This window comes from Ascidiella aspersa, chromosome 8, assembly GCF_963924565.1.
Source record: "Ascidiella aspersa chromosome 8, kaAscAspe10.2, whole genome shotgun sequence".
In the NCBI taxonomy this organism is placed as follows: domain Eukaryota; kingdom Metazoa; phylum Chordata; class Ascidiacea; order Phlebobranchia; family Ascidiidae; genus Ascidiella; species Ascidiella aspersa.
Window position 1 is genome coordinate 23796862 of NC_139454.1, and position 144179 is coordinate 23941040.

Consider the following 144179-nt stretch of genomic DNA (forward strand, 5'->3'; position numbering starts at 1 on the left):
TGTATTTATGTTCGGTAAAATTCAGTGATCTGTAATGTTTTTCGTGTTTTTGTTGGATTATATAAAATCCCAGTTTGCACTTTTTGCCATTTGAAAACTAACCTTTTATCTTCTTGAAAGCAAACAGAACTGATCTGCCGAAAAATCGAGAACGGCGTTTTCCGTATACATTTCTATAATTTAACCAATTGAAGTTTCCTAATTTGTGTTTTACTCGGTCCACACTCTTTACTATACAATTTCGCATCGGGGGTTACAACTGAAACTAGCCACCCAAATTATACTCGCCAAAACAAAGTAAAACACAACATGGGTCCAAACTAAAACTCGTTCAATTGTTTGCCCGATACCGAGTGACAGTATCGGTAATGGTTCGATAGCAAGGTACTATCGGCGCCAAACTGTTACTAAATTGTAGAGGAATTTTAGCCATGGTCCGCAGCATCGATTCTACTTAAAAGACAACATATAATAACTGTTTTTTTAATAATATAACTACTACTGGAGGCAACAACACTCTTTAATGCCAAATCAGATGTTTGCCTAATTACTGGTTAAATATTGCACTCGAACGTATAACATTTATTCTGATTGTTTCAGAATGGAATGACGCCATTTGGTGTCGGATCGTGATCATTGTTCTCCAAAATATCGTTTTGAGACAACTCTAGTCAAACTCCCGTTCACCAGATCTTCGCAATTCATTATCAACTTAACATTTTTTAAATTTAAGGACACGAAAAACTATAGTTTGAGCTTTGCGTGGAAACGGCTTATCGTTGTATTCGTTCCAATGTGAGTTGGCAGGTGGCGGATATCCCTTGTATATGTTGCCCTAGCCAGGCCAATTTACCAGGAAATACCTGTGCGCTGTGACTTTGATTGAAAATACTGCGCTTAAAGTTTCACAGTCCGTTTGGCAGGGCCGTTAAAAAACAATTGAACCCCTGAAACGAACTCCGGTTGTACTGCATGCAACCTATAATTTCAAAAGTCTTAAGAGAGAAAAAAAAAGTTTTACCAATTAAATATATTTTGTTTTTCTAAATTTCGATGTCCTACAAAAGTCGCCTTTTTCAGGGCAAATGACACCGAATGATCGTTTTACAAAGAACGGAAAAACACTAAGAAATAACGCTTACCATCAGGTAGATATAACCAGTTGCCAATGGTATTCTTCGCCAATTAGATTCTGTTTGCTGCGATCAGCTTTGACCTTTGTTTTCATAAAAAAGCTATGGTGCAAATAACACTATTGCATCTATGAGAAAGTAAACCATTTAAGCCGTTTGATATGGAACCTTGCCCTAAATAGAATGAACAATGTTCAAGGTTTTGACCTTTTTCTAGCAATAAAAAGTGAGGTTTTCAATCTTGAAGAACTTTTTAAAGGTTTATCTTATTATGGGTTTAATGCAAAGCCCGCTGTACATAACGAAAATCCATAAAGCGGGGAGCAACGAAAATAGCCGAAGGCATAATGCCTGAAATTACCCTTTAAAGACAGGGCATGTAAACTCAATCAATACTAGATAAACCACAAGCTTTAGCAAGCAATATTATTTGATTACAAGCGACCAAGATACGTGGATGCAATCTCTGTAGTGTCGTATTTGGGTCAATTTCATTTACAACGCGTTTAATTGCGGACACGCGGCATATCCCATACGTTTGCAGGCGTCATTGCTAGTATTAAATTACGTAAGAGGTGTGCAACCCTTTAAACCGACGGCCAAATATATGTGGATTATTGGGATCCGCCCTTGGGCCAAACTTGTGAATGGGGATTAAACTGCGAGCTAAACGCAAATCACGATCGTACGAGAGTTACGAAATTACCGAACCGCCCCTCCCCCCTATCGGTAATTTGCATTAAGTATGCCAAAGGTCTTTAGGCTTCTAATTGACTTGTTCAAACAGCAATTTCACGCAACGTAATGCATTTTTCCCATCGCTGAGATTGCACTTAAATAAAGTGCCGCTAATCTGAATCCATTTCAAAGATTTATCTGCCAGTAGTACTCTATAAAGCAATATCGTACGAAGCATTAATAAGAATATCAAAACCCAAACAGAGGTAGTGTTATTTTGAATGTTTTAAATCTTTATTGAATTTGAACATATTTTTTGACAAAAATTATTCAAAACTCTTAAAATGGTACCACTTCTTTCATATTCCTAACTATACAATCTCCAAGCATTATGCTCCGAAGTAGGAAGCATTTTTGGGGAAAAGGCTCGCCCTGGTGCGTTACACAAGTTTTAATTTGTATTTCAAAATAAAAATGGCTTGTTTACAAGATTATATTAAGATTAAATGGCTAAAATTAAACAAATGTCTGATTTATATATGCCTGGACTTAATCTTTGCTCATGGTTATGTACTGCTGTAATTTGCATACGCATTACTTGTTGACCAGACTTTGTAAATGGCCATATTTGTCTATTTCTAAATAGGGTTAACAGGTGGCGAAATTTAAACACAGAGCGTATTGAATTCCCGGCAAGCTTTCGCACAAGCGTGCTTCATCAGGTCAGTAGAAATGGCGATTTTTATCTATATAGTGCCACTTGGTTACCCCATTTGTTTGGTTGTGTTTAATCGCTTTCGTAAGGTAAGTATTTCAGCGTTTGTATAATAACGATTATACGAGAGTTACGAAATTACCGAACCGCCCCCCTCCCCATCGGTAATTTGCATAAAGTATGCCAAAGGTCATTAGGCTTCTAATGGACTTGTTCAAACAGCAATTCCACGCCACGTAATGACTTTTTCCCAGGAGATGCGCTAATGTAAACAAGGACGCATTAGCCAATTAACGCGGCGTGTGTACGTGTGTGTGTTTCAGTGTGTGTGCTTGCATGATTGCTTGCGTTTTTGTGCGTGTATAGGAAAGACATAAAATCGAAACAAATCAACTCGCGTTACTGCAGAGGTCGATGAACTTCCTTCTAAGAAAGGCCCTGTAATAACTATTTTCGCTACACGCACAAATTAATTTAGATCTTTCAAATTTGAAAGATATTATTTTTGCGTTTTTACTACAGTTTTATATTCAATTTCTTAAATTTAAGAGCAAGGCGTACATTCAATTCCCCTTTAAAGTATCAAGAAGTGTCCAACTTGTTTAAATATTCCAATTAAACAATGCGCATTATCTATGTGACAAAATTTGTTTGTGGCCTATCAAAGGTGTTCAACACTGTACGTTTTGGTTTAATTGTTACGTTATACTTTTTGGGATACTAGAGTACACAATTGATGTTCTTCTCATAAACATCGCGAAAACTAATTAAGCTTTTGCATTCTATCTGAAAGCATGTCGTCGTAGATTAATGGTCTCAAACTCTAAATCTCCAAAGGCTATAAAGGACCCTAATGAACTGGAACCGCATTACACCACTAGAATCTAGTTTCTCAAGACCAAAAATATAAAAAACCAAATAAGCAAGATAACGTATTAGGTAACTATACAATGAATACAATTGTTTATTGTCGAATTTCCTAAACCCACAGTTTTTGCGTAGCGGAATAGTTCTACATAAGTCAGTGTATTCTTTATTATATAATGTCCGTATTTTTAAACCGGCAACAGCCTTTGTACGTATAGTAAAGCTATAAACCTAACGTTAAGCTAATTTTTAAGTGATCAATAAATGTTTCCATGAGCCATAAACCTAATTCGTGGTGCTTAACTAGGGGATCAGCATAAAGTCAAGTCTAGACAAATTGGATACCACCTTTTAATTTTGCACTACAGCCTTTTCGTATACACCAAAGACTTTCGTATACACCTGCCTTCATAAATTTGTGTTGTGTGAAATGTGTTTTGGAGAAGTCGTCTTTACCCCGAAGGTTTTTTTCTTACGTCACGCGTCACAACGAGACGTCATTTGTGACGTAATTAGCAGAAAATCTACTTTAAACCTTCACAGCGTCACTAAATTTGTAGTGTTTCCCTGTTTTGTAAATCCTTTTAGACGTTTGTGATAGAAATCGCTTAGACCAGTGGTTCTTAACCCTGGGTTTGGACGAACCTGTACCAGTGGTTCGACAAGAACGTCCTCTGAAACATAAATAATGTTATTTCAAGCTAAATTGGTATCTCTTTTATGTGCCAAGGCGTCAAGTAACCTTTTAAATTGAAAGTTTGAACAATTCAACCAATATAAATGCAAGTTTATAATTTGATTATTCCTAGTTTCAGTTGCATATTAGCGCAGGGGTTGGCTACAGAATAACAGGTGTTTTTAGATTAAATGTTTCATGACGTCATATTTGAGTCATCCATGACAACTTTAATGCTCTTCCTAAGCACAAATCCTGGATCCGGCCAAATTGATGACAAACATAGAAGGAATAAACGATATCTGATTAAAAATTTGGGGTTCGGCGAAAGCTTGCAGAATGACATGGTGTTCGACAGGTTGCCAAAGGTTAAGTACCACTGACTTAGACCTTGAGTGACAACATCCCGCGATTTGCAAAGTTCACACGCATTGCCGTTTGCGCACATCCTCTATGGTGAATGGGCTGTCTCGCCTCTGAGTATATAAGTTTCAAATAAACACTGCTTTTCGGGTTTGGAGAAAGTGACGCTTTATTCACAAAATTTACCGACGCGTTTTACTACACAGGTACACAAATACGACATAACGGGAAATATCGACAGAGAAGGTTTTACACAACGTGCTGTAGGTCTGCATGTTTACAAGAAGAATTTGTGTACTTCTGAAGGTCAGAGTGAGTGTATAACAATCAACAGCTTATCTTTACGAACAAAAATTGACTGAAGACCCTTTGAATGCCTACAAACCAATTTGAAACGGTACCACTTTTTTGTGCCAGGGCACACTTAAGATCGAAAAATGCGAACTATAACGTTTGGAGAATAATGGCCGGGGACAGAGATTGTAGTGAGACGTAATAAGAATATCAAATCCCATACAGAATAAGACAACATGTTAAAAATTATTAAATAGCTATTCGAAACCCTTAAAATGTTACCTACTTCTGTAAGGGCTTTGAAACTCTTACTACGAGAAACTACATTGTTTTCCAATAAAATTATGACCTCTATTGTTTTGGAAGAAAATAAGAACCATGATGTTTGGATCGCTTACTGACATGTTGAGCGGTACGCAAATAAACAAAAAAACAACGGTAAAAAATAGGCGAAATAAATAGATTGAAAAAGAAAATCGAAAGTATTTTTATTTACCGTTTAGTGCTTTTTCGTTGCTTTTAATGTAGGGATTATATTTAGACAGGCGTCCAACATTTCAAATCCGGGTTTAAAGTTAAGATAAGGTGATCATATGCGAAACGTAGATAGGTCATTTTACCTGTAAAACTATAATTTAAATCGAGGAATAATTATCCAAGTTACTGCATTGTCGTACGAAATATATAGAAACGGTAAAAGTGTTTGAAAGAAAAATTTTTTTGAAAGAAAAATAATTTAGACCGCGAAGTGTAAAGGAAAACAACAAAATGCCCACATCAAAATATTTTTAATAAAACTCATATACAGGCCTAAGAGCAAAGCAGAGAGACTTACCAAACTAAACGGTTAGTGTGAGTAAGTCTATTTTGCTTTACTATAGGAAGCGCAGCATGCAAATTGCGAGAACACTGTATTCATTACACAAAACATAATAACGACAAAACAACAATCAGGCCTTGGAAACAGGTAAGTAAAACGTTGAAGCAAAAGATGCATTATACTTAAATATTTAAGTATTTTGCCCAGCGACTAATACAATTCATATAGGATTCTTGGTATGTTATCCCGATGTATTGTGCAAAAAGTATTATGGTCGTCTGATTCAATGCCAAATTACGTGGTTGCTAGTGTGAAGCACGCAAAACTGTTGGAATAAAAACCGACAAACGTATAAAATGTATAGGTTTGTTAGCCGAGAAATTTTAGTTATATTAAATATTTAATTTCACCGAAAGCATTCGACAGACCAATGATAAAATTTTGGATAAATTGTGCCGCGAATATGCTTTAAAATTTCATATGTGAAGCAAGCTTGTAAAAAACTATCGCCTTCGGCTTTGATACAACAAAAAAGGTTCGGCTGTGCTGGAAAATTCTACATTGAAAAAACGATTTTAGTCAGCTCGCCTTTAAGTTGCGTTTCTCAAGTTAAAAATAGTGGTTTTGTATAAAGTGTGCCGCGAATATGCTTTTTAAAATTTAAACTGAAAAAAAAACGAATCAAGTGCGCTCGCTTTTCAAGAGCGTTTCTCAAGTTTAAAATAGTTGTTGACTGAAGTGTGCCGCGAATTTGCTTTGGAATTTTAAGTGTGCCGCAAGATTGAAAGAAACAAGTGCTTTCGGGCCTTTGATACAACAATAAAGGTTCGGTTGTTCTAAAAAATCTACGTTGAAAAGTCGAATCAAGTCCGCTCGCCTTTTGTGGTCGGGGTCCGCAAAAAATTCCGCAATTTACTCGTCCCAGGGTGCGCGGCAAAACACGTGCTCGGTGTAGGTCGTCCACTGCTTGTACTCCTTGGCTTGCGCCGGCAGCGTCTTAGAGCCGCTGGAGTTGGAGGACACGAGTTCGAATCCCCGGCACGCCAACGTCTCGAAGGCGTGTTCCAAGTAGTTGTGCTTCAGGTAGTAGCGGCAGGTGTAGCCGTCCGAAGGGTAACGATCCGGGTCGCGACTGTCGTTTAGGTCGTCCCTAAAGACCTGGAAAGGAATTGGAGTAGGCGATAAACGGTCAGTTAGACTAGTGGTCGTTTTGTAAAAATAGAAAAAAATCCTTTTAAGACCGGAAAAGATTTTTTATTGTAAGACCATTAAAGGGCTAATAATTGATAAAAAGCGAAAAGAAGTATAATATAATACAGGATTACAAGGTATAGTCTGGAAAGTTTTTTTTTTTTTTTTTTTTTTTTTTTTTTTTTGGAATGGGATAGACAGTAGTCACACTTTGATACCTATCGAAATCGTTCGCGAGAAATTCGTGTGTGATGCCAGGCGACAAACGATTAGCAATGATGTAATGAATTGCAAAGGCAAAAAGGTCTTGTAAATCGACATCATTGTGATAACCACGTTCCAATACGAACTTGTATCGAAACGTCTTGATTTAGATGATTTCGATTTACTTAATGTGACGATTAACTGAAATATGATACAAGTTCGTACCTTAAAAATCTAAAGCTACATTACAAATCCGTGCAAAGAGTGTACCCACGAATAAAATGAGTTGCGGGATAATAAAAACTGGCTTACCACAACTAATTCGGGGATAATAGGCAATTTATTATGCAATTCGCGTCCCGGCGCTTTGCCACAAAGCTAACAGAGAAGCCCACGATCCCTATTGGTATCGCATCTTCGCGAATCCTCCGAAGAAATCAATGCGCCGCGGCTAAATGTCAAATCGATTTGCGCCAATCGCACGACACCTTGGCGCGAGGCAATTCTAACATCATTACAGAAAGGGGAAAATGACTTAAAGTGGCCCCTCCGAAGAAAGAGATTGGAAATCGATCTGTTTGACGAGATGCTCGTTTGACGCAGCCCTGCCAGTTCCCTCCTTTACCCTCCTGTCTACAGGGCAATGTCGGAAATGCCTGATCGGGGCTTAACCTTACACCGTTGAAATAAATTACAATTTTAATTACACGCAGTTATGCCAAGGCCGCAATGAGTGAAAAGGGGAAAATTGAGTTCATTCAATTCTCAGCCGCACTTCAGTCCACGGCTGTTCAGAAATACAATTATTACACAAATAATATCCGCCAGCAAAATGACGCGTCTGTATCAAGTAAAATTCCCGTTTGGGCCAATTCTGGACGCTGCCAAACACATTCAAGTGTTTGACGTAACAAAAATACGTCATGTAGCATGACATCACAAAACATGCCTGTTAAAACATTCTCGCGCGAATGGCAAGTGAGCCATGGCCCACTGGTTGGGAACCGCTGGCTTAAAGCCATTAAAAAAAGTCGGGTGGGGTGTAAAACTCAAATATATAGTCGGCCTTGTATGGTTTATGCTTTACTGTCACACAGCCGGGCAATTATACGGTAATTGAAGTAGAGAGGCTTCTAATTTCAGTCCAAATTCTAAATAATTTAACAGAGTCAAGATTTACCGGCACGCAAACTGATGTATGTTTCCGCTCAATTCTCATTATACTGGCATCTGCAGTTTTGGTTGCTTTATGAAAATTAAACGAGGTTATTTTGAAAACCAGAATTAAGCTTTGCCAAAACCAGTTTCTGTATTATGTCCAATGCACCTCGCCAGGAATTGGCATATATTTCCAAGTTTTGTACTCACTATACACAAACCCAAATCCTTGCAATATTAAAAAAAGGAACTAAAAAAATTATTTAACCATAATTGGCTTACGGTGGGTTAGTTGCTAAAATAAAATCGTGATCCTTTCTGATTTATTCAACACAAGAAAAAAATTTGTTTTCAGAAAACATTTTTCTACACCAAAGAAAAGTTGCTTATACATTTTATTTTTCGTAGACTTGATCGATTTTAAACTTTAAATATTTTTCCTAATTTTGTATGCTTGGCTAGAAAAATATTTGGATTTTTCGCGTCGTTACTTTTCAAGATAACTAGACCAAAATAAACAATCTAAGTTTTTTTCCTTAATCCAAAATAAATTTAAATCGAATGACTAAATAATGGACAAATAATTTATAGATCAGCCATGGACATATGCTGATAGCTTTTAATAACGTTGGTAAATCGCGAAGTAAAATTCTCTGAAAACACGATAAAGTTCGCTACGTTGTGTGCCAACTGTGGACATATTCATTAGGTAGTTAATTACTTTGTCAATAGCAGTTTATCAACTGCGACCAATGGTAATATACTATTTCGTGTGGCGTTTCATGGCTGCAAATAAACAGTTGTAAATGCGAACAAACCGCAGAATGTCAGACGGGCAGTGTTCTAAGCGCGTGATTAATACTAAACCTGTGCGACCCAGTGGTTATTTTTTGCAATTAATGAGTCACGCATGACGATGCGTTAGAAACTGTTTTGTTTTACAATTCTACAAAGTGTTGAATCGGTTTAGCAAAATTTGATTTAAGCGTGTTGTTCAATGGCTGTTGATAAACGTGGTCCACGGTTTCGTGAGTAATTAGCCCGTCGCCCCCAACAACTGGACAATAAATAATTGACACAATGTTAGTTCGTAAACAATCTAGGCGAAAATTTGTTTCCGAGCGAACACGCAAACCAAGCTTTACGAGATATGCTCGTGTGGTAATTAGGCCACGTCATTAATTTTTAATTATAATATAAAAAAAAAGATAAGCAACAAATACGCTTGTCCAAACACCAAAAATGACCAACGCATGATTGTTTTTAACGAACGATAAATTAACATTTCGATAAATTAAATAACATCCCTTGTCTTGCTACTTGTAACTTACGTTTAAACTTTAAATTTCCTTAAGATTCCCTATGATATACCCTTAGTTAAACTTAAGTCTAAACCTCAAAAGTACAGAAATCTTGTGTCTCGTTTTTGTAATAGGTTAGCACTGTTTTTGCTACGTGTTTTACACGTTTTGGCAAGGTGTTTAAAGCGTTTTATTACCATATATAAAATATCGCAACTACCCCCCAAGGGACACGATTTTAAAATGATGCGGCATAATTGATCGACCGACCCTTACCATAGCAAAGCCTGGGATGATGGTAATGAATTGTTGGCTATTACCCTCAAAGTATTAATTTGCCACATTTATGAGGTTATTTGGGCAACATTAACAGATGCTATTTTTGCCTATTTGAAAAGCAAAACTTAACATCCAGAGCTCCAATTGCTTATTTTTCAATATTTGTTTAAATATCAATAATTACTGAAGCATAGATAAGCTACATGCGTATTATGTGATCAAGCCCTTCTCGAGTCGCCCTGGCCAACGACAACGCTACTCATATGTATTGCACAAGATGTCTTCGAAAAGATTTACCGAAATGAGTCAGCCGGACCCGGATTTTTGTTTTAGCAAAGCCAGGCTAAAAAAAAAACAAGGCTGTGGTGAGGTTCGAACTCACGACCTCTGTTCTTGTGTGTTGTCCATATAATTGTTAAACAGTTTTATCTTGATTGCAGGTATAATAGCTCCATGATTTAAAAGGGGTGACTTAAATCCACAAGTTCTTTTAAAGATAAGTTTAATAACAAGGTTAATAACTAATTGCCCATAGGCATATAATGCTTCGTTTTTAAACAGTTGTTACCTGTATTGTAAGCCACGCAAAGCGTCGCCATCATTAAACCTATAGTTGTGAAAATTGTAAGGCACGATTTATTAACACGCTTGGTTGCACGATTTTTACCACGTGACAAAGTAGAAAGTTTGAGGCGTTTGTTGGTATATAACGATTTTGCAATAACCAGGTTAAACAGATTTATATAAAATACTTTGCGGGTTGTTCGCTTAACTTTGTTCAAAATAGCAAAAGCAAAAAATCAGCAAGTCTTCATTTTCTATGTTTGGTTTTGCACTGGCAACCACGACTGCGGAGTCGGTTAAAAACAATCCGAGTTCAACTTAAAAATGCATTTTTTTTGTAAAATAGCATATGAAAAATAAATATATCTACGTTTTCCAGCGCTGAAGAATGGTTTTATTAACCATTAAAAACGTTAAGTTACCTGGTTGCGATTTACCAAATATTCTCCTTTAATCGTATTAATCGCATCTTTTTGGTATACAATCGGTAGAACTGAAGCCCAAGATATCGAAAATCGGCATGGAAAGGTTACACAACTGTCGGAAATTTCTAAAATCGTGCACCTTATCTGAACCCGTGTAAGTTCACTCGAAAACTTAACCATAAAAATTAACTCGAACCCTGGGTCCGTGTATTAATTTGCTTTGCCAAGCGTCAAGACTTTTGGCTTAATGCCTGGCAGCGCGCTTGACAATCATATGTCGTACGTGTCGGAAGCGTTGGTTCTGCATTGCGCGACTGACAGATGAAGGGGAAATACAGATCAGAGCATTTCGGAATTGCGACCTATCTTAGAGCGATTTAAAGCACTCGCGTTTACCATATTTTTCATTTCGACGTGGACTTTTTAACCAACTTTTTTTTAAAGCGTCGCCAGTTTGTGTTTTTTCAGTTTTTCAATAGTAGTATTTAACCTATGTGTGTTGGCTTGTGTGTCTGTGTGCTCTTGCAAGTTTGTGCTTGATGTGTAGGCTATAGGTTTTTGTGTTTATTCCCAAGTGTGTAAATGCTGGAAAGTTTGTGTGTTTTGTTGTGTGTGTGTATGTGTGTATTTTACTGTGTATGTGTGTGTGTGTTTATGTGTGTATTTCAGTTTGTGTGTGTTTGTGTGTGTGTGGGTGTTTATGTGCACGTGTGTATGTGTGCATGTGTATGGAACAAATAATAGTATACAACTAATAAAATAAGTTATAAATATCTGCTTGCATGTTAACCCCCAAATGCATTTTGTGACAAGTCCGCACAAAAATTGTTGGCCAGACTTTTCGTTATCCCATAGCCCTTTGGACCGCAACAAGTGGTGACATCGCGCATTTAAAGGTTTGGAGACAAACAACTAATACACAAAACGTTGTTTAAAATAACGCTCAGTGATCTAATCGTGGCAAACGGCAAACCATGTTTTAGGGCTCCCTATAAAGTGGGTACTTTAAATTATCGGAACCTGCATTACAACACGAGCTCTCATTAACAGCAGTTGTGAAAAAACACTAATGATGTTTGCGGCAATGCTACATAAAGGGGTTCTACACTCAGGTAAACGGATTCCTTCCAAAGTTTGCGTGCCATGTAACAGTACATTAAAATGACTTCAAGTGCTGTAACATTCGCATATAATATCCGCAGTAATTCTACCACTTGGTCTAGTGCTTATTTAGTCATTATTAGTCGTCACTGATGTCGACTAATGACTGATAAATGTCCAAACCAGAGCGCTGGGTACCTAATTAAAAGTTTGATTATGGATTAACCTAGAATTAGGGATGAAGTTCGGAGTGGTTTGAAGGTAGTTAAAAAGCTTGCTAAAGTCCTATGCTGGCAATTAGGGTCTTAGTTTGGCCGACTTGGGTCTTATTTGATCGTTTATAGATCTTATTCCGGCGGATTTAAGTTTAGGTCTGTGGTAAGTCTTATTCACAAAATTCAGATCGTATTCAAAGTTTTGCCTAATTACAAACTAGAAATCGTCTGTAATGTCATTCATTTCGGTCTTGTTACTTGAGTCCTTTTATTCTTCATCCCAAAAACAAACACACAAATCCTTCAAACGTGTTTTCGCAGCTAACCGTGAAGCATTATTTTCGTAAAATTGGGTTATTCATCCTACGTTTTGCACATAAAACAACTTGCTTGCCCTCTATTGCCGTTTTGGTATATTTTAGTTAAGGTATTGCTCATAATCGGACGATTTTACCAGTTTTAATCGCTTAACGTGTAAATTTTACGACAAGGACTTGACTTGGAATTGACTTGCTTTAATTATGACTTGACTGGGACTTGACATGTTTTCCGTTTAAAAATACTTGACTTAGACTTGAGTTATTTAACAAATAACTTGACTTTGGTCATTTCAAAATGATTTGTCTACAACACTGTAGGCATAACAGTGCATTTTTCCGTTAATTTGAAAGATTTTCCTTCGAACCCAACCCCATTTTAAACAGGTGTCAAAAGTGACCTGAAACCTTCACCAGATTAATTAAAAGCATGATGACCTGGCTGCTTACCTCCTTTGCGATGTCGGATCTTCCGGACACAGTGATCCTAGTGATCCTCCTAAACTTCTCCAGGGAGCTGCAGTCCCTGGTGGCACTACAGGAGCTCCGGTAGCCCAGGGTGATGAAGAAGGGTCGGTTCTGTGTGAGTGAACCGGTGCTGTGCATTCTGTCCAGCGACCTTCGGTACAACAAGTCAATTGACTGAATTGATAAATGAAATTGGTGAAAAAACTTCTGCCTTAGAGGCCTTAGCTACAACCTAGTGCTAGTGGGTAGCCGTTGTGATGACTCAAGTCACTGTTTTGTGATAATGCACTTCAGTCACTGTTTTCAAATGATTCGACTAGAGTCTTTCGGACAAAATGACTTGACTTGACTTAAGTCTTATTTACAAATGACTTGACTTGGATTTCAAAACGACTTATTTCCAACCCTGCTGTGCAGATACATTAGCTACAAACTAGCGCTTCCTCGAGACATTTTGCTGTAAAGGGAAATTTAAGCCATTATTTGCAATTCGACGCAGCAATTCCTACCTAATAATAAGTAAATAAGATAATAAGTGAACAGCTTAGGGTAACTGAAACACTCTTAACGCCAAACCAAATTCTAGCCTAATAATATGAAAATTCGATAGTTTTGAATGTTTAAATTTAGCCCATTTTGCTTGTTTGACCATGCTAATGATAATTTTTTGTTCAAAATTTCGGTTGCTGTGTTGGAATAAAATGTTAATTATCGCCGTAAGTTTAGATCTTGATTAAACCTTGGTAACATATAAATAAATTGCAACTTAAATTGTTATTTTCTAATGCTAGAATTAAAAATTAATTATTTACAAATTATTTTCTTTGGACCCATTGTTGTGTGGGTGGCGCAGTGCTAGTTTACCAACGCTAGAAAACTTTTTTTTGCTATATTTACCGTCCGATCGGTTCTGTTTGTGTGATGGGGGAAGGCCCTTGATAGAGACGCGGAAAATACGGTTTCGGTGGTTCCCCTTCTCCTGCGCTCTAAAAAATGACAACGGTTTGTCAATTAAAGAAATTTGCCTCGACGCATTCAGTATATATTTTTGTAACACGACGTAACAACTGTAAGAGCGTTTCTTAAACTGGTAAATGCTTCACCACCAGTTGAATGAAATTTCCTAAAGAAACACAGCATTAACCCTGTCCAACATATACATATATGCAATTCTTGGCGAGCAATTCATTGAACGCAAATATCCGTACTTAAAAAAGTTACAAGTCAATACGGATAAAGCCTTTTTCTCAAACTTTTTCAGCTTGCGGCGCATGTATTATCACACGATAACTATATTACTTATTTACTCTTTTATAACTTATAACTAAAAATATACCGTAATATTATCCGTTATTTAATGTATTATGAATATTTCAGTATCCCATTGCATGCATGCTTATACGTAGTTGTAATTTTAGCGGGAAGTAAATACCCAAAATGTTCTTATATTTTCAAAATGTTTAAACTATTATGTTCAAATGTGTGAAATTAAATTCTTTTTTAACCAGGCCATCCCACCATTTGCTTGAGTATATGTAAACTAAAATTTCAATTGGTTGGTTGAACGATAACCTCACGTTTTTAAAGGTTTTTTGTTTAGATACGCCGTTATGACTAAACTCTGTGGCGTTATCTCTGAGAATTTTCATGCATTCCGGCAAGTAAATGATTGTTCTTTCACCCCTGCTTATTCCTAACCCGTGGAGAATGAATCTGAAAGCCGATAGGTTCGTGGAATTTCAACGAATAAATAAATATGTAAGTCATTCATCAAACGCCACAAATAATCCAATATACTTCTGTACGAGCTTTGGTAGTTATTCTACGGTGAACTGCAACCCCCAGTCACTATCTTAGGTTTTTTGAAAACATTCACAAAATGTTACCACTTTCTGTTCAGGATTTGCAACTCATTCTATACATTTTTCTACAATCTCTAGCCATTATTCTCCTAAACAAAACAGAAAAAACAAGCCGGAAACACACAGTATATGTTCCACCCACCTGAAAGGCCGCCTTCTTGTCCAATCTCTTCAACAAGGCGAGCAAATCTTCGAGCGCAAAAAACTCCGCTTCGGCCCTCGCTCGCTGCCGGTCGGCGGCGCTAGAGAGCAAGCGCTCCTGGCACGGCGCCAGCGGATTGCGCAAGAAGTCCAGGATCAAACGGAAGGTGGCGCCGTCGCGGTCCAGGAACATCCGGCCCTGGGAGTCGCGCGTGAACGGCGCCGCGTCCGCCGGGACTTCCCCGTTGGCCGTGTAGGCCCGTACGGCCGCGGCAAGACGTGATTTGGGTTGCTGTGTAAGGGTGGCCATCGTGCTTGTGTAAAGTGTTCCGCCAATGTTCAGCTCAACTATGTTTTGGCTGCTGCTGCCGGCGTCCTGCGCTGCCATGGCTACGGAAGAGGATTCCGCTTCCTTTTTTTTCTTCTTCTTCTTTTGGATGGAGTAGCTGGCGATCCTTGGACTTTTGGAAACGAGTTTGGGAGTTTAAATTTCTTAAAGTTCGTCTGTTGATTTACGTTGATTTGGACTTCAAGCTTGCGCTGATTTCCTTATCCGTGCTTTTTTCTTGATTGCAACTTATTAATTTATTGAGTTTTCTATATTTTTGTCACTATATGGAATGCCTGCGTCCAAAGAAATGAAATGTTTTTTCAGATCGATGAAGCCATGTTTGATTCTCAATTAATTTGTTATTAAAGGGCTATACTTAAAATATGTCCGATAATATCGGAATGGAGCCGATACCCGATATCCGATTCTAAGTTTTCCATCGGCACTTATCCGATACTAGGGTGTTATCAGCGCCGAACTAATACTAAACTGACATAGATATTTCAGCCATTTTTTATAGTTAAAAAATTGCTTTGAACATTTCAATTCCATCAATATTGCTTATTGGGCCAAAGTAACGACGTCGCTGTTTATTAAATGAGACAGCTGTATTGATTTTTCAAAATATCGGGAAACGGTAACGGAATAAAATAGGGTTTGAGCATCTCTACTTATAATTGACGCCCCAGGTTATTAAACTCAAAGGCTCTTTTTTAAAACAGTGATTGACAGAAAACCAGTAGCAAACGGTTTTAGTCCTTTTGAAGACAAATGTTCACAAAATAGCTCCCGCATTAACGCACCGAAACCCAACGGTGAATAATGCTCAGAGCCAACTTGTATATTTCAAGTTTTATATATTCGACTAATGCATTCTCGTAAAACAATTGCACCGTAAAATATCTACAAACAAACTCAGTTATGAGAATTATACTAGCTCGAACGCTTTTATTATGTAATACTGTATATTCTACACGTATAAATTTCCATTACGAAGACAGCTAACCCAAATGAAAAACGCAACTTTGGTTTGAACTATCACACGAAAACTTAAAAAAATTTCTTTCTTCAAAAATTCTTCTCAAACCTAAAACGACTCAGTTGTTTGCCTGGTTGCAGTCAAAGATTTGTTTAGTTATTACAACTTAATGTTAATAAGCCTGTAAGCCAGGCAAGCTCATTTTTTGTGTCGTCCATTATTTTTCCTAATTGTTTATAGTCCTGCATGCTTACTGGAATAAGCTAAAAGTTAAAGAAAGAAAGAAAGAAACACCAATCTAGCCTTCAAAATCAATCTTATATTAATTTGAATACGAAAACAGGTAACGCAACTTTGGTTAAAAAAAAAATTTGAATTTGAATTAAAAAAAATATCGCAAAATTTAATAAACTATCCAACTGTTCCTAATCTTTCTACACTTCCGGACCGGCAAAAATACACAAATCATTTTACGGACCGGCAGCAATAGTTTTCGAAAAACGATTCTCCTATAATTCAGCAGCTATTTAGGGCGCGTTATTTATAGACGACGCTGACAAAGTCATATAGGTTATTTGAAAAATTACTAAGGTAGTCTACTTTAAGGCAATATTAGTACCAAATTCGGAGGTATTAAAACAAATTTTGGCTTTGGTCTAGAACTCTCACATTTTCGTCCAGTGGTTTAAAATTAAAATGTTAACGATATTTGGGTTAGGGTGCGAGTTAGCCTTGGGTAATATTCTTATATTGTTATTATTCCATATATATTTTTTCAATTTTGACAACTATAGTTTCTTTACTGTAATAAAAGGTGGTAGGATTCTAGAGCAGCGCCCTTATTATTTTAGCATTGAAAACAAGTCATTTTAAAATTACTTAAGTCCCAGTCAAGTCATTTGTAAAAAAACTTGCCGAAGTAAAATCTCAACACTGTCTAATGTGCTTAAACTGCAATTTGGCATAAAAACTGCAATTTGGTCTGAATTGCATTTTAGCGATATTTACCGAAAACTACTAATTGCGCTTACTTAAAAAAAACTGAAATCGCGTGAACTACCAATCACACTGAGCTACCAGACAACCTAAAAATAATCAAGGTTTCCTAATTTCTTTCCTTTTCCTGTGGCGCACCGGGCAACCTTCTATGACGCCATAGTGCGGTTTAACAAACTGACGGGTGCGTTTAATTTTAAATCTAATAACCTGTCAGGGGTAATTTTGGATTTCACACCATGAGTGAACGCCGTTCAATTGTATTGATCGACAATGCATATCGTTTTTTAATTACTTGGTTAAGAGGTGTGGATTCACGAAATTGCCTTCCGCTGCCTATGTTTATTTCCTTTTTACCTGTTGGATTACAAGTCCTCAATAATTGCATCTTTTTTTCATGGTGCTTTAAAGCAGTTTTTACTCGGCCTTTTTTGAAAAATCTGCCCAGAAGGTTAAGTGATTTAAAATTCAGTGTTGTAAACAAGTCATTATGAAATGACTTAAGTACCAGTTAAGCCATTTAAAGAATAACTTAAGTCCAAGTCAAGATTTTACAATAAATACCAAGTCAAGTCCCAGTCCAAGTCATCGGTTGCCCAAGTCAAGTCCAAGTAAAGACATTATGAGAGGAAGTCAACTGCAAGCTATATCATTTACAAAAAATAAAATTAAACAACTCTCTCGATTATGAGCAACGACTAAAAATAACAATAACGCGATACCTCCAGCAAAATGTTTTACATCCATAAATTAAGATAAATTCCAATTTATTGAAAATTATTAAATAAAAACACTTAATTTAAAGGTATTTGCAAAATAACGTGAGGCCAAATCAGGTCATTTGCAACAAGTAGCAAGCCAAGGCCCGGTCAAAATCATTAGTCACGCAAATCAATTTCAAATAGAGTATCAAAAATTAATATTAAACTTTTGAAATAGTAAACACGTTCCATTTTGACCAACATTTCGAAAACCAAACACGAAATAACTAAAAAAATAGCAAGATTTAATACATTTTATAATTGTCCCAAATATCCAAATAATTTTACGAAATGTTATTAATTAAATCATTTTAACATACGCTTGATGTGTAAATGACTCAAGTCTAAGTCAAGTCGTTTGTCTAAATGACTTAAGCTATACAACAGTATTAAACACACGTTGGCCTTGGTATACTTGAAAATATAGCCACCCTATTATAGCGCCGAATCAAAATGCGTATTTACAGCACTGACACAAGACGATTTGTTGTCAACATCCCAATGTGTTGGCGATATTGCGAAAAAACAACCTGTGTTTCTTGGAAAAGGGAGATTTGGAAAGGGCAAACAGCGAACATTATTGTTTACATGTAAAATGGTGCATCTTCACGGAATGGAAAACCATTTGGCGGCCTAGGTTTCTCCTTGTCAATCACTATTCCACTGACGCGTATATTGACAATAAAAATGAAAGTTTAGAAACCTGAGTAACTGGAATGTATATTTCGCCTATTCTAAAATCGTTAGTTCCTTATTCAATATGAATGTCATTGTAGCTAAGATGAATAAAGCAAGTAACCTTGGACTGTTTACAGCCAAATGACTTGACTTAAGTGCACTTAGGTTACTATTTAAGTTACTATATATTTTTTGACTTGACTTGACTTAAGTCTTTTGGGCTAATGGCTTAACTTGACTGAAGTCATTGGGACAATTGACTTGGGTTAAATTAATTGTTTTCATTAAGTGTTATTTATAAAATTGCGTTATTTATCCTAATCTTTGCACGTAAAACAATTTGCTTGTTATATGTTGCGTTTACGTTATTATTTACTTGAGTAATTGCTGATAATCGGAAGGTTTTGCCAGTTTTCATAATTTACTGTTTTATTTTTGTGACAAGGGGTTGACTTGGAGTTAACTTACTCTAGCTATGACTTGACTGGGACTTGACTTCGGCAACCGATGACTTGGACTGGGACTTGACTTGGTATTTATTCTAAAAAACTTGACTTGGGCTTAAGTTATTTTAAGAATGGCTTGACTGAGGCTAATAATTTCAAAAATGGTTTGTTTACAACACTTATTTACATGTTAGCTTAAACACAGTTGGTAAATGATGTCTATCCTAGCTAATTCCACTCGCCAAAGAGAACCTATAAAAAACTTTCACGATTTCACAAGAGGGGGGCTGCTTACTTTCTACATCCAATGCTTAAAATTGTATTTACACTAAAGACAAAAACGACGTTACCCAAATGGCGTTCTTCCTACATCAACCAGACGTTAAGCAAAACTACATCAACATTAACATAGACATAAATGCACTTTAAAATATTTTCTAGAAGCCGTAAGAGACCTTCTTTTTACTCTTAGCAAATTTACAGCACTTTTCGCAAAACTGGAGCAGTAAAACTACGAGCCAAAAGCGACGTTACACAAATTCGCAAAAAGCGGTCAAAAAGGCCGAAATTCCCGTGAAAAGAACCACAGCCGACCGCCCGAACGACTAAAGCTGTATATCAACAGAATCATCGGGGCATGTTTCCAGCAACTTCCTATACAGTCGGCTCGATTCTGTAGCAAACGCGGCGCGCGGCACGCGGCACACCTATGCGAGCCCTGCTCTCTGCAACCGTGTGTAAAGCGCGTGCGGGCTCCACTTCCCCCAAAAGTCGATTCTACACGGGCGGATGTTGCGTGTGCGCGGCCCAAGCGCAGCTTAATAGTTTATACGGTTCAAGCTGATTTACCGTCGCGTGTATAAGCTACTATAAACGCGCAAACCCTATGCTTGTTTGCCGGGCACTTTTGAACTCTGTGACACACTCTATTTTGAACTGGATAGTTTACACAGTTAGCCAAGTCGACAATTTAGAGCCATATGGTGATAATTCTTACCTTAATTTTAATCCTATTTAAGTTATTATATGTTTGTTCATCCTAATTTTAGATTTAAACAATGTAAAATTGTTTAATTATTCGTATTCTAATTCTAATATAACTTGTTAGTTTATAGTTGTTTTCGATCTTACTAAAATGCCACTTTGTCAAATGGCGTTTTCAGTTATTTTTTCAAACAAGTGCTCAACCATGCAATTGAGTTATACTGATAAAAAACGCCATTTATGGCGTACGAATATTTGCCTTTCACAATTTGAAAAAGTAAATGCGATTACATCTAAATTGATATGCAAATGTTAAAATTTATAGTTCAGATTTTAATTTAGTTTATAGTTCTCGCAAATTGAGCAATTATCATCTAATTTCCATGGTCCAACTTTAATCTATTGTTAAAATATTTTTGCAGGTACGTCGTTCTTTTTCACCAGGCTATGACCCTTTTAACCAGGCAAATCCGGCATTTCCTTAAATGTGTTGAAACTAAAAAGCGGTTGCACATTTGTGCGCGACACAGAGCGATAACCTCAGGTTTCCTGTATGGTTCTTGCTTTAGACATCCCTTTATGACGTAACATTGTGACGTCATCTCTGAACATTTTCACGCGTCCGGCAAAAAACCTATTTTACCTTCACTCCGGTCTTTACTCTTATTAGAAGTGCCGGGTTTTTCGAACTGTGTGCAAAACGCAAAGGACGTTTTGGACAAAAATAGATTTATTGTTAAACTTGTAAAGAAATTGACATAAATACATGTCGCGATTTAAAGGCGAAACAAGCCATTACAATTGCCTTTATCTTCGATTTTGCTCGAAAACAGAGGACATATAGGCTACTGCTCGTGTACAACCCTGTTTCTTTAATTGTTTTGAATTTTTGGGATCATTATTCGCGGCCCACAAACAATCTGAGTTTGACACATAACAAGGAAATTTGTACATACCGACATCTAGAAACTACATTTAAAAGTAGCCTACTGCCGTTTTTGAAAGATAAAATTTAACAACAAACCATAAACAAGTCATTATAATAATTACTATATAAACAGAAGTCAAAATCCTGGAAATAAAAACGCACCTTATACACAAAACTATACCTACAAATATCTAAATACTTAGCTATTCGCACATTAAAATACGAGCTTACGCGTCACGAATACTTGACGACATTTAAAGAGGAGAAAATACGCCAGTCGCCCATGTGCTTAAAATATAGTAGAGAGGGATTACTTTACCGGGCTATTATCGGCCGAGACACAAACACTAATGAGACTCTGGCGCCAACTCCCCGGCTTTAGTTTACCTAATGTACAACGATGTTTATTTGAATTAAGATAAACTGACAATGCATTTGCTGGCGAAATACATTTATTTATGTACATTATTTTATAAGATATTAAAGGTTAAACTAAGTACAAAACTTAATGAACCGAAAATCAGTTTGTTTGAATGTTATCATATGATAAGTTAAGATACTGATTATGCTTTTAATAGCGAAATATATTTATCATATTATAACATCCAAACAAACTGATTTTCAGTTTACTAAGTTCTATACTTAGTTTATTATTTATCATTGATGAGCAACCAAAATCGTTTGTTTTCACCATTCGGATTCAGGCAGATTCTGTTATTCGAAAGAAAAATCTGTTTATAAAACCTTGTGATAATGCCTGGCCCGAATCGCAAGCTACGATAAAGTATTCTGCTGTAATACACCAACGCCGTAAAGAATGCCAGATCGCCGCGAAAACCAGAAGTTGTCGTCGAACTTTGCAAAATCAATTCCTGCGCTAACGAGGGCTTCTTATTAGCTATACAGGTTCTATAAACCAACCACCAAAATCTAGGAAATTTTCTTCAATGCTAGGAAACCTTTCTTTAATAAGTGTAAATTGTGTCCCTTTTGCTGTTTCATTAAATACGGCCCTATTCTCTTTCTGTCACCAAATATCATGTTCGTTTTTTATTGTTTTCTTCTCAAAAGTCATAGCGCATTTTCTAACTCTGCCTTTGCTGTCAATATTTGTTTGACATACTGCGATCCATAGACGTGACACGACGCATACCTCGACCAGCTAAATAAACTGCATTTGTGCGTTCGGCAGAGCGTCGTTATGCATTACACGAGAAAGGGAAATTCCGTAATGCAAAGCAAGAGAAAAAGATTTTTCTCACGCGCAGGAAAACCTATAACTCCACAGCGCTGCTTTGCGGAAAAACAATTTAACAATGCCAGAGGTTCTTAAACTGTGATCAGAGACACCCGTGTGTGTCATTTCAATCTTCCAATGGCGTTGCACCATGATTCCGTTTTGCATCTAAACTTAAACGCAGTAAAAATGCTTACAGATAGTGTTATTTCCCGATAGTTGCATTCGATCGAATTCTAGTAGTTCATTACAATTGGGTACAAGGTCCTTTTTACCATAATTAAAATAAATAACTGCAATTGTTTCCTGCTTCACACGATTAGACCTAACGCCACTCATATTTGCGCACAAGTTCGCTTACGACGCAAAGATTTTTTTAAGATCACCTGTCTTGTGACGTCGTTATGACTGAACTCTGTGTCCACGACCCTGAATATTTTATGGGTGCGTCAAAAGTTCAACAGCTTTTTGGAAGAAGTCGCAAGGAAAAAGATTTGAGAACCGCTGATCTACATTAAATGACGACAAACATGTTTTGCTTAATAAGAGGCAACGACTATTATTCAGCTATAAGAGCAAGCTGGAACGGCCTGAAAGCGTGTACTTGTTTAACAAGTTCAGCAGGTAAACATAGCGGTAAAGTTACGAACCATCGACAAAACATAACACAGCAGGTTTTTTTAAGGTTTGGTTTGGGTGACCGCTAAGTAGTTTTAAGAGACCGCAAGTGTTTCATTTTAATACCAAAAAATAGACATATTTGCTTAAACGAATTATTTATTAGGCTACTGGCAGTGCACAATCACAGAACAAATTTTTCAGGTTCTTTCTCATGCAACAAAACAGATTCGCAATCCCCAAATTTTGGAACACTGTGTCTATGTCCAAATTTTGGGAAACCGCTGGAGAAATTTTTTCACAGGCGGGTTCAAATGTTTATATTTAATTAAAATTTAAAATGTGTGTTGTTTGCTTTTGGGGCAAATATGCAGTGTTGCAATGACCTAATTCAATTACTTAATGACTTGACTTATGTTGTTTGGTAAAATGCCTTGACCTAATTTTAATCTTTCGGGAAAATGACTTGACTTTGGCCTAGAAAGCGTTGAGCCAGATTGCTTGGGTTGAAAATAATTGTTTTTAATAAACATTCTTAAATAAAATTGGGTTAATTATCCAAATTTTTTGCATGTAAAACAATGAGCTTGCTATATGTTGTATTTTTTTCTAGTTGGGAAAGTGCTTATAATCGGAGGAGTATACAAATTTTAATAGTTTGTCGTTTTTCTTTGTACGACAAGGAATTTTGTCCCGCTCTAATAACGACTTGACTGGGCAACTGGTGACTTGGACTGGGACTTGACTTGTCATGTTGTAAAAAGACTTGCATTGGACTTAGTTACAAATTACTTGACTGGGTTTTATAATTGATGCTTTAGTTTACTTCTCAGTCGCAATAACTGGAAAAGATACAAGTTCGTATCACTACGTCTTAATCAAGATTATATCAATCTGTCGTCTTTTTTTTTGATTCATTATCAAGCTACGTTACAGATCCGTGCATATCGTGCATCCCAAAATTGCAGTGGTGTAGTAAAACGAAAATATGTCGCTGGAAAGCTGTTTGTAGTTTTTGGCTTTAACTGATTTGTTTGCATTATTTGATGTCAATACTCTTGTTATTTTTGTCTCTGACCTCTGCAGGTGTTTACAAATTTTATACGCGATCTTATATCTATATTTTAGACATTTTAACTAAACTGTCTTTGGCATTTTATACATGTTTGCTTTTTGTACAGAAACTGATGATGGCGAAATTTATATTTCTGTACAGTGTTAAGAAATGATTTTATGTTTTATACCAGTGTTCATAAACAGTCTTAAAACGATAAACTCTTCATGTTAAGTTTATGTACAGCTTGTCGCTCGACAGTTGTCCATATTGTTTAGCAATTAACTGCTTTGTGCATCAGTTAACTGCTTTGTACATGAGGGATGCCTCTGTATGAATAGGTGAGAGGTTCAATAGGGGCTTTTTCCCGTCTTTTGATCCACGTAGTCGCCATATCGCATCACCTTTAGTGTGGAAAATCCGGTTGCCGTAAGGTGGCGCTGCGCATAACGCGAAGCTACAACCGAGGCCACATAATCGCATTCGCTGCGAGTTGCAGCTTGTATGCATGCCGCTCCAAAAAATGAAAATAGACCCGAATTGAGGAATTTTTTACCAGTCGCGCCCATTATTAGCCAGTAGATCTTTTTCGCTTTTAACTCCTTGAAGACATCCGCTGTGAAATAAATATTATACACTCGAACATTGTAAATATGTCATCTAAAGATATCTGATAACATTCTATTCCTATTTCCTCAAACAAGCAAAATAAATGAAATGAAAACGTTCAAAGGTAGTTTGTTTCCGATTATTAAGCTGGAAAGTTCAGTTACTTGAAGTTTTTAATCTACCGTTGTTTGATAAATTTGCCTTTTTTCATTTTATGAATAACTACGTTGGAACGCAAATCATGGTTAAAGTTCCTATGCTAATTTGTGTAAATGGCGCCGTATTTGTCTAATTCTAAATAGAGGAATCAGGTGGCACTGTATAAAGACAAATTGTATTGTATTCTCGACAAGCTTTCACACAACCGTGCTTCATTAGGTCAAAGTAAACCAGATTTATATGGTCTACAAACGTCACATTTCTACTTTGACCTAATGAAGCACGGTTGTGCGAAAGCTTGTCGAGAATACAATACAAATTGTCTTTATACAGTGCCACCTGATTCCGCTATGTTAATTTGATATCGGATCGTCATTGATACCACCCTAATGTCGGACGAGTCCCGATACTACCACTTGGCATAGGTATCGTCCCCGACACGATATTATCAAACGTCCCGAGTGTCATTCGAGATAAATTATACTGCAGCACAACTCTATTACCAATGTTTGGACTGTTTACCATTTCTTAAGATGTTATTACTATTTAAATCTAAACATCAATTTTGTCAAAAATAGTACATTCTAAACATTTGTTTCTCAATGAAGGCAATTCTTCTTGTTTACTTTGGTAGAACTTTTACACTTTCATCAATAGAATAACGCTACATACCTGACATGAATCGAACAAACTCATTCATAGACTTTGCCTCTTCGTTCAAGTCTTCACATTCGCTTTGGTATTCCATAAGTGCCGTCCCACTTTGTAGAACTGTATTTATTTCAAAGGCAACGGGCTCTCCTGTTTCTTTGATAAAAACGCCAAAAGAAAAACCTTCTCCAATATGCTTTTCAATTCGCTTTTTATCTATTTTGAAACCCATTTCGGGGTTTACCCGGAAAATCTGTCTCATCGGGTTTTGGCCGCTAAAATTTTTTTCAAAGAAATCTTCGACGGTATTTGAGTCTTCCTCGTTAATGATTCTGCAAACACAGTCGGAAATCTTGATGCCTGAATGTACCCCTCTTTGAAATCGCATCAAATTGCACGAAAGTCGACCGTGTAGGTTTTCAATGAAAGGTAGCCGCATGATGCCTTCGTAATTTTCAACTACAAATCTAAAAGTAAATAGACAAAATAAAGCAATATAGATGCCAACGAAGATTATTTTCTGCATTAAATCCTTAAATTTTCTACTTACTTGTGATTATTTAAGCTCATTTAGAATAAAATTAAACCCGAATAGCAAGGGGGGAAATTCTGATTTATTTCATGCAGTAAAATAGCGTTAATATACAGTACTCACTTTGTCAGACAGCGCCTCGCCCAAACAAGAACTCCGGTTTAACGGTAATAACATAGCACGTCTAACTTTAAGACTCAGAAAATGGTAAAGAGAGAGAGAGACAAAGGGACTACTGAAAACACATCTTATAAAGACTAAAACAAGAAACATATCAAGAGAACGGTTGACCGGTTTACATAGAAGAGGGAAGAGGAGCGAGAGGAGGCGAAGAGGAGCGAGAGGAGCGAAGCGAGTGAAGAAAACGCCGGAAACAAGTCGAAAAAAACATTCGGTCTAAACCGCGTGGTTGGGTTCTGTACCGGAAAATGGTTTATGAAGCAACGGACGCACGGTTTAATAATGGGATAAAGCGTGTCAGGTTACAGGAAACTCGTAATGCTTAACCGAATACTTAACAAATTGAGTCTAAACACAATTAATAATTAGGCTATATTACTTTGTAGGCTAAACGCTACACGTTTTTCGAACAGAAGTCAACTAAACTCATTTGTGCTCTCTTTGAGCGACAAACTTAACTCCAGATGCATAATTGCGCACCAATTCCTTCAAAAACAGCTCGATTCTTTAAACCCCAAAACTTTTACGTCATTGCGTAAATTGCGACGCCATAACTGAAACGGTTTTATGCGCCCTCTACCAAACCACTGCATTCATTTGGCCTTTTTTGTCGGATTCCCAAGGTTCGTATGACTTTTAGAGAATTTAAAAACACATTATGCTATAATACACAACATTAAAGTGTTGATGTATATTGTATTTAGATTATTTACTATTAAAATAAGTAAGTATATTTTCTAAATGCTAAAAATGTGAGTTATCTTTTAATATCAAGCGTTTTAATATTTCCCTGGTTTGTGATTGTTTTTCTTACAAATAAATTTCAACAAAAAGTATAGTTAGTGCATATAACACATTTATAAAATTCCAAAAAAATCGAGCTTTAGTACAAATTTTGGCCAAATTTTAACATTCGTCGAGTGTAAGGTGTCAAACTTCTTGTTTCCCACATTTGATAAGTGATGCTTTAATTTACTTCTCAGTCACATCATCTGAAGATTATACAAGATCGATGTAAAACGTCAATTCATTTGAAAACCGTGACATGAGTGCACTTAAGTCATTACAACGCTAATAAAAGCAAATTCGATATCCTATTTTTTGTTTCAAAAATTGTCATTAATCTTAATCTTAACAAAATCTAATCAAAAACACGGCAAATTCATTGCTGGACGAGAGCCGACGACTGCCTAAGTATTCTACACGTTCCTTGTATACAACTGTAGTAAAGGATCATGTCGCTAAATATACCCGCCCTTATAACTTCTTGAACTCTAGACAGAGTCACTTTACTCAGTTTAATACTCGTTGAGTATATTCACAAATGTCAGTACACAGGATAACGCAACACGGTGATTCAAGCCGCTGGATAAGACTGCACACAATCGAACAGCAGAAAATAGAATCAATCCAAAACGCCAATCCACTAGCCTGGGCGTTGGTCAGTGGTTAGTGGGCCATGGTCACGTGGGTTGTGATGTCATACTGGGTTAAGTAGGGAATTAATGCTTAATAAGGCTATACTTGACTTCATTTCATTCAAAGTATAAAAACTTTATACGTAAATGCAAAGCCCTGTGCATTTCAAAAAGAGTATATAAACTATAAACAAAACAAAAACGTTTGAAAACTTACGTAAGGTTTGAATTTAAAATGTATGCCAAACTATATGCCGACTTGTGAACCTATATAGTAGCCTATATAGTAACATTTAAAAAAACTTTACTCAATTTAAACAAATATAAAAACAAAACAATTTAAACTTTTCTTAAAGCCGGTTACCACTGAAACGCCTTGGAATGTAATTTGATTGGCGGCAAAATTTTCTGAGTACACGTGTGTTGAATCAACTTCAAAAAAAAAGTTTGCTTTTAGAATAGCAAGCGCTAAGAGCGTGTAGCCTTGATTCAAGGAAACATGAGTTTAGGCTAATTTTAGTTGCGACGCATTGCAGGTGAAATACCGCAATATTATGAAGTCAGATTTCTGTTATGTTAGGATTATGACTGCGCAACCTGTTGTGCGTATTTAGACAGAGGTTTAGGTGCGGTGGAGGTTATTTTATCAGGTTGCATATTATAAAGTTTAAAAGCTGCGATAGTTTCAATGGAAGTTGCGAGCATTTGGTTCGTTTTATTTTAACCATAAATGTTTTTTCTGGCAAAGATGTTTATTACAAGCGCCAACACTTTGTTACCTACTAGGATTATCTACCTTAAAAGCAATAATCTTACAGCTTGACAAATATCTATACATATGAATAAAAATACAACCAGAAAACAAAGCGCTAGAAAAACAGCGCAAGTTTATTGCCTTGAAGGCGATTAGGTGATCGAATCGTTGGGCTTTTTAAAAATCTTTGCCAAACGACCATTTATATTGGATACAATGCCAAGCAGCAGTGTTGTATTTGCTTCATTTCGTTATCTGGGAAGCCCAACAGTTTTGCATATATCACAATTCATTATGATCACAAATCATTATGATTTGTTATATCGCAATTTATTATGCCTCGACTATTCTGTGGAATATTTCGACAACTTGCCTGAACGTATTTATTTTCTCGAAGATTCTTCGCGGGAACTGGAATGTGATGACCCTGGAATAAAGACTGAAGAAGTGGAACTCGGTTCCGTTGAAGGTAAGATAGTTTTCAGGGATGTTTAAAACTTTATTGTTATTCCAAACGTTAAAAGGAACCACTAAGGGAAAACTAAAGTTTTAATAGAGTATAGCCTAATGGACGTTTGTGGCTTCGATAACCACTAGGGTTGTCCGACAATACCGTATCGCAATGGTTCTCAACCGCCGCTCCGCGGACCGGTGCCGGTCCGCGTCAACTTTCCTGCCGGTCCGCCAAATATATTACAATCTTAAATCTCAACTACAAGATGCAAGATGCTGAAAGCTTGTCCATCAAATTTAGAACTTCGCCGGCTTCGTAATTTGCTGCATTGTGACGCAACATAGAGTTAAAGGTCTACTTTGAACTTTATCGTACGACTCAATGCAAGTGTTGTGCCCAACTGTTTAAAAGTAGGCTACAGATCGTTTAAGTCTTCAAATTTAGGACCACTTGTATTTGAAAAACTTTAATAGAACCACGTATAAGACGTATGATATCAAAGAGACAGCAGCAAATTTCTCATTACATTGAAGTTTTCGTTATTTGCTTTTAAGTTGCATACTTTCGTCATATTTGCATTTTGGGTTGATTTTGATTTTTGAAGGTCCACCGGTCCGCAAAATTTGTTTTGAAATTTTACCGGTCCGTAAGATAAAAAGGTTGAGAACCACTGCCGTATCTGATCCGATACTCGATACCACGTGGTAGTATCACTACTCTTCCGCGCTTTGTTGGTATCGATACCGATCCGATAACAAATTAATATGAAATTTTGACACAATAACCAAGAAAAAAATGACTTTAGCCATTCCAATTTTATCTTTTTTTACTTCTCTGTGACCATTCGTGACGTCATTTGGCATCGGATGATACATAGCGATATTTTTGGCCCAAATTATCGTGCATTGGTATCAGAATGAAATGTAAAGTATCCCTGAAACATTTCCAGTTTTAATTATTTAAATCATTTTTTTATGGCGCAATAACACGCAGACAAATATTTAAAAACATATTTTTTAGTTTTGAGGGTCTTTCAATTTGCGGCCTGTGGGTTTAGTATTTGTAATTTTTATACGGAACGTTAAAATGTATCGAATGACAACCGTTACATAACTATTTCCGGTTGTCTTCATATTTCGACATTAATTACGAGTCCCTAGCGCCATTCTAATTACTATACTTTTGAACACAGCTCAAACAAATCATGGATGTTAATAATACTTTTTGATCTATCTTCAGGATCTTCAGGATCTTCAGGATCTTCAGGATGAAAGAAATTAGCTGCAGAAGAGAGAAATCCAAATTGGATTCCAATCAATCGGTGAGCTTGTGAGAAACGTAGAGAGCAACTTCCGCGATGTTTCGAGCCACAATTAAAACCGCTCCACTTAAACCGCCTTTCAATAAGATATTCCATTGGTTATAAAACTTATTTTGTCGTTTTATGCGTGCTGCAACGCCTTAAAAGGTACCTTGTAACAATGATAAATATATGACGCAATGCTGTAAAAGTCGAAGTCTTTTCAAAAAATAACAAGTAGAGTCCCATTCCCAGTCATTATTAGAACAAGTAAACTTCCATGTCAAATCACTCATATAAAACTAGAACGACAAAATAATAAAATTAAAAGAAAACTTATGTATTGATAAATATTAGTTCAGTTTCACTTATTAGGCCTATTTCTATGCAGTAATTAAAGAAGTAAACTTGACACATAACACTAAATTTAATTATTTTTTGTTCTCTTAGGCGAGGAATATCATCAAGTGGGCAAAGAGATGAACACCAACACAACACGGAACTACTACTTTTATTGGTCGCCAACAATCACAGAAGGTCAGTATTAATTGCATGTTTTTGTTATAAATCGTATGTTTGCATAAGATACCGATGTGTGCCATATTTTTCTTCTCTTAATAATACACCGTAGTTTTGGCATTCCAAGTAAAAAACCTTTGGAACTTAATCTTGCTTATCGCTATGACGACAACAAACCTTACATAGCGCTTTTTTTTTACAGAATTTTTCGCTCAATCAATTGCATCAAGCCTTGACCCTAACAAATCGATACCAGCACATCGAAATGGACACCAGCACAAGAACCAGCACACTTTCCAGCTTCACATAAATCCAAGTGACGTAGAATATTTTTAGTGGCTGTAGCGAGCTCGTCAGCTTCGATTGAGTGTGTTTATTTTTCAGGCCCGAAATTTTCGATATAAAACCAGGTTATTTACCTGGAATATCACGAGGCCTGCTTTTTCTGCCAAAACGTTGGTGGCTTTTGTACCATGACGTTGATATTTACGTCACGTAATGACGTATTCGGCACGTCGAAACGTCGGTGGCTATTTTTTCGCCCTTTTACAAATAACATGACGTAGACGCTTACGTCACTTTTTAAATCGGTGCAATTTAGCAATGACGTGTTCGGCACGTCAAGTCGACGGATTTTTGTAACATTAGGAGAAGTTTCGTGGCTGTAATGTAACGGACGTTATGCGGTTTAATTCTCGCGAAATCGCATGCTTTTAGCGAAGTGTTTTTTTGTGTGTTTTATTGTACTGACCACTTAATCGAAGCTGACACCGGTAGTATAGACAGAGTTTGCTCAAAATTGGGGTTCAATAAGTTTAGTAACTCACATTTTACTAACTAAAACTAATCTGCGCAGTTTATTTTTTGTCGTAAAGGTTTGGGTTTAATGCGTTTATAAAATGACATTTTCTTCAATTGCCACTTACTTTTGTAGTTTATTTTATAAAAGGTTAAGAACGCTATGCTACAGCCATTTTATTTATTGTTATTTTATGGTTAGCGTTTTTAGTTTTGGTTCAGGATTTAAAACTTTAGGTTTAGGATTTCGAATCGCTTATCAGTTCAGGGGGGTCTGCCTTTCTAATCGCTGGTTAGTCATTTTCTTTTACCCGCCTTTCCATTAATTTAGTGTAGTGCGCCACTAAATTAATGCAGTGCAATAACCGCACTGTTTTTGTTACTCGAACTAATGGTTAAATCCTGAAACGGTTTTACCTGAACCAAAACTAAAACATGTGTGTTACCCGATGAGACGAGACGATCAATCCTGTGCAAAAGGTGGGTTTGCGTGTGTTCGTTCGCAAACGTCGCGTCGTATTCGCTTTACGCTTTTCGCATTTGCGCGCATAAAGATAAACTTGCGCCTAAAGTAAGCAAGTAGGGAAAAGCCAAGACGCCATGAAGTCCACAAGCCAAGTAAAGAGAAGAAGACTTCGCAAGAAGAAGATTTAAACCATTAAACAAAGTGAGTGAGTTGTGCCGCTTCAAAACAAACGCACTCTTCTATACGATTCTTTTTTGCAGAAAGACTGCTCCCTACCGCCACCCAACGGATCTCCACCTCTACCCCATTTAAAGCAACACGTGGACATCCGGTATGTTGTATTTATAACTTATAGCACCGTTTAAAACAAGATAGATTTTAGAGATAAACTGCACTTATTTATTGCTTGAAACTAGAGGTTGACAGATATATCGGCTTATGCTATTATACCCATATATTTGCCAATATTATACTATAACAATATATTATATGATTTCCAAAAAAAAAAACAGATTTTCTAAATTTTAAATGTTAAATTTGCGAAAATATTTTTGTTTTACTCACTTGGTGTGAAGCGAGGCAATAAAATAGTTGAAGTGTTTTTCTTTTTTCGTTTTCGGGTACTGGGTAACGGTTTGCAAAAACATAAAAATCGGTTACCGGTCGAAAACAAAAACCAATAATATCGGTCGATTCTCTATATTTCAAACAAAAAAGTTTACATCACCCATAATATTTATACATACTTATGCTTTCCACGTGCTTCATATGTCATAAATAAATAATTTGTATACAGAGCGCCTGGTCAGCTGAAGGGAGCGACACATGCGGCTACCAACAGGAAAGCACAATTGCACTAATGGATCCCAAACCCTAGGTGATTATACCTTTTATAGTTTTGTAGATAAAGGAAGGTGCTAGTAAAGTCGCTAGTCGTGTTCCATATGTCAGTGTTGTAAACAAGTCATTTCAAAATTCCCAGTCAAATTATTTAACTCTTGTTCCAGTCATGTCACTATCAAAATTGCTAAACTCGTTCTAGTATGATCAAAATTTAACTAAAAAACAACTAAAACGCTCCGTTTTATTTCCAAGCATTGGATAAATGACCTATTTTTATAAAAAATGCTTATTGAAAACACTAATTCCAACCAAAGTCATTTGAACTTATTCATTACAACACTGCTATATGTACAACAGTAGTGTTTGGCCTCGTATAAGGTAAGTTTGTATTGTCTTGTCTTGTCTTATATTGTCATGCGAAAACTAGAAAAGGTGTCAGTTGTTAAGAGCTAGTCAGTCGGCTGTCTAGAAACTTGCTTATTACAAAGCTTTGATTGACAGCATCACTAACCTTTGCAATTCATTGCAGGTACTTAACAAATGTTTTCCTTTCAGGTTTAACGTTGCTTTTTTACAGAGCGTAGGTCTGTAAGTATTTTAAAATAAGTAGGATTTTGGTAAAAAACAGTAAACTGATTTTTGGGATTCCGCCATTAACGGAAACGGTAGGTATGGAACGGTATGTATTGCAACGAAAATGTAATTGACTATATATATAGAATCAAAGGTTTTTTTAATTTAACAAACGCTTTGTTTTTAGAACGGCCGACGGGTTTTGCTGCATCTTTACCAAGTTGAACGCTGAACCATGGATATACATGAAAACAATAAAATAAAATAAACAAAATACGCGAGTCGTTTTTTCGTTGCGATGTATGTTGTGTAAAATAAGCTTCCGTGAAAGTAACAGCTCAATCCAGACCACATAGTGCCTGTTGTGTTAACTTTACTAAATGCAACTGTGTTTTGACTTCAAGAACCTAATTCTATTGGCGAATTTTAGGACTACTATGTTTGATAATGATTGCAAGTTAAGTTCAAGCTGTGTTAAAAGGTAAGGGTTGATTGTGAAGTAGGTCTAATCACATCCTACTCAAATTTTAACGGAAATTTACCGGCTTCGTCGTGTACCTAGTGCATCAATTCAATCCCACAAAACTATTTTAAAAAAAATTAAAAGTCCAAGAGTCATCGTTGCCCAAGTGCAAGTGGGCAATTTGTTGAACACCAGGGCATTGGACAAATGTGAAACAAACAAATGCACTAGACGCTAGCAAAGTCGAACGCCTCACGTAAGGATGAATAAATAATCAAATGGTGGTGAAACAGTGTCACAATAACAGACTTAAGTGGCCCATGGTCGTCTTGGTCAATGGTTATTCCAAGGTCCAAAGGTACTCCGAATTTTAAAACACGGAAAACATTTTTGACGTAACTAAATGCTTAGAAGCATGATAAACTTTTTTGTGCAAGCAATTGGACTTCAAATTAAAGCAAACATTCCTTAGTACTCATTTCTGTACTAATATGTATATATAGCTGAAAAAAAAACTCTATGGTAGCATTTAATAACTTAAGGTACAATAAACAAAAGCAACATAACTAACGTGAGTAAAGTTTGCTTAAATTCAGTGTAAAGTTATATTTATAAATGTGGACTGTCGATGTGTTAAAAAGAGTCTATAGTGTTAAGTCATCAGCATTGTGGTAAGTGGATAAAGGAATACAAGATTAGCTGCGGTGGTCCGCGATAACACTACCACATAAAATAATAAAACCAAAACCAAAATCCCGAATGTTATTTAATACCATGCAAAATCATCTAATTAATACTGGTATAAACTTCCACTATGCCACTTAAGCATAAACGGTGAAGTTTGGGAGACAAAATGGATATAACAACAAAACCGAACATTTGCGAGAAAACGAACTGTTATTAAACATACAATGTAACGATGATGTAAAGCAGCCTTGTCAGAGTTGCCGACATTAAATAATTCGTTTTGACCACATATGGATTTCAAAAAGGGCAGCAGGGTTGAAGAAATAACAGAATTCCGATAAGAAAGAGACTCTTTGAGATGAATGAACTATTCCTGGTTTTAATATTTTGTGTAAGTCTCCTAATGAACCAAAAGGAAACACGCATCTAGAAACTTCACCGTGCAATATCTCCGAAAGTGAAAAAGATATTGATCAGAACGTTTTAGAAAAGTAGTAATGTAAACCAACACCTATGGTAATTGTTATGAGTTATTAGGTGCTGTTTCTAAAAACCAAGCATTGTCATTAAATTAATAAAAAAAATATAAAAGAGTCCCGCAATTTGACAACTACTGCACTAAACCTTGATGCGCCATACATAAATTACCTTCATTCTTGTTTGACCATTTTATGATCCACACTGGTGAGGCCATACCACCAAAAATATTTTAAAAATTGCTAATTTGCGCCGCGTAACATTGTAACTCTGTACAATATGCAATTTTTACGTTTTTCAACTGTCCGCTGTTTGCACACATACGTGACTGATTTCTGTTGTAGCCATTGCATAATGCGCAACACTTTTGATACGTTTAATAAATTGAGCTTCGTTCGAACGTTAGGCTACGGCTTATCTTCTGCTATGTTTACTTCCGAAAACAAAAAGTTGAACTTATTTCAATGGCTTAAATGTTCGTCGTCCCTTCATAGCTTTTACGAACGAGACTGTTGAATATCGAAAACAACGCTGACTGCCACACATTAAATCACTTTTGAACAGAAGGATAACTTAAGACTGTATATTTCAACAGGGAAGACATGACCGTGCTATCTGAACTCCACTAAATCGAAACTAAACAAACTGTCATTGCAGCATTTCAAGGTGCATACTGCCAGGTCGCTTATAGATTTATTGTACATTCACATAATTCAGCATAGTTCGATTCTATTAAAATGGCTTACAGCGCAGTAAAACGCGTCTCGCAAGCAAGGCATGCATTTGTTCACTGTTGTTTTTTAACCAGCGGCCGCGTGACACTATATAGCTAAGTCGAAATGCCGGCTGGATTTGCCAGAACGGCAATGAAAGCAAAAGAGTATAGGTAAAATATTTAACACTTTACCAGGCGAACACTATATAATTACAAGCACAAACAGGCATGTGTCGTTTCTCTACACGACTTAGAAACAAAGTCCGCGACGCCTACGACAAGAGCGCTTTTGTTAGCTTATCAGACATCTCCGTCAGTAAGTTTTGGAGTAGCCACTTTTCTGTTTTAATTACATATTGATTTGTAGAATTTATGCCATTTGTCATGAGGGTGGTTTGAAAAGTAAAAAAAGCTTCACCAAAATGAACGTTTAAATTTTATTACGAAAGGAGCATTTCAATTGGGTTTACCCAATTGAGGAAAGTAATTCATGCTTAGGCTATCAACAATGGTAGTTTCGTTAACTTCATAAATCACACAAGTCCGTTGTGCTTTTCTCAATACAAACTTGCCAACGCGAGTTTAGTGGCCGTTTGAATTACACCACAAACTAGATGATATAAGGCATTAATAGCTCGACAAATACAACTTTTATGACATCATAAAAGACGCTGTGTAGACACTAATATACCGAACGCCATTGCAGATATGTATGTAAGCCGTAATCGTTGGTCAAAAATCAGCTTCAGAAGGGCTAGATTTTAGTTGTAAACACATATGTGTGTTCATGTTTCGTGTAGACACTAATTAAGAATGATAAACACCATTTTTTATCTCTTCACTTTATCTATAGCTTTACTGCGTTCTATACTTAAAATGTTGGAAGACCTTATGCAAGTTTGGTTTGCTGTAACAAAGATTTGACAAACAGCAGGTAATACAAACAAAAATCACAAGAACGAAGGTCGATCTTAGAAGACAAAACTGAAGCTATTAGGCTAATTAATTCAATATACAGTAGAAATAGGGCCGATGTAGATTCCCTAGTGTTAGGATAAAGAAAGCACAAAGACACAGAATATACCATAGAAATTACAAGTGGAGATAATTAAAAAAATCATTACAAAGATTTAACTGACAGTGGCATTCCGTTGTGCTTGCTATTTCGAACAAAGTAAATAAATTCATCTTGTGTCGGATTGCCAAACGTCGTCACAATGCTATCAATGAAATCTTTTGTAAAACAATAATTTTAAAACTATGAGCACGCACGAAAGAGATACAAAAAATGGGTTTAAAAATGTGAAACAACTTTAATGGAAAAAAACAGTGCTGTAGTTCAGTATAAAGCAGATTTAAGAGTTTTAAGTAAAAAGGGTGAAAATAAAGTCCATTACAATTTTGGAAATACATTTTATTTAGATTTTTAAAGCTTTTTTTGGTGCTTTGGATAATACTACGCCAAAATAAAATCTTTTGAAAAACACGAAGGTCAAAAGCCTAATAAATTAACGAGGAAAATATGTGTGGAACTTACAAAGCCGTTGTGAGCGATTGTTCGCCTTTAGACGAAGCATCACCATCGTAATTAGCTTCGTATTCCAAGTTGTTTTCCACCTTTTGGGGCTTTCCTACGCCTATCGCACACTTCTTTTCTTCATCTCCCACTTGAGCCCCGCTCTCGTATTTGTCGTAAGGCACTCCGCACCAAAGTAAGCGCCGAGTTTCAGCGGGAATCCATTTGAAAACCACGTGGTCGAAGATTGGAATGGTGACACCACGTGGAAGTTTGCTCGGCTGCTGGTAACCTGTCGCGAAATATAGTAAAGCAAATTTAGGATTAACTGCTTAGCTAACTTCATATAGCATCCAAATTATATAACCAATATGATAAATATAAACCTAAAAATGTCAATAATTTCAGAAAATTTGAGAGTTTACAGAACAACTGATGAAGAGAATGTCGAACAATGTATAATTAAAGTAACCATTACCAGTGAAAAACGTGACAATGTGTCCAACAACAAGTGCAACACAGAATCCAATGATGCCATACATAAGATAAGAAACAGAATACAATTCACTAATTGGAGGTCTGTAAGGGGTTGAAGATGTTGTGCTTTGCAAGAAGTCTGCAAAACAACAAGATTGGACTGCTTCAGCATTTAGATATTTGCTTAATGTAAAACGACAATATTAGGCTTCGGTATTGAATTTTTCGTTTAAAATGCCGATTTAATAATTGTTAGTAAATAATGAAGTATCATATGGTAATTAATGCGTTGGGGTGCAGCCACCAGATGGCAACAAGCATTACAGAGTATGTTGACTGTTCATTAAATAGCGAATGATTTACAAATGTTCTGCTATAAGTTTAACACCAGTTGGGTCAGTTGTCAACCTGTTGTCAGCGTAGAAGAGGTCACGGTTGCCGTTGAATTGGGAACGACGCATTGTTCTGTGCTTAAGGCAAGCGCCCTAAGGAAGTGTGCAGCGGGAGGGTAAATGGTGCTGCCGATGTAAATCCACATTCCCACCGAAAAACCGCTTAAAGTCCCGGCTAATGCTCCCTGAAAAACATTCGGCTTTTAAATTTAAACCAGGGCTGCGAAGTCAGTTAAGAACAACGTGATTCCGAATCGGATTGCAGTCATAAGAGCGAGATAAGAACCACATCAACGTCGGATTAAAACAAGTTCGGAATAAGGCAAAAATGCGGCTAATACCTGAAAGTCGTAGTACCGTCTATATTGGAATAAGTTCTAAACAATTTGGAATAAGACCTAAATGGTAAATTCCGGCCTAAAAAACACTTCAACTAATCCCAAAACCCAACCTTAGGTACATCACAAAGTCCCGGCTAATGCTCCCTGAAAAACATTCAACTATATTAAGGTTATACTATAGGGCTGCGAAGCCCCTCGACAGCGGAGTAGACATTAATGTCCAGTACCCTCGATTCCCACAAAATAAATCAAGTTGTTCGAGCTCCGAGACCGGCTGTAAATTGTAACCGTGCATTCCACCTTATTCCACCTATCAAGTAATCAGAATGGGTTGGTATACAGCCATCAATTTGTATGGATGTTGCATGATGACTGATCCAGTCACAAACTTAGGTAGAAAATATACTACCCTTTGCTATTTCACTTCTATGTTTTACAATACATGGCCTTAGCGGTTCTGAACTTGCTACTGTAATTTTAGTGACCCGAGTCTCGAGTCCTGTGTCAGCCTATGGTTCATTATAATCAAGGAATGCATTTTGCAAATAATGACCATGTAACGCGCATGGTGTCTGTAACCGTATATAAATCATGAATTATCATTTACTCTTTAAACTTCTTTTTTCTCTTATTCAACAACTTGCTGCTTTTCCAATTATATAAACATATGTTATACACATCGGCGACTTACCCAAGAATTGCACCAGGGAAAGGCCCATCCCATTGTAAAGAGGGCCAAAATTGGTCCGGATGAAGTACCGCTGAGACTTAACGCTGCGTTTAAGACTCCGCCGAGATTCGAACCCAAGGCTGCCATACCCAGGCAGCAAGCGCCGAAGAACACCACCAGAATCTAAATCCATAACTGTGTTTTCATTGGACAGCAAAAACTGTACAAGACAAATTTGGCTTTAAAACCAGTTTGGGGGTTCGTTGCTAATGTAAAAGTAAGACAGCAAGTTGTAAAAGGGCTATCATCAAAATTTCGTAACCTTTTATTTGCGGCAAACTAAAAACAGTGATTTTGTTTTTGTTTTTTATAGCAAGCTGTAAAATAGTGATCACCGATGATATTGCTGAGCGATAATATAACAGCAAAACTTTGCGACCCAAGTGTGTTCGTTAAATGTTTCGTAAGAAAAAAAATATATATATATAAGAAATATTGTGGCTGAGCAATACTGCTGTAAAAGAACATGACAAGAATTTTAAGAAAAAAGATGTGTGATATTTTGAACAGCTGATTTCAGATTCTTGGTGTTATCGTATTAATCAGCGACAGTAATAATAAAACACGAGCTTTCTTTAAGGCATATACTTGACACAAAACCACCGATGAAAGGGTAAAATACCTTTGAAACCAGGACTGACATCTTTTGCGATAAATTCTTGTGCGGTTTGATGAAGTCGTCCAACACGACAGCGGCCAATGCGTTTATGCCAGACGAAACAGTGCTGTAAAGGTATTGTAAAAACCTTGTTTTTTATAATGACTTACCTAACTCACTGTAAGCATTCGTTGTATGCTTTGTGCTATTCAGTGATCCATTAGTACCACAAAGCTTTACTTAAAGCTCATTGTCGCTTGTCTTCAAATTTCAAAACATACCTTGCAGCTGATGAAACGAGTTTTTCTCTATGTTTACTACCCAGTTTAATTGGTAGTGAAGCGCATCGCAAAGGTTTTGTGTCGAATATTAACAGTTTACAAAATAAAAATAAGAGTTTACTTTTAACAATTTATTGACTTCCGCTAGGCATTGTAAAGCTTAAGTAACGTTTCAAAGCGCTTTTTTAACAACTATTATAGTTTTGATTGACGCTAACGTGTAGAACTTTAATTTAATTAAAAGATCCAATTGCAAATAAATCAATCCAATGTTTGTTATTTCTCGAGGTGAGGTCGTGCATTTAAACCAGGGGTCGGAAACCTTCTCCACTTAGCGGAATATTTTGGGTTGTATTTCCGTGAGAGCCGTATTAAAACTTTCAACAATTGTTTAGATTGGCGAAATAGTAATTTGAAATGGGCAGTTTAAAAAGCAGTGTTGTAATGATATAAGTCAATGACTTGACTTAAGTGCACTTAAGTCACTGTTTTTAAATGACTTGACTTGACTTAAGTAATTTGGACAAATGACTTGGGTTAAAATAAATTGTTTTAATTAAGCAATTACTTATAAAATTGCGCTATTCAGCCCAATCTTTGCACATAAAAGAATTTGCTTGTTATATGCTGCCTTTATGTTATTTTTGACTTGAGTTGCTCATAATCGGAGGAGTTGTCCGGTTTTCATAATTTAAAGTTTTATTTTTTTGACAAGGGCTGGACTTGAAGTTGACTTGCTCTAATTATGACTTGACTGGGACTTGACTTGGGCAACCGATGACTTGGACAGGGATTTGACTTGTTGTTTATTCAAAAAGACTTGACTTGTACTTTCAAAATGACTTGTTTACAACACCGTTGAAAAGATAACATAGTAAGCGCGAAAAAGTTATTTAATTTTACAAAACTTTGATCACAGAATGTCATGGCACGAAAAAGGCCTTTCTTCAAATCGGTTAACAGCTACGAAAAGAAAAGCACGGAAAAAGTTGGTAATACACTAGTTTTAAATTACAAGAAATATAGGTTGAAAGGGGCCGCTTCCAGTTTTTTTTTAGTCATGGTGAGAAATGATAAAGTTTATTCTTTGAGCAAGATTACGTCATCAAAAGAGCCATATATGGCTCGTGAGCCATACCTGATTTAAAAAATAGGGTTAAATCTGAAGACTGATTTGACCTTAGAGTTCCGCTGAAAGCACTGCACAAATAGACTCCAGGCAGCCCGGGCGTGGAGTAGAGGATGTCCATGACGAAGTATGGCATGAGTTGGTCGGTGGCTGACACCCAGCCCGCAGAGAAAGGGTCGCAGTCGGCGTAATAGGCGAACATTACAAGGCCACAAAGGCCTGCCAACATCATTATAATAGTCTTTCCTAATGCGCCCAGGTAAACCGCCCTATGATAAACATGTAAAGCTTTGCTGCTATGCAAATAATAATACTATATCGGTATATAGAATTAATTCTCAATGGACTTGCACACCCAAATTCTTTCTTTCTCAAAATCTGTTAAATAGGCATGGCATGGCACGGATTTCAAAATAGTTTTATACCTGATTTATAGCAACAACTATTTTAAAACATAAAACCAAGAGTAACTTTGATTTATATATATGTTGTTAGGCTTCCACACCCAAATTCAATTAATTTCTCAAAATCTGTTAAATAGGCATGGCATGGCACGGATTTCAAAATAGTTTTATACCTGATTTATAGCAACAACTATTTTAAAACATAAAACCAAGAGTAACTTTGATTTATATATATGTTGTTAGGCTTCCACACCCAAATTCGATTAATTTCTCAAAATCTGTTAAATATGCATGGCATGGATTTCAAAATAGTATTACACCTCATTTACAGCAAAAACTATTTTAAAACATAAAACCAAGAGTAACTTTTGATTTATATATATGTTGTTAGAAACACAAAAAATCCAAAATGATCATTCTTACGCTTTTGCGTGTTTTTCTGTCTTGCAAGAAAGATATCGTTGCACATATGTGTAGGAGGTCCCATCGCCGGACACTGTGCCCATCGTGCCTCCACATATGATCAACCAGAAGGTGTGTCGGTAACGGGGATCGAACTCGAAACTTCCAAAGAACATTCGGCGAGTTTATTTCACATAAACAGTAAAATTTATTTTTTACATAAACTCAAAAAAAAAATTTTTTTTTCAGTTTATCTCACATAAACAGTAAAATTTTTAAACTCACTGTACAAAGTCGATTCTTGCGTGTTGTTCAGCGATGGCCCACACATTACTTATCCCTCCCAACTTTATGCAGCCTTGTATGATCACAGCAACGAACCCTAAGCACATCACTATGCACTGGAAGACATCAGTCCATATGACCGCCTTCAAACCGCCCAATGTAGTGTAGAACGTGCAAACAACACAAGTAACTACAACTGATGTCCAAGTATCAAGACCAGTTACTGGAAAAATATTAAAAAAAACGCTCCCTTAGGGATACGAGCATAACTTATTTTAATTGTAAGTCAGTTAAACTGGTGCTTTGAATTATGACTTTGGAGACATACTCAACACAAAAAAATGTAGTTTTGGGGTACATGGTCTGGTAACCACTGGATTCGCCCCTGCAACTGGTAACGCTATGTTGAGCAATTATATTGAGTCAATTAGATTAACTCTGAGGAATTTGGCTGAACCAGAGGAACCAGATCTGGTAAAAAAAAGATGTGACTTAAGTGCACTTAAGCCAAGCAATTAACTTAAATCATTCCAACACGGCAAAAGACAAATCTAAGGCTCGCCTCAAGGTGAAAAGCTACTTGTTTAATATTCGTTTCAAAATTTAGCGTAGTTACCTGCATTAAGTGCCAAGGATGGCGCGTAAATGACGATTCCCATGTAGAGGAAATGTTGTATGGTGAATATCGCGGCCGCCATGATCCGAACCGCTTTGTTGAAGCGAATCTCCAAATACTAGAAGGTAAAGAAGTGCGTGAGTGCGTGAGTGCGTGAGTGCGTGAGTGCGTGAGTGCGTGAGTGCGTGAGTGCGTGAGTGCGTGAGTGCGTGAGTGCGTGAGTGCGTGAGTGATTGTGTTAACTTACCTCGTAACTGCTGTTGATTCGATTTTTATAGAACAGCGGAACGTAGATTTCAGCAACAGCTATTGCCGTCAAGTTATCCGAGACCATGTACCAAGCAAACATTGTCCCAAATATGTAGAATTCTGACGGAATTCCGATTACTGAAATTCAACACAGAATATTTCCTTGTGTGGGATACCTCATAACCTTGCAAATGAATTTAAAGTTTACGGCTATACTTCAATACCTTGCACACGGCTCTACATTTGTTTTCGTGACAAAATGACAGCCGTTACTTCCAACTGTAACCATACTTTAATGTAAGTAAAACGTATTGAAAATATCTACTCCCATATATTTCGAGTATTTCCTTATTTCTTTTCCGCATAGAGACAAGACACTACTTCTAAGGACTTTTCTGCATGGGCTTTGACATTCTTACTACGTTTACTACAACCTTCAACAATTATGCTCAAAACTATACTTAAGCAAATAACGTGTAGCCTACCAGTTATTGCGGATAAAAAGCTTGCAGTGATGGAAAGAGAAACAGGGATGGCGTGCATCTTTCTTCCAGCCCTCAAGTAATCATCACTACTAGCTTCTTTCTTGCGAGATTTGTAGGCAAAGTAGGCTCCGATGGAAGCGGATACAAGGAAGAGTCCTCCGAACACAACGTAATCCAAAGCTCTCAATGATCGCTGGACTTCCTCCATTTTAAATTATTTGGTATACCTATGATTTAACTGTCTCTTTGGTGCCTAAACCCAAAAAATTAATCAAAAAACAGCGAAATAATAGTACTATATATAAATAAAAATGCAGACTTCCAAATTATTGCACAAAAAACTGTCACAAAGCTTTACAATACACCAACTTTTTGCTCGTTTAAGCCATCGACTTAAAATACATATCAGTTATGTATATACTGTCATTTTTACTGGCTCTACTTTTCTTATGAAACTAAAACAAATAATCATAAAGCAGTGAAATTATGATAATATATAAATTTACAAAAGCAAAATTGTGTCTTTCAGGTGACCTAACATTTGTTAACACTCACAAACGTCATAAAGTTAATGATCTAGATTCAAGATAACAGTGAGAAATCAACATGTTATAAGCAGATCCCTTCTTTTTGCCTGTTTAAGCCATTTTTAAGTTTTTTGCCTTTCGCTATTGCACCATTTCTCGTTTTTGCGCGCGCATAATAGCGCGACGCATCGCATAGGAACAATCACCAATTAGGCGTGGTAGTGCGCGCCTTCCACGTAAATAATACAATTAGCTTCTAGCCTTTAGGGCCAATTTACTTCCTATGTAAAGCCTTTGTTTTTCGGTGCATGGTGCAGTCGGCACCAACATTACCTAACATTTCATTTTTCGTCCCTACTGTTTTGCTTTGCACCGTGCGAAAATTGTACGTTCGCTATTGTTCTTTGTCGACGCAAGCAATATTAGAAAAAGTGCCGAGTATTGCAGAGCTTGATTTCTACCAAAGTTTTCAAGTTTTTTTTTTTTTTTTTTTTTTTTTTTTGTCTGGCGTATATTGGGTCTTCGTGTTGATGCTGTTGCCGACTGCACCATACACCGAAAAACAAGAGCTTTAAATAGCAACTAAATGGGCCCAAAGGCTAGAAGCTAATTGCATTATTTACGTGGAAGGCGCGCACTACTGCGCCTAATTGGTGATTGTTCCTATGCGATGCGTCGCGCCATTATGCGCGCGCAAAAATAGAAATGGAGCAATAGCGAAAGGCAAAAAACTTACAGCCATCGTTATAAATAAATGTTGTTACCGGGCTTGGTAATAATAATAATAATAATAATAATAAATGAATAGAAATCCTTTGGTAATTGTAATTGTTAATCAACGTTTCAGCAACCTACAGCACTAACATCGCCTTCTTCAGACTGAATTACGCCAAATTTCTTTTAAAGCAGCCCTACATTTGTTTGAATCGTAATTTACTGTTAAATGCCATAGTATACATCCAAAACGAACGAACAGAGGGTTACGAGTTGAAAAGAATATTAGCTGATTAATAGTTCCACTATTACGCGTCATACTTAACCAAAGAATAAGAAGCTAAAAACTATTTCCTTTTTGGCTAGTTACCTCTCCAAAGTAAAACGATTCATTGGAACGATATTCTATTTGCTTCTATTTTACCAGGAATCCCTAAAGGGCAATTCTTTTCATCCGACATTTCAACTACAAATCAAGCAAAATGCATTCAATTTTAGATTTGATGGAAAGCGCGAGATCAAACGACAAACTAGGCGTGTCAAGTTTGGGTTTATATCAGCACTAAGCTAATATTTGCGCAAAGTATTTTGCTTTGTTGTTATACGTGCTAACTAATTAAATTCATCTTGTGTAGGATTGCGAAACTTCGTCGCAATGTTAACATTCAAATAATTAGCGAAACATTATTATTGAAATTATAAGCACACGAAAGAGATCTGAAACCATTTTGAATTAGTTGCTATTCCTGTGAATTTTACTGGCTCTACTTTTCTTACTAAATTAAAACAAATGATCGCAAAGCAGTGAAATTATGATAATATATATATTTGTAAAAGCAAAATTGTGTATTTCAAGTGACCTAACATTTGTTAACACTCACAAACGTCATAAAGTTAATGATCTAGATTGAAGACAACAGTGAGAAATCAATGTGTTATAAGCAGATCTCGTACCTTAAAATAGACCAGCTTTATGTCTTTTTAAGCCAGGGGTGTCCAACAAGCGGCACGCGTGCCAAATAAAAACTGGCACCCAAGCCCCCCTAAATTACTTAATTTGCTATTCAGCCAATTGTAAAAAAAAATACCTCATTTTTTATACAGTAAATTGCCATTGTTTATGCACAATAAAAACAATCGCTGCAATCACGACAAGTGACAATTACTTCTAATACTATAACATTATATTGTAGTGGAGGCTAGCATTCACATAACTATAAAGTTTGATGTGAAGAAACAAAGAGTCAGCTCACCGACGGACATTTAGATGCAGTAATGCGCACTGCTAACTACACGTTTTTATTATTTGAACAAAACGCTTTTATTATTAGAAAGAATTATATTACTAAACTTTGGCACGGGAAAAAGTTATAGGATAAAAATTGGCACGCCGGCATGTTTGAGTTGGACACCCCTGGTTTCAGAGATCGATATACTTTAATAAATAAATGTTGCTACCAGGCAATAATAAAAAACACATCCTTTGGTAATTGTAATTGTTGACAAACGTTTCGGCAACCTATAGTATTAAAATCGCCTTCTTCAGTCTGAATGACGCCGAACGCTCATATACGGGTGAAAATTTATTTTAAAGCAAAGAAACTTTCCTTACATTTGTTTAAATCGCACTTTACTGTTAAATGCCATAGCATAGGGCCTACATCAAAACGGACGAACAGGGAGTTATGATTCAAAAAAAATATTAGCTAAAATTAATAGTTCCACTAATACGCGTGATACTTAACCGAAGAATGAGAAGCAACAAAACTATTTCTTATTTGCCTGGTCCTCTTCATACTAAAACGATCCATTGAAACGATGTTCTATTTGCTCATATTTTACAAGGAGTTCCTAAAAGGCAATGCTTTAATTCCGACATTTCAAATACAAATAAAGCATAAAGCAAAATGCATTCCACTTACATTTAAGGGGAAATGCAGGATCAAACGCCAAACTAGGCGTCAGACAACACAGGTCAGGTTTGAGTTTATATCGGGTTTAAGCCAATATTTGCGGAAAGTCTTTTGCTTTGTAGTTATACGACTGATGATGGTCTGTGGTTAAGGTCGTAGAAAAGCAATATTTGTCATAAAATCTGAGCAACTTAGATGCATTTTGACTAGGTTGTGTTTAGTGCAGGAGAGAATTTAGCAAATGCCGACTTTGTAACTTCGCATATATATTGACATTTCACGTTTAATCTGTGGATAAGTTTTATATGTTAGAAGTCGAACTACTAGTTTGTAGTTTATATTTCAGCCAGGTTTTGTAGTTTTAAATATTTAGAGTTTTCCACCCTTGACGTGGTTTTTGGGAAAATATTATTTTATCAATCTAATATAGCTGAGACTTTCAATACTTTACATTTTACTCCCATTCAGATTCCCGATATGTTACACAAGGATAACCACAATCTTATTCATTTTGCAGAAGGTTTGGTCACCTGTAAAACATTATTTTGTGTTTTTGATTATACTTATAAATTAATTCACTGCTTTGTGCTTACTTTTTAATTTCGTAAGCACCAAAGAGACAGTTAAAACCATAAGTATAGGATCGAATTTAAAATGGAGGAAGTCCAGCGATCATTGAGAGCTTTGGATTACGTTGTGTTCGGAGGACTCTTCCTTGTTTCCGCTTCCATTGGAGCCTACTTTGCCTACAAGTCTCGTAACAAATCTGCTAGTAGTGATGATTACTTGAGGGCTGGAAGAAAGATGCACGCCATCCCTGTTTCTCTTTCCATAACTGCTACCGCTTTGTCCGCAATAACTGGTATACGTTATTTACCTAATTATATATCAAAATGGTTTAAAGTTTTAGTAAAACGAGGTAAGAATATCAAAGCCCATGCAGAAGAGTCCTTAGAATCAGTGCCTTACCTTTATGTTGAAAATGAATAAAGAGATATTCGAAATGTATGGGCTTTGATATTTTTACTACGTCTTACTTATATTTAAGTGCATAGGTAGGTCTAGTTACAGTTGGTAGTAACGGCAGTCTATTCGTCACAAAAATAAGTGTCGTGTGCAAGGAAATGAAATAGGAAATAAAACCGTAATATTAGAATTGATTTGCAGGATTCATTTTGCACACTTTTAAGTATTTTCACCTTAACATAAGTTTGCGTTTGCTTTTTCGCATGATATACGTTAATAAAAACCGCGGTAAAATTGCTTCAGATTAAGGTTATACACGCTTCATCAGTTATAACTAATTAGGGAATCACAAAAACAGGATTTATGTTTCCCTTAGTAGGGCATCTGTTATCAGGTAGTCCACACAAGGCAGTATTCTGTGTTGAATTTCAGTTATCGGAATTCCGTCAGAATTCTACATATTCGGCACAATGTTTGCTTGGTACAATATCACGGCTGGCCTGGCAGCAATTGCTATTTCCGAAATCTACGTTCCACTGTTCTATAGAAATCGAATCAACAGCAGCTACGAGGTAAGTTCCCTCACTCACTCACTTCACGCCTTCACGCACTCACGCACTCACGGCACTCACGGTTCCTTTCTTGGTCATGTCCTGTCGCTCTTGGATCTAACCCGTTTATCTTTTAGTATTTGGAAATTCGCTTCAACAAAGCGACTCGGATCATGGCCGCCACGATATTCACCATACAAAACTTCGTCAACATGGGAATCGTCATTTACGCGCCATCCTTGGCTCTTAATGCAGGTAAGCACGCCTATTTTTTTATGATTGTCTTAACTTGCAGTGTTGCAATGACTTAGCTTATGTGCACCTAATCACTGTTTTCAAATGACTTTGTTTGGACTTAAGCGTTGGCAAAAGTAAGTCGGAACGTTCCGAAATGTGTTCGGTAACACAATTGCTGTCGGAACAGCGTTCCTATAAGATTGTTTTAGGTACGCCATAACGGTAAACAAAGTGTTCCCTTATACCAAACTCATGGATTTTTCACTATAATGGTGTATGTTTCAAACCTCATAATCTAAAGAACAAATTCGAGTTTAACTGACTCATTTTTTATTTTAAAACTTCGTCTAAGGGTTTTATTTTAATACTTGTCTGTTTGTCCAGTAACTGGTCTTGATATATGGGTTTCGGTTGTTCTTACCTGTGCTGTTTGCACGTTCTACACTACATTGGGCGGTTTGAAGGCGGTCATATGGACTGATGTCTTCCAGTGCATAGTGATGTGCCTAGGGTTCGTTGCTGTGATCATACAAGGCTGCATAAAGTTGGGAGGGATGAGTAATGTGTGGGCCATCGCTGAACAACACGGAAGAATAGACTTTGTACAGTGAGTTTAAAAATTTTACTGTTTATGTGAGATAAACTGAAAAAAATTTTTTTTTGAGTTTATGTCAAAATAAATTTTACTGTTTATGTGAAATAAACTCGCTGAATGTTCTTTGGAAGTTTCGAGTTTGATCCCCGTTACCGACACACCTTCTGGTTGATGATATGCGGAGGCACGATGGGCACAGTGTCCGGCGGTGGAATCTCATACACTTCTGTGCAACGAATTCTCTCTTGCAAGACAGAGAAACACGCAAAAGCGTAAGAATTGTCATCTTGGGTTTTTTGTGTTTCCAAAAACATATATTTATATAATGTGAAATGCGAATCAAAGTTACTCTCGGTTTTTATGTTTTATAATAGTTCCTATAAATTGGATTATCAAACTATTTTGAAATGCATGCCAAACATATTTACCTTATTTAAAAAAAATCAATATAATGTTATTCAGAACAAAATTCCAAATATATAGTAAAGTGGGGTTCTCTTTAAAGTATTGGATATAATAAACCATCTTAGGGTGTGCAATTACTTAATATTTAATATTTTATATTTGCATAGCAGCAACGCTTTACATTTTTATTATAGGGCGGTTTACATGGGTGCTTTTGGAAGGACTATTTTATTACTGTTGGCAGGCCTCGCTGGCCTTGTAATGTTCGCTTATTACGTCGACTGCGACCCTTATTCTGCGGGCTGGGTGTCATCCACCGACCAACTCATGCCATACTTCGTCATGGACATTCTCTACTCCACGCCCGGGCTGCCTGGAGTATATTTGTGCAGTGCTTTCAGTGGAACTCTAAGGTTAAGTCAGTCTTCAGGTTTATACATATTGTAATATGCACGAACTCAGGAAATAACGACCATCGGATTTAATTATTTACAGTTAGATATTTTAATTAAATTCAAGTAGTACACTTTGGCGTCAGTCCAGACTTATATAGTTTGAAAAACTTTTGAATTGTTGCGAAACCGTTACAATGCTCAGCTGAGTGAATAAATTGTTGAAAGTGAACTCTGTACACTATAGTCAACACATAACCATGTCGATGCGCTTCGTATAGTCTGGTTAGTAAAAATTGAGAATCAACTAGACCAGGGTGGTCCAACTTCTTTTCATCGCGGGCCAAAAACAAGGTTTTTTTTATCTTGCGGGCCAATGTTGTTTTTAAATTGCAAATCTTAGGCATATTGCTGGCAAATTATACATAGTTCATGGCATATACTAACTTTATGAATATATACCTGTTTAGTTACGGTAGTTATGAAATAATTTCAACACCAAAAAATTAAAAAAACAAAAATTGAAGTGATATTGCCAGGTCAGTTCGCAGGCCAAAAAAGCTGAACTCAGTTGGACCACGCTGAACAAGACAGTTAACATTGGAATTCAAACACAAAAGGCATTGTGGCGCAACTGTTAAATCGTTTTATCAGCTGGCACGAAATTTAAAGACACAAACAACAATGAACTGCAAGTAAAGCTTTGTTGTGCTAATGGATCACTGAATATAGCACAAAGCATACAACTAATGCTTACAGTGAGTTAGGTATAATACAATGTAAATGTCAACGGTAAGTCAACAAGGTTTTTATAATACCTTTGCAGCACTGTCTCGTCTGGCATAAACGCATTGGCCGCAGTCGTGTTGGACGACTTCATCAAACCGCACAAGAATTTATCGCAAAAGATGTCAGTCCTGGTTTCAAAGGTATTTTCCTCCTTTCCTCTATGCTTTTTTGTCAACTATATGCTTTAAATAAAGCTCGTTTTTTAAGATTACTGTCATTGACCAACACGACTCTATGCGATGACAGCATATTGAATTCAGCTCTTTTTAATTAAGATTCTTGTCACGTTCTTTTTTAAAGCAATGATTCTCAACCAATGGGTAGAGACTCAAAATTGTGTCGCCGTTTGATTTTACTGGTTTGGCGACCTCAGTGATTTTATATGCTTAGATTTACTGAGATTAGTTCTCAGCTAGACAAGATTCATAATTAGGGCGATTATTTTTCAACCTTAAATGAAAAATTTTAACAAATTTTGACCTAAAAATTTTTATTTTGATAAAATTTTGATCTATTAGAAATGCATTGATTTAAACAACGCTTTGTTGTTGAAGGACTGAAATAAAGTCTTGTCGTCGTCAACGGCAAATACTGTTCAATACTTTTGTCCAAATCAAAGATGAACAACTTTATCAAGCAAAAACGTATTGCTTTAACGAATAAATAATACAGTTAAAATGTTGTTGGGTATAACTCGAAACTTATTTTTTTGGTAACATTTTAACTTAACGACAGTTTCAAACAGCTGAACACCATTTAACAACTTGCTGCCTTACTATACTTTTGGCAGTTTGGGGCTTGATTCTCACCTCAAAACAGTTTAAAGGGCATGTTTGTCTTGTACAGTATATGTAGTCCACTGAAACACAGTTATGATTGTAGATTCTGGTGCTGTTTTTCGGCGTCTGCGGTTTGGCTATGGCAGCCTTGGGTTCGAATCTCGGCGGAGTCCTAAACGCAACGTTAAGCCTCAGCGGTACTTCATCCGGACCAATTTTGGCCCTCTTCACAATGGGATGGGCCTTTCCCTGGTGCAATTCTTGGGTAAGGGTCGCCGATGCGCATAACTTATATTTAAATAATTTGGAAAAGTGACAAGACGTGAAAAAAGAAAAAACAAAAGTTTGAAACAAGATAATTCATGAGTTTTATTCGTTTAAAGACAACATTCCCCATCCGCATTACATTTTGTTCATTACTGGCAAAATAAATTCCTTGCTTATAATAAAACAACAGGTTGATTGTATTCAAGTAGACTGGCTTACAAACTCGGGACAGGGACTCAAGTAAGCTTACTGTGGGCTACGAGTCCTTATGCTTTTGTTTACACAGTAACAAGTTTTAAACCGCTAAGTCACGCACCGTAAAAGAGGAATAGCAACGGAACCTATATTTCCTACCCAAGTATTGTGACTGGGTCAGTTGTTTATACGTCCTAGTTTGGCACCAGATTTTACCACTGTTTGGGGTTATGGGTAGTGGGTGGGGCTATAAAATGGGTTAGGGTTATAATTATTAGGGAGGTTAGTGATGTACCTAGGGTTGGGTTTGGGGGTTAGTTGAAGTGTTTTTTAGGCCTGATTTTACTATTTAGGTCTTATTTCAAATTGTTTAGAGCTTATTCCAATATAGACGCTACTACGACTTTTAGGTATTAGCCCTTATTCCAAACTTGTTTTAATTCGACGTTGATGTGGTTCTTATCTCGCTCTTTTGACTGCAATCCGATTCGGAATCACGTTGTTCTTAACTGACTTCGCAGCCCTGGTTTAAATTTAAAAGTCGAATGTTTTTCAGGGAGCATTAGCCGGGACTTTAAGCGGTTTTTCGGTGGGAATGTGGATTTACATCGGCAGCACCATTTACCCTCCCCCTGCACACTTCCTTAGGATTCTTCCGCTAAGCACAGAGCAATGCGTCGTTCCTAATTTAACGACGACTGTGACGTCTTCTACGCTGACAACAGGTTGACGTTCGAATTGTTTGTTTAGTTACAGTGTGATTCGCATCTAGCTGACCTAGTTTTAAACTTACAGGACTACATTTGTAAATCATTTGTTATTTAAAAAACTGTTAACACCCTAGGATGTTCGTTGTTTTGGTTTACTCCAACACATTTATTAATATACGATAGTTCATTACTTACTAAAAATTATCGTCGGCTTTCTATATGAAAAATACCATGTATTGTTGCTTTGCATTACGTAAATATCGAAATGCAAAAACAGTCAAATCTTGTTGTTTTGCAGACATTTTACAAAGCACAACATCTTCAACCCCTTACAGACCTCCAATTAGTGAATTGTATTCTGTTTCTTATGTCATGTATAGCATCATTGGCTTCTGTATTACTCTTGTTGTTGGACACATTGTATCGTTTTTAACGGGTAATTATTTCTTATTACAATTATACATTCTACGGTATCCTCTCATTTAGCCTTTCCGCAAAAAACTCAATTTTTTTGCAATTATTGACATTGTTAGGTTAATGTTTAACATATTGGTGTATAAACTATTGCTGCCAGGCTTAATATATAACCGATTGTTGCTCATCCAACAGTATTATATAATCAATCGACGTTTCGACGTCTTCATCAGGATAATGACAAATTTTGTTATTTGTCGCTTTATAAGGGATCTGTTTTACATGATACGTCAGTATCCTGATGAAGACGTTCTATATAGGACGTCGAAACGTCGATTGATTATATAATACTGCTGGATGAGCAACACTCGATAATATATTGGTGTGTAGTGTGCATGCAAATAAAAGTTAACTGAGCAGTTAATCCTAAATTCAATCGCTTTAGAGTTCATTCTACTTGATATTTATAACTCTTTAACAATAAACGGTTTTGCCTTCACAATATTTTTTACTGTTATTTCACGACAGGTTTCCAGCAACCGAGCAAACTTCCACGTGGTGTCACCATTCCCTTCTTCGACCACGTGGTTTTCAAATGGATTCCCGCCAAAACTCGGCGCTTCCTTTGGTGCGGAGTTCCTTACGACAAATATGAGAGCGAGGCTCAATTTGCAGATGAAGGAAAGAAGGGTGAGATTGACCTAGGAAAGTCCACTAAGGTGGAAAACAACTTGGGGTACGAAGCTGATTACGATGATGATGCTTCGTCCTATGGTGGACCGTCGTTCACAACAGCTTTATAAATTCTAAACCTATATTCCAACTTTATTTTTGGGCTTAATTATCTACATAAGTTCCAACTGATCTTGAAACGTGTGCAAAATTACAATTCGAACAAACTGGATAATGCTTTTCAAGTTTCCAACCGTTCCAAATCATATGTCCATAATAATTTAAAAAATATATCTGCTGAACCTTTCAAAATAACATTCCTAACATAAAACCTTCGAAAACCCGTAAAAGACTCGTGGTTTCTATCAAAAACACATCTTTAGTCACGGCAAAAATTAGTGCACGCGCTATCTTGCTAAAAACGCGTTTTTTTGTTGTGTCTGTCTTCTGTGCGTAAGATTTGCGTCAAGTCTGGTCGGTGGAAACTCGACAGCAAACGCAGCGTTCCATCTCATTAGTCTTGATCAGTGTGCTATAAAGCTTTTAACTGGTGGGCATTCAGTCTTATTATGTTCGTAAATAATGATCCAAAGTTTTTATTTATAAAATTGGTAATGTACATTTTATGTTTTAATTTACCAATTGTTACTAAATATTTTAAATCCACATGATGTGTACCGTAATTGCAGTTCTGTTTTGTTTAAAAAAAGTTGTTTGAGATTTTTAAAATCGTTTTACTTTTTTCTATCGCTTTCGTGTGCTTATAATTTAGATATTATTTTTTTGACAGTTATTTCAAAGTAAACATTGTGACGAATGTTGGTGATCATTGCAGATGTCCGACGCGAGATGTACTAAATTATTTAGCACAACAAGTTGTCGAAATACTAAGCTCAACAGAATACGCCTTTTAGTCAAGTCATTGTTATGATTTATGTCCATATCGTCGCCTGTAGTTTTTATGTTATTTTGTGACTGTGTACATTCTTCAGGTTAGAATAAACATTTACAAGGTTGTGTGTGTAAGGATTTACGCGACCCTGAAGAAAAACTCAAATTTGCATCGCGGCCCACTATTTGCAGACTCAACCAGTGTCAAATTATATAGGCTGCAGTTTGATAAAAGTAAACATTTTCACGTCCTAAAGTATGCTAACTTGGGAGAAGCAAAAATAAGCAAAAAAAAGTATATTAAACGTTAGTTTGCTGGAGTTTTTCACCTACTAACGTCTATTTACAACATCACTTAATTATTATTGCAACACTTCTGTACATCTGCTTTGGGACTACTTGCTTTATTTTTGATTAACATCATGAAGTTTTTCGTTGCTCACCATGTTTGTTTGCTCAAAATTAAATCAATAAAATAAAAAAATATTAATAATAAAAGTCAGACGGTTTATTAGCGAAAAGTACTATGTCATTACAGAAACAAGAAAATATATCCTCAACGAAATTGTACATTTTGTTCATAGACATCAAATATCCGCACAAAAATTCCCCCGGGTAATCACCTTGTAAGTTCTCGCGCGAAGAATTTTGTTGATTTTCTAAAAAGTCTTTCAACAACGAAAACTTACACGTACAACTGACATCATGAATAGTATCGTTCATAAGTCTGAAAACTTTATTGAAATCATTCAGTTAAGTGTTTCTTCAAAGGTAAAGCAATTGGATCCCGAAAAAATTGAAAGGGCTTTTGAATGGGCCCAATACTTTGAAAAGGTGTGTTAATAATAATGGCGCTCTTTCACTATTGTACGTAAAAATTAATAAAAAAAAAAAAAAAAAACTTTTTTCAAATGCCGCATACCACAACACATATTGTTTGGGTTAGGGTACGGGTTAGCGTTTGGTTGAGGGTGGGTCAAGTTATTATTAACAATAAACATAATATTACTTGACCCACCCTCACCCAAACGCTAACCCTAACCTAAACAATATGCGTTGTGGTATGCGGTATTATTTTGTTTTGTTTTTTGCATAACTTTTCATGTACATAAGTGAAAGAGCGCCATAATAATTTATTTTTACTCCTAGAATGTGTTTCAACAACAGAATTTTGCCCTTCAACAGATCACATAATACCGACGATAAAGTTCTATAATTTAAAAAAGGTTTATTCGAATTGAGATAAACTTATGATGCCATTCATTTATATGACAAAATGCATACTTATATTAAAATTTATACACCTTGCTGACTGATTTGTGTTTAAAGCAGTGCGCTTCTTAAGCTATGATTTATTTTTACTTGTCCAAGTTTATACTTTTTCGACGCCAGTAGAAATCTTACCTCATTTTCGTCCGTGTTTTTTATTGCTTGCTATTATATTTATTCTCCCATATTAAGTTCTTCCTTAAAATTTCACTTTTGACAACTTGTTTTGTGACTCTAACAAATGTGGCAGGATTCTAGACGAAAAAAACAGCTTTATTTTAACATTTATAGTTTTAAACTTAAGCGTGAAATAGTCTAATTGAGATGTTTCATGTTTTTGTTGTTTCATGGAGGTCTACATCTTATCTACCAATTTAAGGAATTTGGGCTGTATGCCAGATAGGAATAATTTTGCAGCTTAAAATTGCGTGGCTGTAATAACATTTCTGCCTATATGGGCTGTTGGCAGCAACCCTAAGGGTTGGTTGTAATATTAAATTTAGTTTCCCAGAATTTAGCCCTCTGATTTAGCCCTTGGGGGCCACAGAAGTACCTAATTAGTTTAGTAAATACCCTCTTTTATATACTTAAAGGCCTTGTTCATTCTGGTTTAACATAAAATGTTGGTACAACCACAGGTCCATGAGAAATTTAAAAGCAACCCTGCCATGCTCCAACAGTTGGATGAAAAGTTGAAATCTCTTGTTTTGGACAAGAAACTTAATTTGGGTAGTTTGTCTTTCGGTTTTGATTCTTTGGAAAAAGCTTCCTCACTTTTATACCAGGTAATAAACCAATTTTAGCAATAAATAAGGTAATGCTTAACTTAATGGCATTAATTTATTGTTTTAAAATGGCTTGAATGGACCTAAATATTTTGGGTAGAATGACTTACTTCATTTTATTATTGGTAAAAATTATTTTACTTGACCTTTGAGAAATTTAGCAATTGATTTCAATTAAGATTAAGTGTTTTAATATAATCTTATTTTGGCAGAATCTGAGTAATTACTTCTTTTGTTTTAGTAAACCTATTTAGCTTGCAACCTGTCTTTGTTTTGGTCAAGTAAAATAATGCTAGAGGTGGAATCATGAATTAATTTTTTGCGTTGAAAAAAACAAATTGTTAATTACTTGCCTTATTATGGCAAAAAAATCTTAACCAACTCTTAAAAGCTTTTTCTCTTTTTTTTATTTTTTCTAAAAAAGTTCGCTATTTCTTGGTAGGAATTGAAGTTATTGCTTTGCTCGTAAAAGTCCACAACAGAAACGTCTTGAAATTAGACTTGCATTGGATAGGTAAGGTATTCACTTGGGCTTGACTTAAACTTGGGGTATTTTTTTACAAATTACTGAACATGGACTTTTCAACACTGAATTTAATATAAATATGAGAAACAATTGGTAAATACCAGAAGCGCTCAATCCCCAATTTCTGGTGGTTTGTGAAAAAACATTAATGAACCTTAAAACAGGGATTACTAATTTTATACATGGATTTATCAATAATAGTAGCTTGAATTTGCCTTGCCAACGCAACCTGAACTCCTATTATTATCCTAATTGTTTATTATTTGTACATAAAAATGGGTACTTTTAATAGATGTACATTTACTTTCATAGAATTTTCTGTCAAACACTTACTTTCCACCAAATCATCTGCCTTTATTGTATAAAAAGGCTTTCCGAGACATGTCAGGAGATCCTGTTGATAATATGACTTTTATACAGGTTTGTTTGTGTATTGTCTTTCATGATATGTTTATTATAATGTCAATATCATTAGTATACCGAAAGCAGACTCTTCACCGAATCTGTAGATCAATGATGCAAGCAGGACAGACTAGAAAAACAACTGGCCTGCAGTGAGGTTCGAACTCACGACCTCCGGTCAAGCCGGGACCGTCGCTCTACCAACTGAGCTATGCAGGCTCAGAAGGGAGCGAGTCGACACACATATGTGTGTTCATGTTTCAATGTCAATATCACTGTTTTAAAGCGACAATAAGTGTAACCGTTTTTGTTTTTAGGATATGGTCAGTTTGGTAGAGGAGCGTGCAGCATTAACCATTCTCTCTAATGTGCAAGGTAAGACCATAACAATTTTATAGTTTTATATTTTGACCAATTAAATGCCAGAACATGTGTATAAAACTGTAAGAAAATTTCGTAATTTAATTTTTGTTTTGTTCATTTCATTTTAAATCAACATAATTAGTTTTTGAATGATTTAATTTAAAATATGTGCATTAGGAACTGTGCTTTAATTGCTTGCTGGTTTATTTAGAAACCTGTGAACGATCTCCTTTGAGCAATTTCAATAGAAGGCTGAGTCCAGCTACAAAAACAGCGGCAAGTTTATTTCGGTTAAACATCGAAACAGCTACTGCAACTGAACGCAGCGAAACAAAGTAAGATTTTTCTCCAAAGCAACTTAATCAAACTTTTACAAACAGAAAAGTGCCTAAAATAAGAAAAGCACAATGTTTGGAATTTTATTCTAAAGTTAGGAATTTATTATAAGTACTTCGACTTCACCAGGACTTTTTATATGCATCACTTAATAATGTTGTTAAACTAAATTGAAGACACTTGTATTCTGACATCTGTTATGTTGATGAAAATGATGCTGGTCTGATTTTCATGCTTGATTTTCTCAATGAATACCAGACGCCTTTCCAAGGTCCCCAAATCATACCATTGTCAAATCCATATTCAGTGTCTTCACTTCTGTTAAAAGATTGTATGGTTTATAACACTACTGTATTTAGGGACAACTATATATGTAATTATATGGCAGGAGTTTGAAAGCATCATACATTTTTAGATTTAGAATCAATAGAAAAGCCCATACAGAGATAGGTAGCGTTTTTTATTTTACTTGTTCATTTTCAATAATAATATATTTTGTTATTTATGAAAATAAATTAAAAGTTATATAAAACACTCAAAAAAATGCTGCCCACTCGTATATAGACTTTATTTATTCTGTGTCTAACAGCACCTTATGCTATTATGTTCTAAATGCCCTTTGTTTTGTGATTTCGGGAGACAGAATTACAGTTCGATTAAAATAGTAACAATAACAAGAAATGGAATGACCACTTCCAGACAGAAAAAGAATATTTTGAAGCTTTGTTGTATATATCAGTACTGTTGTTTAGAGTTATGGTATTTGTAATGCAGAAATGGATATTGGTATTTTTTAAATAAAAATATATAAGAATGTTTAACAATTAAAACTAAAAGTCCATTATTTCTTTACATGTACCTGTAATAACCATCCTGGTAGATCTTTCCGTTGAGATTAACAGCAGAACAGCTGTTGTACCACCAACCACCACTTCCTTGCAGGGCACAGTTGCCTTTATTTAGTTAAGACCAAAAAGTATGAGTTAAATTGAGCATATCTAATGGTTTGTATAGATATATATTAAAAATGACACAGTGTATTCCTGGCTATCTTTAATACCGTTTTTTTTTTTTTTGACTCAAAATATGTTTTATTAAAGTTAAACCATGTGCTGAATTAAATTGTTTAGCTGACACAGCCTGCTGGTTGTAAGTTGCTCAGGTCTCGTCTGGTATATGTTGTAGTTTTTTGTGTTTGGAATTGTAATGTATTTAAAGTGTGTCGTACATAAATACCAATATGCACAAATGTGCAAGGCTACGTATTTTGTAATTATTTGGTTATGGCTATAGTGTTTTTATGGGGAAATTGTGCGTTTTTGTAAAAGGTATACAGTTTACACTTTGAGAGCTGAAGCTATAAAATTTTTATGTGCTCTACCTCGAAAGTATTTTGAATTGCTCAAATGAAAACTACTGAACAATTTAGTGTGACAGATGTAACTTAATTTAACACGTGCAAAGGCAACCTAGAAAAATACTAGTATGGAGCTAAAGCCGGAGCCATTGCATATATGTATTTGGAGGATGGGAGCTGAAGCCAATGGTTAAGTGTTTAATGGCTTCGCACCTAGAGCTGTAGTTAGAGCTAATGCTGTTTTACTGGAGCTAGAGCCTTGGTTATGTTTTTGGTGCCTCAGGAGCTGAAGCCGATGCCATTATATGTGAGATTAATCTGTGGCTCCAACGCTGTTTTTACAGTGACTCCCCAGCCATGGTCAACACCCACCTTCAATATACATGTCGTTGTCATGATCTGCAGTTGAGAAGGGCATGCCGTTGTGCTTTGTGATAAGCACGTCGTCCTCTTTGCCGAAGTTGTGCCCAGCAAAACCGTCCCCTATCGATCCCTTGGGGTCCGCTTGGTAGCCGCTTATGGTCAGTGTGTAGTCCGTGCTTTCCGAGCCGACGCCGAAATGGGTGTAAAGCGCGTATCTGCGAAAGTGTACGCGTGTAAAGGAACATTGATGCACTAAACATTGTTCTAGGTGGAAGTTAGGAGTTGTACACACGTTCATATTAAAACGTTAATGGACCGAAGAGGTCCTATGCAAATCAGTATGCTGATTAGCGAAATTGTACGACTGTAAATAGAGCCTTACGCTCGTACGGACTAGATAATACCATAAACGTAGTTTGACGTGGAAGTTAGGAATTGCACACACCTTTGTATTGAAGCGGTAACGGGTGAAAGCGGGCCCGTAGAAATAAATATGCTGTTTAGCATCTGCGAAAGTAGGTACGCATGTAAAAGGCTGCGTTACGCAGTTATCGGTGAAATAATTTGCTTGTCGAAGTTTCATGTGGTAGTTTAGAAGTTGTTACTCGCACGTACATACCGCAACTTGAACGGCTGAAACGGACCTATACAAATTAATATGCTGTTCAGCATCTTCAAAAGTGTACGGACGTTAAGACGACATGACACGCTGGAGTCAGATAATGTAGATGCTGGTAGTTTAACACACGATCGTATCGGGGTTGTTATGGACGAAAGCGTCTTCATACACACGTTCGTATTGGAACGTTAACGGACGAAAGCGGGCGCATAGAAATCAGTAAGCTGTTTAGCATCTTTCAAAGCTGACAGACCTATAGTTTACGCACATAGCGGCGAAACAATTTTCTGAACGAAGTTTCATGTGGAAGTTTAGAAGTTGTTGTATCACTATCGGCCTTACAAAAATTTAACCTAAAAAAATTGAGGGCCGAATTTTTCCAGGGCCTTTGGCTAAAGCCTTAGTAGCTTAATGGTTAATCCGGCCCTGGTACCTCGACTGTAACGGACGTAGGTGGACCTATGTCTTGAAAAACGAAACGAAAAAATTTGCAAATCGCTTCTACCAACCTTTCGACTCCCTTCCAGTCCTCCAAGTCCACTCTGAGGTGTTGGTGCTTATGTGTGGTCATCAGGTGCAAGTTCTCATTTCCCACCCAGTAGTTGTTCTCCCCTCTACGCGCGCAATCAACCTCGCCAAAGCCAAACTTGTACGATTGCCAGTCGCGGTTGAAATCGATGTCATTGCTCACGTGCGTGTGCACGTAAGTCCACCCGCCGCCGTCGGTCTGCATTAAAACGAGAAGCGGCATCGATTTGGTGACGTTAAAAATTAGATTTCCTCTTTTTTTCTAGGTGAAGCGCGACTGCTGATCTTAATTACAGTATAAAACTTGCGAAAGAATAATAGTATGTTTATCGGAGGTGAAGGAGATTATTTACGTTTATTTTAGACGTGAAAGGAAACAAAGTCCAAATTCCAAGTATTTACTTGTCATTGATTTAAATCAGTTTTAAGCCAAGGCTTTAGGATCAAATTAAATGCTGTGCACTCTGTTAAAAAATTATTCCATTTCTAGCACTATTTCCTCGTTGCTGTAAAACAGATGACAAGCAAACGTTTGTACTCAAAATCGACAATAGGTGTCCTAATATTTCCAGAATGTCATTGGTTAGATTTTTAGAACATTTTATTTAAATTGTCTGAAGTTGAAGTGAAATCGTTTGTTCAAAAGACTTTGGTCAATTCAAGTCGCAAAGAATGACTGAAGTCTTTACAACATTGTAAAGTTTCCGGAAAAGTATCTTGAAATAATTCGGCCTTTTTCAGCTAACGGCATCCCTTATAAGGTTATATAGTTTGAGGCACCTTTTGTTGAATTTTAGTTAAGTATATTGCCAAAATAGTCGCAATACACTGAGTAAAACAACACACATCTACTGAAAGCTGATTCAAGAATAATTTTAATTATCTATTGGCTCCCTCGAGCATTAGAAGCGGCACCCCACCCCGGTTGTGAACCGCTGACATACCTATACTGAGTAGTGGCCTAAATGTGAGGTGTGGCTATTATTGTTTCCGATTAGACATCTGGATATTCAAATCTGTTTAACTTGAACGACCCGGTTGATTAAAGTAACCGACTTAGATGCACAATTCATCACTCTAATTTTGGCGGAACTCAGTTAAACTTTATAAGCGTTTATTTGGCCTTTACCTCTTGGTCGCAAAAGAGCAACATCGATTTGGTGGATCTGGGAATGGTCACGTGATACACACCGCTGGTCCGACCGCCTGCTGCGTAAATTTCCGCACAATCTGAAAAATAGTGAAAATTCGGAAATATTCACTGCGATGGCATCCTCCCTAATATCATGCATTGTTTTGCCTTAAAGTTTACCTGCCTTTCTGCTCTTGGTTTCTTTACCGAATTGTTTTGAAGTGCGTGTGATTCTTAGATTTTTACCTTTATTAAAATTATTTATAAAATCAGAATTAGCAGTGAATTAAAGTTTGCACTTTTGACGAATTATAAAGAAACCAGATTCTTAGCAAGATAACTAGTTGTTATAGTGCCACTATAGAGATCACTTGGATTGTTTACTGGACTGCTGAATGCATATAGCATTTAACACGTGCGTTACGCTTGGTTGATTTGTTGTTCTACTTGCGGTAGCTTGCATAGCGTGCTAGTTTTGCAAAAACTTTTCACTTATACTTTGACCTGATGAAGCACGGTTGTGCGAAAGCTTGCCGAGAATGCAGCTGTTTACAAAAATTAGGTCTATATGTAAGTTACATCTCACGCTTTGTATTTTGGGTATAGACTCAACGTCACCACAGTTAATTGAAGAACATATAGATTAGCGAATATACTGTTAACAACATTTGTTAGCTGAAAGCACTCTCCAAAAGCGAAATAACATTGTCTAGCGGACGATCGCAAATCTCAACCCTGAAATTGGAACTGCTCTATACTTTCGTGATATGTAGTTTTCGTTTTTTAGGGTCAAAGTTACCGCGAACGGACGTTAAAACTGTTCTTATCCGACAATTCGACAACTTAATTAAATATTGTATGTGAGAGAGTTTTTAATGTTCCATTGTGCTGTAGGGTTGTTTCTCTACGTAGCCGTAGCACTGCATATGTGATAGTGGAAATCACCTTGACCCTTGCAAGATAAATGTCGACCTTAATTCCTGATCAGAAACAGCAAAATACTCTAGCAAAGCTAGTAATTTAGGTCAGACACTTTTTAGAGATGTTAAAAGATATAGCCAGCACGCATATATAATTATATTTCGCCAGCACAGGCATCGTCAGTATATCTTAATATATATAAGAATATATATTGTATTATATATATATATATCTTTTAACATCTATAAAAAGTGTCTTAACTTAAGTACTAGCTTTGCTAGAGTATTCTACTATTGCATGTAACTATTAACTAATTCCACAATGCAAAAAGAGCTATAGTTGGGATCATAGCCCGAACCAACCTGTTCCGGTTATAACGTGAGGACAGGGCTCTGGTGCCTTGCTCCCCACCGAGCATTTATTCCTCAGCTGTTCGCTGCGGGCTGCAACCTGTTCCTGCATTTCCTCAACTCGAATTACGGATTGTTGAAGCTCTTCCACACTGGATAAAACATTTTTAAGTGTTGCTTTTTGCCAAACCTTAGTGAAAATTGCCCTGGCGCCTGTTCAGGCTTGGATAACTATTTATATTAAAATAAGCTTGATAAAATTGTCGTTCAAGTTAACGTTTTATCGTGATGTAGTTTATATTAGCTATTTTTCTGTTAACAAACTAGATTTAGCAGTAATTTAAGGCATGGCTTCGCATACTTTTCAGTCTGCGACCCCTTTCACATTACTAAAATACTCCCCGACAGTTTAAAACATAACATTTTCCGATCTCCACTTTGGCACGCATTTGCCGAAGTAATGTGCATTTAAAGGGTTTCGTTTGCATTAAGTTCGCCATTAGCATGTCAAACCAGAAAAATTAGTAATTTAGAGATTGAACACTTTGTATAAAAAAAAACGGATGTACTCACGACACCTTGAACTCGATTAGCGTACCCAAGTTTGGGAAGCTCTGATTTAAGGTATTTTTAGGCATTATGTCGCGAACAAATAATTCACCACAGCCCGTAGTTTGGCGAATTCTGTGATATTCGTTCCAACCAACCTGTCAGCATTTTCGTTTTTGATGCGAACAAGTTGTTCCCTCCGTTGTTGCAGCTCAGTTAAAAGATCCTGCTGGCGGGAAATCTTGTCTGCGTGAAATATAAGGCTTTGTTGTCCGACATTAAAATGTGACGCTTGTTGATAATTCAGTAAGTGAGTAAGTCGGTCTAGCTCGGTGTAGCCTTAATCAAGCATTACTCCACTCAGACTTAGGCCAGTTGTTTTTCTGGCTTGCACTGCTTGCATCATAGATCGACATATTCGGCGAGTCTGCGAAGGCTTTTCGGTGTACTATTGATACGGAAGCCGTAATCGTTGGTCATAAAGCAACTTCCGAGGGGCTAGATCACAGATGTTATTAAACACATATGTTTGTGTGTGTCTTTATCCACTCAGACTTGGACAACTAGATAATTTTAGTTTTCTAATTCATTGAATTAGAGCAAAATGCGGCTAATTCTAATTCTAATCTAATTTATGAATTGCTTGTGTGCTCTAATTCTAGTTCTAATCTAATTCGTATTTTTCCAAAACTGCTACTTTGTCCAACGGCATTTTTAGTCACTCAGTTGAAACACAGACTTTCAATTAAAACTCTTTGGTTGGAACGACTTGTATGTAAATTTTACAGTCTAAAAAGCATAAAAATTAGCACACCCATATTTACCATTCACATTCTTATAAGAATACTTTGCGATTAAATTAAATTGGTTGTATGTGATTCTAGTTCAAATTCTAGGTGAAATTTGTTTTTTTTAGGAATTCGGTAATTCTAATTCTAATCTAATTTGAAAAATTAAAATGCTCTAATTTTAATTCTAATCTAATTTTAAAAAGCTAAAATAAATCTAGTTGTCCAAGTCTGACTCCACTACTTAACCCAGTATGGCGTCGGCTAGTGGTATTGGCGTTTTGGATTAATTCAATTTTATGCTATTCGATTGGATGCGGTCTTATATTGCGGCTCTAATTACCGTGTTTCGTTATCGTGTGTAATAGGATTTGTTATATACTTAACGAGCAATATTGAAGAAAGTGACTCTGTCTAGAGTACAAGAGGTTAAGGACAGGTATCTCTAGACGCCTGCTCCTTGGAGGCAGGTGCATAACAAGGAACCTGTAGAAGACTTAGGTACCGTCGGGCCGCCTCACTTACCCGTAGCAACACATTCTAAACGCTGTCACGTAGCAAGTCTTGAAGATTATCCGGATAAATATATGAAAAGTCGGCACGTTTTATAAAAATCTTTGTTATAGAAGAGCCATATAGAATTGTTACAACAAGGCTATCAAGCAAAATTTTGACTAATTTTTTTTTCTGCATGACAGGTGTAAAAAGAAACGTGTAGACTAAGGCAGCCGTCGGCCCTAGCCTTACGGGCCAGCGCCAGTATCAGCACAACCTAAACGCTAATAATACTAAAAGTCTTTGCCCACACGAAACAACAACAATAACCTACTGTTAATTTGCGTCCTTCGCCCGTTCTGGTGCGCTCTATGCTCGACCAGAAATCCGCGAACTGCGTTCACTCGTTCGCACAGCGCCTTGGTGCTTGTGTAAATTGCCAGCTTGTCGCGTTTGAACAGCGCCTCGTTTCTCTCCAGTTCGGCCGCCATCTTACAAGGCGAGGGGCAGGACAGGGGTGGTGAGTGCCCCCCTCCAACCTGTTACAGTTCACCCAACGTAAGGGGCTCGATTTTCACCCCGAAAACGCGGTTTTGTTATGCGAGGCTACTAAATGGAAGCCTCGGGTGATTTTGATTATATACTTTCGAAAGATTATGAAAGTAAGAAGGTTAAGAGAATTAGGATTCCATTAAACACGTATTTTGTTATGTAACAATCAATTTTTATACTCGTTTTTACATTAAAAGTGTACTATTGAAGTCCACAACAGCACATTAGCATCACACGTTTTTATTTTAAAACAACTGTATTTTTTTACCTCACTTTTTTGTACTAAAGTATTTTACTGCCTTAAACTGTTCATAAGCATTAAAATTAGATTTTTTCTTTCTTTTTCTGATGTCAACCAAAAAATCGCCATGATTTCTCGGCCAACTCAACAAAAACCACAATCTCATTTATAATAAAACGCATTTTTTACCCAAAATAGACTTACTTTTATTGAAGTGACGCTGAGCAAATACCAAAACGCCGCTGCAGCAATCTTCATATTCCGATCAAGCGTTTTATTCAGCAAACCGTCCCTCAAGCCGCACTTTACCGCCTGTGTGTATCTTGCGCTCGCCAATAACCTTACCCCGGTCGCCACGGAGCCTATCACCTTATCAGCAGAGTTCGTCAAACAACGTGTTTGCTTGTCCTCGGACCACTTGACAATATCGTTTTTGTTGCACTGGTTTTCCTTCTGCAGATTTCTGTGGCTTTTTGAAAGCATGCTGGCCCTATTTTGTTTGGGCAAAATTTCTTTTTGTTTATCGAACACCCGTTTGCCAAATCAGCAAGGCCTACAAGGATATATAATTTAAGAAATCCGATGTGATAATCATGTGCAGACCTTATGGTTTGGCCAGTGCGACTTTCGAAGTGACTGTTCCTATAGTTAAATATGTGTGATTTAATTTCAAGTTTGTGTGTCTCGGCACGACTTTAAGGGTTAGATCATAGTTTAACACACATGTCTGTAAGTTTGAAGCCTATAATAGCTCTTTTAACGGTAAATCAGTGTTTCAGAACTTTTTGCGGCCGCTGAATTTCTAAACGTAAACTATTGCCAACATTTCGACACTTTGTTTTTCACAGTCGATATTGGTGTTCTAATTTTTATTTAAATGCTGCATATATTCTTCAATCTTCAGTTTTTTAGCGGAAAAAAGTTAGAGACTTTACACGTTGGTGAAGGTAAGCAAGAACGCCCCGGAACGGCGTTCTTGTAAAAAAAGTTCTTGCATTTACGCCATATCGGTAAAAAAAATGTTTTTTTTTCTCCCGCCATCTCTTTGAATGTTTTTAACATAAGATTTCAGTTGCATATTTGTACACGACATCGAACGATTACCTCAGGTTCCCCAGGGTTACTTGTTTTAAAGCAGGAGTTCTTCAATTGTGGTCCATGAACCCGTTTGGGGTACGTGAACTAGTTTCACGGGTCTATGAAGTCCTAATTAAAATATTAGTGTATATTAGTGAAGATAATCATTTATTTAAAGAAAACTGTTTAATTAAAAAAACTGTTTTGCATTGACTGTATTTATACTCCATTTCACTTTCACATTTTTTGAACCGAAATCAACAGATTGTAAAGTCTATTTGTATTGTGACGTCAATTTGTGACGTCATCTTTTAATAACTTGCCTACCGTGTTCCAGACGTAGCAAAAAAAATATTAGGGGTTACGCGGTGAAAATTAAAGTTTAAGAACCCTGTTTTAGACGTTTCGTTATGACGTAACTTTGTGACGAAATCTCTGAAATTTTTTAAGCGTTACGTTATGAAAATATTCTACTCTCACTCCTGCATTAACGCAATGGCATCAGTCGCGTGCTATCGGTTATAGATGAGACCGCGTGAACTTCTGCATTTGGCTAACCAAGAAAATCACAGGGTGACCCACTTTCAGGTGACGATCCGTATAGGTAAAAGCACTGACGTAAGTTGATCGGGGCATCAATGGTGCACTGTTTAATGCTTGGAAGGTTGCCATGTGTAATGGTTGGGCAAAAACGGTAGCATGTTGACATACCCATTAAGCCAAACTTTAAATGAATTCATCAATTGTTCAGTTATCTATATAGGCCTTAAATATATAGGACTTGTACATGTAGAAGCAGAATAGCTGCATTATTTTTCAATCGAGACTATTGTTTAACGACGTCGTATAGGCATTGCAATTATCCAGCACGTGCATGTTTTACTAACACATTCTAACAATTGACTTTTTGGTATTTTTCTCAATCAAACCAACTCGTTTTTAGTTTATAAATTTCAAGAGTGGACAAGATTGTTTTTATTTGTTTTTTTATTGTTTTTATTAATTTTTTTCTTACCCTGTCTTATTCCTAATTTTATGAAGTCATGTTATGATGAAATTTTGCGACAACTTGGCTAAAAATTTTGATGAGTAATCCGAAAAACAACTTGTGAAGCAACTGCTTAACTATAACAAAAAATAAATCATTCGTTTTATTTTAACGTTGACGAAAGTTTATTCTTGTGCGACACTTGTCAAATTTAGTTGGTAAAGATGGCGTCTCATGTTGGCTTGTTATGAAAAGTTGCTGGGTCGTATTTTCATCTTTGTTCCTTTGATACGGACTTTTCCTCTATTCAACGTCGGCCAAGAAATCCCGGTTTTGTGCAGATTTCCTGCAAATTAATTGAAACAATGTTCACAAAACTCAGATTGACCAGACCTACGCCACTTAGGTAGCGCCTTTCCAAGGGAGTAATACGTTTTGGTTTATTGTTCTAATTTCACCCGGTTTCTTTCTCACTTACACAAGTAATTTTGCTCAGATAGATTTATTATAAATGTTTCACACTAGTATTATTGCGTAGGCTACGTTCAGCGATTTTTTATTCACACTGCAGGAACGGTCCCGGCTTGACCGGAGGTCGTGAGTTCGAACCTCACTGCTGGCTAGTTGTTTTGGTAGCCTGACCAACTCCATAGTTATTAACAATTAAACTCTGTTTTTTGCAATTTCTTGCCTCTTCGTCTGTCCCAGTTCCATCTTCCGTTCAGGTTCGCTTCTCCATCGCACGTGTTATGCCACCAACCACCCGACCTGCGAAGACCTACTGACAAAAGAGATTTGCTGTTTTTTGGCTGAGTTTGTTCTTTTTCAGTTTGTGCGTGTTAGAGTGGATGGAAACGATTTTCACCAGGGCCAAATTTTAAAACTGATAAGGCCGCAAACTGTTAATTAAATTGTAAATGTAAAATGGCATATATAGTTGAATATTTTACAACCACGTATTGTGAGTGGTATGACACGCCTATTGAGTTTGTTGCTGAATATTACCCTTTTTAGTTATGTAAATGGGTTAAATAGAGGCTGCGGAGTCCCGAGTCCGGCGTACGCATGCGCAATACAAAATTTTGAAACTGATAATGCCACACAATTTTAAAAGTGGAATAGCATATTGTGGAATACTTTTCAATCAAGCATTGCGGGTGGATGAAATATATGACATCTATTCAGTATAGATTGCTGAATATCTACCTTTTTTAGTTAAATAAATGGATTCAATACACTACTGGCACCGGAGTCCGACGTGCGCATGCGCAATACCAATTTTTTAAAGGTAGAAACGCATATATGGTCGAATATTTTCCAATCACGTATTTTGAATGGATGAATTGGATGACACGCCTATACCAGGAAAAATATTTCACCACTCCCTTAAAAATTAACCCCTTACCTTCACAGTCGTCAACCTTGTCTCGAGTCGCAAACCTTAGGTGGCCAGATGACCCCTGAGCCCCAAATGGGTCCCCTATTTCACCCCCTGGGTCAGCTACGAAGTCCCCGATCAAATCGAGTCGGTAGAAATCGCGTTTTCCTCCAACGCGAAACTCTCTGTTAAAATAAACAATAATTAAAGCTCCACTAGGAGTCTAGAGATGTTGTTAGAAGGATAAGTGGTGAAAAAATGCCAGCGCTGCAATTGCTCTTTGGTAAGACATTGGGTGCTTCTTATTTATGTTTGAAGATTTTAAACGCTGCTCTGTTCTCGTTAAACGTAACAATTTTTGAAGTCGTAGGCCAAATATCCAGAAACAGAGCTTTACCTTCTTCATGTCACCTGCTCCCTAGTGTAGACATGCTGTCTGAGGCTAGGGTTCGCAAAAAAAACAAATAAAAAATGGATAAAAACTATGAGTATATTTGCATGTTTTTGATGGCCAATGTTGATCATGATCATGTTTCTTTTGAGATAAAGAAATCCGGTTTCGTTGTTTTCTAGTTCGACTGATAAACTGTTAATATCATTTTTTGATATAGAAGACTAAGCCTGAGCGAATTAAAGCATGTCGAGTTTTTATATGAATGCCACAAGTGGAAGATATAATTATTTTAATAGTTATTTCCCTGTGGTCTTACGATTGCATCCGCTTCTAACCAGCTTAATCCGGTAGTAAGCGTACTGTAATTATCACCTGCAGTTAAGGTTGTTTTATACATTTCAGCGCGACCAACACAAATCCTAACGCGACTCTTTTACAAAAAAACATGTGAACTTAAAAGACAGCATCACGCTGTGCGGGTTCTGGATTTTGTTTAAGGAACAATAAAGTGTTGAAGACATGATATGGCATGAAATTGCGTCAAAACGCGATGTCGTAACACAAGTACCTTAAAGAAACCTGTTTTCCTCAGTCAAAGTCGAAACTCGAAAATATTGTTTTTTAAGGAATGTACAGTTTACAGTAATTGCGATTTTACAATACTCTGTGCACTAATGCAAGACATAAATATAAAAAATAATACGTCGCCATATACAGATTTTAATATTTTCGCGGCCCATAGTAAACGGTTTGGGACGCGATCTGCTATTTGCGACCCGCCCTGCTCTAACTCACCGGTATGTGATAGTTCTTGTTTGGTTACTTGGCGAATCCAGTTCGATTTTGAGGTGCTGGTTTCCTTGTTGAGTCAATCTGAATTAAAAATGTGGTCGTGAAATTCAACAATTAGCTTATCTTAATCAGAACTAACAGTTAGTTAAGTGTTTTTGGCTATCCTGTACCCACTCATAAACATATTATTGATTGGAGGTTGTAGTAAGACGTTTTGAAACGTTCAGAATGCTACCTACTTCTGTATGGGCTTCGATATTTTTTCTATGTGTTATTAATACTGTAAATGAAACGTAAGTGGAAAAGAGTTGTGCCGCAGTAATTGAGCTGTTGGAAGTTTTTTTTTCCAGGTTTGTAAAGTTGACTCATTTTCGAGCTGTTAGATTTAAAAAAACAAACATTTGCTTGTATTAGCGCCATGAGAAATGTGAACGTGGTCCAGGAAACACATGCAACTGTAAAAATTACGGGGTTTCAAGGACTAACTTTGAAAAACATTCCATTTTTTAAAGACTTAACTTGCAAAAATTCCTCTTTAAGCCGCACTTACGCAAATTTTCGCGGTTTATCATATCACTGCAAAAACAAAGTAATAAAATAAAGCGCACCCGTAAATGCTGGTGTGGTACAAATATGTTTACACAGGATATGTTTTGTGTAACACTTTTAACTATATTACAATCAACGTACAGCACGTGGCTTAATTTCATTTCTTTAAACTAAATTGTTTAAAACGAAGATTACGCGACACCCAACGGGTAATTTAAGTAAATAATTATTAAACAAATCAATTTAGGCAACACTTTACTAAAGCAGGTAAAATTGTCAAGAAGCACTCGCAGAAATCGTAAAGAAAACATGAGGTTTTCCCAAGCAGAAACAAACGCGGTTCTACCTGTGTATGAGTTCGTTCCCTGCCCACATTTCCCCCACACTGTCGCATCTCCACTGCCCGAATCCTTCCCGGTAAGCTTTCCACGGCATTTCGAAGCTTAAAGTGCCGTCGAATCTACGCTGGATAACCGTCCAACCTCCACCTTCGTCTTCCATGTCGCATAAAACCTTTATCAAATTATATAAGCGGTTAATGTTGAACGCTTCACAGCCATTTGGCTCCCAGGAAACTTAGAATTTTTTCGTTGCTTTATAATTCGGGGTATAAAAATAATTTTGCGGCAGTTATATATGCGTTTAATGTTAAGTGCTTCGCAACGTTCTCGGTTCCCGGCATACTTACTAGCATTTTCGCTTTGTAGTTTTAACCGTGATGTGGCTGTATAAAGCTGGGTATAAAAATATTTTTGGTTTTCGTTTATGAGGGTCGGCATATAATTCGCCAGAGATGGCGCCATAAATTAACGCCGTGAAACAAAAATACTTTTAAAACCAGTCGTTTCGATCAAAAACCTGCTTGAATATTAAACCGAAGTTTACTTATTTGCAGGAATAATGCGAAAAGCTTTTTTTTAATTAATTGCTTTATATTAAAAAAAATTATTTAAAAAAATGAAATGCCAATATCTCAATTTAGGCCTATTGGACTGCCCAAAATTTGAATGTATATCACCAAGGGGTTACCAGACTCCAGTTAAGTAGCACCTGGCAAGGTAATACAACACACGTCAACACTACACAATGTTCGATTTCGCACACAAATAATTATAAAACGAAGCTTTCCCAAAACGAAAATTAAAAAAAATCGTAAACACCACACTGTGTCTCGGAAAAATCCACCTGGTTTAACTTCGGGGAGTTAAATATAGATTTAGGATTTTAGGCAAATATTATTTTTGAAACCTTTTTATATACGCCTGGTTTGAAAATACGCTCAAGATAAATTAAACGACAAGATAAACTTACTCTGACCGGCGTTGCAATGCCTTCTGGCTTCGCGACATAAACGCCGCTTCTCCTAGCACCGGCCCTGTAAATTGCCGCGCAATCCCTTCCCGACAGGACCGGTAGAGTGCATCGGGGGATGTCCCTTTTTCGCTGGAAACCGCCCTCGCAGCCGCTTGCGGCGGCAGAGACTCGGTCCTTTAGATAGTATGGCTTAGATAATAATTGAATATAAATACTTGCATTGATTTATTTATTTAGTTGACCATTGGTAATTAGTGCTTAAAATGTAAATTAAAATTTTCTACACTTGTTATATCTACGATTTAGCCTTATTTCAGCAATGCTACATCAGGCCCTCAAAGACTTGCTTAAATCAGTTGGCCTACCAATAATTCATACAAGTACGGCTTGTCTGTACGGCTTTACGAGACAAGTACGGCTTGTCTGTACGGCTTTACGAGACAAGTACGGCTTAACTAGATGCATGTAAATCTCACATGCAACTGTTGAGTCTGTGCTTTGGTGTTCCGTACAGTTTCCTCGACCGCTACGATGGCCGAAGTTCGTTTGAGCAGAGAACGTTTGTCGGCCTCCTGACGAAGTGTAAGCACTCTCGTCACGTTGTTCAGTTCACTTAATGAATCTAGAGAAACGAATCAAACGTGTTTCCGTTGTCTTGGTATTTCGAATGACGTGCTCCTATACACTGGCAGTAGATCCGATAAATTTGTATGGTTCTTGTCCAGCTCACTTGATGATTCTATAGCAGGGGTTCTTAAACTTTTTGTACCACGGACCCCTAAAAATTGTTTGTACTTCTCATGGACCACAGTAGGCCAAAAAAATTAAAAAATTACGTCATAAATTTACGTCACAATACAAATAGACTTCATAAATGCTGATTCCGGTCCTTAAATGTGGACTAATATTTTAATTAGGTCTTTATGGACCCCCTAAAACTAGTTCACGAACCCCCAAGGGGTCCATGGACCCCAGTTTAAGAACCCCTGTTCTATAGAAAGAAACAACCGATTTTGGGTTGTTTGGGTATTTCGAATCATGCTACTATCGCTTTACGTTAACAATTAGATCAGACAAATAAGTATGGCTTTAAGCTGACCTAACGTTCTTTAAAGCCGGTTTTATTACAAATGCCTTTATTTTAATAACCGCGATTCTTTTATGCGCCTAACGTCCATATCGTTTAAATTAAAATTTTGCCAATTTGAACCAACGACACGTTATTAAAAAAATATGCACAAAATCAGTGTTTTTCCGATTACTTGCTTTACGACGTCACGCTATGACTTAACTTTTTACGTCGTTTCTTAAAAAACAATTCTACCGGCGGTCGTGGGAAAAATAAAGACTGTTAAATTGTTCATGCGGAATAGCTGAAAGTGTTTGCACCCTCATTTTGAACTGGCCACCAACCTAACCGAATTTTTTACGAATCGCTTGTTTATTAATTCTACTCGAACCGTAACCGTAACCGAAAAAAAAATCGAACCAAATTGGAGTTAATTCAATAAAACAACGTAAAAACTTGCGACTCACGCAGCACGCTGATCATGTGCCGGTGCCCGTTCCGCTCCGCTGCTTCCAGGCTTCTAATCTCGCTCTGTTGTTCGGCGTTCGAAGATCGGATGAGCGCGCGCAAATCTTCCGTCTCTTGGTGCGCTCTTGTTTGTACGGCAGCCATCTTGCCTCGCAACACGCAGCCGTTCGGACACAGGCGTCCCTGTTCGCAGAGATGTGTAAAATTATCACAGAGTTAAACTGTAAAATTAAAAAGACGGAGCCAAAATGTAAAACTAAGAGACTCGCCTATTGGCATATTGGCATATCGATGCCTATCCAATGCCTGATCAATATAAGAGTTTTACCAGCCATGGTTGAGAGTTGGGTTTTGAAAAGTATTTGGAAAATCCTATGCCGAACATTTAGAGGAAAATTAAAGCAAATCTAACCCTTACCGATCAAACAGTGTGGCCAGAAACCCCTCAACAACCACGCCTTAAACTTGTAAAACCAACAGTGTTTACTAACTGTTGAACATTATGGTTGAAGTGGAAGGTTATAGTTAGACGTAGTGATTTTTTGAAAAAAAATCAGGGTTTGGTTTGGAAAAGTCTTTGGAAAAAACATGTTTTTTTTTTCCAAAAGTCTCTGAATGTTAACCATGGCATTTAAATTGATTAGTTTTCGAAATATATTCAAACCACTTTAAGCCATCCGGTTTGAAGTCCTATACACGACTTTCTCAGTAATTTTAAAATAAATGCCAAAGCCTTAATTTTCGATAAAATCGACATCTTGTTGTTTTCAAACGTTTCGGCAATACCTCGTGCTATGATTCAGTGTAAAACAGTAAACGGTCGAATTTATGTGTATAACAAACATGTGTACTAATGCAACTATAGAATTGCAACAAAGTCTTCGATTCCATAAAAGTATTTTAATTGATTCAAGTATAGAACAGTCTTTCCTAAACCCTATGTTTTTTAAAAAATACTTTAGATTTATTTTATGCCCAGCTTAAGGTACCATTAATTTTAGGGTACTATTGCAATTGTGTTGACGATGTCATCTATTCTGCCTTGATTTTGAGTTGTATTTGAAAAATGTAGAACGATCCAAATTTAAGTCTTTATAAACCTATAAGTTTTCTTTAAATGTAAAATGAAATAATCTTCAATACAAAATCAGTTGCCCAAATAACTGATAAAAGATTCATGCAAATGTTAGATAAAAGTATGAATCTTTTATCTATTATTTGGGCCACTCTTTTTCTACTGAAGATTATGAACATATCCGTGTTTAGTGTTCCTAAAATGAAATAGTTTGGCAAACCTAAACTGGTTTTAGAAGAAAAACTGTTAATGACCCCTTTAGCTGTAGTACCTATAGTTCTAATTTGCACTGATATTTGTTTATTTGTGTTTGAATTGATGTATGCACAAAAAGTCAATACCAATCACGTGTTTGTTTAAAAGACAAATTGTATAGCAATATCCCTTGGACTGGAAAGTGGAAAAAAATGGAAAGTTAAGCGAAATTGCTCTAACCTTGTATGTCACTTACCCATCTGTCCGATTGACAATCCACGATGGATTCAGTTATCGGAATGTGTTGTTTGCTTGAAACAACCTGGAAAATATTAGGTTATCATCGTTGATAGTTCCATTTACACTCGTTTTCAAGCTGCATTATTGATCCGTGCATAGCGTACCGTTAGCATTTTTCATAATTAAACCACCTACACTAAATAAACATATGTACCAAATGAAGGCTTAACTCTGTCTTACAATTTTACTAAAATACCCAAGACCATACATAAGAGCATTCAGCAAAACAAAATTAAATTAAATTAAATTAAAGTGTTTGCCTTTGTCCCTACCTGAATAAAAACCAATGTCGCAACTCAATTATAATATCTTCGCATCTTGCCTTCTGTTTAGACTCAGCTCCTAGCTTTACCGACAATTTAATAAGGCTGTGAGTTTCTGCGTGGGTAAACTAATGATTACGCTGGGCGCACACCGACCGGTGTGTCTTGGCTGTGCTCCAGCCCGATAAGAATGTTGTCTGACGTTTGTATGCCGTCGCGAAACCAGGTCAAATCACTTTGCCCAAATGACAAAGAGATCCGTTATTGAGCTTCGCTTCTTGCTAGCTTGCTACTTTTCTGCGCAAGTTTGCGATGTTGCCGATAATGAGATATTGTGTCGCATGTAGCTTTTTGTTGTCTTAGTTCATATATAAAGATTTTGTAAGCTTTTTCATGGCCAAACAAATTCCAGTATTGTAAACAAGTTATTTTAAAATAACCTTAGTCAAAGTAAAGTCAATTTCATAAAATAGCAAGTCAAGTCCAAGCCACACTTTTGGCGTCAAAATATATATTGCGTTATTCGCGCTTGTGTCGAAGTCAGGGGTTCTTGAACTTTTTTTACCGCGGACCCCTAAAATTTTTTTTGGCCTCGCGTGGACCACAATAAACAAAAAAAATTTAAAATGACGTCATGAATTTACGTCACCATACAAATAGACTTCATAATTCTGCTGATGTGTAACGGAGTTTAATGCGTTCAGTACAATACCGTTTTATTTTTTAATTAAACTGTTGTGTTTGATAAATCGATTACTTCTTAAATATAGACTAATATTTTAATTAGGCCTTCATGGACCCCCTAAAACTAGGTGACGGACCCCTAAGGGGTCAATGGACCCCAGTTTAAGAACCCCTGGTCTAAGTCATTCACAACACTGTCAAATCCAACGGCTGGGCGTGCAGCATACATTCGCCGGGTATATATCGTTGAACTTTGTTGGTGAAGTTCAATTCAGATATTCCGTTAGAAATGTGTTTCATATAGACAATGAGGCGAACTGTATCTTTGAGTAGCGTGTACGTTAAACTTACGAAATTGCAAGCTATACGAAAAGTTATATGTACATATATACATTATGCAAACAAAAATCCAGCATTTCAAATATGCAAAGCCGCGTTCTATTGAAGTTAATTTCAATCGCCTGCCAAAAAAGGTATTACGTGGATAAAATTGATTCGTTTCCCAAAATTTATATGCAGAACAAAAATACGCTAGAAAAAACAATCTAATCGTATTTTCAAAAAAGTGCAAGTTGTTAAACTTCATGATCTATTAGGCATGCCATAAAATGGCGCCTTGTGTTTCTACGCCAGCAAAAAACGAATGAACTGTAATTCGTAAAAGTCTATCACGGCCTGGTGTAGTTGAACGGCCGTATCTTGATCTCAGATGCTTTGAGTGAATATCCTGTTCCTTTCCAAGCATTCCAAGTTATACCATCGCCGTCGTACACGTTTGAACTGGAATCAACGGAATACTTGCCATCTGTCGTGTATGGAAATGTTATTTGGGGCAGACTATTCTAAATGTTGCCTGTAGAGCGAAAATACGTGGCTAGCGTCAGGCCTTGGTTTTAATCCCGCCACACAAAAACTATCCGGGACTATGTGAGATGAGATATTAAATTTTGCGTTTGCGTTAGGAAATAAGACACGATGTAACTTTTGGGAAACGGTTTACCAAAATTGTTACATGGTTCATCACAGCGGGAATATAGATTTATCTTTAAAATCTGTGCTTAAGGTAAACCTACTAACTTGCATCGTTTTTTCCTGAATCGGTTTTATCATTTCTACTTTGTCATTTATTTTCAAATTACATCGTTTTTCCTAAAGCTGACAAAGTTAGTGTTGGTAAGGTTTATATTGATAAGGTACAAAAATTTACGTCAAAAAGTAGACTTGGGAACTTGTTGTCCTCGTCCATTGTACGTATACCTCCATAAACAACACCCCAAACGAATCCACGTTTTTCAGTTTAACTATCTCGATGAAATACTTACCCTGGTAATAAACCCCGTTCAGATTTGCAGAGTGGCAGTCGTTGTACCACCAACCACCTCCTTCTGGCTGTTCCGTCTCCCTCGCCGCACTCCCCCGGCCGGTGCCACTCGCGCAGTTCCCTCCCTCGTTTCTGTCGTTGTCGCGGTCCCTTGTTGTGAAAGCCATGTTGTTGAGGTTTCGTTTGGATGCCTCTGGGCTGCGAAAGAAAGCGTTTTTCGTTGAGTTACTTTGTTTGCCAGACCGACAGCCCCCGATCATACCGCGCATACTCTCTAACTACAGTTTCAGGTTATTTTGTTCATTTAGGCCTTATTCCGATGATTTTATGACTTATTTCGATAGGTTTATTGTCTTGTTCATGCTATTTTATATCTTGTTTCGTTGTGGATATTACTGCATATTGGCTTTACTATGTCGTTGGTCTGAAATACTATGGTATCATAGATTATTCTGCTTTAGGTATTGTTGCTTTGTGGGTCTTATTGCGTGTTCCCACACTTTATCATTATGCTTCAAACGAACTAGACTGGTTTGTCCACTAAGTGTTAGCTATCGATTAAGTGTTAGTAAAATGACCACCAAACCTGAAAAAAAAAGTTTAAAGATTTCAATGTAATTTATTTGCTTATCTGAGCACACTAATGACGTAATTCTGTATTAAAAATTACTAAATCAAACTCACTAAGTTCTTCCGGACACTGAATCAGGAGCGGTGCTGACCAGGTGTTCGTACATTGCGATCTGTATGCGGTACTGTCGATTTTCGGGGTTCACGCGGAAGTACATGTACTGGGCAGTGCGTTGCTCCCCAGTCCAGTCGGTCAGCACGAACTGAACGGTCTGGTAGGTGGCACTGGTCAGCTGCGCCAGTTTTTCGTTGCCCAGCCAAAACTCACCCGAGCAAAGGTCGCCGCCGAAACCTTGAATTAAGTGAAGCGGTGTATGGTCAGGGTTTTATTGCCAAAAACGAACAGAGTATGATGTTTTTTTTAACAATAGCAAAGTTTGGACAGCGATAAAAAATTGCAAAAACTGATTAGTAAGTAAGTTGGATTGATTAAACGCCTATTTATTATTTATTGTTTTAACGAAGTTTATAGTATATATTTTCTAAAGAGGAAATTTTCTAACGACATGCATATTTTTTTTTATTACAAGGCTTTAGACTAGGAATCTCTCTCAATATTACGTATAGTAAGAATACTAAAACCCATTCTGAAGTAGGTATCGTTTTAAACGTTTCGAATAAATTTGACACCTACTTCTAATTGGGCTTTGATATTCTTATTACTCCTTACTACAATCTTCGACCATTATGCCCCAAAGTAACTTATTATTATTCGCCGTAACGCACCAACGCACCCACCTTGCTTGCATTCTGTCCAGTTGCGGGCAAAACTGACGCATCAAAAAAACTGATAGTTATATGGCTCGTTAACTTAGACTATATACTTTAAAAGTTGCTCATTTGCAAAGTTGTTGTTAAAAAATTTTACCAACGAAAGGCTATAGTAACTCTTTTTTACTAAGAATGGACTATTGTAATTTTTTTTATCTAGGAAAGGTTATTGTAAAGCTTTTTTTCATTAACGAAGGCTATAGGATATCTTTTTAAGCGAGTAAAGGCTGGTAAATTTATTTAACCAGACATGGCTAGTAATCTATAATTTTCAGTTTTCAAAACAGGGTTAGTAATCAGTTTAAAAAGGAACAAAGATTTATTCGAAACGTTCAAAATTCAACCTATTTCTTTATGAGCTGTGATGTTCCTACGTCGTCTAACTAAAACCTCCAACCATTGCGCTTCAAATTTGGACTCAAATTATCACACTAACTGTTTACAACACCGGGCTTCGTACCTGTGCAGCTGGCATCGTGTAACGCGGCGCAATCTCGCATAACTGGGGCGTTCTGCAGTCGACAGGGCGTATCTCTGTAGTAACGCACCAACGCACCCACCTTGCTTGTAATCTGTCCAGTTGCGGGCAAAACTGACGCTGCCGTCCACTCGCCGCTGTACCACTGTCCAACCTCCGTCCATGTCGCAGTACGCCCGAAATGGTGCTCCCGACGGACTGACGGTGTACAGGCCCGACTCTGAAATGTATGCCGCTTTAGTGTTGTAGAAAAATGGTTAATGCAACTTTTAAGGCCCGTTTACACTACAGCTGCACTGAGCTGCACTGGGCGTGAAATTGTTTACACTACAGCTGCACTGAGCTGCGCTGGGCGTAAAAATCGCTCCAAACGTAATGTGTTTCTATAGCTGCACTGGGCTTGAGTTTAGCAAAGCGTGAAAATCGCTCCAAAGCGTATTTTTAAGCTAGCTGCAGCTGCTGCACGGGGCTTGAGTTTAGCAAAGCTTAAAACGCTCGCCACAATAGAATTTAAATGCAAATTACGCTTTGCTCAGCTCAGTGCAGCTGTAGTGTAAACGGGCCTTTAAAGTCATTTTTTAACTATATTAGTTATCTTTGTAATTGTATGGTAAAGGGTTTATTTAGGGTTTAGGGTCACCCTTCCAGTTTAGAGTATTGTTTTACACAAGATTCAATAGTTTTTTTGTAATTATTAAAATAATTTATATTTTTTTTTTGAGAAACTGGTTGTTGTAAATTCAAACGCTTCTTGTCATAATTATAAGGAGTTTAATTTAGGTAACCAATTGTTTATGTTAACGCACGTAAAGTTATCCAATACAAAATCATATACGAACAAAATGTTTCTTTGATATAGTTTCATTTTTATGACAATGACTTGACCCTGAATTGACTTGGTCTAATGGGGACTGTGACTTGACTTGTCATTTATTCAAAAAGGCTTGCCTTGGACTTAAGTTTTTTTACAAATGACTTTGACTTTGACTTAAGTTTTTTCGCAAATGCCTTACGGCATTCTAAAATAACTTGTTTACCACACTGGGTCAGTGTGTATTGAACAATTCTTATACGCCCTAATCAACAAGGGCATTTGGTCAAGTCAGTCGTGATATGACGTGAATCGAACAGTCGTCAAGACGCGACACCTCTATTGCATGTTGATGCTATAGACGCCTGAAGCGTGCATACACTTGTTATAACTAAATTGTGCGCACATAACTACGTCAAGTTTCCTCTGTTTTTCTTGTCGCTTCGAACAACATCGCTTGCCTAAGGTTAGCATAACACTTTGCATATGGCTGCGTTATGCATTGGCTATTATCTTAACTTCATAAGTACTTTTTTACTGTCTATGACGCAATTATGAAAAAAATGAAGCAAGAAATTGGCAGCTGATGTAACATGACTATAGGTAGTCCAGTGTATGTCGTCGCATGTTTTTAAAAAGCACAGTGGTTTTTAACAAGTGTGGATTCTTCGGTAGTACACGAGCAGCTTACAGTTGTCATGCGGAGTTAAAGAAATGTAACGTAAAGCGTAACATTATTGCGTCTGTTGTAACTTGTACTCCTGTTGTCACAATAAATTGATCTCTAATCTAAAATCTTTGCCTATCGCTAAAAGTGTTTTGGCTTGTGAAAAATATGCCATTTTCATTGCGGGTTAGAAAAGGTCGAGGACCACTGATTTAGAAGTTAGTTCGACAAGCTGGTAACCATTAAAACTATACTATGGTCAATCAAAGCGTGAATAAAACTTACTTGGATGTACAATTGTTCATCAGCTACTTAAAAGTGCATACATTATACACAGTGTGTTTAGTCGTCAGACCTTTGCATCTTAAGTTTAATGTTAAGACTCTAATTATTATATTTAAACGATTTAAAAAATGTCGAACCATTGGAATCAGTTAAGTGCCTGTTATGTAAATAAATCCTTGAAAAAAGAGCCAATAACTTTTGAGCATGTTATACAAACCTTTTTGTAGTATGAGCAGCAGCGAAATAAACTCTTTCAACTGTATTTATTCTCAAATTTTCCTAAGTCTGGCGTAAGAAGTTGCGATAGATTACATCCCGCTGGATTTTTTTTTAAATTATTGTTTTGTTTTAAGCTAGATTTTTGGTGATAGAAAAAAATTCAGCTTTTTTCTGAAGCTAAAATTCTGGTGAAATCTACAAGATTTCGCGTAACCGCGTTTTGTCTGTACAAAGTATCGTTTCATCAGGACAACGAATCGTCCTACAAAGTCGTTTGGTTTCATCGAAGTGTTGTTTCCTTACAACAACGTATAGTTTCCTAGGGACAATATATAATTTTATTAAAACATATTGTATCGTTTCATCGGTATAAAATATCGCTTTACCAAGACAAAGTATCGTGTATCTGGACACTGTATCGTTTTATCAAGATAAAGCTTACAAGTTACATCAGTCAAAAAACTACAATCATGACGACCAATGCTCCGAGAGACGAAAACATAACCGCGTTTTCCTATTCCAACACAACAACAGCTGTCACGTCCGGCATTAAGCCCTTGAAAAACTCTCTGCAATTCCTAAACCGATTCACCCAGCCAGAGTGGATGGCTGCTGTGACCATCAACGCTGTTGCAACCTTAAGTGTTACCTGGCTTGTGCTCAGCTTCGCTACCTACTTAAAGAGAAACCGAAAGCGGGACGCCTTGAACGCTTGTGGCGCGCGGTATGTATTCGCCGCAATGCTCACAGCAGCTTGCCTCCACCTTGGGCGATTAATATGCAGCCAGGTGGCCTTTAACGTTGGTTACACTGCTCTGAGGCAGCCCTGTGAAGCTAGCATAGATTCTGGTGCTGCATTCTACTCGCTAACCCTGGTCAGCCAGTCATTTGTGCTTTGGCTGAAGCTGCATCACCTCTACGTGCAAATATCGGATGTTCAAAGACTCGATACGCGCTTACTGTGCGCCAAATGGTCCCTGCCGCCTTCATGGGTGGCCGGCGGCCTCACTGCGGTCAGTTTCTACGCGGCCCCGGCTGATTTCGGCGGCTCGCGGCGAGGCTGCGTTACGGTTATGTCGGAATCGACAATCTACTGGCCGATTTACATGGCGTTCGGGATCCAGCTGTTAAGCCAGATCGCCCTTATCGGGTTATTCGTTCACCCGCTTCGGTTGCGGCTGGGTAACGGCGGAATGGCGGCAGGAGCGGCGGTACGGCGCGTTTTAGCGCGTTCAGCGAGCGTAGCGGCCGCCATAGCCGTTAGCGATCTGACTCTTGCCATCGCCGTTTCCTTTCTAATTCCAAAGGAAGCGACACAGCACGTTAAGATTACTGCGTTCGACTTGAACGTTTGCGCCAACCTTTTGTTTGTGTTACTCTCGTTCGGCGATTGGCGGCGTATATTGACCTGTCTGCTTGCAAGGGGCAGCGGCGCCTATGTGGTTTGACTGCACCCTATATACATGCTATATATTTGGCTGCTGCCAAGTGATAGACCAAGCATACTTGTAACAGTGTACTCTACTGCTACCTGCGAATATGTCATGTAGTTCGCCTATACATTTGGCTGCTGCCCATTGATAGACCAAGTGCACTTGTAACAGAATTGTCAGGTAGTTTGCTGTGTGTATCGTTTTCAATCCAAACAAGTTGTTGGTTGGCGACGCAGACTAAACTGCTTTATCAAAGTGTTTGGTGCGTTATTTCACAAAGAAAGCAGTAAAAGGTTTGCTTTGACGTTTTATGTGCTGCGCGGTTAGCCAGCAATTTGTAACGCTTTCAAAACTAAGATTTAAAGCATTTTAGTTGCTCTTGGTTGTAAACCGATCGTTTCGCTAGTATGAATCAAAGAAAAAATTAGGTACATTTAAGGGTTGATATTTTCACAATTTATTTTGTCTTGTATTTCTTTCTTTACTGCTTTTAAACAATACATTTAGTCTAAGATAATATCTCAGTAGGTTTTCAAAATAAACCATATAACGTCAAATTGTCTTTAGTCAAACCCATCGTCTTGGTATTACGTAGGTTATTTTGCAAATGGAACTTCTATCAATGCTAATTTGCAAATAACCTGGACTTTACTTTTTTGTAAATGAATTGGATTTACATTCACGTCATTGCAACATGTTGTGACGTAGACTTGAGTAATGTCACAAATGCCCTTAGATAGACTTAAGTTGTTTTGCGAGCAACTTAACTTGAACATAGGACTAACCCTTTTACGAACGACCCAGATTTGTGATTAGGAATAGAGTAATTTTCCAATTGACTCAGCTTTGGGAAAGACGCCAAAACGTATTTTTTTTAAATATCTTATCCTTGTACATAAGTCAAGTTAGACTTGGCAATGATCCAAATGAATTAAAATTTGCATAATATTACCAAAGAAATAATATACAAGAACGTCCTAGTTAAGTTTATAAAAAATTAATAAAATCTAGGTTAAACTTTTTTAGCAAGTTTTTCAACTTTACAATTATTAACATGTCAATAGAAATAACTAATTTCATCAAAATGAAATTTTAAACGAGCATCATTACAGTGCTATAATTCATGATTTGTTAGTTGTGACTTAAACGCTTTACTTTGCTGGTTTTCAATTTTTTTAAAATAAGTTGGACAGAATATCAAAGCCCATATATATTAGTAGGTAACATTTTGAACGTTTCGAATATCTCTTTATTCATTTATTTTCAACATTAAAGATATTTAAAACGTTCTACCTACTTCTGTATGGGCTTTGATGTTCTCACTACGTCTAATTAGAACCTCCAATCACCATGCTCCAAAGGCTTAAATTATCACACTAATATCACACTAACTGTTTACAACATCGGACTTCGTACCTGTATAGCCAGCATCGTGTAAAGCTGCGCAATCTCGCATAACTGGGGCGCTCTGCAGTCGACAGGGCGTCTCTCTCGAAGCTCGATTGCTGGAGTCGCCGGTCATATCTTGACTGCAGTTATTGCAAGTCAAAGACGACGATGTCGTTGTGGCATCTGGGTTTTCTCCTGCACACATTAACGCGAGTAACTGTAATGTATCTAGGAAGAGAAACGCATATGTGGTCTTTGATTTTTACAGAGTTTTAAAGGACCGGAACGGTCTATCAAATATCTCGAACGATCTCTCAGTATATAGGCTGCCTCTGTTCTAAAGCCATTTTAGCAACTCTGTCAGGATTGCCACAAAATCTATAATGTCTTTAAATTGATTTGTGTATTAAATACCTCAAAAACCTGCGTTTTTTTCCCAATTTCTTTAAAGAGTTTTTGAAATTATTTTATGTCCACCTTGATTTATGAGTTTAGCAAGTGTATTATAAAACCTATTTTTTAACTGTTTGTTGTTACGTTGAGCACGGCATTTCCACTATTTTGTCATCGAATTATATTCAAAACAGTCGATTGATCCACTTTAAGGTCAAGTCTTACATTTTCTTTGAAAAGTCCAGAAATGCCTTCGAATTATTCCATAAAAGTGTCTGGCAAGTGCCAACCCTGTATGTTTATTTTGATTTACTGAAACGAAATAAACGTGGTTTCTTCAAGTTGTTATCGGACAAATGGCCAAACCGTATAAAACCTTATCGCGTTTGTTTTAGGTTTATCTATAGTCATTTTTATCGTGCTGCATTTTGTGTAAAACATTGCAATACGTTCGATTTACGTTTGTTTCTTAGCAGAATGCATCTTTCGAAATATAAATAAATAGTTATTCGGATAATGCAAACTGAATATGTAAAAAAGAAGATATCTCCTAAAAAAAAAAGTAAAAAAGAAGATATACGTTAATGACGACAATGACTTCGAATGGTTGCAAAACAGTATAGACTTTCTTGTCTCAGTCAAAATCAGTCACTATAGGTTCTAGTTTATAAAAGAGAAATATATTTCGCCAACCACGGCATCATTAGTCTCTTAATTCGAATGAATGGGATAACTTTTATTTTTTGCAGCTTTGTACTTTGATTTGTTAAAAAAACAGTTTTTCGTGTCTGTGCAAATTAATTGAATAAGCAAAACAAACCCAAAGCAAAAGTCAAACTATATGCGAACTTTACGCCACAATATTAAAAATAGAATTTGATCCGCCAGGCAATATATCATTGGATAAAAATCTTTCTCCTGGTGTAAACGAAGTTATAAACATTTACCCTGATGATATCAGCTTGTTAGGCAAAAGATCGAAAAGCTGCACTAACAAAAAATTATCCAGAAAAAAAACTTTCGCGAAAGGTAATATTAAATTCAAATATGAAATAAAATTAATTTAGGGGTTATGGAAAAACCTTGTTACCATTTTGCATTTACCAAAATGTCAACGTAACATATGCCTAAGAACAGTTACAAATAGAAAACCTGCTCCACTTTGACAGTCTCTGCGGCAGATTGTCTCAGTGTTGGATAAATTTTCTTCAAGTTCTGTAAAATATAGGATGTAATCACATCTAACCTTAAGCGAAAAGAAGTAGGGATGCTATAAAGAAGTGTTTCTCAAACGTTTCGTCCTGACAGTATATCTTGCTTCTTTAAAATAATGAATGACCCGACTCGTTAAATTAACAAACGTTTAAAACATCGTTTAATAAGAACTGTTAACTTTCAAACCGGTACCTCTTACTTTTATAATTATTACACATCACATTAACCGAAGAAGATACAATATCGAAACGTCTTAATCAAGATGATGTCGATCTACTCGACCTTTTTGGCTTTGCAACGCATTATCAAGTTACATCATAGATTCCTGCATAGATTACCCAAGCTGTATTATTATTATTTGTAAGTCTTACCAGTCCATCGCTGTTCCTGTCTATCTGCCATGCCACTCAGACGCGCGATGTCGTCGTCTTGCGCGGCGATTTCTTCCTCCAAATGCCGCAGAAATTCTGTCATCCGCTCAGTCTTTCTTTGAAGGCGGGCGATAGCACCTTGACAATTATTTCCAGCAAGAAAAACGATAGTAGTGTTTTAGTCTGTGACATTGGGTTGCCCTACTGTACATGCGTTGCATTTAGTTCTAAAGATCTGTGATTAAGTTTGCAATCCTAATACTCGTAGGGATGGCCTATCATATCGAATCAGAGCCAATATCCGATGTCAACTGGTAGTATCGGTACTTGCCCCATAATAGGTTGGTATCGGTGCCGATCCGATAGTATATTAATATAGGAAGTTTAGGCAGGATTTGCTAATGTCGGATCGGAGCCAATACCCGATGCCAAGTGGTAGTGCTACGATTCTACAGTGGTCTAAGGGCCGAACCGATGCCAACAGTATTTTAGCCACAGTTTGCTATCTAACAGAGCCTTTTTCACATAAAAAAGAAACCGTTTTTTGTAAACATCAAGTCAACATTAAAGGGAGTTAAGTTTATCAGCGCTAAATCAATTTGTGGTTAACAACCCGGAATGCATAATGTTGCATGGAATTAATCAGTTGTTAATTAGGTCATAAGGGGTCGGGGGTACTTGTATAAACGATGGAGTTGCTGATGATGTTAGGGAGGGAGTTCGGTTTAGTTAAAAGGTACTTTAGACCTTTTTCTGGCTGGTATATGTGATAATGGAAATCACCTTGACTCTTCGAGTCTATTTGGATTAGATATACTGACGATGTCTTTGCTGGCGAAATTTCTAAATATATTTTACGATATTTTGATAAGCGTCTGACTTGAATTGCTAGCTTTCCTAGAGTATTCTGCTGTTACTGATCAGGAATTGAGGTCGACATTTATCTTACAAGGGTCAAGGTGATTTCCTACTTCACATATTCAGTGTAACAAGGGTCGTTTTCCTACATTCTGTTGTTTGCCTGATTTTGGTCCCAAATTTTGCTTTTTTCGACGTTGATATAAACTCATGTTTTAATCTTATTGCTGGAGTCAGTCTCTAGCTCTCACCTAAGCAATCCGTCATGCTGTGAGTGGGCGAGTCCCTACTGAAGTTGTACAGTCGCTTCATGCATTCCCGCGCCCAACTCTCCGCTTCCTCAACCGTTGACGTCACACGCCGCTCGTGCTCCACTATTGCGTCATAGACGGCGCAGGCCGACGGGCAGTAGCGCTCCTTGTAGTAGAGTGGTGAAAGTAAATAGTATCGTATATAGAGATCAGCAGAGTTAAACATCCAGAAATGTTTCAGATTAAAATTATAGCTTTACAATTTTCCAAAATTAGATTGGAATTACCGTGTTTGTCAAAACTAGAAATTAAAATTACAATCTATTTCAAAAAAATGCTTATTTTCCTTGTAAACATATTATATATTTAAAACAATATTGTACGTTAAAGTAAATCGTATTTTATATAGCAGGTATAGCCAACTAATTTATTTGCGATCGACTGAAATGTATTTTAAAGACCCTAGAATCTAGATCGACTGGTTCAGTAAAAAAAGTCACAAGAACACTTATTAAACATTTTGAGCGCTAATTGCATTCCAGGCCAGCGATTGAGGTTAATTTGTTAAGTCAAAGAACGCTTTATTTGGCTTGTCCAGACAACAATTTTTTTTAATGTTCCGCTTGTAAGCGACAGCTACTGTAATGACGCAACACATATTCGACGCGATCCAGGTGAAATTTGGCGACCGACCGGTTGATCGCGATTGACGTGTTGGCTACCCCTGGTATACAGTAATCAAGGAAGGTGAACGCTTAAAAATGTTTCAGCTTTTCAAATTTAGACTAAAATTAGAGCTATACGATTTTCTCAAACTAGATTATTGGAATTACCGTGTTTGCTAACACCATTGAAATTAAAATCAATCTTAACTTAATTATCTGTAATCACAATTTATTTTAATAAAATTGCTTGATTTTCTCATATTTTTTATAAATTACACTAAAATCCTTATTGGGACAAAGTGACATTTTTTGCGAAACAAAAACTAGTTAAAGAACTAAAACACACAAGCAAGTTAAAAAAACGATTAGAATTGGAATTATAACACACAAGCACATAATATATAAGAATTACAATCAGAAAATCGCTGTAATTTGTCGTATTATTACAAACTAGAATAATCTATAGTTTAATCCTGTAGTGGTGGCAAGACTTTTTCAAAGAAAAACTGCAGATCAACAATAGGTCGGCAAGGTAGTGCATATAATCACTAAGTTATGCAAGCTTTAAATGAAATATCTCATAGAAAATGAACAGGCCACAACACGAAGGATGTTTGATAATATCAGGCCGGAGCCGTTTTCCGATTTTAAGCGTTAAAATCGGTACTCATCCGATAGTAGGATGGTATCGGCGGCCAGCCGATCTATTTCGCCAGTGGTAATTATAGCAAAGACGTCATTATTTAGTATCGGTATCGAAATCAAAATGTCAATTATCGGACATTCCTACAGTTTGACCGACGGGAACAGTTTGACCGACGGGATTGTACTTACCGCCACTGTACACTGGTCTCTCGAACCACTTGCGACAGTTCCAAACTCCAATGGAGTAAATGCAACGAGAAAGAATAAAAGTTGTTCGACGTTGGTCCGGCTTGTCAGTCGCATTTCTGCTCTTGATTTAGAGTCGCTCGGCCACTGTTAGGACCACAAAGGATTATCGCTTGCCTTTTAATGTTAAACCTGATTGGTAAACAAAGTTTGGTATGTTTTGTGCGAAATTAAATCTAAAGAAGACTGTCGGTTAAAGTAAAAATATGTAAAAACGCTCGCTTGAAAGCTGTCAGTTATAGCAAGAAACATAAATTCATTCACAAGAATTTAAAAAATTTCTAAATTTACTACCAAAAATTATCGGCTGTATTGCGATTATTTGCCCTATCGAGAAAGCGTGAAGTCGAGTATAGCTAAATGATCGGGAATTTATTTAAATGATTTGATTACACGCATTAAATCTACATGTTTGAATTAAATATGTTTAAAAATTATTAAACAGTGCGTATACATTACTAGCATTTCAACACCCCGTAAAAATCGTTTCAGTACCACAAGTCGTCTTTTGACGTTATGCGACGTTGTATTTTATCGTAAGACAAATATAATTAAGATAAAATGACGTTAATAATTGATTGACGCGTCGCGACAAGACACAGCACAATGTCTCCCTTCAAACCTACAGTACGTTGCAAAATTCATAAAAGTCGCTGATACGAGTATTGTTATGGACTGATGTGTTTTGTGCTTATATAAATCACCACATTCAGCAGTCCAGAACAGCGGTTCTCAACCAGTGGGCCATGGAAACATTTTGAGGTGGATCACAGACCAATTTTAAAAAGCTAAATTTATTGAAGAATTTGGTTTTATTCGTGTCTCTATACTTAACTTTACATGGAAAGGGAATGTAAATAAAATGTAACTTTACTGTTTAGCAGCAATCGCAATAATCCACAGCTGAATAAATAATCTGTTTTAAAATATATGTTCTGCTGTTTTTTGTTCTAATCCTATTTTAGAGTTATTTTCTTTCATAAAAAATAATAAGGCAACAGAACTTTTGTGCAACTAAAATAAGCCGCGAAAGCAAAGGGTCTGAGAACCACTTGTCTAGAAAGTATTAAGATGCGTACATATTGTTTGCTTTTTTTTAAGTTGGTTCACATTAGACGCGTTTTGCTTCTAGCGTTTGGCGCAAAACTTTAGCGTCGTTCAGTTCGCACACAATGCGTTGTCAGCGTTACCGGCAAATTTCCTTGCTTCTAACAGAAAGCCTCAAAGTTGGAATATTTCAAAATTCCGCAACCGAAAGCGTTTAAACAAAACGTTTTACGTTAGCGGCTGACGCGTCTAGTGTTAACCAACCCTTAACGTGTTTCAACTTAACCTAAACCTATAAGAAGTCTTAAAGGCCCGTTTAAACTACAGCTGCACTGTGCTGAGCTGGGCACAAAATTGTTTTCACTACAGCTTCACTGAGCTGCGCTGGGCGTAAGAAAAAAAACACTCCAAAACGTAACGTTTTTCTATAGCAAGCGTGAAAATCGCTCCAAAGCGTGTTTTTTTTCAGCTGCACGGGGCTTAGCAAAGCGTGAAACGCTCGCCACAATAGGATTTAAATGCAAATTACGCTTTGCTCAGCTCAGTGCAGCTGTAGTGTAAACGGACCTTTATTGTCATTCCAGGTACGCAGAATACCTTTCGTCGGCGCTGCAATCAATATCGTCGACTCCAAGCTGCCTAGCTGTCGTTTTGTCCTCTTTACTCGCAATTCCTGCAATCTGGCGCCTAGCAGTTCGCGAGGAAAGCCCGTACTACTCTGGCGTCATCTCGTGGCTGCGAAGTCGCGCCGACGTCGACCACGAGATGGCGTTGCTTCCCACTGAGCTGATCGAACGTCTGGTGCCGACGTACTTCGAACTTTACCGAGCGTACATTGGCGCGGTTGTACGTGGTGTGGAAAAATTCGTGGTAAGCCGTAATGTAGAGAATGCTAGTCGAAATAACTTTTGTATACACCTATGGCTGGTTGGCAGTGAATTCACTTCTGTTATCATTTAAATAAATGTTGCACTGAATGTTTCTCATTGGTCCTTTGTAACATATCGACCTCAACTTCTGAAAAGAGACAGCAGTAGTTTTTTACGCGCTGTAAAAAAGATAAAAAAAACACTTCACTGTCGTGTTTTTTCTAAAAGTTGCTTGTAATTTCGGAAATCATTGCCATACTCTTCAATAGAAGTAAGGTTTATTTTTCCGTTGGCGCTGAAATTAGAAAACACAAAGTAAGCTATGACAAGAAACAAATTGTTGCGCGATACGACCGGAGCAGCGATGGGTCCGATGGACCTTCCAGTCAGCTGCACTGTAATGTATTTACTTTTACAGCAAAAATGACCTTTTTCTGATATTTCCTTTACCGTGTTTTATACATTTTAATGAGTCAGCGTAGTTTCGTCTTTAGACATTCGTGAAACAGTTTCTAAAGCGTGTTGTGCAACACGACTTACTAAAAAAGGTTACAAACAGCTGTTGTTTTCATACAATAGGCCTTTCTTAGGCAAATGTCGCGAACTTGATTGTTTGCGTGCAAACTGTGGGAAGAAATATACCCCAATTAATAGGTTTCTGTACTGCTAAAGATTGTATTTTCTCCCAAATTTAATGTTGTTCAAAGGCAATATACAGCAATTAGGCGCTATGTTTTCTACGGCCTAATCAGGTGGCACCATACAAAGACACACTGTATTGAAATATTGACACGTTTTCGCACAGCCATGTTTTATCAGGTCAATGTACAAAAGAAAGCAATTTTCGTTGACTTAATTGCTTTCATTTCTACTTTGAGCTGATAAAGCACGGTTGTGCGAAAACGTGTCAATATTTCAATACAATTTGTCTTTATATAGTGTCACCTGATTACCCTATTCATAATTAGACAAATATGGCCATTTACAAAGATTAATCAATATAATGTCTTCCCTTAGGTCCCATACGCTGTTCCAGTCCGTTCCGATAACTCTGTCAAGCTTGATGAGTTGAAACAGCGCCTAGTCGCCTTGCTCCGACATCCAACATGCGATCGAGTTAGGAAGCACACTAGAGAAGTCATTCTTGCCAAAGCTTTCCGTGGGCCTGGAAAACGAGTTTGGAACGAGATTCTTGAGCTATCATCTCTTGCCAGTTGAATTTGTCTTTCTCGTGGTGAGTATATAGCACTAGCAGTGTTGTAAACAAGTCATTTTCGAAATGACCTAAGTCATAATCAAGTCGCTTGCAAAATGACTGAAGTTTTGCTTTTGAAATACAGAAACCGCAAAAGATTGAATAGTCGCCGAAAACGTTAAATGTGAAAATTCAGAAACCTATTTAAAAAAAACAGTTTAAAAGTTTTTTTGGACAGAAGATATATAGGCTAAATTAGTAAATGTGACTTTTCCCGCGAGCACTCTGTTTTACGTGTAAAAAATAAATAAATTTGCCAACAGAAGCACCGGGTCTTTGACGAGGGGATGCGGAAATATACTTGCAGAAAAACCTTAAGTGGCTTGCCTTCAACTTGCTTTGACATCTGGAACTCGTCGCTTCAAGGAATCAATTCTGTTTGACATGCAAACTACGAGGCGCTCGAAGAACAGGAAAAAGCGGTTACGGCCTTCCGATCTGTACACTATCTTGCTTTTTCGCCCTTAATCTGGCGGGTATGGATGTCAAAAAAGACGACCTTTACTTTGGAGGAACCTTTGAACTAACCTTATGTTTGAACTGGGACCTTGTCTGCAGTTTGCGGATGATTTTGCGGACGGAAAAAATACATAACATGAATTCAATGTATTGATTACGAATGTTTGCGCTTGAGTCTAATAAACCAAATTTTATACGTTGCCGAAAAACAAGCTTCTTTTGTAAATACGTGCCCCTTTTCCCACATGAGGGGCCAGGTTGCCTTGTAAACATGCTTATATATGCTGTTTACCAGGAGGTATACTTGTGCTTCACCTTGACGCAACCAGGCGTTTTCACCGGCAGGTTATTTAGAGCAGTGTTTCTTAAACTGGTGATTGGTTCACCCCAGGGTGAATAAAATGTTTGCACGGGTGAACCAACCAAAAGGGGTGAACAAGGTTGAACCGTCTGAAATGGATGATAGCTCTACAGTAAATCGACTACTGAACTGGTGTTTTATTTGCTTAATAGTGAAGTTGGTTTGCACTGAGTGTTTAAGTACAAAAATGTGGTAACTGTGTTTTGTGCTTTTGTAGCTTTATATTTCTGGACTCGAGAAATTGTAGATTTTCTATGGTACAACCTATAGCTTGGGTTTATCTTAACAAAAATCGAAACAACTTAAATCATTTTGTGCTGGTATATATAGACGAGATAGTTTTATCTTTTTATGAGATAAGGGTGAATGAAATCTGGAAATCGATGCTAGGGGTGAACAAAACTAAAAAAGGTTTAAGAAGCACTGGTTAGAGGTTGGCTTTGGCGAGCTAAGAAATTTTCATAGGCCCAAACGGCGCGCTTACAAAGACTGTGGGCTGTTAATTTGCTGTCGTTTTATATACGATGCCTTCTGAAAGCCGATTCCACTTTCAATCAAACATTTTCTTGTCTATGTATTGTATTTGGGCATTTGGTTGTTAAAAGATCGATGCTAATAGACAGGTCGGGCTTTTTTTTGTGGATTATTTCCGCTAACCTTATCGAATTGTTTGCCTGCAATTAAACCAAGCCTTCTTGCGCTGCATTTAAGGTCGCAACAAAAGCTTTTAATGTCTTTAAATTGGCTTCATCAGGATTATAATGCAAACAATTAGGGCTAGAAAGTCCAGCCTGTGGTAATTGTCGTTTCTACGTAGTTTATACCCATCTGGATTCCATGGCTCAGTTTCTCTGCTGGTGGTAATAACAGAAGAAAGTAATAGTCTGAAAGACCGTTGATAAAAATTTCCAAAAACGTTACGATTCCGCCAACACCTTGAAAAATACTAATTACCGACCGATCAAAATAGAAATGCATTTCGCTTGCCTGTGTTCCGTGGCCCTGTTTCTCTGCTGTAACAGAATAAGGCTATATTTTGAGAAACCGTTTATGAAAATTTGCAAACCGTTTTGATTCTGCGACACACCTAATAAGTAAAGTTTACCGACCGTCCAAAAATGCAATGCATTTCACGTTGCATTCTTACAGGCGCCCTCAGAAGGCTTATGTCCATGATTCACTATCTCCTGTAGTAACAAAAGCATATTTATTTTGACATGAAAATTGGAAAACCGTTTTCGTCCATTTTCAGAAACATTGGATGAAATTTAATAACCGAGTCCGCCAAACACCGTAAAAATACAGTTTACCAACGGCCCCAAAACGCATTCCGCGTGGCAATCTCAATGGCGTCTATATTCCATAGCTCATTTTCTCCGCTGTTGCAACAGATCAAAGTAGTATTCAAGAGATCGTTGATGACCATGCGTCCTTTTTGCATGTAAGCGGTTGCAAGAAGCAAGATTAGCGAACGGAGGCGGCGAGTCTCTCTCCAAAGTGTCCTTATGTGTCGGGTGGCACCTGCCCACGCTCGTTTGGTCGCGGCAAAAGGCAAACAACACGAGCGACAGCGCGCGCGACCCTTTGTCTGAAAAGCCGAAACAATGGCGAAACAATGACGAAACAATGGCGCGGCAATTAGCGAGGGCGTCGGTGCGCCTAGCCAAAGATCCACCGGCTTTAGCGCTCCTCTGGCCGGCCGTCTCTTGTGCCGTCTGTTCCCGCCTTTTGTGTCGCGCCGCTGCGACTGGCGACCGACTGTCTGCCTTGTCTGGCTCCGCTCCGGCCATTTCGGGCGAAAAAATCCGATTTATAAAGCTCAGACTACAGCCGGGGAACGTTAGACCCCAGAGAGTCACACGATACCACTGCTTCTGTATCAGCCGCTCATTCTTTGTGTGTTTTATCTGAGTAATCGGCCACGAATTTTCTGTGCTCTGTACCGGTAGTTTGGTTGGTTGGCTACTATCTACAGTTCTGTCTTTAGCAAGTTCGTTGGAGTACAAGGCTACAAGAATGAATTCGCTTTGGAGTCTTGCTTTTGTCGTTATTCAACTGCTCGCATTTGCCAGAGGTAAGAATTTCAAACATGGTGGCTTTTCAATTCCTTGTCGTGTTTGTAAAAATAACGTACGAGTTAAAATAGCGACAAAAAATTTGTATTTGTACCAAAGATTGGAGAGATCAGAATTGCTAACTTTTACTTTGTTTTTCAGGCCAAGGCGCCGAGTTATCTTCTTGCTGTAGGCGCGTGCCAAAAGTTTTGAACCTCGGCTATGGTGAGTTATTATATATTTTACATCGGTCATTTTTGAGCTTTAATAAAAGTCGGTTAACTTGCTATCGCGGGCAACATATCACATTTTGTGTGAAAATTACTTAAATTGTTTATCAAGGATATATTTATAACTATCTATTAAAAATTGTAGTGAGCTGTAATCATCTTTTGTCCACTTTTAAATTTCATAAAAATTCAGTTCGAATTCGCCATCGTCGAAATATTAATCCTATTTTAACTGCATTAGGGAAATATACCGCGGACCGACAAAACAACTCTGTATAGCTTAGTGAGCGCTGATTTAGCTCCACAAGTAACCAGTGAATTGAGCCTCAATTTTCCTCTGTTTTAGATTCTTCCGGCAGAGCGATTAAACTCGACGTTGGACGCTGCAGCGCCTCGTGCGGCCAAAGCGGGGGAACTCCCCTCGGCAAGCGTTACGTCAGCGTTTTGGAGCGCATCCAGCAGAAAAAGGTAAAAGACGATGCGACGCGTACGGAAGTTGTTTTTTTTGGTTAGCTTGTTTTAGATTGCTTTGTTCTGGTCGATATATAGGTATATATATATATATATATATATTTTTTTTTGGTAAGCTTTTAAAAATCACTCCACACTCTACTTTGCGCCGTTTCTATGGTTACTTTGAAGAAGTGTTTGGTTAATTTGTGAATTTATTACAACTTCTAACGATAATAAACGTATTTTTTTCTAAAATTACTATTTTGTTACAATTTTTTGTTTTTGCCTTCTAGATTCTTAAATTGAAAATTGGGAATTTTTTTAGGTCAATTTTTTTGTTATTCATTTTTTTACAATATTTTTCAAATCAGCAAAAGAATAATAAATATAGAATTTTTTTAGATAATTTTTTTTTTTAATTTTTAACGTTTTCATTACAAACCCAGAGTTTATTTATTTTTACCGATCAAAAAATTTGCACCATTTCAAAACACGTCCGCCCTTTTCCATTACACTAAAACGAAAAAATATATTTTTAATTAAAGGATGACGTCACGGAGTCGACGGCCTGCCTGGCCCCGGGCGGTCCCGGTTCCGCCGGCGCCGCGGACGCCGTTTGTGAGCCGTCGGCGGTGCACCAGGAGACTGTGGCCGACAAGCGAGGTCCGAAAACCTATGAGGTCACGGATGAGTGCGTTTGCCGAAGTCGTCCGAAAAGTTGCGAACGCGTCGCGAAGTTGAAGCGATTCTTCGTCGGAACCGAGTTCGAAGCGACGGTGGACATCGGACAGTGCGTGGGCACTTGCAAACGTGGTAAGAGGCGAAGTGTGCAGGTTTTTGAGAATTTTTTTATTTAGTTTTTAAGAACAACAAAACTCAAAGCTTAAAAATCCGATTAAAACACAGTACCTTTGACAAATTAAAAAAAAGGGTTTATAATTTTTTTGGAAATAAAAAATATATACATGAAAGAGGGCATTACCTTGGTTTAATATGTCTCTGGGGTGCAAATCACGAATAATTGTTGATACAAGTTGCATCAAACTGCTGTTTTTCCTTTGTTTGTTTTATTTTGACATTTTTTTGACATTCAATTTATTAAGTGCACTTGAAAATCCATTTTTGTTACTGTTAAATGACAATGTTGAAAGGTGAATGAGCGAATTCGGCACTTTTCTGTAACAATATTGAAACCACTACGTAGTTTCTCCGGCGTGCAAACGAAGTAAATGTTTCCAACTTTTAATTAAATCAAATCCATTTTAATTGAAACTCATGTTCGAAGTCCCAAGCCCTAAAAAGTCGAAAAATTGCACACTAAAGGTAACAGCTCTTCGGTAAAGCTATTATTTTCCTTATATAGTAAGATTTATGAAATTCCAAGTTCTAGTCATTTTGTCATTCATTTAATTTTAACTCTTATTCAGTTATTTTCAAGATGTGCATTTCTATGATATGACTATCTAGTATTTCCCATTCTTTTTCCCAATTTTACACAGTTTTTCGTTTTTTTAAAGGATCAAGGTCTTGCCGTTCAGTTCGCGCCACAAGCCAAGCTGTTATGGGACCGAACGGACTGATCGGGGTTTCAGCAATAGCCGAGTGCAAATGCGCCAAGTCGTGCTACCGCGAGCATTTCAACGTTGCAGTGACCGAGCGAATACTGGACGAGGCCACTGGACAGTTCCAACTCGCAACCAAGGTAAAACAAAGTTTTGAGCTGTGGTTTTCAATCCGTGTGCCTCGCGAGATTCTCTAGCCTGCCGCGTAACTTTTTACTTATATATATAGATATTAATATGGATGTCCGACACTTGACATTTTATTGCGATAAAAAATGAACCGCGATCCGATCCTATAGCAAATGACGACATTAATATGTACAAAAAATAAGTTTTTTTAGCCTTTTATTATGACAAAATTTCCTTCCTAGTAAACAATTTCTGCTTTTCAGCTTTTCACAGCAAATTATGTTTTAAATTCCAATACCCAAAACCAAAATTGCCAATTTTCACCAATATAGCCTATATCTCTAACTACAGAAGAGAATTCGCAGCAAATAATTAATTTACTTTGAAATTTATGAGCGGTCAAAAAAACCAAACCTTACAAAACTTTGCAGGGTAAATCATGCCAAAAATGAACACACACAGAAAGTTTTAACTATTAAAACGAGCTTAAAAAGACCCAAATTTTTTTTTTCGCTTTTAGTTGATTGACGTTGGCAGATGCACTGGGACTTGCGATCCAATCGAACGCTGCGTTCTCCGCTCCAACAAGAAGCGCCACAAGCACGCCACCAAGTGTCTTATGGCGCTCGAGACCTATGACGTCACGTGCGCGCCCGTGCGTGTACGTGACGTCATCTACAACGACCGTCACGGTTCGCCGGCTCAGGTCTCTCAGATTCGCCGCTGCGGCTGCACGTGATGACGTCGCTGCTTTTTTGATGACGTCACAGCCTGCTCATGCGGAACGACGCGTCAACAACCTGAGATGACGTGAACAGTCGGGAGTGACGTCATGCCGTTTCTTTTCGTGGTTCCATTGTATTTCTTCGTTTGGGAAATAAATTTTCTGTTAGCATTTCACGGATAGGTCGTTGTGCGTTTTATGTAGAGTTTTGTTTTTTTACACTTTTTTGCTTGTTTTTTCGTTTTACTTCGTGAATAAACTCACGGAAACGATGGAGAATGAGAGTTGGACTGGGGTCGTATATTCCACGTTTTTATCTGATTCCGACGCGCGATATTTTGGTTAAGTGTCGCGATTCTATCCGATACCATATGACGTCATTATTAAGTCTTCAGCTCGAAATTTGCTTTGTAGTTATGACGGTCAGTTACCTCCACTTGTTAAAATACTATATATTAAAAAAAATTCGCCTTAAAGTAGAAATCGCTGTATTCGATCGCACACCATTGCTAAAATTCCTATATTAATTTGGTATCGTTGGCACCGATACAAGCCTAGTATCGGACGAGTATCGATACTACAACTTGGCATCGAGTATCTACCCCGATCCGATATTATCGGACATCACAAATGGTGAGGCGTTTCGGTGCACTTAACTCAATTGTACGTTTTGTTTACTTAAAAATCTTCCGGGAACGACAAAAAGTTGACAGATATCTGCCGGTGTCTTGTCCTGGACAGAACTGGGTTGACAAAACAACGGTTCGAGGTGGTTAGAACTCGGACGCTCGCTAATCACTCAGCCAACGTCAACATTCACTCACTTCATTGTCTTCGCCGCGATAAACTAACAACCTCGCACCGCCAGGTGCGTTTGGCCGCTTATCTACGTCATAATCGGCATTGTTTGCATCGCGCGCTCGTCATAAGACGTATTGTGGCGGGCCTCCCCCCTCTCCCCGCCCCGGGGGGCATTTATGTCGGTTCTAGGGGGGGGGGGGCGAAGTTTTGTGTCAGTTGCAAGTTCTTGTCGGTAATTCGGTCGCGGCTTGTCGCCTTGTAAAGCGTGAAATTTTGCGGCCGTGAAATAACGCGATTTAACTTGCGCCAACATGTCAAATCTTGTCGACAATTTCACGCCCAATCAAACGTTTCCTAGCTTGAACGTTTGCGCGGCCGAATGCGTTCAGTTTTTCGGCAGCTTAGCATTGTTGAATATGGCAAGTTTTATAACGAATATCAAAGCCTATGCAGAATTTAAAACTGAAAATGAATAATGATTTATGTTAAACGTTCAAAATATGCTGCGTTAAGATTTTTACTACAACTTCCAGCCGATTTGTTTAAATGGTTAGTTATTTAACGTTTGCCCCTTATTTTCAACTTTTTACCAATAAAATACAATGTCTACAATTGCAATAAATAGACTCTCATAGTCAAGACAACGACAAATACACGAACACATTTATTTCACTGTACATATAAAATCCACGTCGCTATATTCGCAGCTTTAATTTGCTATATATAAGCAGTCTTAAAAATATTTGACCATAGGGTTTTCCAACTGTAAAAAATGTTGTTTTAGCCTAACTTATATGAATCACACTGCTTTTAGTTGGTTTTAGTTATAATGTCTTGCACTTTCAACCATAGGGGCTGACTAACCGAAATCTGTTCATCAATTAAGAATTTTCGCACCAGCAGGTGAATTAACTATGCAATCATTACAATCATACAGACAAATTTACTTTTTTTTTACTGTAATTTTACTTTACAATTATAGATTTTAACCACGAAGACATTAGTTTTCGGGACCAGATAGGTTTATATTTTTCGATTTCTTTCCCCGTATATTGGCCTCTGTTATTCAAGTTTAATTTGCCGATTGTTAAAATATCCACCGAACTAATTCGCGATTTAAAAAGCGATATTTTTGCTGCTACGTTTTTTTTTTTTTTTTTTTTTTTTCAATGATGTATTGAAGTACGATTTGCCTATAATACTAAATTAATAAACTGCTATTTAAAAAAAAAAGAACGTTTAAATAAAGTAACTCGCATTCAATAGTTATTTAATGTAATAATTGTTATAATAAATTCTATCCTATTTACACTAAAACGAGGTCATTTATTCACCAAAGTCATTTATTTTCTATTTAGAAATAATTGAAAAAAAAGTCGAACAATTAATTTGAACCGCACAAATCTTAACCAAAGTTTTTTCACGGTGAAGAAATGATTACAGTGTAGTAAACTGTATCCTATTTTCACTAAAACAACGTTTAGTTATTTACCAAGCCAATTATTTCTATTTAGAAATGAATGGAAATCCGTCTAACGATTTATCTGTACCGCTACTGCACAAATCTCAACCAAATGTAAACATTTTTCGTTGTTCTGTTGTAGATTGAATGTCATTTACGAATAACATATGACTAGGGCGAATATTTTTTGACCAAAAAAATTGGAAATTTAGACCTGAAAAGTTGAAATTTTGACAAATTTTGACCTTGAATTTATTTTTTTGACAAAATGTTGACCTATAAGAAATACATTGATTTAAACATCATATTGTTGTATGAAGTACTAAATAGTGTCTTGGCGTCGTCAACAACATAATTTTGATGTTTGTCGAATACAAATGAGTTATTTTTTGAGGTTTACGCAATTTTCATAAAAATGCTTAATTGATGTTTTTGTCATTTCAAAAAGACAAAAAGCGTTAAAAATGCCAAAGAAAAACGTGACGCTGGTTATTTTAAAAAAATGTTGTGTAAACAATTGAAATACAAGGTAAGAATAATTGCAGAAAATTTCCAATTATGACCTAGTATGTTATCCAAATAAGAAATAGGCTAATTGCAAATTACAAGCGAAAAAAAAATGAAATACTGTTTAAAACCATTGGACAAATCAGGACTGCACAACTATATAAAGCATAACCTAATGCGATAAACTAGACCTGGGTGGTTAATTCTGCCGGCTCGCGTGCATCGTAACATTGCTCTAATGAAGATTTAATTCAGTTAACATTTCGTTAGACGTAATTAAAAACTAAATTGCTATGATAAAATGTAAACTGAACGACAATTTCAAAAAGCTGACTATACGTTTTTGAATTTTTAAACGATTTATGTTCATTTGTAGGTGATTTTGACTTGAAAAATTTTTGACAAATTTTGACCTAAAGTGTAAATTTTGACAAAATTTTGACTTTTTTTGACATGTCAAAAAATATTCGCCCTACATATGACTTTACGAGAAATGCTCGAGTGATTTATCATTGATCTCGCATTTTCAATTTCAATTAATTGCTCAAACATCTGGCGCGATCTAAGTCTTTCTTAAGAGACCAATTTGCACCTACATTACCCCCTCCCCCTCCCCCCCCACTTCGCACATCACTCGCACGTCGAAAATTACGGCCAGCTTTAAACAAACAGCTCGGTCGCGCTAATTGACCTGCGAGCGAAAAGTGCGCGCGCTCGATAGAAGTTGCCCGTTTTTTGGAGAGTGTTTTTGTTGGGTCGCGCAGCTAATTGGCACCCAGGCGCTTCGGACAGGTGCGAAAGCGAAAAGCAGTCCCATTTTTTCTGGTTTATATATGCCCAGGCCGCCTAACCAAAAGGCTTCACTTTTCTCCTGCTCGCAACGCCCTGGTTTTTGTAATCAAAGCTACGAGATTTTACAGTACTATCAAGCTTCAAGTTTCAGCAAACCGGCGGAGCTTGTATCACATATATAGTATCGCTTTGCCAGGAGAGTCGCTAATTGTCGCGTCGAAAGCGTTTGCGGTCCGCGTTGAGATAGAGCGATCGCCGATCGAGGAGCGATAGCACTTATTTACCCGGCAGCTTTCCCGCTTCCGCAAGGCCGACGAATATAAGGCGAGGCGACGCAAGAAACGACCACCACTTTGCGAAATGGCCAGCAACGCACAGTCGCTGATTTCCTACACCCTGCTGCTGCTGATGATGATGATTCTACCGCAAATCAGCATCCAGAAGCCACAGTCGTCCAAGCAGAAACGAATGGTTGAATTGATCAGTCGAAGGCTGCTAGAAGAACGGGATAGCGGTCGGTTTGACGGAGACGAAAACGCTTTCATGAAGCACAAGTTCAAGGCCATGATGGAGAGCTTGCCGGCCGAAGTCAAGGCCAAGGCCATGAAGGAGCTGCTCTACATGTTCGACTTGCCCGTGAGTTTCCTTATTACTAAGTAAATTGACTTGTAGGATGTATAGGCATTTTGTGGATTGTGTTTGTGTGTATTTATGGTTAGAGTAAACACGCTTTGTACGCCTGGTAAATCTAAAAGTAAAACTCTGAAAGAAAACTAAAAAAGATTAAACCTGCAAAATGTAACCCAACTATTCCTATTAACGAATAAAACCCGATGCTTAAAATATCAAAACCCGATGCTTAAAATATCGAAAATTTAAGTTTTAAACTTTTCAAATATTGTTAACCAAAACTCGCTTGAAAGAAGTTCAGCCCCCTCAAAAATTTACTGTTGTGTTTGCGCAAATTTGTAAATAGGGCAAAATGTATTTTATTTCGAGATTATTTAGCGAAAAATTTCATTAGCGTAAGAAGTTGATTTAGTTGTTAACGCATTATTTTTGATAACTTACTATTTAAGGAAAAATCACTGCAATAAATTGTGAATCATGACTGAAATCCCTATATTAATTTGGAATTATATTAGCACCGATATCTAGGTAGTATCGAACGAGTACCAACTTGGCTCAGGGTATCGGCTCCGATCCGATATTATCGGTCATCTCTCAAAAAACAATTCTTACTTATGTTCATACTCACAACCTCGGCGCATACATCTTGCGCCCATTAAACAATTTCCTTTAATCCTAAACTTTATTTTCTTTAGGAACCGATTATGGAGCCAAGGAAACCGAATTCCGGGCCTTCCCCGCAAGTGAAAACGCCGCCCAAATACATGATTGACCTCTACAACACGATCGCCGACCGAAACGGGGTGACCAGGACCCCTGGCCTTTTGGACGCCGACACTGTCCGGAGTATTCCAAATATAGGTGAGAAGGAACTTCTAAGTTTTCCCGAAAAAAATTTCCAAAAAATTCTGCTGATCCATCCGTTTTTTGTTTTGTTTTGAGGTACGTTTTTGAGCCGTTGTTTGCAAAACCATTTGATCGTCGTTTCTATAAATGTAACTTGGAACCTTACAAATCTATACGACAAAACTACGAAGGCTAAAAAATACATAACCCCGTCTTACTCAGTTTATAACATTCGCGTTTCTTTTAGTTTAGAAACGTATAGAAAATGATTATAGAAAAGTTATTTTATAGGAATAAAATCAGTTTATTTTAATAAAACTTTACCGTCCCAAGTTACCGAAGTCAGATGTCGGTTAGAAAACTAATTGTCATGTTAAGGCTAATTTCTCTAACCTAAACAGCTAAAAAAATTCTAGTTAAATAACTAGCTTTTACTTCAAATTTAGAGAAAAACTAACTGAAAAAATGGCTTTAAACAGCAAAGAGTTTTAATGGTTTCAAGCTGTCCATCATACACCCTATCAAAAACGTGGCAAACTGTTACATAAAGCTGACAAATGCTGCTTGCTTGTAATATTTAAGTTTTTTTTAATTTGGATGCCAAACATGAGAGTGGGATTTATGCATCTTTAAGGACCGATAAAGTGCCGGGTTTAAACGCACAGCGCTTATTATGGTATTTATTCAATTGTATTTTTACAGAGAAAAAATGTCCGCAAAAATGCTTCTTTGACTTGCATCCCGTGGACAGAAGCGAATCGATAATCGACGCCGAATTGCACATTTTCCAGGATCGACCACTCTTCGAAAATACCAAATTTAAACCTTCGAGCTATTTCATTAAAATTTATCAGGTAAAAACAGAAAAAAATCGATAAAGTATATTACTGTTTTCGCTTAAACTTAAATGCAAGAAATATTGCAGAAATGTGAATTTTTCAAGAATTTTTTTTTATTCAATTTTTTTAAAGAAAACTTTCTTGCGTAAACATTGAATCATGCTTCGTACAATTGTGGCAAGGCTTCTAAAATAAAGCCAGATTTACTTAGAAATTTCTGATCACTTTTAAGTCAATAGGATGTATCTTACTTATATTCCCTTCTTTAAAAAAAACAATTGGCCTGTTAATTATTTTATCCACTCGCACTTATTTGACACAGTTCTGTGCCATTTCTGTGCGGCACTTTCAAACCTTGTTTTAACACCACTTTTGTTTTATTTAACAATCCTTGTGTTATGTTTTAGCTTAGATCCAAGAAATCACCCTCTGGCGGAAAATTAAAGAAAACTCTGGTCGCCGCTAGACGTCTCCCTTCACATGTTTACGGCTGGCAGATCTTTCCGCTACTTACAACGGTAAGCAATAAGCTTTACATTACTTCTTCAAATAATTTTACGGCAAGATTTAAACTTAAAAAAATATATTTTTTTTTAATTGTTTGTGTCTCTTATCTTGGCTTGGAAGTTTTGGAGGAAAACTTTTATCCGTTTTAAGATACCAACTTTTTCATTGTCGAACTTTGCAGCTCTTAAACGGTCAAATATATTGTTGTAACCCTTTCAAGGTCGAATATATTGTTGTAACCCTTTCAAGGTCAAATATATTGTTGTAACCCTTTCAAGGTCGAGCATATTGTTGTAACCCTTTCAAGGTCGAGCATATTGTTGTAACCCTTTCAAGGTCAAATATATTGTTGTAACCCTTTCAAGGTCAAATATATTGTTGTAACCCTTTCAAGGTCAAATATATTGTTGTAACCCTTTCAAGGTCGAGCATATTGTTGTAACTCTTTCAAGGTCGAGCATATTGTTGTAACCCTTTCAAGGTCAAATATATTGTTGTAACCCTTTCAAGGTCGAGCATATTGTTGTAACCCTTTCAAGGTCAAATATATTGTTGTAACCCTTTCAAGGTCAAATATATTGTTGTAACCCTTTCAAGGTCAAATATATTGTTGTAACCCTTTCAAGGTCAAATATATTGTTGTAACCCTTTCAAGGTCGAGCATATTGTTGTAACCCTTTCAAGGTCGAGCATATTGTTGTAACCCTTTCAAGGTCAAATATATTGTTGTAACCCTTTCAAGGTCGAGCATATTGTTGTAACCCTTTCAAGGTCGAGCATATTGTTGTAACCCTTTCAAGGTCAAATATATTGTTGTAACCCTTTCAAGGTCAAATATATTGTTGTAACCCTTTTAAGGTCGAGCATATTGTTGTAACCCTTTCAAGGTCGAGCATATTGTTGTAACCCTTTCAAGGTCAAATATATTGTTGTAACCCTTTCAAGGTCAAATATATTGTTGTAACCCTTTCAAGGTCAAATATATTGTTGTAACCCTTTCAAGGTCGAGCATATTGTTGTAACCCTTTCAAGGTCGAGCATATTGTTGTAACCCTTTCAAGGTCAAATATATTGTTGTAACCCTTTCAAGGTCGAGCATATTGTTGTAACCCTTTCAAGGTCGAGCATATTGTTGTAACCCTTTCAAGGTCAAATATATTGTTGTAACCCTTTCAAGGTCAAATATATTGTTGTAACCCTTTCAAGGTCAAATATATTGTTGTAACCCTTTCAAGGTCGAGCATATTGTTGTAACCCTTTCAAGGTCAAATATATTGTTGTAACCCTTTCAAGGTCAAATATAATGCTGTAATCCTTTCATGGTCAAATATATTGTTGTAACCCTTATAAGTTCGAAGGTCGAATATAATGTTATATTACTTTTAAGGTCGAGAGTTGGAACAGCGACCGAGACAACAATCTTGGCATCCTGATCGAAACTACGTCACGTCACGGTCCAGTGACCACGACCCGATCCGTGGCCAAATGGAAACAACCGATCCTGGTTGTATTTTCAAACAACACCAACGATGCGATTGGTGGGGCCAACAGGAAAACAAGTGAGTTTGTTTTGCTTTTAAAGTGTGTCTAGAATGAAAAGAAAAATCACTACTTTTTCGTTGTTTCAAACAACAATAAATTACTGCTACCGTTATCAGGATTTATGCGATTTGCCCCATAATATTATTGTTTGTCGTAAGCCTTCCAATTTTTTTTTTAACACAAAATCAAACCAGAGTCACTTTTTATTTGCATTCTTTGAAGGCAATGACGCTTTGTCGTAAGTGTCTCATTTTCAAAAATACTTCTTCAAGAAGTCGCGATTTTTAAACAAATCGCACTAATATCTTTTTTGTTCGCTTTCAGAATTTACAATAATTTCCTTACTGGATTTGTCGCCCAGTTTTACCGCCAAAGCTTTCGGATTTTTATCTCTTCGAGCATCATGTTTACGGCGCACATTTCAAAAAATTAAAGCAGCGTTATTAGGCATAGTAAGAATATCAAAGCCCATATAGAAATCAACATAAAAATAATTTGGCCATGAAGGTCAAAATGTTACCTTCTTTTAGCTAGGCATTGTTACTCTCACTGTTTCTAACTAAGACCTCAAACCATTATGCTTCAGAGCATTACTCGCTTTCAGGTTTTCAGAAAGCCTCGTCTTATCTTTTTCTTTTTGTCCTAAAAAACAATTCTTTTTCGCATTCGAAATTACCTTTTGTTTAATTTTTCCTATAATTATTTTGTTTTTGTTTTTAATTTAAAAACAGTTTTCTTGTTCGTTGTTTTGTTTTGTTTGCTTACTGAGCAATCTTTACACCGTTTGTTTTCTAAATATGTGAGATGTAACGGTAATACCGCAAATGGAAATGACTTGACAATTTTCATTTGTCTGAAATAAATCGAAGTATGCTTTTTTGGAGCATAATGGTTGAAGGTTGGTGTAAGACCTACTAAGAATATCAAAGCCCATACAGAAGTAGGTATCATTTTCAACGTTTCGAAAAACTCAATGAATAAACAGTTATTCGAAACGTTTAAAATGATACCTACTTCTGAATAGGCTTTGATATTCTAATTATGCTTAAGGTTCTTCGCACATAATAATTTGATAAAACTTGGACTTGTTTAATGATTTTTGCCTTTTCTCAGAAAACCTTGACTTTCTGCACCACGCTCGCCTCATCGATGACAGCATGGAGCGCATTCTGACCAATCAGGTGGCTCGCAGCAGACAAAAGCGCGCCAGCGGTAAGCGGTCCAAGGAAAAGCAAGCAGAGGAAAGCAAGAAAAAGCAGCAGGAGAAAAAACCCAGCACCGAAAAAGATAACGATGAATTTACAATGTACGGCGACGCACCGAAGACTGAATGGAGTTTAGACTACGCATCGGACGGGGAAGCACCAGTTTCGGGCAGCAATTTTCCATCGTTCTCAACGCTATCAACGGAAGCGTCGGCGTCGCGTTCATGCCGTCGCTACCCTCTCTACGTCGACTTTGAGGAGATGGGCTGGTCAGGCTGGATAATCCACCCTCAGGGCTACAACGCTTACCATTGCCGGGGCAAGTGCGCTTTTCCGCTAGGTGAAAACCTGAAGCCGAGCAACCACGCCACTGTGCAGAGCATAATGCACACGCTAGGCTTGGGTGGACAGCCTGTCGATATGCCCTGCTGTACACCGGGACAGCTCTACGACATCAACCTCCTCTACTTCGACCACAACGACTACGTGGTGCTGCGACGTTACAAGGACATGGTGGCCGCTTCGTGCGCCTGCAGGTGACCGCCGCCACCATTTTTTCACTGTGCTTGCGAGGCCCGGGACGGGCTGGACGCTTCGGCGGGAAATCGTGCGTCGCTTTCCCGCTGATTTGTTTTGCGCGTGCTTGAATAATAAACAGAGATGGCGGCGCGGCTGGAAACCTGGCTCCGCTTTTCCGCTTGCGTGAGATCTCGGTCCGAAAATCTTGCCCCTCTAATCTTTTCTCTGTTTGTTATTGCCAAAAGAGAAAAACTCAGGAAAAACAAAGAAGATTGTTTCACGAGTAATATGACTGGACTTTTGGAACCCCGCCGTCTTTCCCGCTGCCATGATTTTTACTACCGGATATTTTTTCACCCTTGCTGCCTCTTCTTTCGCCACAAAAAAATTACAATAATTAACCGCACTTGCCTCATTTCTGCTTTTAGAAGTGTTTGACTTCCAGAAATTAACAAGAGACAACCGCGCCAATACACCAATAAGACTGCTTAACGAGTAATATGACTGAAATTTTGGAACCCTGATCGGTTTCTCGCTGCCATTAATTTGACTCCCTTGATATTTATATGTGTGATAAGCTATTTTACTAGCACCCCTTCTGCCTCAGATCTGCGTTCGCCAAAAAAACATCAAAACAATTTAACTGCACTGGTCTCATTTCTGATTTTGGAAGATGTTTGACTTCGAGAAATTTGTAAGGTGAATTCATCCTTATGTTCGATGTTTTTTTGGCTGCAATAGTGTGCTTTGATCTGATTGATTTTCCGCTTTTCTACGAAGGTAGTTTTCCGTATACCAAGCTTTCTACTTCTGTTTCTGATATTTACTGCGTTTTGAATTCGCCTTGATTGTATTTCGTGTTTGTCTTTTTTGCACTTTTACGCAACCTTTACAAAAAAGCTTTAAAAACAACAAAAAATGAAGTTTCTCGTTTGTTTAGAGACTCAAACAACCATGAATGCCTCATAATATCATAGCTGAGCTCATACCAGGTCGATAGACATCGTATCTCTCGCAGGATACAACGATTGGTATTCGAGTCAAAAAAGCCGAGAGAGCCCTTTCTACCTAACAAATTGCAAGTGAACAATAAACTGGTTACTTCAAGCTACAGCTTTTCAAACTTCTGATGCCGATTAAGGAAGTGCGATAAAATTTTGTTTGGCGTATAAGGCCGAATTTTGCTTTTACCTCAGCACTTTTATCTTCTATTAATATTGCAATTTTTTCAAGTATTTAACTTTATAGTGGCAGACTCTTTATTGGATCGCAAAATATTGCTAGAAATGCTTAATTTGTTATTGGATCGGCGCCGATATTAACCTTATAATATCGGTCGACTACCGAAAGTAGGCCTATCACTTTAAATCGGTAGCCTATCGACTGGGATTTGATAATATAGGCCTAGGGCATCCCAAAACACACACCTGGTTGCTCTATCTAGGTCCCTAGGAAATTGGAACTAACCGCACATCCTCGTGGGTAGGTTATGCTCACTCAGAGGCGTATCTATAGGTCGACGCACTTTTTATGAATTTAAGTTTGGTTTCTTCTTTGTCTTAGCCCTTTTTGATAAAACTGTTTCAGCCATAAGCATAAGGCAATGAACGTCTTATCGCACAGTAGAAAATAAAATGTTTGGCATATTAAAAGATATAGAAGCGTTTATTTGTCATGTGGCATTATATTGAAAGGAACAATTCTCAAACCTAAAAATCCACCAAAAGTACTCGAGTGTGCGAGTGTGCGTAGTTATTATAGTTACTTCTTTGTAACATCTTTTTTCAATGAATACCGTACCTTTAGACCAGGGGTTTATAAATAGGGTCCATGGACCCCTTAGGAGTCCGTGAACTAGTTTTAGGGGGTCCGTGAAGGCCAAATTGAAACATTAGTGCATATTTAAGAAGTAATCAATTATTCTAAGTAAAAGTTTAATTAAGATTAAAACATTTTTGCACTGAATGTCTCTACTTCGATTTTCTTTTTCACATTTTCTGGACTTAAAACTGCAGATTACTACAGTCTATTTGTATTGTGACGTCAATTTATGACGTCATTTTTATTAAATTTCTTGCATACCGTGGTTCACGTGAAGCTAAAAAAAAAAATTTAGGGGTCCGCGGTGGAAAAAGTTTAAGAACCCCTGCTTTAGACTCCACGTTATAATGTAACGTTGTTAAGTCATCGATATAAACAGTGTTAGGTCAAGGCATAACAACAATTATTAATACATTCACTCAGAGCGCATTAATTCCTGTTCTAACTGAGGTCGCGCTCATTATGACGAAGCACTTGATTATCTGTTTTTATGCCATGAAAAGCGTATTTGTGTTTCAAACTTGAATATCGTGGGGTGATTACTCATTGACCATATGGCTTGGATGCACAATCTTGTATCTCATATTACCACTTTTTTCTTAAATAAAATAAAGGGAAATACATCCAGTTAAATTCAGGTCCACTTCAAATGAAGAGTTTTTAAAAAAATTATCTACAAATTTTTAAAAAACCTACCCTGCTGTGGCGAACCTACTAATGTGCATCAAACCGTAACGATCGCCCTTTTTCCGCTGTACTTTATAAACCGCTTTTCGCTGTACTTTATACCGCTTTTCGCTGTACTTTATATTTTCGCTGTACTTTTTTCATTTTTCGGCTGTACTTTATAAACACGGGTTTGTGTTGGACTACTTCTTACTTTACCATGTCGCAGCTACGCAATAAAGCACCTACCGCTTTTCTGCTGACTCCGCATCTTAAAAACGTTAAAACAACATTTTTTTGTTGTTCTTTGACAATTTTTCTTAGCACATAGTGCACGCGATCCCCCATTTATGCCTTTTCGGACCCCAGGTTGGGAACCATTAATTTGGAGCAGGGGTAGCCGAAAATTCGATCGCGTTCTAGTTTTTTACTGAACCAGTCGATCTCACCAAAATATATTTAATAAAATCACAGTCAAGCATAAGTAGGCTACATCTGATTTAGAGTACCAGTGTGTTTATTTGCTGCAACAAAAACGAAGAACACTACAAAGTGTATAATACTACCTGCAAAGTCGTACGTAGAAATAAAAACTTAAACAACACCGTTGAATGTAAAATGGGATGTTTTTGAGTAAATACTAGCAACATCGACAGAACATTAGTTTCTGGTAAATAAATCACTTTTAAGTTTCCCAAACATAAAACTTAGTTTGTCGAGCAATGTGGAATAAAGCAGGGGATTTATAGCACTGTTAATGGGAAGCAAAATGCCAGCATTCACGATGTAGACATCATTGGAAAGTGGAACACCGGCAACTGCGATAAAACTGAGCATGCACATAGGAATCATGCAGCAAAAATCAGTAAAAAGCAATCGAGAAATTCGTTTTTGCATTACATTATCGGCTGATTTATTTCTTGCCTTGGCCATTTTATTGCTTTCTTTGTAAATTATTACGTAAGCCGCGAGCATGAATGTGAATGTCAAGAACAGAAGGCAAGTAATAGATATTGAAAAGTGCCAGGAGGCGTCCTTGGGAGAAACAAACAGTCTGGGCATGCAAACACTTGTTTCGCTATAATAACCAAACTTTCCTTTAATTTGTTGATTTGGAAAAGCTTCGGTAATAAGTCTAATAACGTCATGCCAATGAAGTGATGTCATGTTTTGTGGTTTTATATTGCTGGCTAAACGCATCATTTTTTGTTTAGGCACTTGGTTACTCTTAAATAATCTAGTTGGAAACCAAATATGAGAAACAAAATATCCTGAACTAAAATCGACCAAAGGAAGAAACGCAACTAGAAATGCCAAGAGCCAAACACAGGCACATGAAATATATATACTTCTCATCTTAAAGGTTTTAGCTAGAAACGGTTTGCATATAGTAATAAGCCGAAACGCTGTCATGACAGCCATTGTACCCGAAGAGGCCATGATGGCTACAACACAGACAGCACCAAGTAGGGTACAAGTGATACTGGTACGCCAATCTACGTCAAAGAAGCAATAATTCCCGGAAAACTGTAAACCTTTAATGGTTATTGCAATAAGGTAAATCGCCATAAGCAAATCAGCGAATGCCAAGTTAATCAAAAAAATGTGATTGCTCTTTGCTAAGTTACTCTCATTTGGTTTCTTTTTAGGAAAATATTTAATGTTGATAACAACAACCACTAAGTTGCCAATACCAGCCGCCAACCCCATTATCCAGAAGAAGACTCTGAATACAGGGTTGGCGATCATTTCCTTTTGATTTGAGAAAGTGGAACTTCGCTTACTTATGGGCGGACATTCGTCACTTCCGTCCGAACATTGAGGGAGTCCATCTTCAACCAAGTTCATCTCCACCGACAGGGGCTTTCCATTGTGACAATAAAACCTCGTTTCGCTGCATCGCGCCTTGTCCTCGTCGGATTTGTCGATGCAATCTGTTATTCCGTCGCAAAGGAAGTTTACATCGATACTTGAAGTAAATCCAGTGGCGCAATCGTGACGCTTGGGGCACATTCCTGTTTCGTTGCAATATCCTAAACTTGTTTGCTCGCCTTCACACGCGGTTCCTCTATGTGAATTTGCCATGATACAATCCATATTGCAGAACAAGGGGATCGTTTCACACTCCTCACATTCATCTTTAAATTCGTCACATTCGGGTCTTCCGTCGCATTTTGCGGCCTTTATTAATATATGTTTTTCAGTTTGATGGCAACTTATTGTTTCCACCTTCTCCTGATCTATTGCGCAAAAAATCATGTTGAGTTCTCCCACACAACTGACTTCTGGGTTGCACAGTACTTTGTCCATATCCACGCAGTCCGTTGCATTGCGGCAATGCATTTGGTTGGGAAGACAAGTGTCTCTAGCGCTGCCCAAGATATCATGGCAAACTGTTTGGTCGTCGCAGAAACATTCATCAGAAAGATCATAGCAGTCTGGAACCCCATTGCAAACTTGCTGTTGAGAAACAACCAGTCGTTTGTCCAAACATAGGAAGCAAACGAATTGACCGTCGACAAAACAAATATCCGACTTATCCGCGCATTGAGATTCATTGTCGTAGATGTTTATCTGTGGTAAAACACAAATTCCTGTCCGGCTTAATCCAGAGCACTTAAATCCCAGCCCGGGTTTCTCTTCATTATCTTGGCAATTTGGCAAACCATTGCAATAATCATTGATTTCAATGAGATCTCCGTCACTGCATCGTGTGAAGCTTGTGTGCGTTCCGTTCTCGCAAACCCACTGCTCATTCCCACAAACCCTGTCTCTCCGGCCTTCGCACGGCCCCATGAGTTGGCGGCAATTCGTGTTGTTGTGAATTGCTTTAAACTTGGTTTTGCTGGTCTCGTTTAAACAATGGGTCACCACAATGCGAGTATTATCACCGACTCGTATGCGCCGATCGTTACACGGCTCCGTACGTTCGATGCACTGGATCCTACCTTCGGCCTTCTGATATCGGCAAGCTCTGCAGTATAACTCGTCGCTCCCGTCACGGCAGTCTGATATCCCATCACATACTTCATAGTTATCAACGCACTCAGGCTCTTCTACACAACGCACAGAGCCCGGTTTGCAAATGCTGCAGTTTGTCTCGTCGCTATTATCATAACAATCCTGCGCCCCGTTGCACCATTTCGAACCCGAAACGCACAAACCGTCAGCGCACAACCGCATACCTCCGACGCAACTTGGGCAGTTTGCCTCATCGCTCTCGTCAAAACAATCAGACATGCCGTTGCACCACAAATCGGGCTCAAGGCACTCGCCGTTGTCGCACTGCACATCGCCGTTACCGCAAGCACCGCAGTGTAGTTCATCACTTCCGTCTGCGCAGTCAAAGTACCCGTCACACCAATAACTCTCGATCACACACTGCCCACCGTCGTCACATTTCACCGCCCCTGACTGACAAGTTAGGCAGTTAGTCTCATCGCTTTTGTCGTCGCATTCAATCCACCCATTGCACTTTCGACTTTCGTGTAAGCACTTGCTTCCAGCGCACAGTTCCGCTCCCGACTTGCAGCTGACGCAATTTGTTTCATCTTCCCCTACGTGACAGTCATCGTATCCGTCGCACAATTGATTCTGGCTGATGCAACCTTCACTTCCCCGCGCACACTCGAACTGATCTTGGGCGCACATTGCGTTTGCTCCAACGCACAAGGCAAGCAACGCACAAATACAGTTGACTTTTATTTTAACCAACATTTTATATGCTTTGTTAAACATCAAGCAGAAAACGGTTAAAAACACCTTTTATAGGAGTTTGTTTCAATTTATCCAACCTTTGTATTTCTTGTTTTTACTTGATTAATGTTTTGCAAGAGATTGTAGAGTCATGCTTTCTGTTGACTGAAACAACTTTGCCTTACTCTATAAGTCGTTTGTAACAGCTGCTTTTATACTATTGTGGAAAGCTTGTTAACGGGTTCAAAACTCTGAGCAACACACACACACACACACACACACACACACACACACACACACACACACACACACACACACACACACACACACACACACACATACACACACACACACACGCTCACACACACACGCACGCACACCCACATATATATATATACACACACAGACACACACAGACACACATATACACACACACATGTACATGGAAGCGACATCGCAGTGATACTGCCTTGTATTGGCATCCAATGATCGTCTGGAATGACATACACGTTCACATCTTGTTAACAAGTACAAAAATAACTTTAGAACCTTGCGACGCACAAATTTACACCAATGTTGGACCGGAATAACGCTGAACGCAATTGATAACACTTTTATTATGTGAACTTTTTAGGTGTTCTAAAAATAGAATTTCAGCTTACTGAAATACGTTTTTCGTGCTACCCTATAGATATAAAACTTGATGGGTAGCCATATTTGTCGCATTGAGTTTCAGTATATAAATCAAAATAGCGAATTTCTAAAAGTTTTAGCGTAATGTTTTGTTTTATTTGGTCAGCGCGCACTTTTATTTCTAATTAAACACTCAATATTGTTCGTGTAAGAAGCCATGTTATCCTTTGGCACAGGTTATCGGATCCAAAGCTGTTTTATTGGACATATTTATGCAAACTACAAACGTTTCGTGGCACCATGCATGAGAAGGTCATTAGGGTGCGATAAAGTACAAAGAGTTTAGGAAGTGCAGTTGTCTAATCGCGTTTATTGCTATTTTGGTCCAGCGTTGGTGTAATTTCGTGCGTATCAAACCTGTAAAGTTATTTTAGAACTTGTTAACAAGTTGCAAATGAATCCTATCGACCTCCAAATGCCTGAAAGGTCATATCACTTCAATATGTGGTGTCATTTTTTCGCGTGTGTAACTCTCTTTGCGTTTTGCATGGCACATGAAATTCCCACTAAAGTTACTTCAGCTAATACAGCCACAAAACTTATCCGATTTTCTTTAACTTTTTTAAAGCCGCGCCCCATAATCAGGGCTGCGGAGTCGGTTAAAAACAACCCGAGTCCGACTCCGGCCAAAAAAAATACCCCCGAGTCCGACTCCCGAGTCCGACTCCGGCCAAATGTAAGATTTTGTCGGGTCCCGAGTCCAGCTCTGACTCTACAGCCTGTATTTTACCCATTTACGCAACTAAATTAAGGTGAATTTTCTGTAATCCACTCATATAGGTGTCATAATTGATCCACCCGCATTACAAGGTTTAAAAATATTTCACAATTGCTATTAGACTTTTACAACTTACATTTTGCCGCCTTAACAGTTTTAAAAGTTGATACTGCGCATGCGCACGTCGGATTCGGGACTCGGGTAGTTTTACGCGGTCTTACCCGAGTCCCGAGTCCGACTCCGGCAAAACAAACCGACTCCGTCGAGCCCCGAGTCCGACTCCGACTCCGCAGCCCTGCCCATAATCACACAATTTATGCACCCGATCCGTTAGAAATTAGTGCAGTTCTAAGCAAAAAGGTCTGCGGCAATCTGTGCATCCAAAGTATTAAAAAGTCCGACTTTTAAACTTTGAGGTTTCGGACAATGCACTAATTTGACAATGTGCTTCAGAAGATTAAGTTTAAAATACTTCTACCACCTAAACCCAAATGCTAACCAGCACCCTAACCCAAACAATATGCGTTGAATTAATAATTACATAAACTCTTTAGGTCCCAATACTTCAATTTGAGACGTAACAATCCTATATACCATGGACGAGAAACTATCTTATGCCCATCCGAGTTTGGGCTTTTTTTCAGCGTTGAAATAATTATTACATTAACGCACATTATTTGGGTTAGGGTTCGGGTTAGCGTTTGGGTGGGTCAAGTAATATTATGTTTAATATTAATAATAACTTGACCCATCCTCCACCAAACGCTAACCCGCACCCTAACCCAAACAATATGTGTTGTGGTATGCGGCATTTGAAGAAAGTTTTTTTTTATTAGTTTTCACGTACATAAGTAAAAGAGCGCCGAGTTTTTTCATCTGGTTGACCCTTTTGCTTCTTTGTTTTAATGTTCAGGCTCAGAAATATAGCCTCCTGAGTCGGTTGATGTGTCACAAGTCGGACACCGGCAAGATTGCTTGAGTTGCAAGTTCAAAGTACACCTGCGCTAAACTTATACATATTTTAGAAAGTTTTTGAGCCGTCAGCATGTTCGCGTTTTAAAAGCGAGTCGCCGATCAAGTGGGAAAATCGAAAGAAAGACGTGTGCTCCCAGCCACCAAAAAAATTGTTTTTTTCTATGAGAAAAAGTCGCGCCTCTCAAGCGAGCGCCGTCGCATGCTCTCACGCATTTCCTGTTTACAGTTGGCAGCAACATCAGTTTTTAAATTTGATACTGCGCATGCACACGTCGGACTCGGGTCTCTGAGCCCAAAATGCGACTCCAGCGAAACAAATCCTCGAGTCCGACTCCGTAGCCCTGCAGGGAGCAACAACATTTAGAAGGCGAGTTGCTCAAATTTGTGTTTTTTGTGGTTTTGTCCATTCACCAACGCATGCTATTCTTAATCAGAAACTGGGAGCTTACTCGATGACAACTTGGCTTGGATGCACAATCCTCTATCTAATATTTCCAGATATTTATTTTTCAACAATATGCGTTGTGGTATGCGGTATTATTTTGTTTTGTTTTTTGCATAACTTTTCACGTACATAAGTAAAAGAGCACCAAAAGTTCAATAATCTGGTCCCAAACTTTTTTTAAACCGTGGCCCCTTTGGAAGTTTTGAGAAAATAGTGCCCCCCCCCCCCCTTATTGTTTCAACCTTTTGAAAAAATAAGAGACGTCATTTTAATTAAAAAAACAGTTTATACAGTAACCAGTAGTTAAAAAGATATACATACTAAACAGATTACTTTTATCATACTTCCTTATTTTAGCAGGGGTAGCCATTGCACAAATTTTAAAATATTAATAAATCTAAAAGTAAGACAAAGAAAATAAACTCCAGATCAAGAAGTACCTTATTGCTGCATCTTTATTAAATTTTAATTGATTTCTTTTGTCATAGTGGACTAGACTTGGAGATAATAAATTTAAAAAAATTCTATTTTTTTTAATTTTTCATAGCCCCTTTTAAAAAAATAAAAAAAAGGCCTACAGATTGGGAATCCCTGCTTTACAAGGACGCAGTTTAAAGGGCACTTAACCAAAATGCAAATTAAAGAGCAAGGTATATATAAGAAAAGAGTTTTACACTTCAACTGTGAATTTATTTCTGTGCATGTACAACAAGTGCAGTGTTTATATTTGTTTTACAAATTCTACACTGAAAGCCAACTCTACGATAAGCAGTGTCATGAAAAAAATACATGCAAAAACGAAGTATTGCATTAAATAACCACTACTTAGAGTTGAACTTGGGCAGATAAAATACAGTACAATTTTTTGATAAATCTTAAAAATGTAACAGTTTTTATTTGTTAAACTACAACACTTTATAAGGTATTTTGATGCTGGTCTAAAATCATACCACATTTTTACAGTAACGAAATGAGTTTCACAATTTAACTTTGATGAAGTAAACAAATTTGGGAGAATAAATATAATAATAATATGCACCTGAATCCTTAACTCATGCTAATCCAAATGATGTTAGCAATCTTCCAGCAAAAAATGTGGTACTATTCTAGACAAGCGACAGCGTTTTTAACAAAAAAACATAATCAATACATTTCATTGGGCAAATACAACATTCAATCCAATGCATAATTCTTTAGGATTCAAGTTTTACTCTATTAGTCAGCTTCTTGATACAACTATTTGTGTACAATTAGAGTGCAATAAAACAAGAACGATTTTTCAACCTTGTGCAGAGTAGATGCGAGTGGTTATTGATAATTGTTGACATTACATTGGGAACCACTGGCATATACAATACCAATCCAAAAAGAATAGCTAGAGATTTGCAAGTTTCAGAATCATAGCTCCTTTATGAACGTGTGCTAATTTTCATGATTTCAACAAATATGCAATAAGCAAGATAAACAAGTGCATTGTTGTTAAATATAGTTTCATTGAGTTATATTATAAATTAAAGGTAAAATGATGTTTTATTCAGTGTCACGCTAAAGTAAAGCAAAACGAAAGCAGGTATAAATTAGTTAACAGCAATCAACATTCTTCCAAAAAAAATCACACTGCATTTCGATGCATTTACAAACGAAGTTCAAATTTCTTGTATGAGTACATCAGTTTCTTAAAAAAAAAGCATAAACAAATCTGCATAATATATATACATTGTTGTGCCTTGCTAAATTGCTTCACACCTTTTCTCTAGTACTTTTCACAGTTTGCAGAGGAGTATTGTGTGCAGACTTCATCAGTGGTTTTTTCCTGAAATCCTGCCGTCATGTCAAGCCCCGAACCCACCACTAGGTTATGAAGGTTGCAGTAGTTTGTTCCATAGTCAAGGATCGCGTACCACGTTTTAGAGACTGACAACGCTTCGGCCGTACACCCCACTGCACCAGCTCTCCATTTGGAAAAGACCTTGACTTTTGGGCTGAACATTATTTTGTCGCCTTTCGCTGGGATAAAGGCCACTGTGATTTTGTCGACGTAGTGCTTTTTAGGTGTGGTATGGGTGGCTGTAAGTTTAGTTGGTGTGTTTGTTACCAGCTTATAGTCACACTTTTCGCCGCCTCGTTGGCATCCAGTCGGGCCATTCCAGGCTTTAATTTGATCGACCAGTTTTGCTCGGACTTCGTCACACGAAATGTCAAAATCCCATTCCAAAGTGCACTGGGCGTGGAATGGAAATGTGCTGGCAAGGGTGAAAGCAAATGCCGCTAAAACAGAAAGCTTTAACAGTGAAATCATCTTGTGTTGATCTAAATGAGTTGTTACTTTTGTGTCTAAACACAAGAAAAAAACAGGACTTGTAATTTAAGCTAAGCAAGTTTTTTTGTAAAAACTTCAGAAGGCAATCAATGTAAAGATTTATGCAGCGGAATATCTAGACTTTTAACAGAAACAGGTAACAAGTATTAACCATTGAATTCCATCTAATTTTCAGAAATAGTTCATACTGTATCCTAATAATGTTAGCAAACAAATCTTAATTTTGTACACTCAATCATTCATGTGCATGTACAAAGTCTTTCACTAGTAGTTATTACTAATGTATTGCAGCTAAATATTTTTATATTTGTGTACAATACGCTATTTTGGTTTAAAAGTTTTGTTTATGAAATGAAATGCAGTATGTTTCTTAATCAAACATACATGAAAGCAAAGATATGCAATTTTTGATTTCATATATTAAAGTTATGCAACTAACCTAAAACAACATACAAAATGTATACAAATTAACATACATGTTTTTGGCAAATGCTTTCAAAGCATATATATACTAAAAATTAGAAGTTAATTGTTTGGTTGCATGAACAACTAGTAGTAATTTTACATGAATTTTGGTTTGGTTTGGCATTTCAGTTTGTGGGGTAGTATTAATTTCCCCAGTTTATACTACTTTTATGATTTGGTACATAATTGAATTAATCTGTTTGTTGTGTAAATAAAAATGGACAGTTCCTATTATTTATTTGCCACTTTTCGCCACGCCCTAAAATTCATACAACTGTATATTTCAACAGGTGAAACATGACCACCGTACTATCTGGACTCCACTATATCAAAACTAAACAAACTGTCATTGCAGTGCATACTGTCAGGTCGCTTATAGATTTATTGGCGCTCTTTCACTATTGTACGTAAAAAGTTATGCAAAAAAAATAATAATAATACCGCATACCACAACGCATTTTGTTTGGGTTAGGGTTTGGGTGAGGGTGGGTCAAGTAATATTATGTTTATTATTAATAATAACTTGACCCACCCTCAACCAAACGCTAACCCGCATCCTAACCCAAACAATATGTGTTGTGGTATGCGGCATTTAAAGAAAATTTTTTTTTTATTAATTTTTACGTACAATAGTGAAAGAGCGCCAATTTATTGTACGTTCAATAATTCAACATAGCTCACTTTTAATGAAATAGCTTACAGCGCAGTAAAAACACGTCTCGCAAGTGAGGCATGCATTTGTTGACTGTTGTTTTTAATCAAGCAGCAGCGTGACACTCTATAGCACAAGAGCGACTGCGATGGGGATTAGCTGAGTCGAATGTCGGCTAGATTTGCCAGATCGGGCAGGAAAGGTAGAGAGTTTCGAGGTGAAATATTCAACACTCGGCCAGGCGAACACGCTATAATTACAAGCACGTAACAGTTTCCCTACACAAACGCAACCATTAGTAGTGATTATACATTCATATAAACGGCACAAAAATAATTGCAAAACTGATTTTTAAATGTACTATTAAAATCCTGGCAATCGCATGGTTCCTATGCGTCAGGCGAGTAGATAAAATGAGCTGTGCAATTTTGTTTTAAAGTATTACTAGCTTTGTTTTGCCACATTAACATCGTTGTTTGGTGCTGCATAAGTTTAAAAAGTTAATGTCCCATTTTGTGTACACCCTTCTGTTTTTTTACGCAAATTCTCACTTCCTGCCAACATGTCTCGTGACTCTAATTGAGTCACACATTATTTATTTTTTGTCAAAGTCATCATTTCATGTTGTTGTCTTTCTGTTACGGTTCGCTGCGCATGTTAAAAAAAGTTATTAGGGATTTGGGTTTTACGTACGGTGAATACTATTTAAAGTTTATCGTTTTTTTATAATATAAATATATTATATTTATTCATAGGAAAAGTGTATGGTGCTGTGATATGTGATTAATGCAGCTGTTTGGAATGGTTTTGGAATTATTTGTACTTACAACTAGAAATTCGATAATCGAGTAGCACTATACGGTAGAGATGGTGAGAATATAAAATTTGTGTTCGCTGCCCGCACCGCACTTTAATAATTTCTTCGCTATTGCGCTGCACCGCAAATTATTTTTCAAATCTTAAGCTGCGCTGCCCGCAAAATTTGAGCACTAGAGGCAATATATTTCAAAATTAAGGCCTATAAAAAAACACTACACACACCTAGAAAGCTAGTTCAAACATAAAAGTTCGGACAACAGGTTATTTTTTAAGAATGAACATCTATGTGTAAACTGCTTTCTATTTCACTTCAATTAATTAAAATAAAAACTTTGACATGACGCACGCGGTATGCGACAAGGCACGGCAAATTTTTTAGATTTTTTTGAGCGCCGCTGTACGGTTAATTGGTCAAACCGCGCAATCGGCCGCAAACGTTGCGCGGTTGACATCTCAACTATACGGATGTTCTGCTAAAATAGTTCAGTCAAACCGCGTTAACATTTTATTGTGAAAAACTTTGGATAAATTGAGATCTAACATAGCAATTTTTACAGAAGGGCTAAAGATTGTAACAGCAGTCATGTACGGTAGGCCAGTTCATAAATGAATAGGTAACGTGATGTGCTTTACTAATCAATCAAATTTGAGTTGCATGCAAAATACAAATTTAATATGTTGGTTTTGTAAAGAATATTTCGTCAAGCGTCCAGACTTTAAAAAGGTTGATTAGGATTTAGGACCACAACCGACTTCACTGACATGAGGGGACCAACATGTCGCATAGGAAGCCAGTGAAGTGAACCCGAAGCACTAGTACTGAGCAGGCCTGCGGAGTCGGACTCATTACTCGGGTAGTCGGTTTGTTTTGCTGGAGTCGGACTCGGGACTCGAGTAAGAGTACATAAAACTACCCGACTCCCGAATCCGACGTGCGCATGCGCAGTACCAAATTTTAAAACTGATATGGCGGCCAACTGTAAATTGTAAACGTGGAATAGCATATGGTGGAACATTTTCCAACCAGGTATTGTGAGTGAACTGAATTATACGACACCCCTATAATAAGTTTTAGTTTAAATTAAAGTGATTTCCCTATGACCATGGGCTAGCGCGCCGTGACTCTTTTAAAGAGTTTGTTCTAAAATATATATAGTTAATACATTCTTTCCCAAAACTCCCGTTCAGTTCGGCCATGCAGCTGTGGGGTCAATATGCCCTCACGTGCATCACCAGTGTGTGAATAATTTTATGAGCTTAATACGCCACGCCTTCTTAGAAGAAAAGTTTTGCCAATTTAAAAGTAAGATGTTTTCGAACGTTTTGTCGCCCTTTGTGTTAAATATGTTCAGACTAATGCACTCATGCGCCCGGGTTCGGCAGGTAATAGCAGCTTTTATAGTGTTTAATAAGTCGGCACGGTTTTTAGTGACGTCATCTTTAAACATGGTTATGACCCCTCCTAACTAAAATATATGATTTGCCACGGTGTCAAATCGACTTGTATTCATCTCAAAAATTAGACTAAAGAGCTCATTCCGCAAACGTCATTTTGGACATGAAGTCGAAAATTCTGCTTTGTAAGTGACTTTAGTTTACAGGTTAATCACGACGTAACTCATCAACGATTTGTTTAACAATAAAACACAAAAGCATGAACATAATATATATATTTGTGGAACAGTGGGACTACAAATCAAGACAGGGTATATGCAATATAAAAAAGCCAGCACAAAACTAAAACACGTAAGGTATTTATAGCAAAAGCTTATGAGGGCAGTTAAGTAACTGATGCGATGTTTAAACTTGCAATGTGTCCTTGATAAGCTCTGCAACTGAACGAACAATTCCGAGCTCTTTTTCCGGCTCGCTTGAAGTGTTGAGCACCGACAGGAGAAGGGACTTTACCGGAACCGAGAGCCCGGCGATGACGTCAAGAAACGCGATGACGCTGTCGGCGGTGAGGTTGCGGCTGGCGAGTAGAATCGAACCCGCGACCCTCAGATCTCGGGTCAGTTTGCTCATATAAGTAGAAGGTTGCCCGTTTGTTGTAGTTGTGTCGGAATAACGTTCAGCCGCCTCAGTGATATCGACGTAGGGTATTTGGGAAACGTCGTTTACACCCGGGGGAAGCGAAACCTTAAGCTTGGCAAGGCTGGCAAGCAGTTGGGCGTTTGTGGTGGTTAATGTTGTTGTTTCCAGCCCGATAGCGTCTGTCGTTGTCTGCCAAACCGAGGTTCGATTCTTAGTGCTCAACTGCCGAAATGACACGTCAAAGGGCAGGCCTATAAACGGCACGTTAAGATTGCCAAGTGGAAGGTTCTCTGGCAAAAACGCCTCCAACAAATCTTCCAATTCGTCCACTGACAGCGGTTCCTCGTCCGATTTTTGCACGTAAACCACGGTGTGGTATGCGGTCATTTCGTCGCATTCTTCCGGTTTGATTTTAGGGTCCTGGGCGACTTGCAGCTCTTCGGGAAACTCTACAAGGCGTATATCCAACGCTAACATGTTCATGAGAGCGCTGTCGTTGCCCAAAGTCGCGACGCGCAAGCTCTCAATCAGTTCCATCTCCGTTAACGCTTTTAGCTGGAGTACCCGTTGAACAAGAACTGTACAATTGTACTCAGCACTTGAAGTCTCTCGGCTTGGAGAGTCCAGGAAAGAGTTCCCGCTAGCAAGAGAGGTTATATTCGACGTCCCTAATGCTTCTAGACATCCGTTGTCGATTTCAGGAAGCGATATTTCGATGTAGTGATCCACCAGGACTTGGTCTCCACCTACCTCCGTTATGTTGATTATCCTTACGTACAGTAGCGTATCGTCACAGCGGTTTATTAAGCACTCGTTAGCTGACGATTTCCCCGCTACTACGGCGGGAAGATAGGCGCTTCGTAGCTGGGCTTCGAGCAGTGAAAATACTAGGCTCTTGTCTTGGGTGAAGTTAAACTCACCGTTGGTGACTAGAACAGTTGCGACGAAACGTACACCCGTGCCATTTTTCCACGTGGCAGGGTTGCCCGTTATTGCGTTCCGGCTTGGTACGATTTTATCAACGCTGACACTTGCCACATTGGGCAGCTCTGCGCTGTAAGCTTGGAACAGGTTGCGCTGCAGTTTGGAGAGAAACTCTGTCGAAATTGAGCACGGGCTTAAGCGTATTCCCGTAAACTTTTCCGCCGTTTCGGCGTTTATTCTAATACCAGCTTTAAGGCAAACTGGTAGTGCCTTTTCGTCTTCAGAGTCAAGCCAGGGCGGTGGTAAAACTTTGGTCACGTTGTTCGCTACAACAACCGAGTAACCATTAGCGGCGCTCAGTTTAGTTAACTCAGGCGCGCCGCCGAACATCTTAAAGTCGCTGTTAAGTGCTGTAGCACCGCTATTAAGCGCAGCACGGGCGTAGCTTAACAGCAGATCGTTTGCGCTTGTACTGTGCGCCATCTCGCCTATCAAAGTGACAACGTGCTCGGCAAGGACGCTGCCATTTGAGAAGGATTCGAGTCGGACTGAGGCCTCGATTTGTTGGATGTTGTTGAAGGCTCGTGATAATCTTTCGATTACGTTGTCCTTAAGAGACAAGAACTCGGTGCTTGAAGCGTTTCCCAGTTGCTGCGTGAAAACGAATGAAGAGTTGAGCTTCACCACGCCGTAGAATTGGGAGAACGCTGCAACGAAAGTCAGTTTTTTGCGAACTTTTGTACAGCCGCGAAACGTTTTTGGGGAACAATCTAGGCTACATTAAAAATACGCCCACTTTAATACTCCTATATACTGTCACACAAACATAACTGCCTACGGGCCAATGTAAAAAGTCTGCTGCGGGATTCAATCTTGTGATGACTATAGGCCATTCTGCAATCGTTTTTTTTGCGCTATATACAAACTGAATGTAATGGCTATCGCGCTTAACTTTTAAAGTTGCTAATTATAGTTGAAATTATGATTTGGTTTATACTTGATTCAAACTTATCATTTACAAAATGCCTATCTTTGCAAAGTAAGGCAGTATATAAAATACCACGTAATTGTTCAACGGAAAATGATGATGTGACCGTTTTACAGTAATGTTCAATCAGTAAAATGTATATGACTGACAATTCTAGTTAGCTCAAAATAATAGAAAGTTCGGCTGGTGAATACTAAACATAAGTTTGCTTTGTTGCTCATTTTTGCACGGGTGGTTTTTCATCTAAAGACTTGGATTTTAATAACTTTCTGTTGTTTAATAAAAAAACGTTTGAAAAAACACCTTATTTCAACCCAAGTCATTTGTCCAAAAGACTTAAGTGTAGTCAAGTCATTTGAAACCAGTGACTTTAGTCATTTTAAGTTACCTCACGCCTATGACCAAGTAATTCAACTCACGTGTGCATTGAGTTCCATTCCCGGTAAACCCCCTGTCGCACGAACACTCGAAGCTGCCCTGACTATTGGTGCATGACGCGTTGACGTCACAATTTGCGACGTTTCCTGTGCACTCATCCGTGTCCAGACACAGGAATCCGTCACCCTCGAAACCGTCCTGGCAGTCGCACTCGTAATAACCCTGGGAAATTAACAGAAATGTTTACAGACAGAACAAACTGTTACCACCTTAGATTTTGTTTAGTTTGGTTTCGGGGTGTCGACAAAGTTGTTTGCATATTTACCAGTGTTGTAAAGAGTCCATGACTTAACTCAACTCCTCCTAATTCACTGGTTTTAAATGACTTGACTTAAGTCTTTTGGACAAATAATTAAATCTAAAAATTTTTATTTAAAGCAATTAAGGATGTCCGATAATATCGGATCGGAAAATATACCAATGTCTATGTCGCTAAAACGTTTGTATCGTCCGATACTAGAGCAGTATCGGTGCCGATTCGATACCACATTATTATGGGGAAAATGCCATGGTTGGTGTCCCAACGCAGCAAACTACGCAAAAGTAATTATTACCTTATAATTTGAAAGATTACCATCGATATTTTCTACATTATCTATTGAGTTCTCGTCAAGCTTTCACAATACCGTGCTTCACCAGGTCAATGTTTTCTACTTGACCTGTTGAAGCACGGTATTGTGAAAGCTTGTCGAGAATTCAATACATTTTGTCTTTATATAGTGCCACCTGATTGCCCGGGTTAGAATTAAGCAAATACGGCCATTTACAGGGATACAGTGGCTTAGTATAATGTCCTCCTTTAGTTTCGGAACAGAATGGCGATACATTTTATCTAAGATTTCGGGTATCAGTGTTGGAATAAAATGTCAAGCATCGGACACTCCTATCAGCCACAAGTCTTTACTAACCTCCTCATTTTCGCATTTTGCGAATACGCTGCAGGCGTGGAGGTCCAAAGCACACTCATTCCTATCTTCGCAATCCATTCCGTCACCATCGTAGCCAGCTTTGCAAGAGCAGTTGTAAGTTGAACCTTGCGGGAGACAAAGCGCGTCATCGGAACAAATTTGACCTTCGGGAGGGTCAAGGGTCATGTTTGGTCCTTTCAGGGGGTCACACAAGAGCTTGAGTTCAGCCTTGTCGTAACCGAGCAAGGTAGCGTTCTTAAGTTCACTTGCAAACATAGAAGCGTTCTTCGCTGCTTCTACGAAGTCCATGAATAAGTACATCAGAGTGAAGTTGTCGAAATTGCTTAAATTTTGTCCGTAAACCTTAATAGTGTGAAGTGCCGAAAGCGTTGCGTTCTGCTGCTCAAGTTCAACCAGGTTTATTTCGATCTTTATTTTTCCGATTACGTTAGCGTCATTTTCTGCCAGACCTTCCAAACCATCCTCGTAGATCAAACGCAAATTCCACTCGAAAAAGGTCTCCAAAATTGTGTACGTTGTCGAGTCCTTTTCAAAAAACTCCAACAGCATTGTCCACTGCGTTGGCAAAAAATCAACCAAGGCGGAAAAGGTCTTCGTTTCGAAATCTTTTTTATCAGATTCCATTTTGTCAGTTGCAATTCTGTAAATGCCGTACGGCAGACCAATGTATGTTTTGTTTTCCAACGACATACTTGCTGAAGCAACTGATTCGAGGAAGGCCATAAGAATATTTTGTTCCAAAAGTGAGTCCTTTTCATCAACCAACAAAACAATCTCATGTTTCGCTACCAAAGCTGTACTGTTTAAATTTTCGTCGTCAGATGAGTTTTGTAGCATATTTATCAAGTCAAAGACTTTTGGTTTTCGGACCCAAGTTATATCGTTTAGGTTTCCCATAACGTAATTGATTTCAGGTGGCATTAGACCTGACAAAGCAAAAAACAACGACATGTCGCTTTCTGAGATTTCAGATAGCATAGCTATGGTTCTAACTACATTGTAACACTTTCTTGGCAACATTTCGGAAGTGATATTCTGTAGGGTGGTCAACGATTGTTCCAGACTTGTCCGGTTATTTCCAATAAGGTTTTTTAGGGATTGTAGCGTTTCATTGGTACATTCGTCATAAATTTTTGGGAGTTTGACAAAAATACGATGCTTGGCTCTTGGTATTCCGTTGAACGTGCCGACGTTGGTTACTACGACGTTTAAAATTGGACGGTTCATGTTTTTTTCCTTATTAATGTCATCAACCTTTTCGTCACCAGTGTATTGTTCGATGCCGCTGCTTTCATTTCTCTTTCCTTCGTACATTATCTTTTGCAGAAACCTGCCCAACAGCGCTTCGTACGATTTCCGTAATTCGATTTCAAGCGACGTTATAAACGCGGTGTAATTTAAAGAAGACTTTTCCAACAATAGAAAAGAATCGATTTCCTTCAAACCGACCGTGGCCTCAAAAACGAAATCTGTTGAGCTTTGAGGAACAAAACTCCCGTTTCCAGCGTACAGTGGCTTTTCACCCAGTACATTGGTAACTTTAACGTCAACCACACCATCGAGGCTTTGCGAGTAGGCGTGAAAAAGTTCTCTTTGAAGCTTGGAGATAAACCCAGTGGATAAATCGTCAGGGAAGTTTAACAGGCCTTGACTGTTGATGGGTATCCGGTTAGGATTAAGTTTGATCAAGGCTGAAAACACGACTTTCTTCTTGCTGGAATCCTCTTGTTTGCTTATAATTTCTTCCAGCTGTTCTTTAAGCGCGCTTCCATCGAGCAAAACCTCGACCAAATCTTCGTAGTCCTCTGGTTCAATCATTTCAAGTTCAACGAAAGAACCGTTCGCCACCGTAATTCCACTGGTGGCCTTTATCTCATTCCATTGATCAAAAACAGTGCCGTTAAAATCTGCGGCCGTGATATTGTGCGCGCCGCTTCCAGTGAAAACAACCACGTGGTCAAGGAGGGTGCCGTTGTCTTCTAGAGAGATAACTTCGATTTTCACTTTTCCGGGGAAGGTTGAGTTGTAAAGGCGAGTGAGTTGTTCTTCAAGGATCATCTTTACTTGGTCAAAAAGCGGACTTGACGGATCAGGAGACGGAAATCCGTTCGGAAGCGGAATCGTTCCGCGAAAGATTTTTTGTTCTAAAAACAGTAATAAAAGGTTTTTGCCCGTAAGCCTATTATTGTAGACTAAAGCAGGGGAACCAAACTACAAACACTAGAAACCATTTAATCCTTTACTCATAGGCAACGAGACAGGGCTGCGTTTATGTTTCACTGACTGTAAACGGCCGAAGAGTGATATCATGTTTAAATGTCCCAATTTTTACGTCTGTATGCTGATCTTTTTCAACCAGTGCCACTTTTATGTAGATGTGCATTAAAATAACGTGAATATTCTTGTAATGTACAGTAATACAAGCGCTTGTTACAGCACCACGTATTGAAACCCTATATAACTTGGGTATTTAGGCATTTTTTTTGGAATTATCATTATTAGAATAGCCAAGAGGATTTCTTACTTGGTTAACCGCAAAGAGGCACACATTGTCCTTGAGCGAAACTCACCTGTGCAGTTTTCTTCATTCGTTTGAACAAAACCGGGAATGCAGTAGCAGGTGAAGTCTGCCAGGCGTTTCGTGCAAGCTGAATTGGGCGGACAAAGCTGACTAGTGCATTCGTCCACATATTCGCATTGGACACCGTCGCCTTGAAAGCCTTCTTGGCACGTACATTCGTAGCCGCCCTAAAATCGCACAAAGAGTCGGTCTGTTTCTGGTTTGTTGCTGTTAATTGTAACTAACACCTGATTTGTTCAGCTACGTCTTGATTTTAACATATTAGTCTTCGGTTGGACTACAGCCATAAGACCGAAATAAGAACAATATCAACGTCGGAATAAAACATAGTTCGGAATAAGACCAAAATAGGCCTAATACCGAATAGCGATTTGTTTAGTTTCGCTTTTATTTCAACATGTTAGTTTCTGGTTGTTTACATTGCGACCGCCGAATAAAGTACAAATAGATATAATTTAAATATTAAAAAAATGCAGAACGTCTTTTTTTAAACATCTATAGTTTACACTTTATCCTATATAACGATCTTTTTAAAAAAAATACTTATATATATATATATATATATATATATATATATATAGCGCAGCACTTATATCACTGGAGGTTGTCGGTTCCAATTTGATGGTTCGGGCTCCCTATGCAGCCTTCACTAAACCCCTCAAAATAACGATAGATGTCGTTTTTCTACTTTACCTCTGTGTTACTGCACTCCGCCAACGCGTGGCAGTCATGCGTATCCCGGTCGCACTCATCCACATCATCACACGTGACGTCATCGCCTACGTAGCCGTCGTCGCATTGGCACGCGTACACGCCTTGACGTAACACGCACGATGCGTCGCTATGGCAACGACTGTAGGAGCTGTTTTGTTGTTGGTTGTCGGGTTGGGATGCAATTGATTGAAGACATGGAAGACTACTGTTATTGCTGTTGTTGTTGTTATTGTTGTTGTCGCTTGTATCTGTATTGTTGTCATTGTTATTGTCAGTGCTTTTGTCACTTGTATCAGTCTTGTTGTCATTGTTATTGTCAGTGTTATTGTCACTTGTATTAGTCGTGTTGTCATTGTCATTATCAGTGTTATTGTCACTTGTACCAGTCTTGTTGTTGTCACTTGTATCAGTATTTTTGTCATTTCTATCGTCAGTGTTATTGTCACTTGTATTAGTCGTGTTGTCATTGTCAGTGTCAGTGTTATTGTCGCTTGTATCAGTCGTGTTGTCATTGTCAGTGTCAGTGTTAATGTCGCTTGTATCGGTATTGTTGTTGTTGCTATCGTCAGTGTTATTGTCACTTGTATTAGTCGTGTTGTCATTGTCAGTGTCAGTGTTAATGTCGCTTGTATCAGTCTTGTTGTTGTTGCTATTGTCAGTGACATTGTTTCCGTCATCAGTGTTTGTACTGCTGTTATTCGGGTCAACGCCTATGGAAATAAAGGTAACTTATCCGTCCATTTGCACCACTATACATCTTTATCTGTTTTAGCCTTTTATATTAAAACATGTATGATTGTGAGTTCTGTGAAACAAATATAACTTTAATTTAAAAAACGATAAACCATCGTCTGATCCTACAATTTTTTTTTTTTTAACTTTAATCTTCACTCTAACAAAACGTGTCTTTTTTCACAAGTATTTCATGGCAGATGGCAAAACATAAATATTCCTACACCAGGTTTAATAGGTTACTTAATGCTTCTCAGCATTTTAACGTTTCAGCTTACTTTTATTGGAAATAGATTTTAGGGCACATAATAGGGTTGTGTACTGAAAAAGCAATAAAAGTGCAAAATAAAGTTAAATATGTTTCCGAAACTGACGTCTGGCGCTAACTACACTTCTAAAATATTTTACAAAAAAATATTTCGGTACAACACCACCACACCTATTTTGTCCACAAAACACTTACCGACGAATTGCGGCAGGACTACAAACATCCTGTAATCCACAATTCCAATCATTTTCTTCCAAATGGCGGCCGTTGAGCTTTCGTACAACTGTTCAGCACCGATCTGTTTGGACGCTGAAGCCACCACTTTGGTTTCAAACTCGACTTTCGTGATACCCCCGTAGTCGGAGAATGAAATGACTAGAAAGTGTGCGAATGAAATAGAAAACGTATTGTGGTAAGCGGTCATTTCAATGAAATAGGCTTTAAAGACACATAATTATCGTTGTACAGTTTGCTTGCTGTTATTCACATATCCACAAAAGCGTTTAAAAACATAAATAACCTTAATCCTATTATGTTCTTTTCTTAGAAAATACAATAAAATAAATGTGCTTGTTAATACCAAAAAAAAATGTAATTTTTTTTAGAACATTAGTTTAAAAAATGCTAAGTTTAAAGATCAACAGCTACATTTAAATTTCCAAAAAATATTTTTGGATATTTAAAGTCACGAATTATATAAAAATGACTTTAACATCTACCTCGCCAGTCATTTTAGTCATCTCTTTCTGACCTCAACAATATTTCAATTGAAAAATCTCTGATAAACAACATTTAGGAACAAACTAACCTTTAACCGACTTCACCTCTGGCACTTTATAGCGAAGAGCTTTGGTCAGTTGTTCGACAACCAGCTTAGAAAAGTCCAAAAAGCCCATTAGGTTCCTATTCAGTAGGTCTTCGCTGAAATTGCGGGACAAAACCGCGTAGCCGAGAAAATTTTTTTCAGCTGCTCGAAAACACAACGAAAGAAAATGGTTAAAAGATAAACAACATATTCTTTGCAACCGTGGAGCATAATGGTCAGAGGTTGTAGTAAGACGTATTATAGGAATATAAAATCCCATATAGAAGTATAGGTATCATATTAAAAGTTTCGAATAACTCTATATTCTTCAGTAGAAAGAGAGTGGCCCAAATTTTTAGTAACGGTGCCGTAATGGTTGCCAACATACTTAGGAACACTCTTTCTACTGAAGATAATCAACAGATCCGTGTTTAGTGTTCCTAACTCTATATTAATTTTGAACATACAACAGTGCTCCTCAACCGGAGTGCCGCGAAAGTATTAACCCCGAAAATGTATACTTAGATGGATTGTTAAAACCCATGTACACCAAAATAAATGTAAGCCTAGATTATTGCATTTTTTACAAAATATTTTTTAGTCTCGTTTCTAAACAAGGGTTGTAAACGTTTGGATTAAAATTAAGAAAACGGTTGGAGGTTTTACTTAGACGTAGAATAAATATAAAAGCGCATACAGAAGTAGGTTGAATTTTATAAACATTGCGAAAAATATCTTAAGATAATGACTGGAGGTTTTAGTTTAACGTAGAATGAATATCAAAGCCCATACAGAAGTAGGTAGCATATATGAAAATATTGCGACAGTGGATGGAGGCTGTAGTTTGACGTGGAATAAATATCAAAGCCAATAGAGCAGTATAGGAAGAATTTTGAGAACGTTATAAAAAATCTTTATTCATTTTAAACACGATTCAATACACAGCCAAGTCTTCACCTTTATCGCTGTCCAATCCGAAGTACTTGTCAGGGTAGAAGCACCAGTGGAATCGTTGTTGTTCCGAGTCGAAGCAGCAACCACGTGATTCGCACGTGTTCCTTGAAATGCGCGGGAAACCGCAGTTGTCACGTTCTGCGTAGTTCACGACGCTACATTTCTCCGGCTCTGTTCACGGATTAAACGCTTTCAAAGGAGGTTTGATATCGAAAAAGGATACAGGATTCCAAACAATAAAACCAACTATAGGTAGTTTGGACAAATTTGAGATATATAATCCTATAATCTATAATTTGATCGTTGCTTAGTGTATGTTCATAATTTGTAATTTTCTTCGTTTTTCTTAGTCTATTTTTCGTTGTTTATTTTTTAATTGCAGATTAAAAAAATATGTTTCTAGACAATGTGTGATTAAACGAATTTGAGATTTTCGTATTCCAATCTATAAGTTGTTATATTTTCTTTGAAAAAGACAAATACGGCCGCCAACCAAGTTTAAAATGATGGTTGTAAAATATGTCGAAATTACACTTACCGTCATTCAGAAGACCGGCATCTCTGGGACTTAATCGTGGTATCCATGGCGGTGGGTAATCTGAAAGCAAAATAAGTAAGAACTTTATATACAGCTCGTTAATTACCAGCATCCAAGTATCAAGAGTATTTATTGCTTCGTATAATTACAAGTTGTTGATTTAACAGCTGCTATAGAACTACAGAAAACAATTTCAAGGTTTTTTCGATTTTTGAAAGAGTAGTGTAAGGTAATTATTCAAGTTTTCAGCTGTGATAGGTAATTCGATAAATGCGTGTACAGTTACAGTATGATAATATAAAAGGGCTTATCTTTATGGAATCCATTGGCAGCAGGTTTCTGCTTGGCGATCACTGTTTTGCTGACGCGTATATAAACAAATAAAACTCAAAGTTTAAAAGCCTGATGAGTAAAACTAGGATCAGACGTTTTGTTAAATGAATATATATTTCGCCTATACTGGAATCGTCAGTGAATAAGGAAGTGGCGATGCCAGTATAGGCGAAATATATATAAATTCCTTTAACAAAATGTCTGATCCTGGTTTTATTCAGGTTTTTAAACTTTGGGTTTCATTTGTTATTAGTTAGAGTAAAGTCTTTTTATTTCCCCTGTTTTTTGTAAACTCACCTGCCGCGTAGTAGCACCACGGAATCCTGAGGTCGGTCGTTTCCTGATAGCAGCACTTGATGTTTGTGCAGGTCTGGTTGCGTATTCCAGGCCACCCGCAGTTCTTTCGTTCTGTTGCTATCGTGCTGCATCGTTCTACAAATATATATTGATGCATGTGGGAAGGTAAATGTTTATTCAATTCAACACTTTCGACCATAGCCTACGATTTATTAACTTTCCTTTTAGCTTTACAGCCAGTGATTTTTTCTGCTTAAGTGTAAATTTATGAATATACATTGCTTTGATGTTCAAACTACACACGTCATATATATAAAAATATTTTCCAGCTTAATATAAAACATTTATAATTTGAAAATTAATAGGCTATACTCAGGGCGGAATTAAGGGTACAGGGATTCGAACACACGACCTCCGGTCACAGTCTTTTTCTAAGTCATGTAGCACCGGTATTACCGGAGGTCTTAAGTTCGAACCTCACTGCAGGCTGTTGTTCACTAGCCTGCCCCTGCTTGCACTACTATCCTGATCAGGCTGACTGATTAAGACTCTCCGTATAGGCATCTCGTGTACTATATATGAGTGTTTTTATTGTTGGCCAGTGAGACTCGAGACAGGCTTGATCACAGAATACACCTTGTTTATATGTATATAAAATTTACGGTTTTAGAGTAAATAGGCTGACAAACCTGTTCCAAAGGCGAATGACAACAGTTGGCAAAGGACGAGCAGGTAAAGTGTCCAAAACTGGTACATTTTCATATTTTGCCAACCTCTTGAACAAAGCTAAGCTGAAAAAGATAAACAAATTGGATATCGAGTGCTCTATTAATATACGTATGGCTTTATCCGTGGTTATAGTATACTGATTTTGCCGTGCTAGATCACAGTATATACAAGATGTCAGCAACTTACGGAAGGCATTGTTGTTTTGCCTGATATAATAAAACATTTATAAACATCGCTAATTTCAAGTTAATGCTTGTAAGCACGTTTATGTAAACAAGTAAATATGTTTGACTCTTTGATTCCTTATTCTGATACTGCCCAACCGAAAGTTTATAAAAAAACGGTAGACTAATAAGGTTTCGCCACAACTACATAAAGCAATGTATATTAACACTTTACAATTAGAAAAATAATTGCGTAAATTTGTTTATTGCTGGGAGTATTCCGTGCAATAACTTATGCAAAACTTGGTAATATTCTGACGAAACAATGTGGGCTATGCCCACGATTTTGTTGATAAATCTTAGTAATACTTCAACATAAAGGCTAAGACTGGCAAAATTCCAAAAAAAGAGGAAAAAATAACAACTGTCGTATCAAAGTATGACAAATGTTTAAAAATTCGTTCTAAAACCTATACCGTGTTTTTAGAAAAACTCTGACAACGGCATAAAGCTAAGGCTGATAAAACTGCAAGACGCCGACAAACACCTGTTATTGTGCTGTGTGTCAAATCAAAATGACGCAAGAAACACAAACAAGTGTACCAATGCATTGCTATTAACCGCTTAGTCGGATATGATAGCCATTAACCAGCACTATTAGGATCCCGGCGAACTAATGGAACATTTGAAAACTCGCTTTTTAATGGGCGAGTTTAGATAGCGCTATATGCGATTAGTTGGTTTGTGTCTAATTGCGTTACAACACGCGGCCAAAGGGTTGCCGTTTATTAACTAATGGGCGTCGGTCCGGAGGTTGGTCTGCGCGCTGTTAAAAGGAAAAACCAAACCGTAATGCTAAATGTATATGGATATTAATAAGAATATCAAAGCCCATGCAGAAGTAGGTACCATTTTGAACGCTTTGCATAAATCCTTATTCTTTTTCAGAAGAGTTATACTTAGCGTTCAAAATGCTACCTATTTCTGTATGGGCTTTGATATTCTTCTTGCGTCTTACTACAACCTCCAACCGTTATGCTCCAAATCAATATATGTTGAAAATGGATAAAGGGTTATTCGAAATGTTTAAAATGATACCTACTTCTGTATGGGCTTTGATATTCTTCTTGCGTCTTACTACAACTTCCAACCATTATGCTCCAAAGTAATGGATATTGATTTAATCTTCGAAAGTAGTTCATTGCTTACAGCTGTGGTAAAGTAGCACCTGATTTTTTGCTAGATCTTTGTTAAATTTCACGCACATGGCAGCCAGAGGGTATAGGACCTGATAACACGGGGTTTCCGAACATATGACAATATAAAAATAGCATAGCGAGAACTAGGGAGGATTAAAAGCACAATCTTTTTTCTCATCGAACATTGTAGGATACGACACAACAAAATACGTCGTCACTTGACGTCTAGAACCAGTAACGTTTCAAAATTCGAGGTTATCGTTCGTTGTCGTGTACAAATTTTAAAATACTATCTTAGTTCACATACATTTGAGGAGATTGTGGGATCGAGGTACAGCGTGCCTGCAAAATGTATATATTATTTTTTCCGTAACGTTGTTCCGGCAGTGATTTATTTACCGTAAAGCCGTTCTGCCTTACTTTCACTTCTACCTAAGGTACAATCTACCTTTTTGCAAGATCACTCTTCAATTCGCATCACATGTCAGAGTGTACAAGAACTTATTAAAACAGTGTTGCTAATATGCCAGTAACTATAGAACACCGTGAACTATAGGGGGCGTCCAATAATATCTTATTGGATCTAACACACGATTTCATATGAGTGTTTCAATATGATTTGCAATTAAATCCCGCATTTTTTTTTCAAGAGGTAAATTTTCCAAAAAAATTATATATGTATATATATATATATAATTATATATATATTGATGACTACTTCTCAACCCTTCTAATTTGCACTTAGAGCATTAACCGAGGAAAAAATTCTACAAACGGTCCAATTTCATCTATTTTGCTTGTGGGAATGACGTCATTTGCTATAGGATTGGATCGAATCGCGATGCTTTTTGTCCAAAAGATCGGGTATTGGTTTGAACATAAAATTTCAAATGTCGGTTATTCCAGACCAGAATGATACTTTATTGCCGATCACGATTTTGTTAAGTTTAAATATTTTCATTCATGTTTGAAGTTTTGGTTTTTTTTTTCATGAGCGCCAACTATAAAAAATGTTTTATTTCTCCTAAACTTAGTTCCAATTTCTAAATACATTTGTTAATTCCACACTCCTATGTGACATTTCATTTTGATTTATTTCTATTTAAAAAAAAAAAATATTTTTTTTTATTTTTATTTTTTTATTAACCTGACTTATGTCACTGTTTCCATTAACAGTATGCGATAACATTACAAGGGGTGCCTATGTAGCTTTACAAAGTTATTTTCATGTGACGTCAGGTAAATAATGAATTTTGTGACGTCACGTACCAAGTTAGACATAAGACCTCACCAAATTTTCGAATCTGTCTCAGCCATTGTAGTGTTCATGTACCCCAATTTTGCGACAATCGCAATTAAAGTTAATACTGAAACACGTGTCATTTAATATTTATTGTCTGTGAACTTTAAATTAAGGCTCACTTTGCGCTTAATTTATTTTTGTGGTGCGCAGAGTGGGATACACAATATCAATAATTAATTATCGTAAGACTGCCACTTATACAGTATTTGGGTAGAGCGTGTGATGGAACACAGCTACAGAGAGTTTAACTTAAGTGCACACTGGGTAAAGGATTTCTGTATTCTGACACTTTTAAGTTTTAAAGTAATGCATTTTTGTAACAAGGGACATCGAGTCGCACAGCATGCATAAAAACTGAAATCAGTTAGCTTAATAAGATATAATTGCAGGCAAGGCATTGGACGCTATTTAAGCCTTTTGGCCAAGGGTGAGTTTGGACTCACGCCCTCAAGTAAAGTACGAATTTGTATGTTAAAATGCGTCATAAGGTGCTACCTGCTACTATATGAAGATTTACATTAGTTCTACTTCTAACTACGATCCAGCCATTATGTTCATGAAGACGTTCCTACTCCTTATTTTGCTGTACTGACTTTGATATAAAAGTCACATAACTGAACAAGTTTCTGAATCTAAAACATTTAAAATGTGATTTCTTAATAGAAGGGTATAACTTTTTGTTTCTAAAATTGGACTATAATACCCTTATCACACAGATCACCTTGATCTATTTAAATATATTAGTTGTATTTGAGCATATTCTGGCGAACGGCAAATATAGGTTTTAGTTATCTGAAATGAAAGCATTTTAAATGGGATTTCTCTAATAGGACAGTAAAACTTGTTAAATTATAATATACATTTTCACACAGATCACATTGAATCTATTGAAAAGTAGGCCTACCTAACTTGTATTTGTCTGTATTCTGGCGAACGACAAAAATGGCGGGAGCACAAAGAGCATTACTTTTCCTTTTGCTCTACCCGCTCCTAATCCGCCACTTGTCGGCGCTTTCGTGCTGGAGATGTGCTGTGACTGGAGGAGAGGACGAATGCTTGATGCAAGGATCATCGGAAAAGTGTCACCCTGATCAGGTGGGATGGTAGGCGAAGCCAGGGGGGCCTGAGGGGCAATGCCCCCCCCAAAAGTTATAAATATTTTACTCTTGATAATCTATTTTTTAGCATTTGTGAGCAGTACTACAACAGTCGATCACAGGCATGCCACACCTTTAATTGTCATGCACTGTCACAAACGATGTAGTTAATATTACGTTTTCTATGCATTCATATAGTTTTACTACTTAAAAGTCAGTTGCTGCTCGAAACGGTTTGCTAACATTGTTATTGTGCTCGTTACTGTGGTTAATACAATGACAAAAGCTAAACAAAAAGTACAAGCTTTTTACTCTTATTTAACAGTTTAATGACGGAAGTATAGGTCAGAAGTATTTTTATATATAATTTTAAATCAAATTGAATTTTTATAAAAGACCACTTTCTCCCTCTATGTATAAATATCAATATATATATTAAAAAATGTTTTTTTAGGTTTTCGTCGTTTGACATTAATTAATAATCAACTCCAATAATGTCAATACTAAATTGTTTTCCAGATGCTAGGCTCAGCTGAGCTACGCTATTTATAAAATTCTTACCCAAAGTATTTACATTTTTATAAAGATCACTATAGCCTATATATGGAAAAATTTAGTTTTTGGTCCTCTATCTTCAAACAACTTTACATGTATGCTGTCCGCGATCGCCAATCCGTGCAGTTCTGCGGCCCATGTGATACAATGTTTATAAATTTGATAAAATAGAAACTTTTAAACTGCTTTGGATCAAAATATACGGGTTTCAACGCACCATCAATAATAACAATTTAAGCCATACCAATCGAAAAAAAAATTCGACGTTTTATGCCACTTCTCATGATCTCTGGCCAATACATGTGAAAACAGATAAATTTGTCGCTTCATCGAAAGTTATGGCTTTTCGATTTATTTTATTGAATACCACAATACTCGCGCCCTTTTACAATATTTTGAATCTCTCTTATATTATCTCTATTTCACGTCTTTACCAAAATTGCACATGCTGTTATGCTTTCCTGGCTTGCAATAGGTTAAAGTGGAGGTATCAAACTGACTTCAAAACTTTCGGCATATTGAATGTGAAGGTTGCGGTTAATAGGATGAATATAAAGATTAATCCAAAAACGTTTACAAAGTTCTACCCACTTCTGCTTGAACGATACACACACATGCACGTGTTTGTTTCTTGCTCTTCTGAATGTCGGAGGCCGTAGATTCGAACCTTGCTGAAGCCTATAAACCAGGGGCGTGCAAACTTTTATACTGCCGGGCCAAATATGTGTATTCGGATTAGACCACGGGTCACGCTGGATTTTCCACAATCCCCTCATAGGAGTGTTATACATTTCATTCACCCACAATAAGTGAAAAATACCCACCATATGCTATTTAACCTTTGCAATTTGCCATTTGTTTTTAAGGATGAAATTTATGCCTTAGCGTTAGAGTCGCGGGCTATAAACAATAAAACTCAAAGTTTAAAAACCAGAGTAAAATCAGCATCAGACATTTTTCTAGCAAAATGTATGTTTATTTTACTTTACTTATAGGAACTGACGATGCCCGAATAGGCGAAATATATATTCCTTTTAAAAAAATGTCTGATCCTGATTTTACTCGGGTTTTTAAACTTTGAGTTTTATTGTTAATAATATGCGTCAGTGGAACAGTGATCGACAAGCAGAAACCTGCTGCCAATGGTTTTGGAGATAAGCCCTTTTATATTGCTAAAGCCTGACTGATTCGGTTAGTCTGCGATTGGTTACGGTGCACACTTCTGTATGGCATTCACATTCATTGTGCTCCTTATTATTTCTTGTTTCTTCACAGGCTTGCATCACTGAATTTCGCGAAGAGAATCGCCAATCCTCGCTGATCCGAAGCTGCAAGCAGCAAACGGCATGCTCGTACCTCTTGCGGCAAAACCAGCATTCATGCAACCGAGATAGGTTAGTATGCAGTTTAAACAGCATAAATTTTTCCCGAAAATACCAAACTATGGTTAAATCTTATTTAAAAGCTAAACTGTTTCGATTCTGTCTTCATTTATTTTTTTATGAATCGACTTGGCCCTAAGCACATTTTATCAGTGTTTACTGCATTGTAAATCCGAAATAATTTCCATGCCACAAAGCAGCTCAGTATACTTATTTTTTCCGACATTTCAGCTACCTATACAGGATGCCTTCATCAGGGAATGTTCCCTGCGCTGATCCTCTATACGTAGCTGAAACATCAGATAAATAACCTTGGCCGGAAGAGCTTCTTTATAGTATACCATACAGGTAGCAATGACGTATTTATAATTTAAGTTTATGTCGAGCCATTTGTCCCGATACATTAGTTCGAACCATTTGAACGCAACATTAGTGAAGATCAGTCAATGACTTAACTTAAACCTATATACAACAGTCTTTTCACAAACGGGCTTTACATCACATTTTTTGTTTTTGCCTAGATTTCTATATATTCTGTGATCCAACCCCTATCAAGTCGTATATATTGGCCACGATGTTGGTACACCTATAATAATACACGTGGCACTGTAAGAAATACTGTAGGCCTAAACAAATTCGGTGGGCCTAATGAGGATTGTTTTTGTAAAGATTTTTTTTTTTTTTTTTTTTTTTGTAAAGATTTTTTTGTAAGTTTTGGTGATATCGTTACAAAGAGATCAATTAAACACAAGAACGTAGTCACATTATAAAATCTTATCATGGGTTGTGCATCACTGTACAACACTACTACCACCTCCAAAATGTCGTTGCAGGCCCGAGCTGAAAATAAGCCTTTGTCATGATTGCTGTTGGGGTAAAAACTTCTGCAACAGCCAGAAGGCGGTGGAGCCTCAGGTAGGGAACGAATACACAAGAGACTCGACAACCCGTACGACAACGCCTTTTAGCAAAACAACTGCGGAAAACAAAGCAACGGTAGGATCCGATTTAGAAAGCACAGAAAGTATTGCGATGAGGCCTTTGTCGGTGAAGACCACCGCTGAAGTGACAAGTGGTAAATATCAAGTAACCAGATCTGACGTTGCTGGTAATTTTAACTCTCCCGATTTTTACGACCCAAGTGCGAAATTTGGTTCAACGTCCTCAGTGGGAAAATCATTAACAATGCAAAGTACATCAAGCAACCAGGTCGCGTTCACAAAAGATAAGGGACAAAACCCCGAAACCACAGCTACGTCGATGAAAAATCAGTTCCCTGGGTATAAAAGTAAAGGTATTACGACTTCGATACCACAAACTCTTACTTTCTTGCTACCTAAAAATCCGGTGTCAACTTCAGACACGCAAACCAAGTCCCGAACGCCAACTGCTGCTTTGAATCGTTTGACACCGTCTACTTTTGGATCCCAGGAAAACGCTAGGAGACAGAAATTTCCAATTAGCGAGTCTGGGGAAGTACCGAGACCGCGAAACACCCCCGGGCGCCCTCCTGCGGCTCGAGGAGGTTTATTGATCATTATTCCTGATTATTTCGACGAAAGTTTTGACCCTAAAAGACAGGAGTTTATATGATAAATGACATTTTTGAAAAAAAAAAAATCGCGTTGTCGTATTCCCAACAAAACGTTCTGACAAACGGAAATCGCTGTCAACGTTTACTTATTGTGCGACGTTGCCTAATAGTAACACAAAACAAATGAGGTTTGGAACATATGTACCACTTAGCTTACAGACATCGCTTGTATTACCGTTATGATAAAACATGCTTACGGGAATTTATATGAAAATTAATATTTTGATAGACATCCTATTTTACGAACTTGCTTCGTTCTAGTGCTGACACTATACGTTTTGTCAAAACGAAATCGCTGTCAACGTTTATTTATTGTGCGGTGTTGTCCACCTAGTGGCACAAAACAAATGCGGAATGGAAAATATGTACCCACTTTGCATACAAACACACATACAAACACACTGTCTTAGTGTAATTTGGCCTGAAAACAATTCTCGCAAAGGAGCTCTTTTTCGTTCAAATTTGTTACGCTTCAGATATAATTAATCAACAAAGTTTATTAAAGCCTACCATGGTTATATTCAGGATGTATATTTCTAAATATGCGAAATGTAACTTGTACGGACGTACGGTATCCCATGCTGTACCGACCCGTCCTAAATTAAGTTTCACTATGCTCAAAAAGCAAAATGGATAAAATCAAAACAAACGTGCAAAGCTATTTTTTCCAAGTCACTATGTCAAGTTTTGCTTTAGAGCGCAAAGAAGTAAAGTTGACTTCATTTAATGAAGCGTGTTTGACAAACCTATCTTCCAAACTGAAAAAAGGCATGCCGGAAGTATATATATTAAGATGGTATTGTGTTGACCCGATATGACCTCAGTAAAAGACGTATACCGATACTACGGCTTGGTATTGGGTATTGGTCCCATTTCGATTGACCGATATTTCTAGCACAGGGGTTCTTAAACTGGGGTCCACGTGAACTAATTTTTGGGGGTCCATGAAGGACAAATTGAAATACTATAGTGTATATAGGGAGTAATCAATTTTTCAAAGAAATTAGTTTAATTAAAAATAAAACGTTTTAGCAAAGTATTTAGACTTTATTTTATCATCAGCAAATTTCTAAAGTCTATGTGTATTGTGACGTCAATTTATGACGTCATATCTGAATATTTCTCGCCTACCGTGGTCCACGCGATGCCAAAAAAAAGTTAGGGGCCCGCGGTAAAAAAGTTTAAGAACCCCTGCTCTAGTAATATAATGGACTACTAGTTTTACTAAACTGATGTTACTAGTTTATTAATGTTTACCAGTGCAAAAGTGACTCTAAAATAAAAAAAAGGTTGTTACCAAACGTTTTAATTAAAGTCTATGAACGTAGTCGCGGGCCTCATAACTTTATGGAATGAACAGGTCGAATAATAAATCATTGACTTGATTATTGTTAAATAAAGCAAACATAAAAATACTTCACAAAACACATGGTAAGCTTTATAAATCGTCGTTAGTTGAAAAATTCTTAAAAACAATAAAAAACCTCTGCAGGTCGAAAGAATTGAGCATGTGGGTTGTAGTTTGGCGAACCCTGAAATAACACATGTTTTGACGTAGTCCAATAATCACATTCCCAGCCAGTAGTTGTTTTTCGCATATATTAAACCTGGTAGTTGATTGACGCCAATTCACTGCTACCTCCACACGTGCTTCAATAATTTGTCAGACATTCCCGCGACTTTCATTTTGGCTTCCCGCGTTGGCACCGAGCCGTGACCTTGAAACAAGCGAATTTCAAGGTCACTGCGATAGGCCGTAAAGTTCAATTTTTCAGCAAGTAAACAAGGCAGTGCGTTTCATAGCCTTCATTTATTTTTCACCAAACCGAAAGAGTTTGATTCGAAGTATTTTGGTAATACTGCCTAAACAATGTTTCTCTTTACTACGACTTTTCGCGGAATATGTTTGCATTGAAATTTGTTGGGGACCTTCCCCCTATATTACACAACAACAGCTTGAAAAATGACAACAGCCTGTATACCCAACTAGATATGTTTTAAACTTAAATGCTACCGTCAGTTCTCTTCCCATATTGGAAAAATTTGTCGGTCCCGAACCAAAAGGTATTTTACGTATGGTTTCATATAAATCACAGTATATTACAGCAAGAAATGAATAATATTTCCAACACTAAAGCACTAATAGAAAGCAAAACGACTTTGTTTGAGTCAATTAAAAACAAATGGATACTAGCTACGGCTGATACAAAAAGTCGTGCCCGACTCCGGCAAAATTTGCCGATTCCTATGCTCTACAACCTGCATTTGACCAATAAACGTAATAAAAATTGGATGGATATGTAGCAAATCATTCTGCAGTGTCATTCAACTTATCCAATCACAATACACGGGTAAAGCATATTGCCGTATCCCCAACTTAGCCTTTCCTATTCACATTTTGCGTCCTTATTGGTTTGAATTTATTACTGCACATGCGCCCTTTATGATCTAGTTGTAAGTATTTTAAAGATATATAAAAATCTT

At 37.5% G+C, this 144179-nt stretch overlaps 7 protein-coding genes across 7 annotated transcripts; 3 read left to right on the top strand and 4 right to left on the bottom strand.

Annotated features, from left to right (window-relative positions):
• Positions 1-4730: 4730 nt before the first annotated feature.
• LOC146136969 (BTB/POZ domain-containing protein KCTD12-like) lies at positions 4731-15365 on the bottom strand. Its single transcript, XM_083395422.1, has 4 exons — positions 14774-15365; positions 13667-13755; positions 12752-12920; positions 4731-6704 (listed from the first exon to the last, which is right to left on the bottom strand). The coding sequence occupies exons 1-4, from the start codon at positions 15158-15160 to the stop codon at positions 6459-6461; spliced, it is 891 nt and encodes a 296-aa protein (XP_083251548.1). The 5' UTR covers positions 15161-15365; the 3' UTR covers positions 4731-6458.
• Positions 15366-36915: 21550 nt separating this feature from the next.
• LOC146136970 (sodium-coupled monocarboxylate transporter 2-like) lies at positions 36916-43495 on the bottom strand. The gene is made up of 11 exons (XM_083396301.1): positions 43288-43495; positions 42801-42940; positions 42554-42671; positions 41938-42160; positions 41674-41814; positions 40897-41115; positions 39461-39563; positions 38800-38961; positions 37784-37952; positions 37377-37514; positions 36916-37190 (listed from the first exon to the last, which is right to left on the bottom strand). The coding sequence occupies exons 1-11, from the start codon at positions 43493-43495 to the stop codon at positions 36916-36918; spliced, it is 1896 nt and encodes a 631-aa protein (XP_083252427.1).
• Positions 43496-47095: 3600 nt separating this feature from the next.
• On the top strand, positions 47096-92653 carry LOC146136971 (sodium-coupled monocarboxylate transporter 2-like). The gene is made up of 18 exons (XM_083396302.1): positions 47096-47303; positions 47840-47979; positions 48096-48213; positions 48580-48802; positions 48922-49062; positions 49390-49608; positions 50414-50516; positions 51259-51420; positions 52174-52342; positions 52626-52763; positions 53270-53460; positions 56212-56358; positions 57197-57304; positions 57604-57661; positions 57861-57984; positions 90706-90991; positions 92008-92224; positions 92509-92653. The coding sequence occupies exons 1-17, from the start codon at positions 47096-47098 to the stop codon at positions 92206-92208; spliced, it is 2736 nt and encodes a 911-aa protein (XP_083252428.1). The 3' UTR covers positions 92209-92224; positions 92509-92653.
• On the bottom strand, positions 77095-87744 carry LOC146136972 (fibrinogen-like protein 1). The gene is made up of 7 exons (XM_083395599.1): positions 87519-87744; positions 86410-86547; positions 84458-84625; positions 79709-79846; positions 78432-78669; positions 77749-77945; positions 77095-77231 (listed from the first exon to the last, which is right to left on the bottom strand). The coding sequence occupies exons 1-7, from the start codon at positions 87742-87744 to the stop codon at positions 77095-77097; spliced, it is 1242 nt and encodes a 413-aa protein (XP_083251725.1).
• A 2284-nt stretch (positions 92654-94937) lies between the features above and the next one.
• On the top strand, positions 94938-98482 carry LOC146136973 (uncharacterized). Its single transcript, XM_083395845.1, has 6 exons — positions 94938-95139; positions 95282-95344; positions 95696-95817; positions 96348-96627; positions 97320-97504; positions 98014-98482. The coding sequence occupies exons 1-6, from the start codon at positions 95082-95084 to the stop codon at positions 98230-98232; spliced, it is 927 nt and encodes a 308-aa protein (XP_083251971.1). The 5' UTR covers positions 94938-95081; the 3' UTR covers positions 98233-98482.
• Positions 98483-102139: 3657 nt separating this feature from the next.
• LOC146136974 (bone morphogenetic protein 2-like) lies at positions 102140-107888 on the top strand. Its single transcript, XM_083396303.1, has 6 exons — positions 102140-102415; positions 103105-103270; positions 103958-104109; positions 104502-104612; positions 105989-106160; positions 107257-107888. The coding sequence occupies exons 1-6, from the start codon at positions 102140-102142 to the stop codon at positions 107886-107888; spliced, it is 1509 nt and encodes a 502-aa protein (XP_083252429.1).
• A 9667-nt stretch (positions 107889-117555) lies between these two features.
• LOC146136975 (uncharacterized) lies at positions 117556-119667 on the bottom strand. The gene has a single exon (XM_083395421.1). It carries the CDS (start codon positions 119178-119180, stop codon positions 118635-118637), a length of 546 nt encoding a protein of 181 aa, XP_083251547.1. The 5' UTR covers positions 119181-119667; the 3' UTR covers positions 117556-118634.
• Positions 119668-144179: the final 24512 nt, after the last annotated feature.

What these genes read in the sequence shown, in the direction of transcription:
- LOC146136969 (XM_083395422.1), bottom strand. Translation starts at nt 15,160, where the DNA reads ATGGCAGCGCAGGACGCCGGCAGCAGCAGCCAAAACATAGTTGAGCTG. An exon ending in ACAAGAAGGCGGCCTTTCAG is followed by an intron (nt 13,756 to 14,773) that starts GTGGGTGGAACA and finishes GTCATTTTTTAG; the next exon opens with AGCGCAGGAGAAGGGGAACC. An exon ending in CAAACAGAACCGATCGGACG is followed by an intron (nt 12,921 to 13,666) that starts GTAAATATAGCA and finishes GTTGTACCGAAG; the next exon opens with GTCGCTGGACAGAATGCACA.
- LOC146136970 (XM_083396301.1), bottom strand. Translation starts at nt 43,495, where the DNA reads ATGGAGGAAGTCCAGCGATCATTGAGAGCTTTGGATTACGTTGTGTTC. An exon ending in GCAAGAATCGACTTTGTACA is followed by an intron (nt 41,815 to 41,937) that starts GTGAGTTTAAAA and finishes GTTCTTTGGAAG; the next exon opens with TTTCGAGTTCGATCCCCGTT. An exon ending in GCTTTCAGCGGAACTCTAAG is followed by an intron (nt 39,564 to 40,896) that starts GTCAAATCAGTC and finishes ATACCTTTACAG; the next exon opens with CACTGTTTCGTCTGGCATAA.
- LOC146136971 (XM_083396302.1), top strand. Translation starts at nt 47,096, where the DNA reads ATGGAGGAAGTCCAGCGATCATTGAGAGCTTTGGATTACGTTGTGTTC. An exon ending in GCTTTCAGTGGAACTCTAAG is followed by an intron (nt 49,609 to 50,413) that starts GTTAAGTCAGTC and finishes ATACCTTTGCAG; the next exon opens with CACTGTCTCGTCTGGCATAA. An exon ending in ACTGAACGCAGCGAAACAAA is followed by an intron (nt 57,985 to 90,705) that starts GTAAGATTTTTC and finishes TTGTCATTCCAG; the next exon opens with GTACGCAGAATACCTTTCGT.
- LOC146136972 (XM_083395599.1), bottom strand. Translation starts at nt 87,744, where the DNA reads ATGTTTAACTCTGCTGATCTCTATATACGATACTATTTACTTTCACCA. An exon ending in CTGGACAGATTACAAGCAAG is followed by an intron (nt 78,670 to 79,708) that starts GTGGGTGCGTTG and finishes ACTTAATTCAAG; the next exon opens with GTTTCGGCGGCGACCTTTGC. An exon ending in GAACGGGGTTTATTACCAGG is followed by an intron (nt 77,232 to 77,748) that starts GTAAGTATTTCA and finishes CATACACGACAG; the next exon opens with ATGGCAAGTATTCCGTTGAT.
- LOC146136973 (XM_083395845.1), top strand. Translation starts at nt 95,082, where the DNA reads ATGAATTCGCTTTGGAGTCTTGCTTTTGTCGTTATTCAACTGCTCGCA. An exon ending in AGTTTTGAACCTCGGCTATG is followed by an intron (nt 95,345 to 95,695) that starts GTGAGTTATTAT and finishes CCTCTGTTTTAG; the next exon opens with ATTCTTCCGGCAGAGCGATT. An exon ending in AGCGCATCCAGCAGAAAAAG is followed by an intron (nt 95,818 to 96,347) that starts GTAAAAGACGAT and finishes TTTTAATTAAAG; the next exon opens with GATGACGTCACGGAGTCGAC.
- LOC146136974 (XM_083396303.1), top strand. Translation starts at nt 102,140, where the DNA reads ATGGCCAGCAACGCACAGTCGCTGATTTCCTACACCCTGCTGCTGCTG. An exon ending in CCGGAGTATTCCAAATATAG is followed by an intron (nt 103,271 to 103,957) that starts GTGAGAAGGAAC and finishes GTATTTTTACAG; the next exon opens with AGAAAAAATGTCCGCAAAAA. An exon ending in TGGGGCCAACAGGAAAACAA is followed by an intron (nt 106,161 to 107,256) that starts GTGAGTTTGTTT and finishes GCCTTTTCTCAG; the next exon opens with AAAACCTTGACTTTCTGCAC.
- LOC146136975 (XM_083395421.1), bottom strand. Translation starts at nt 119,180, where the DNA reads ATGATTTCACTGTTAAAGCTTTCTGTTTTAGCGGCATTTGCTTTCACC.